Here is a 144,179-nt window from a genome sequence, read left to right as displayed (position 1 = left end):
ATATTCTATATTTTCATTTAGAAAAGAAGTCGCGAGTAATATTTGTAGATCAGTGATGCTTACATTCAGTTGTTGGATTTTAGAAAAGAACAGCTAGTCCTCAGAAATCTCATCCTCAGCATTGGGGAACTTTAACCAATTCTTAGCAAAGGGAACTCTGAACGCTGTGAAGAGAAATTTTTTTGGAATGCATTGTTTTCCATTGTAATGAAAGAAAGAAAGATGTGACATTCATAAACAGCTGCCAATCAATGGTTGGTTCAACTTGGTGGAGTACATAGTGCTCCTTTGCCTGGCAAACTTGATTAATAGTCACCCCTTCTTTCTTTTTTGCTGATATTTTTCTCTTTGTTTTTTTTTTCTTGTCTTTTTTTCTTCCTGGAATAGTTGCTGACAAAATATTTGAGGGTAAATCCTCGTAAAAAGGGAGGTTGGTGCCTTGCATCATGACCTTGCACAGAAATGGTGATTTCTTGGATCAAATTTGTTAGTGAAGTCACAGAAAGCCGAGGAGTAGGAGTGGATTTTAGCACTAGTGCATCTTCATCTCTATCCTACGTCACAGACCGCCTGTTGAACGAATGAATCCTAAGAATCCCGGTGAAGATGCTTTCCTGCACGTTTTTCATCGAGGGCAGCTGTTTTTCTAATTCCCGCGCCACAAGACACTCAATGCGGCGCCGCATTGAAGAGCAAACTTCCCGCTATTATTTACTCTTTCTTTCGGATTCTATGAGATAAAAGTACTTCAAATGTCGGACAGCTTCATCTATAAGAGTACAACAATATAAGCTTTTTTTTGTGTATTTGCTCGAATAAACCCTGAAGATATCTCTAGAAATAAGGACTTCACCATATTTAAAAGCTGCATATTAGGAACAAGCACTACATAGGGCGGGTTCGAACCATCGGTCGTGCAATCACATCCGGAACTCGACCGACTGCGCCAAATCCACATCTTTCCGTTTTTATCTCTCAAAATTATACTTATTCGGTTTATGATCTCCATCTTCAAGTATGGAGTTTTCCACATATGTCCTGTCCGTTAGTTTAGAAATTATGAATTTATAAAATCTATACAGGACTTTGTAGAGTATTTTATAGGAAACTATGAACTAGGAAATATATGACCGCAAAAAGAGATGAGCTTAAGCCCTACGAATTGCTAAGCAACAAAATACGTAGTGTTCGTTACCTGAATTCTTTGTTTTACTGCAATTTGATCAAATTTTGACCCGTAGCACTTTTTTCCCCACACTTTTCTTCACGCTATTTTCAGCAAACTTTATTAAAGGAAGTAGTTGAATGAATTGAAGTAAAAAAGAGACTAACGGAAAATTTGAAGTGCTCTTCGCAACTTTTTGCTAGAATCCATTCTTTTATACGCTGAGTAACGTCGATGATTGTGGTATGGAGATTCTTCACGAGAACGTATGAAATTGCGCTATTAATACGCATTTTTCAACTTTAAACTAATCATAACAGCGAATTCGAGGAGTTGAAGTGTTCTAATTCCAACTGAAATGATTCATTTATGGAATAACTTGGTCATTATTGGTTGGAGTTGGAGGAGTTGTACGCACTTGATTTTGGTTGGAGGAATAGTGGTCCTCGAGTTACTATCCGAAATTTTTATCACCCTAAGGTAAGAAAAATGGTCGCTATCGTGCACAACACCCTTTAAAGAACCATTGATGTCTTTAATATATTCCTCAATACAACACACTACGAATTCTTATGGTTTTTCAAGCTGTGGGATGATATCGTCTGAACCACATGCATTGTTTTACGATTTTTCGTTCAGGACCACTATTTTAATTCCAGAATTTCTCTTCTTTGCAAAGCTGATTGCATTGCAATTGCAAAAAGGACATTTTTTAAATCTCTATTTCTATTTCCTCTATTCATTTTCTATTTCTTTCTTCATTTTTTTTCTTTTCAAGTGATCATAGAGAGCCGATGAAAATGACCAGTGTGTACATAGTCAGCTCCAGATGTGCCTGAATGGATGAGGCGTAAGATAGAGAGGTGTGAGCGTAAAAAAGAGGGATAGCTCTTTTTCGTTGTGGCAGACGCGTCGCGGCCACCTGGCTGAGAACAGTAGCCCTGGACAAATTTGAGGTATATATTGGATATCTTGCACGGTCTCAGGCTACATGACTTCTATTGTCATAAAAAAAATGTCCATAGCTGCAATCGCCTGGGGATTACTGGAACTTGAAGCAGACGTATGAGAAATAAATGAGAATAAAAAAAAAGAATAAAAATAAAAAAGAACAAAATTAACGCTCTTTCCAAGTTATCGTTTAGAAATAAAATTATGAAGTGAAGTTTTATTTTTACATGAAAAAAGATAAAAACATTTTGCACCGTGCTGTGTAAAGGAGCTGAAAGAGCGAGAAGAGTGGGTGGATATACTATAAAGAATAACTATATGATAATATATAGAGAAAAAGGAAATAAAAAAAAATTGATATGAGTTGATAGGAAAAAAACGAAAGCTTGTGGGATTGTGAGCGTAGTAGCTACCGTTCAGTATTTCAAAGAAGAAATCACAAACAGAGAATGGTGGTCAACTTGGATTTTGAATTTCGTTGTGGCTTCCCCTAATCTTTTGCTGAAATGGAAATTGTGCTAAATCCAAAATTTAGGGAGTGGAAATGGGGGAAGAATTCAACAGACAGTCAGAGGTGAGATGGTACCGTTTAGCCGACAAAGTTACAGGAGCTCAGTGAAATTTTCCCAGTTGGATAAAAGCAATCCAGTGGGAAAAAACATGCCTTGGTTGGACGGATTATTATCCAACAGGAATTTGTTCACGCACCCGAAATACGTTTCCACACGTTTTAGCACTGGGAGTGTTTCTGCAACAGACGGCTAGGTCCCGCAGCGAAGTGCCGTTTTCAAGTTTTTCCGTCAGCAAAATAATCAAACAGTACTGGATAGCAGGATTGGGAGAAAAAGTGGTGGATGGTTTCATTTTCATCGTATTTATCCTACCAAAGACAAATGTATCGGATACAGTTCTGGATGTTGTTTTGGAAAAAGACAACGGAATCCAGGCCTGGAAATTTTGAAGTGGGAGCTCTCAAAAACAGTAGAGGCATCAGCTTCATTAGTGACATAATTCCCCATTCTTTTATCGGTAGGAATGGCTTCATATGATCAGAAAACCGGACAAACGATGAGAAAGAAGAATCCAGAAAAAGCGTGTGAAACGGCCTCGGTTTCACCCATGTTCCCAACGATGCAACTTATTGCAGGTAATAGATGGACACCAATTCACAGTGCATCCCCGATTGCAGAGGTAGAGGAGCTACTCCGACTAATTTGAGTATATATTAATTTTATTGAGACCATCGGAAGACGACAAAAAATAATGCGAAATGTTGCTTATCTGCTTCCCCACACTGTTTGCATATGTTTTTTTTAAAGAATTGCCTGCGTTCTATCGCGTAACAAGTTGCATCGTAGAGAGCGTTGCTGCAACCATGGTTGTTTCTCACGCCTTTTCTGAATTGCTAGCTGAAATTGGGTGTGATCACGCTAATAGTATTAAACAGTACTCCTACTCCCATCTATTCATGGATTGGTCTCAAGAACAGTTAATTTCGGGATGGACGGTCCTTAAAGGCATTACCCTACGAATCTGGGGTGGTATGGATTTCCGTTAGCTAAGGGCTATGCAGGCTCTAAGATTGCAGAAACGGGAGGGAGAACGCTTATTTCTTCCTAATCGCCGTGAACAAACGGCTCGGAAGATGAGGCGCGTGCACAAGGCTGGTGTGCTCCAATACGAGTTCTATTGGAGCGCGCCAGCTTTGTGCACCTATTGCGCCGTTTTTTTTTACGGCGATTAAGGAGAAATGAGCGGGATCCCATCCGTTTCTGCAATCTACGACCCCGTATAGTCCTTCGCCATCGGAAATCCATATCACCACAGATTCGTCGAGTGCATTCTTTTCTCAACGCACGGATTGGATGCATTGACCTCCTCTGTTCGTGTCCGTGTCACCTGTCCTCACGTCAATCATCGACTCAACGATATGGCTATTCGCCCTGCTGCAAACTCTGTTGGCTTTTTTTTCTCATTCCAGAAGTTCTTTTTCTGCAGCGAAACGGAGTGAGATATCTTTTACGAGGAGCCTTCTTCCAAAAAAAAAGAAGATATTTAGAATTTCTACAAAGAGACGAGCTATGAAGAAGTAGGTGCTAAGAAACCTCCAGAATTTCTGCTCCAGAAAAGAATCCCTCAACGAATTGTAGGTGAAACACCATTTGTTGTCGAATTACTTTACAGCACATTTACATTTACTTTACAGGAAGTCAGTAGCATATTTTGAACATTTGAAAAAAAAGCAAGTATGTACATATGTGAAGGAACCATCCATCATTGAATGCACACTTTATCTGTTTACTAAAGAAAAAACCTTTTGCAAAAGTTGTAGTATTACTCTATCCTTTTTAAAGATCCATTGAGTCTGTTTTTCCGTCAAATCCACTAGTGATGGTAGTGGGAAATTGTGTAGACAGTAAGCCGGTCATTTTACGACGAAGGATCTGTACTCTGTGAGTTTGCAGAAAGTCTTCACCACGGAGACGGTGTACGTCATCACATTTAAGTGTGAAGTCATCATACAAGCGCAGCATCACGAGCACATGTGCTGTCGACAAATGTTGTTGGGTAAGTACATTCATATTTTGACGAGGCAAACAAGAATGCTCGTTAGTTTTTGAAAAAAGACACCGTTGAGTGCTCTTTGTACATAAAAAAGAACCCAATAATAATGTTTATGCACACAAAGTAGAAATAAAAATGAAGTATATAGTGGCAAGGATTTTGCAAAGAGGAGAGAGAGATAAAGCGAAAGAGTCGCGTGACATACGTTTGCCTGGAACCCACAATCTTTGCAAAAAACATTTTTATCTCTCTCGAATCTCCGGGATATTGGTTCACTTTGCGTTCTAGGATAAGAACTCATGAATTGGACTCCTTGGAAAGTACATAAATCTCAGTGTTTCTAGCTGAGCACTCCTCATGTCATAAATTTCATCAAGTGATATAAGAAAAAAAAACAAATGAGGAGGAAAAAACCGAAAAGAAAGCTTGGATATCGAGATTTTCTATTGTTTTTTCTCTTAGATGGACTAAGCAGTAGTCGTTGAGCAGAAGAACTTCGTGCTTCAGCTTTCGCCATCTTTTTTGTCTTTTTTTTTGAGAGCCTTTTTTTTGAATAATCGTTTTTCTCTAATATGTCAACAAATCGAAGTATTTTCTCAAAAATGAAATGCAAATTCTCGGGAGCAAAATCCCTGCCCTTCCGCATCGTAATTGTACTAAATGTCCTTGTCTCTCGTAAGTGTTCTAAATGTCTTCAGTTTCTTCAACACCAAAAAAAAAATCCAGAAAAAAATCTTCCCGACGTTCTCGGGGAAACGTGTTGTAAAAAGTGCACTTGAGAGAGCTCTTCAATGATTTAATACGAAAATTAACATAATATAATAGGAATATTCGAGTATAGTTATTATAATAATGATATTTAATATTAATAAGTACATAGTTGGTGAAATCACATTGATTGATGGGAAAGTGTTGCTCCCGACCTTTTTCTTCCGAAAGCAAAGATTCGAACCACTACCCACCACATTCTTTTACGGTGGTACGGTAAGAAAAGAGCTGACGAACTTTTCTGGATTGATGTGCACAGATCCTGAGACATTGGTTTTTTTTTCAGATTTTCATGTTGTTTAAGTCGCCATAAATTAGTTACAATAATAGATAAGTTATAAACCGTTATTGCCTGCTCTTAAACAAAACATTAAGCATTTAAGGGACTTAATTCTATTTATTTATGTCGTCACTACTTAGCGTTAAGTTACAGTTATTTATGCCATCAGACTATCTTCAAAATAGTTTTTTTCTTTTTTTACTATTTACTATTTCTCTACTATTATATTTTTTTACAGCGCTAAAAGCGTAATTTTATCTTTGAATTCTATCATAGTAATTACTGAATGACATGGTTTTTTCATTTTTTTTTGTTACTTCTTGACAACTTATACAACTATTTATACCATCAAAATATTTTCAAAATGGTCCTTGTGATGAATCATATCGTTCAATAATTATTGGCGGTACTGTGATGGAATTCTAAGATAAAATTATGCTGTTAACGCTGTAAAGAAATGAACAAAATTTCTATTTGTTGTTTATGTGTGTGTGTGCCCTGCTTTTTATTGTCACATAACAACAACCGATATGCGTGAACGCCGAGCCGAGGAGTTCGGTGTTTACCAGACAGAACACAAAGCAATAAGAAGCTACACTTCCTTCAAGCATCTCCCAAATGATTTATCCAGCGTCAGGTGCCCACATGCGCGCCACAAAACATGCACGCTTGTTCGCGAATGCTTATCGATCGGCTCATTAGGCGATCAGATCTTCAGCTTTAAGTTGAGGCTAATCCCGAAAATTCCCAAATGTATCCCAAGAGTCAATTTCTTATTCAATACCTGTTTTCTTCGACAACACTTAGAAATTTCTCTAATCTATTTATAATTATTCTCGAACTTCCCAGACGAAACATACCTAATAGTTTAGTGTTCGTCTTTTGCTCCTGCTGCCATTGCAGAAGTGGCGACCATATACAGTAATCCCATAAGTACAGTAAGAATCATCAGGTTTACTATGAGAATAATAGTATTCTTGTCGAAATGTTGTTCAGCAACTTCAACGATCGACTGCTTACGGGAGCTTACCATCTCTTCTGCAAAAAAAAAGAGATGAGACACATATGTTGATTGATTCCGAGCTAATCAAACAATTATTTTTCTTTTTCTCGTTTTCGAGGCGAATCCATCTTTGTTTCAGATGTTTATGAACACCTGAACGATAAATCAACGGGAAGAAATCTGGACATATAGTTATAAAACGCATGGAAAAATCATGGAAATCGCATGAGGATGGATGAAATATGTTGCAAAACGCAAAATGCGAAGTGGCTGCTGTCTCAAAGAGTTCCCTCTTGGTGCAAAGCTACATTCTGTAAACATTCAAATACTTCTTTGTCGGTACGGATAAAACAAGTGTACATATCTGCTACAGTGCTATTGTTGCTTAGAAAACGAAAAAAAAAGAGAATAAAAGAATAGAGGAAGCTGTTCCTTTAGAAATTTGAACGCGCAGCGAAAAGATCAACTGAATATTCAACTTTCTGGATAACTTGAAAATTTACATTTTTCTAGATTCATCCTTGAAAAAAAAATGAAAGAATTACAATATACGATATCGTTATCTTGTTACAATAATTGTGCATATTGTGTGCTTGAGGACAGGCGCCAGATGAAGAAATTCGAGCCGATGCAAGCATATGTCACAACATCGTGTAAAAACGGAATAATTCTAAGTAAGAGGTGTTGAAGAAAGGAACAGAAAGTAGAAATGAAAAGAGAATGATTGAATATTTCTAAGAAGTAGGAAGCTTAGGCTTGTGGTTCGTTTTTTCACATTTAGGAAAAAAAATCCCAAAAGTTCTTCAAAAGTTAGGCATTTTATCGCTTCCCGGAGAACAGTTCAGAGCAAGAGTGTGACCGACAATTGCTTCCTCTACTACCCGTCATCGTCACGTTCCCCAGCAAAAAAACCCCGGGCCAGATGTTCTGGAGAATAATACCACGTGCATTGAAAGCTTATCCAGACCTATGACGAATAGCAGAAGTAGCGTGACCGTTATTTCAGATTAAAAGTGACAGTTAGAGTGAAGCAAAAAGGGGAGTCTGGATCAGCTGAACGAAAACTCAGTTAATGAGAAGGAAAAAAACTTCCTCAACACAAGAAGTGAACGAAGTTCCTCCTCCATCGAAACACCTCAAACATCGGTGAACGGCAGTGATCCTGATGAATTGATGATTTGATTTATGGTATTTTGGATTCTGTTGTTTGTTGCTCATCAACTGTTTGATCCGTGAAGAAAACATGCGTAGAATAATATTGCAGTTAAGTTCCGAATAGTTCCGACGCTCGGACGCAACGGGATCGTTCGATCTTCGTAGTCAGCGCTTTCAAGAGGCTCGCAACGGTTGACGAGTGCTCCTTGTTATCGGATTTCAGTTTTGATAAGAAATCTTTCTGTACACACATTTCTGCGCGAAATTCAAGAGCAACCACTTAGAAGCAGAGTTCGGGGCCAGTCTTTTCTCACTAGGTTATAGACCGATGAACGACGAATAGTTAAGATGTGCTCAAGTGTTTGGTTACATTGATGAATCGTTTAGGGATGCACCAGATCCATGGATTCACCCCAGAGGACTTCCCCTAAAAACCGAGCTACTGAATAGTATAGTTGCAAGAACGGGGTATTTCCCTTTTCAAAATACAAAACTGCATAAACAAGATGTAAGAGTAACATATATTCTATTTATATTTATTATTTACTTTGTTGTGGTAACACACAAGAATTGAAATATGTAAAAATCACTTTCACTTGAATTATTTTCGATTTTAAAATTCTAAAGTGCACAGCAGGTATCCGCTCCGGCAGTAGTACTTGTGTGCGTGGGTGGATTACCCCTTCGTGGCCAACTACTAAATTTAGTGCTGTTCTTCGAAAAATTGAAAATGATGTGTGTTTCCAAGTTTTTCTTTGATCCACCAAATTATTATCTGCTTGCGGACACACAGTTCTGCCTAGAGCTCCGAAATTCTTTTATTATCTGCGAAAACTGCGAAAACCACACAAGCACATGCCCAGCGGGGTTTTTTTTTTAACATGGAATGAATTGCAACGAATAACAATCCCCAGTTTCCATATTATTTACTTTATAATTTTTCGACAACAATAACTAATTCAGCAGCGAACGCCTTTTCACGTTACGATTGAAGATGTTAGCAGAGAGAAAACTGACGTAGAGGAGGAGAAGGAGGAGTGGATACGTACGAATGAAAAAAAAGGAGACGAGTTCACTAAACAGAGAATCGGTGTTAGTGTAATGGAATCAGTGAGAGCAGGGCGCGAAAGTATCATCTGCAGAACTGTTCGTTCGTTTTTTGTACTTCGGTAGAACCGCAGAACACCACTGGTGTATAATTGTAGTAATATCGAGAACTATACAAAGGTAAGAGGTGCTTGATTTTATTGGCAGCAATCTCTACCGGTAACACCTAAAAATCCGACAGCTTGCATAAGAAAGGATGCGGACGAACATCTACGAGAACAAGCACGAGCTAAGTCGCTCCGCGCGTAGCTCGTTAGCGAGAGATTGTGCCGGAAGATTCGCCGGAGTCAGCTGCCATTCGCCAGCTCGAGACATGAAACACGCAGGCGCGAGAGCACGGCGAGGAAAACGAGAAAAAGTGTTCCACTCAGCCACCTGAGGCATCTGGAACAATGTACTGATGGATAGCGAACGCCTTTATGTGGATTTTTTTCTCAACAGCCAACTGCTGCACAACTTTTCAACTGCAAACTCGGATACGATAAGCACGGTGTCATGTCTGTACATGCGTTGAATGTCTGTGTAAAATGATAGAGTGCTTGCTTGCTTGGCGTTGATCAATCTCTTCGTGATGCAACTTTGATTTCAAATTGTAAAGGTTTACGGAGTCATGCACTGTTTATGCAATGATTTGCAAGGGCTTTCCAATGTAGCAAGTCAGTGTTTTTATTTTCTGGTTACTGTTCTTATTTTCTAAGACAAATCTTCCAGCATTTTCTTGACCATGGAACAGATAAAACGCTAGCTTAGCCTTTTCCAATTCGCTTTCGAACAATCGACTATATCGCTGGACGAACCTCCTTTGACTTCGCCTGCCCGCCTCTGTGATGTATACCCGCAAAAATATAGTGAAAATTATTAGAAGCAGATTGCACGCGAAGTATATATCGCCGAACGTTTTATGTTTATGTCACAGGTGGAATTTTATGCGAATCCTTCGGACAATCCGGCAATTTCCCGGCAGATTGTGCAATGGGTATAGTACGCTACACATAGGTATTACGAATAAACTTCGAGCAACATTTCCATTGATGGGTTACAGCGGTCGTATACCTATAAAATACGGTAAGGTAGTAAAATACAGTAATGTGATGCGGAATGAGCAGGTATTTACAAAGTTAGACGGTTTTTTTTGTCGTATTTCTTCGTGACAAGAATTCTCCCAATTTTTTCTTTTCGAATTTGTTTTGATTCCACAAACAAAAAGTTGTTTCTGTCGTTGCATATAATTAGCCGACGAATTAGAAGAATGTTCGAAAGCGTGTCCCACACAGAATTCTCTCCTTACTGTATCTCTTTGGTACGTAATTGTTTCAAGGAGAAAGAGGTGAGGAGTTGCACATGCACTCATATGGGAACAGTCGCCGATGACAGAGGTAGTGACCGAGCTTTCAACATTGCAGGCTCGTTTCGTCTCTTGCGGGGCAAAAAGGAGATGCTCGGGATCGCCCCAAAAGTGCTGTAATCCAACTTAACCAGGTTTCTTGAGGTTTGAGCCACTAAACTGAGTTGATTGACCTAGAAATTAAATTATTTACCAAAATTACCCTAATTCTCCAATTCTTGTTTTTGCCAAAATTTGTATTAGCTTCCTAAGCTTCTGTCTGGAAGCCTAAAAGCCAGGATCAAGCGTGTGTTGGGATTTTTCCATCGAGAGTCGTAAGGGAGTGTGTGGTGGGCAGTAGTGAATGGAGAGTAGCATGATAACCACGACAAAATACTGCGTAGTGTTAAATAATTACATAGATCAGAGAACATTACATATTGCTGCAAAATTTTATATTAAGTTTCAGGCGTAAGACAGTAACATGGAAGGATTAATATTTTGTTTTGAAGAGGTACAACGTGCTGACAATGAGACAGCGCAAGTTTGTCACCCCACTGAGGCGAACTTTTGCAAAAGAGATAGAAACATGAAACTTCTCCCAAAATATGAATAATTCAATTAAAAGTAGCTCTCCTCATTAAAAATTAAAAGTGGATTTATTCAAAAGTGGTGAGGGGACGAAAGAAAGAGAGAAGGAGAAATTCTTCGGGTGGCTTTTTATGGAGGAAGGTAACGCCTGAAAAATAATCATTCAGCTATCTCTTGCGACCTCCTAGTCCTAGTTTTTTTGGAATTCAGATGGAAAAAATTTGGATTTTTCGAGTTTTTTCTGCATTCTTTCAATCCAAAGTTTGACCAAAGTTTAAGAGAACCGCTCGGCCCAGAAAGGAGAAACTTCGGGTGTGAACCCTCAGTCCCTCTATCCGAATATATGAGTGATTTTTCGAATTCTTTTTCCCCGTTTTTTTTTCTGGAATGAGAAGACTTGCAAAAATCCCAATTTTTGCTCGCGCCCCGAAAAGTGCCTGATCTTGAACAAAGCCTAATGGATCGGAGTAACCTAGAGCGAGACGAATCAACTTCCATTATGTTGTAGCCGAAAATTATCTTCATCAGATGCCACCTAAGAGATTTCTATGGCTTCGCCGTTCTTCCCATTTAAATTCAAAAAAGGAGTGGGAAAAAGCAACGGTGTGATTGTTTTGTAGGGCAAACCCTCGTCTCTGTAAAATTACCTAAATTTTTTCTTTTGGTCCTCTCATCACGAAGTTATTTGCGATCCCCCAGACATAACGATGTACACAGAATCTGAGCTTTTTTCGCCATAATCAGAATTCTATTTGATCCACTTTCAAACAGGTGAACACTACGAATAATTGAATTCTTCATCTATTAGAAGTGTTTTGAAATATCTAACACTTGCAAAAACATTGACTCAGTGAGGTGTCGAACCTGCATCGTCCCATTTTCAAACTGTCCTAAAAAAAACGTTGATTTTTTTAGTTTTTGTTTTTTTCGCCGTCCTTCTGCAGTTTTACCTATACACTTCCCTCCTCTTTTTTTGTTGTATTACGTGTTTCAATCCGTATTTAAAGATATTTTATAGGCTGTAGAATAAAGATAGAAAAGAATAAAAGTGAAAGTATCTCAACAATATTCCAGCAAATTTGCTTCTTCTATTACTAAGAGTAGGAATTTCTTAGCTTCTATCATGGCAAATTTCACATTCGTCGTTTATTCCTTGGCCAATTTTCGACTCTGCTTTTTCAGAACACACAAGACGATTAGAAAGAGATGAACGAAATCACCCTCTTCCCCACAATCTACGATCCCATATAGGCATAACCCACCTGAAATCCGTATCACCCCAGATTCGTGGGTGATGCTTTTAAAGGCAGCATACCACGAATCTGAGGTGGTGCGGATTTCAGATGGAGTATCCGAATACTCCATCCGTACGGGGCCGTAGATTATGAAGACGGGGGTAGTTCCGCTCACCTCTCCCTGCATCACTGCAAACAGCCGCCTCCAGAATGCTGTTTTTAGAACGCCATGTATTGCGACGCTCCACCTCTTGCGCCGCCTCCGCCCTGCGATTCGTCGAAAATCAATTCGGACTGCTCCGATAGACAGTAAAGAACGCGACGCGTGCAAGAGTGGCGCGCTGCAATAGAAGGCATCGTACAAAGCAGCATTCGGGGGTTAGCTGCTTGCAGTGATTCAGGGAGAGATGAGCGGAACGACCTCCTCTCCATAATCTATGACCCCCTATACGGATACTCCACCTGAAATCCGTACCACCCTCGATTCGTGGTATGCTGTTTTAAGTTGAATCGTCAGAAACACACACACTACCGAAATAAAGGCTGCTTTACACGTCTTTTTCTGGACTGCGAGAGGTAATTGAGTGTGATGAACGCTTATATTAGTGAAACAAACCTCTATCGCAGACTTTATCCTTAGTCCTTTATTCGTCAAAGAAGATGTCAAAAAATGACAGGGTCGATGGGGTTTTCGAAATACAACGCGCAGAAAAGAGGGATCTCATGATTGAGTAAAAAGAGCCCCGAGAAACGAGAATTCGACGAGGAGAGCATCAGTCTTCTTCTGCAATATCAGTTTTTTAGAGTTTTTTCGCTGTACCCTTCCTATTTGTTCCTCTCCTCTTCGCCTTTTACTATGCTGTTACATGATAATAAAAACCCAGTGGATCTCTCTGCCTGTTCTCCGGTCCACATTTACAGTACATACTTTGTTTGTTGCCTTTCCATTCTTACGGCATCGTCGGATTAAAGCAAATATTAGTGAACAAGTTTGGATTGCAATAGAATGTTGGATTAACGCGACTGGCGACCTATTGGTGAGGGGTTGCCTAAATGGTCAAACCAGTAAGGGCCTGACCACGGTTTTGACTCTGTCAGTCCCATGCGAGCGTAGCGGAGAAACTCACCTGCAAAGGACTCGCTGTTCGAACCGAGGAAATCGAGATTCAGAGAGTGGATAACTCACCAGAAACCTTACAGAACTTACGTTTTTGCCAGATGCGTCGATGATGTGGTATTTCCAAGTAATTTTAGCCATCTAATCCTTGGATGGTTGTCCAGGTGTTACATGAGGGTGACTATGCAAGACATTCATTAACTGACTATGCAAGATTTCAAGTATGTTGAATTCCCAGATTCTCATACCCGTGCACAGAGGCTCGAGTGGCTTTCCTCTGCCCCAAAAAATCTGCGTAGAAGTTTTAGTTTTGATGACTGTAACTACTATGAACACGTCACTCGTGATGTTTCTGGCTATAAACAACAGCAATGCCAGATAAAAACCGTCACGTTCGGAATGAGCTAAACCAGACTGGGTTCATTCTTCTCCCATTATTCGGTCTTATAAGAAGGAAATCTATGGTCTTACAGTGTAACGGCGAATTATCGAAAGAAGAACAACGCAGTTCTCGTAACATCCTGCCATCCTAAATGACAAAGTGCAAAGCAAAGAGTATTTGCAGTTAAGTTAACAGAAGCGAACAGTTGCTATGCTTTTTCACCGTCTCGAACACCTCGATTGTTATTTTTTGAAGGCAGAAACGCCGATTTGTTCTTGTCGATTGCCGAGGAGATTTCTCAAGATATTGATTTGTGAGGCACAATGGAAACTACATTTGATTGACATTTATATCAAACGAGAAAATTGAGGTTCCGTGTGTTCGTTGGTCTGATGAACGGGAATGGTTCTGATCCATTTGTTCAGAAAAAATTGTTCGCAGAAGTTCCACTTATTTATGTGAGATGGCTCAAGATTCACGTGGACAGGACTTCTTTCCAAAGAATTTGAGGTGCGGAGGGAGCAGTGGAGTTCACAAATGTGATCTCATATATGCACATCTCTCCAAATACTTTCAACCAGCGGTGAGGTGAAGCCGGTGCGAAATCGACTAGTATGGACAGAGGGAAGAGGGCGTATGTGAAAGAGAAATTACGTGCGTTGCGGCCGACACACTGCACTCATCCGGTTGAACTTAGAGTCGAATCAAAACGACGTGAATCACGAGTGTAGTTGCGGTGCATTTGCGTACACGCTCGTAACGGCGCGGTGGAGGCAGCAGTTGGGACCGTGGTGGGACCGTCACAAACTGCAGCGATGGATGGTGCCAGCAAGGGTTCCACTACGCTCCTAGCCGCTACGCTACACCGCATCGCCTCGAGAGAAGCCGCGTACGCAATTGCGTACGTGTTCCATGTCGTTTTGACTCCACTATATTTATTACCGACTAATGGGCTCATCATTACGGTGTTAATGATATAGCACTGGCAGTAGATTTATTTTAGAGTATATAGACGATTGAAGGTTGTTGAAAAAGGCATTAACTCATAGCAGATGTGAGGTGTGAAGGTTGATACACCTCGTAGTGAAGTGAAAGGCGACTATTCTTGAATATTCGCTGGACTATGGAAAAACGAAGTAGTGCACTTACAACAATAAGCATGCGAATAGAAATTAATTCTGGAAAGTGAACTAGTCTAGCAATCAATAAATAACGTAGGAGTTATCGATGAAAGAGTGAAGAAGCGCAAAGGTTTGGCCTGTATTATAAATCGCCAATGTCATTTATCATGACATTGGATGTTCGTACGTAATGTCCTATGTAATATATTCAATGAGAACCAAACTTTTGAAAAAAAAATGAAACGTGACGGGACAAACAGTTGGGAGTGATGCGGTGTGAGGCTTTTACCTGTTTCGGAAGGCAGAGGCCGAGTTTGTGAAATTTTTGATCATTCAATAAATCATAATTCAATAGTTTCTCCATTTTTTATAGTTGAGAAAAGCAGAACTCTTTTAATTCTGAGTTACACTCCCTTTATTTTCATCAATTCTCTTCGAGCCTGGGAAATCAAAGTCATGAGTGACCCAATCTTTTAATCGTTTCATAAAGTTGTAGAAGTTAGAGTCTGGTCAAAATCAGCTGATCTCCGTACCGCATTGCGTTAACGAGCACTTGCGTTGTCACCGAATTTCGCGCTGCAGGATCAAATGCAAAGGATTAATGTAGCTCCGGCTAGACCACAGTCGAAAACATCAAATAAACGGTGCACTTACACAAGGATAATTGCATATGTTAGAATCTTGGTTTCTCATCGATTGCAAATTGGTATGTCAGACCAAAGATGTTACACAATCAACAGTCCCTCCATCCCTCAGGCATTAAAATTTGAATCGCTCTAAGTAGTGCCGCTTGAACTTCCACCAAATCGCGCGGCTCTGAACTCTGCGGACAGCCTATAGAATTCGGTTTTGCTTAAAACAAAGTTCACATCACACAGAAACAATTTATCTCTGAGTGTTTAACAAAATCTCCAAATATTAGCCTCAAACAGAACGTCATAGTGCTAAATTGAGCAATATAATATGAACTTTTTAAGTGTACAAAATAACGACGGATACATTAGAGGCGTAAATCATGAGAAATGAAAGCGCTCTCACTGTTAGCAATAAAAACCTGAACAAAAAAGAGCAAATACACAATGATGGATGTAAAACAAAAAAAAAACACTGAAACAAATGTTCAAACGCCAAATAGAAATGAAAAAAGAAAACAGTTTTTACAGGCAACGTCTGGAGAAATTTCCGATGTTGGGATCCTTCTACTGGCAGAAGGGGTTCAGGCAGTAGCAGATCCGTAAGTGCAACAATGAAAATGTGAAGCACCTCCCACGCATGGGGGAATAATGGATCAAGAACACACAACTGATCGGTTTATCCGAAAAAACAACTCTCCAAACTGCATGACTCCTATTGAGCGCTGTTTTCAATGCCATAATTGTAAAGTTACTCCCTCGGATAAGCTGATCAGTCTGATGTTTCTCAACCATACTATTTCTAGATTTGTGAGATTCTTTCGAGTTTCCGTTTCGATAAATTACGCTCCGAACCTAATTATCGATCGAATAATCCAACATCTGTATCCGACCTCCAATATCGAAATTATCCTGACACTACTTTCAAGATTAAACTGAACAACACGTTCTCTAGCACTTCAATCGCTCATGTAGAAATATCTTCTCACAATGATTTTCCCGTCATAATGTTCCTGGTTATCGTTACATAGATGAAGCACAAACTCTCATAAAGTGTCATTTTTGTTGTCTTGAAGGATCCGTAAGGCAGTTCCATGAGGTAAGTTGCCTACTTCTTCACCCAATTCATACAACTCCGTCTGTATAGCGTCTGTGATGAACTTTCTTCTCTTTAGTTCGCTCCAATTCTTTTTCGATGACAACTCATCCACGAAAGGTCGTGTGTCCAACAGCTTGCCAAAGTGGATGTCGACATTCTACAAAGAATACGCTTTAGATAAAAGATGTTTTGTCCTCAACACTTTCATAAAACGCACATGACCAAAACGCGGATAGTACGGTGGGTGAGCAGGCCAAACGCTAGACATGTTGGTGCACCAAACGGGAAGAATCAGCGGCGGGTTAATCGAATCCATGACAAGTCGCCCAACACCCCATTTGAATCTGAAAGAAAGCATTCGTCGAAGTGATATTCGGATCAGGAGATCATTTACCGAAGAGGTTCTTCTGTTACACGGCCTTCTGGGAACATGTGGACCCAACCATTTTCATTCAGTTTCTCCACGCAAAAATCCATTCCTTTCTGGTAAACTCCGCAGCCTCGAACACATGGAACACAGCGACCTAGTGCAAAAAACCTGAATACAAATACTTTTGCTACCAAAAGGAAAAATCAATCTATGCCTATCTTTTTGGGGTGAAGCGCACCCATTTTAAGAAAAGTATCAAATGCGTTGGCGATTCCTAACTGCGCAGACAATTACGCGAAGTTCTGACATTAAGAGTACTTGTAGTTAACTCTTTAGTCCTTGCAATTGTAAATGGTAATTCAGAATCATAGCTGGTGCATTATCACGTAAGCAGATGCATTGCTTCAGAATCAGAATATACGTATATTTTATGGATTATCTAGACTGCGACAACACCACTCAACCAATCACATTAAATTAAGTTTGCATTAAGCAGGAAGAAAACTCACGTTGTGTGCCATTTCTTCGAGAAGCAAATATTGTGAGCAGCCAGGGTGTAGCGATGCCGATCAATGTTTTTGCACATCTCTCGAGCCGTAATAAAGGCTTAAGATAAACAAAATTGTATTTTCTGAACACATTTTTGTTTATCTTAAGCCGAATACGAACGTAAGAAATCGGAAAGAAACAATAGCATAACAAGCGAGCTAAGAGGTTCCTTCATTGAAAAGTATTAAAAACTGATATAAAAACTGAATGATATAAAATGGTTGTTATAGGTTATGATCACACTCACCCCACATCAGTGGATCGTCAATATTGCATCTATGATTCGATACAGTTATTAGTGGTCGAGACCTATCACGCCAGGCATTCAAAAATCTTTCCCTATTGTGGATACGCAGCTTATTCGCACCTAAATATGGGAATCAAGTAAAGATGAGAAAAGAAATGTAGAAATGGTGGAACAACCCCCTCACCTCCAAGAAAAAGCAGCTTTGATAGCGATGAAACGAATCCAATAGTGAGGTACGACCTTATTTTGTAGAGTAGAGATGGATTTGCAGGAAAAGGCCACGGGAACCGAAAGTCCTCAATTGGTGCATACTTATCTCTTAGAGAACCTGTCGTCCTTACTTGACCGCATGGTGGTGTTTTCACTGCCAAAAAATACCAACTGAGTTCGGGATAATTTAAAGTGTATGAAATCCTGCATATATTCAAAGAAAAGACACTTCTCCTTACAGGCTTTTAGCAGAACGACTAAGGCTGCCCGCAGAGTTCAGCGTAGCGCGGTTCTGCGGTTTTGGTGGTTATTGAGCGCTGTGAATAGTGTTGTGAATAGTCAAATCGCTCGGGCGACTCTAAACTCTGCGGGCAGCCCAAGATATAAGCTTTGAGCAACATCTCTTTGAGCAAGCAAAAATACAATATATATATACACGTATGCAGATGTGAAAAAAGAAGGAAAATATGACAGAAAAAAACCAACTATCGGAGATGTCCAAAGCTTGCGTGAAGTCGGCAAAGGTCCATTTGGGGATACGAATGTTGATAAGAACCTGAAGCAATGGTCATGAAGACAAAAAAGTGATTTTGTTACACATCTAAACTCAGTCGACTTCAATAAAAATGGGAAGTGGAAACAAGAATCCTCTCCTCTGAAGGAGAAATAGCAAGAGTAAACAAAAGCAAAATGATCCACTGATTGCTTGTTCATAAAACGTCCAAGCAACGAAGCAGGAACCATGCACGAAGCAAAGGAACATTTGAAATACTTACCTTGAGTACATGGCTACGACGGAGGCACTGTTTACATTAGGACTTCATCTAGAAGGTTTTCTTGACTGTCACTCCGTAAACAATCTTAACGTTCCAAAGAGAGAGGAAGCCACCACTAGTCACCATGGAATCGGCTGCACTTCGGTGCCGTGTCGTTGGTTTTGTCTAAAAATGTCGTGGTTGCGTACACCGCGCATATAATCCGTGTTTGTTTTCGGAGCAGCAGTTCCTCCGTTCCTTGCCTATCCGTGAAATTCTTGCTTTTGATCTTATTGCGAGGTTTCTTGTGCAAAATAACACTTGTATATATCTTCTCTAACAGTCAGTGTTAAAAATTACACGTTTCTCTTCTTCAGTTCGAACCAACGCAGGTAGTAAGAAGTCCTACAGCAGTTCAACGATGCCTTACCACTCGTCCCTATTTTGTTGGAGTTCCGAGTTCCAACCGTCGAATTCCTAGGCCATTTCTGTTGTTCGGTTTTCGAGTTCTGTTGGACTTTTCAAGTCTTGAATTTCTGAGATCGGAACTCCATAAATCGCTTAACTTATTCCTTATTTTTTGTTTGAACTCATACTTCTGGGCTCTAAACTGCTTAGTGTAAGCTACGTGAGTGCGTCAGACTACATTTAGGCTAACTAGTGTTTGAAAAAAAGGCTTCGCTTCTTGGACCATTAATATAGTCTGGTCAAAACAACGTTACTTCTGATGCAGCTGCGTAAGCGACTGCACTAGAAGTGGCATGGTGCGGCTGTGGGTGCGACCGAGATGGGACCCTCATCTTTGTATTCCTATTGCAGCAGGGAAGGGTCCCTCTCGGATTGTAATCGTTAGCTTCACCGAATTATTTCGAATTATAAAAATCGAGGCGAAACACAAAGCAAAAGATAATGGATAAAATGCACGGCGTTGATGAATCCCCAGGCTGATGCTGGAAAGAGACTAGATTAGCAGTCAGGTCATGTGTCATTGTCATTCCATTTTCGTATTCTTTTGATGTGAGGATTCCGATTTCCGAAGTTCTGGGCGCCTTACATCCTCAACACCTGGCATCCCTACTAAACTGGAATCGTTTTTAACTGTTTCTCCTGCTGCGCTTTCCTTCCTCCGCTTGCGCAGGTGCAGGGAGCTACATGTCGTTTTGACCAGATTACATACCTGGCTCTTGAATACTACATTGGTTATATATATATATATATATATATATATATATATATATATATATATATAAATATATATATATATATATATATATATATATATATATATATATATATATATATATAAAAAAAAAAAAGTACACTGGTATATCTATTTTCTTCTTTCAACTCTTATTACTTCCTTCTTATTTTCTGATTGGAATTTTTAGTACATTTTAGTACAATCACAGGTCTTTTTCTTTGTGCAAACTTACCAACGCAATTTGTTTTGATATCCATGTTGTATTCGCTTGAATTCGTACTGGAATCATCCTAGGAATTTGATTTTGTTAGAAGATCTTTGATTTGTATGGAAGGTACTTGTCTTTCCTAATGATGATGCGCGATCTTCCATTCGCCTTTCTATACTTAAATACTTTGATGGGTCGTCTTCATTGGACGTGCCGGTCACATCGTCTTTTCCATTCGTTCCGTTTCCTCGTCATTGTCATCCATGATGTCCTCAAGTTTCGTGAGCGGCATTGGCGAGGTCCTTCGGCCGTATCCAGCTGACCCCTCTGCTGATCCATCGGTGCAGCGAACACATCACCCTGTCTCGTCGTCGGCCTCCCTCGAGGACATGTAGCCTCTCTTGTGATCCAATCTAGCGTTCTTTTAGTCCATATATCGTCGATTCTTCTCATAATGTGACCGGCCCATCTATGCTTTGCTTTCGATATATATTCCGCTGGGTTGAAGAAGGGACATTCCTCTTAACTCGGAGCTACGAAAACCGGCTGGGTGTTGTGTGCGCCGGATAAACTTCAGAAGACATCTCTCAAGGGTTTCTGCGGGTAGTGAGTAGTATCCTAGACGTGGCAGTGGTGTCTCCCAACATCTCTGCTGCGTAATAGAGCGCTCGAAGAACTGTTGAGTCGAACAGATAGGCACGGAGATCTTGGTCCATCAGTTGGTCCTTAGCTTCACTGACGGGTACAAATATCGGAACGTCCGAGGTATACGTATGTCGAACACGATTTGGGAGTCTTGAAGTTCTTCTCCTACCTCGGCGTAGACGTTCTTCATGGACAATGTCTTCTTTCGGTTTATTTGCAATCGTATTCTCTTCCATGCTTCGTTCCTTCCTCATTCCTTGAGCATTGCCTCTGCTGTACTTGTACTTCTCAACAAGAGAACGATGTTGTCCGCAAAACGAAGGTTTGAGAGGAATCTTCCGTCAACAAGTGTCCCCCTTTCTTCCCAAGCAAGTGAGTTCATTATCTATTGTAATGCAGCCGTGAACAGCCTCGACGGTATAGTATCGTCTTGTCGTACCAACCTTTCGAATGGGTGTGGTGAAGGAGTTGTGGAAAAGCTGTATCTTCGTGGTGCATCGATCGTAGCAATTGGCTAATGTCCTCACATACGAAGCGTCCACACCTTGATCGACCAGTATAGGCTGACAATATAGCATTCGTTCCTACGCTGTCGAAGGCTTTCTCATAGTAGACGAAGGTTAGAACTAGAGGCGGACGGTATTTCCAGCAAACCCCTATGACCCTCGACACGGTCTGGATGTGATCCAAACAGTTGAACCCCTCCAGCTTGTTCTTGAGGCTGGGCTTCATCCAAACGCTATTCGACAGATGTGATAATCAGAGCCGGTGTTCCGACCCCCTTCACTTTTTGACGGCCGGTGGAGGAAATTCCTTCACTTTGGTACATAGATGCGATAGTCGGAGCCGGTGTTCCGACCTCCTTCACTTTTGGACAGCTGCTTCTTACCAACATCAGCAGCTGATGATGACGAACGTTTTCGGGGCACAGGGCGGAGGCGAAGAATGGCCAGACGAGGTGACAGGATTTAGTGAGAATCAATAAGATGGATGTCATATGGGTGCACAAGAAAACCAACACCGCCTACATTTTGCGACGGAACCTTCACCCCGTGAACCGTCATTCATCTGTCGTACGTCGCTCTTCCTGCTCTTGGTCTCTTGCAGAGCAATCACGTAAAATTTGATACGCTCTGCTGCTCCGAGTAGGTCAGCGTCTGTAGATACTGTTCTCGCGTTGTAAGTATAAAGTCTGAGACAGTATCCATGACGAGTCATGCGTATGTCGCGTAGTGTATTTACTGGAGTACCAGGTGGATCTCTCTTATCCCCATACTCAGCAACCCTGCCGTTGCGAACTTAGCGTTCACCACAGGTCGCCGCGTCGCCTGAGCTATGCGGATCAGCGAGCCACATGCCAGAGGACGTACCTTTGCTGCGGATCGCAGTTTGACACTCAGAGTCACCTTCACGCCACTATGAGGCGGTAAACAGTTGTGGAGGCGCCTTTCCATGATTGGCGTAAAAAGGATTCATAATGTATCAAAAGTTTAGAGTCCCTAAACAAATTAGCATGGAACATTGCAGCTAATTCTAAAATGTATGTTTGGATGTGGAATCCAAATTCTTTTTAATTTTTATCTCTCCTCGCGTACTGTTTGTAACAACTTCGGAAACAATTCCATTCAAGATATTTTCTGTAGCGATCCGTATTAGTATTAAGGATGCGTAAAATATTTGTGTTCACATTTCTTGGTATATGTACATATATTTATTTATTTATTTATTAGTCATTTGTCTACTATACATTATTATGATATTATTGTTATTATTTACTATTGTATTATTTATATATTACCACATATGTGACCCATCGTTTAATTCTTAGAAAAAACCTCTTCTGGTAAATAAATAAATAAATAAAAGAAACATCTGCATCTGTTTTAACAACCTGTCTGCTCGATTTTAAAAGTTTATGTTCTTAATTTAATGGAATAGGTTTGTTGTTTGCAGAACATGCCGAAAAAGAAAACAGGGCAGAGGAAAAAGGCCGAGAAGCAAAGGGAACTTCAAAAGAAGATTAGAAGTGGTGAACGCAGCCTTGCTGATCACCCGTGCAATGGTCAAATGGTTTGTATTGATCTTTAAAAAATGGAAAACGAGAGAAGTGAAGCTAGCAACACGAAATTGATGAAAAAATTCTACAGCAAAGGCAGGGATGCTGCTGCAAGCAGGCTACTAGTACAACAAAATGACGCCGTTGATCGGGGTTGTGCTAAAGAGGCAGGGAGCAGGTGCCCGTCTTTCCCGCGGTCGTCTCGCTGCAGTTTGGTTGGACGCATCCGGCTGCGACAATAATTTCCCTTCGTTTTTAGCACTGAAAAATTTTCGTGACTGAAAAATACAATAAATTTTGTGATTTAATTCCAGCAATGCGATCAATGTTTACGAGACCAAAGATCGCGGGCGTTTTGCTACTTCTGTTCGTCTATAAGTAAACTGCCTATTTGTGCGCAGTGCGGGAAACAAAAATGCATGGCAAAGACTGGAGACTGCGTCGTGAAGCACGCGGGCAAATTCACTACAGATAAGTTGTTATTGTACTTGTTATTTGGGAGTCCTTGCGAAAGATTTGTCATGAAGAGAATCGGATTTGAAATATGTTTTCCACTATTTTAGGACTAGGGATGGTAGGCGCTATTTGCGATTTCTGTGAAGCTTTCGTATGTCATGGCAGAAAGTGCCTTACCACACACGCATGCACATGCCCACTAAGAGATGCCGAGTGTGTCGAGTGCAAACGTGGCGTTTGGGATCATGGTGAGATTTTTGTAAAATTGGAGGTTAAATCAGCTAAGAGTCATAAGCCGTTTTTTTTTTAAAGGAGGTCGTATATTCAACTGCAGCTATTGTATGAATTTCTTATGTGAGGACGACCAATTTGAACACCAAGCCAGCTGCCAACAAGTGTATAGCGAAAATTACAAATGTGAGTTCACCTGTTAATAATTACTTCAGTTTGACTATGTCCTAAAAAATAAATTTAGAAAATAAAACAAAGAACTATAAAATGAGTCTTTCTACATGCCTCGGGGAAGATGTTGTTGCTAGGGACGGGGTTCACTCAACTCTTACTTACGAAAGCTCGGTCTCCCTTTTTCTCTTAATATAACATACATGTCGTAGATCCTCTAGGACTCATGCTTAGCTTTTAGGGGCTCGACTAATTTAGTTATGTACTTCCAGAAATAAGACCACGCTTGAGTGTCTCACTACACAACTACCCTTTACCCCATCCCTCAAGAGTTTTCAGTGGGATGAGAACGATGTGTCCATCGTGGCACATGCTTTTTTGCTTGACATACTCTCTCTTCCCTCTGCAGTGTTACCCTGCCACAAGAAGCATCGGATGGAGTAATTTGGCGCTGACTTCACTTTGAAATTAAGGATGTTGCTATGGGCTCAAGCGTTTACTGATGGGATATCCTTCTTAATCACGGTATCACTCAAATCAGACAGACAAAAAAATACCTGCGTACATACAGATGCATTATTTTGTGGCCCAAAATTCTTCAAAAATCTTGTAGAAATTTTAAGAAGAGGAGAGAGGGAGCTGTTGGTTGGGAAGTGAGGGTTCAGTAAATGCATGTAAAATGTTGCTACCTACAATAATTTGCATATTCAGTTCTTTATTATTTTCCTCTGTAAGACCAACATTAGTAATACTTCAGGTATGTCTTGCAATCGACTTGGCACCTACACTTGTATGCGATGTAAAATCTGCTTCTGTGAGGAGCACGTTCGACGTAAAGGAGTGGTCGCCACGAAGGCGAAGGAAATACCATGTCCGAAGTGCAACTGCCCGACCAAAGAAACCAAGGATTACAGCGTATCAGGTCCGTATTTTGCGTAGTGATTGTGGAAGTATGGCTAATTTGCATAATTATCCTCATTTGTGTGCTACAGTTCGGCGACATGAATATGGAAGACAACATCGTCCAGATTATGAGGAGGATGAAGATAACTATGAAGGCGGACAAGTTTGGAGGTATGGTTGTTTACTTGGCAGTCATACCTAGAAAATTCGGAAATTCCGCAAGTTACGTTGAGTTTGAGACGGTCCAGATCCTAGAGCCGAGCTGGGGACTTAATTGTTCTGTTCCTTCTGCCAAACATCAACTCTGACGATCTGTTTTCCCGGAACCGTTTTGAACCTCTTGGGATTCAATTATATTCTCTTAGTGTACCAACCTCGTAACTGTTCCATTCCCAGTATAACCGGCCTACCTGTGTCGATCCACGTCTCCGCTGCGTAATTTAGCGCTGAAAAAACCATCGAGTTCAACAGATGGCGGCGAAACTTTAGGTCCGCCATTTCCTTTCCTAATTGGTGCAAAGAGAACCAACCCACAATGTTCACATCTACTCAATTCTTTGTTCAACTTTTTCTCTACGTTTAAAGAACAACGACGATGAAGTCTTCATTACCACGTTTTTTTTTCAATTTATATTCCTATTTCCTTGTACTAGACGTTCCTTTCGCTATTCTTCATTCTTGAACTGTGTCTTCATTTTGTTTATTCACAGTTCTACGTACTTCCTTGGCATAGGAACATGAAATTCGAAATTTAGAAACTCTGTATCTTTTGAATGGCCAGGTGTAGCGCAGTCGGTAAGAGGTTCGGTGGGGTTGTACGATCGATAGTTCGAAACCGCCCTAGTGCAAAGCAATCCAATCCTTTATTCCCTCCGGGGTCGTTAAATTGGTGCCAGACTTGTTTGAGAGGATAAAAACACTAAGTTGATCATCAGCTGGCTCCAACAAGTCATTATAGGGGCGAACACGGGTTCCAAAACTCCAACGATTGCGAGTTACGGTAGAACGCGTTGACGCATCCCAATAATTGAAAAATAAGTTGAATCACACATAAATGCGATGTTTGTACCTGAAAATTGAATTGATAATACGCCACCTCTCCAGATTTAGTTCAGATTTGTTCTTTGAACCAATTTCATCGCGAAACTGTTGACCTTCTACCTTTTTTTACGTTTTGGTCCGAATCTTGGAAATTTTGGCAAACGTCCCCTTTAACCAAATAAAGCGTTGACGATTTTCTTAACGATTGGTCAAGTTGCAAGTTTTTAGTAGTTAATCCGGAGATTTCAGCGGCCACTATGGCGGAGGAGAGGTTGATGATGAGGACAGTGAGGAAAGCGAGTGTTCTGATGATTCTGAAGTTCAGTCAGAGGACGAATCAGACCACGCTGGCGAAGGAGCTGACAAAGGGAAGTGATCATCCGTCCAAGCCACAATTATAGAATACTGCTGTTTAAGAGTGCTGTGATGCTTCAGTGCGGGGTTTTAGATGTACTTTTGTTAATGGATTCATCATTGGTTGTTTGATATAACAGGGTACAGGTATAGATATTTATTAAACGTCGTTGTTCAACGAGGTACACGTTTTCAAGTGGAATCGATAAGATCTGTTTGAATCGTTGCTAAGTATGAATTCCCTAACAGGCGACGAATTATGAATCACAGACAGTTCTACACATTGTTAGGTCTCTTATAAAGCTTTGTAAATGAGCATCTATTAGATGTTGTATTGCAGTAGTATTAATAAAGTTAGTAAATTTCAAACAATTCGAGTATGAACTAGTCAGCAAAGCTTCAGCTACACTTTAAAAAAGTAAAGGTAAGGTATCCAAAATGTAATACTGAGATATAACATACGGAAATGTATTATACATGCGCAACGCATGTCCATGCATCCAGAAAAAATGCTTTGGTATGTAAGAGTGATAAGGAGATCAATGAGGAACAGATAGCAATGATAAGTTTGGTAATGCTGATGGGGAGGGCAGCGTCAGCATTTACCGTACAAAGGAAGAAAACCCGTTCACAGTGGTAAGAGAGGTAAACTGATGCGTGAACCACAACAAGAATGATAATTGCTCCTGAAGTAGCTTAACACTATATAGTAGCGTGGTTGGAGAAGAACTCCTTGAGGGACGTTCGGGAGACGTGCATTTTCCATCGTAGATGTCGTTCGATATACTCCAAATGTTTGGACATTTTAGGTCCCCAATCGGTTACAAGTGAACGGACCTAAAGGAAAATTTAAAAAAAAAATTCAACAACATGCTCTTTCTGGTTCATGAGATTGTGGACAAATCGGTGGATATCACATACCTGGTTGAGCTCATCAAGCGATCTAATGGAATGAAGAATGATTCTCGATGCAGGTTGCGGTTTGATCTCATCCACAGAGAATAATAAGCGTCTCTCCGCTGTTGTCATTTTTCCGATTTGATTCCACAGTGCTTTACGGAATTTCGCATTATAGTGCAAGGAGAAATCGGACTAAAATTTCCGAAGTGACGTTTGGCTTTTTCACTTTTAACATGGATGCTTTATAGAACACCGCAGAACAGAAAAATGACTGTTCCAAATGGTCTCAAAACAGGCTTTGAATAAACAGACTAGACCTGCGGTAAACTTGAGGCAGGTTTGAGGGAAGCACAAATTGGATTAAAAATCTCTCTTAAATCTTAGTCTTAAAATTAAACTTTTGAAGGGGAATAGTCCACAATGAATCCGTTCAAGGAGATGAGTGCAGACTTCACTCGTTTCCTTCTTGACGTAAACTCTTTTCTTCCCACTCTCTTTCTACCTTGTCCCGATGGTAGACGCAACAGTTGAAAGCAGCATACCACGAAAATGACGACGGTTTTGGGGTCTCTGCACAAAAAGATAATGTTAGAGTTATAGATTACGAGTATATGGGTTGGGTATGCTCAATTTCCCCTAATCGTCCCAAAAAACGTCGTGGGAAATGGCTTTTCTGTACGGAGTTTCCTACGAGACACCTTGTTACGGCAGCTCTGTATACGCGTCGTTTCTTTGAGTAGCCTATTCATTAATTTTACTTGGACAAAGCGCTGGGGAATCTCACTGGTTATAGTGTCCGCTCACAGACGTTGCGCGTGTGCAGGAATGGCACGTTATAAGGTGCATCGTAGGAAAATTCGTACAGAAACGCCCTTTCCCACGTCACGTTTTTCAGGACGATCAGGACAAATTGAGCGTGGCCACGTTCATACTCAAAATCTACATCCCAATTTCGTGGTATGTAGCCTTCAAACGCATTAATCATCGAATCAAGCTTAATTTTAATTTTTATTAAATTCAATTTCAAAATTTTCTAATAAGGTTGTGAACGTTATTTCAAATAATTGACGACTGCTTTGCTGAACTGCTATGGCTGACCTGTAGGGTGGAAGCAAAGATGGCCGCGTTTTTAGTGGCAACAATTTGTTTGGCCGCTAGGCGTATGACGCGATCAGCATGTGAACATGCGGCCAGTTGCACTGCAGTCGACCAGTAAGTCCCACGGCTCTTCAACTGCGCTTCAAGTAACGACTCCTGAAAACAAGAAAATAAGAATAAAAGAATAAGAAGGAAGAATAATAATTATCCTCTGGTTACCTCTCGTGTGACGTTATGCGTGAAGAAGTAGTGACATACAGCTGTAACTTGTTTGTGAACGTCATCGTGCAAAGAGTTTGGGAACAACATCCAACGCTGCGCCTTAAATGCGACCAGATGAAAAGTGCTAGCAGTGAACTGAATAGGGACTAACTAGTGAAATCCGAGGTCTCGTGGATTAAGAATGTGACCAATACAACAACGTCTATGGAATACTCATTATGTTTCCTTTGATTACTGTTGATTTTACATATATTAGGGCGTACGCGTTCGACTCCGTCTCCAATTCAGGATCGTTTGTGGTTTTTGCGACGGATTAATCAGTCGGAGACGGATTTTGGGACAATAGTCACTACCGCTGTTGTATTCGTGTACTTTTGTGCTTTTTTTTTAAACTGAAAAATGGTTGTACGTAGCTATCAGCCGTGAACGTTTAAATCATTCAACTAGTTAATGAGGGATACATGCTTGACATCTCACTCATAGTCTTCTATTACAAAGTCAACACATTTCTCAAAGCGGAAATATCTGCTGTTGAGGCTGTTGAGATCAAATTCAGAGTCTGAGAGAAGAAAAACATTGCCGATTTACTGACAATAAATAAAATTTCATGTTTTCTGGTTATCTTTTCTCATCTAAAAAAATCATGTGAACTCTAGCTGTGTTTCCGCATTTGAGCTGCCGCAGTTTTGGTGCGCGAACGGACAGGTGACCGTACCTGAGCCTGATGATCACAAGTAGGAAGATTCGTCATACATCGGAGATGGTAGAGCTTTGATAACCTGAAACGTGAAGAGTACAGAAGGTGTTCCTATTTCTGGTACTATAACTTAAAGACAGCATACCACGAATCTGAGGTGGTGCGGATTTCAGATGGAGTATCCGTATACGGGCTCGTAGATCACGGAGACGGGGGTGGTTCCGTTGATTTCACCCTGCATCACTGCAAACAGCCGCCTCCAGAATGCTGTTTTGTACGACGCCATCTATTGCAACGTTCCACCCCTTGCGCCGCCTCCGTCCTGCGATTCGTCGAAAATCAATGCGGACTGCCCCGATAGGCAGTAAGGGACGCTACGCATGCAAGGGTGGCGCGCTGCAATAGAAGGCATCGTACAAAACAGTATTCAGGGGCCGGCTGTTTGCAGTGATCCAGGGAGAGATGAGCGGAACCACACCTCTTCTCCATAATCTACGACCCCGTATACGGATACTCCACCTGAAATCCGTACCACCCCAGATCTGTGGTATGCTGCCTTTAATTTGACTCCTGGAGTTCTTACCGAGTGGGATCGATGAGCCAAAGTGCGGCTAGCTCTGAATCTGATTGACTATCGTCTAGAAGCCGATCAAGCTGTGCTATTGCAGGTGCGAGGTATAGTTGTAGCTCTGGTAGGTTTATACCTCGGAATGAATCAAAAAGTCTATGGATTGCGTTCATGCCTATGAGCGATACTCCCAAATCCGTCTCATCCGCTAGGTACCTGGAACAAGAGGAAAATTCAGAGAAAGTGATGTAGTAAATATAAATAGGAAAGAAAAATGAAACAGAAATAGAATATAAAAGGAAATAGAAAATGATGGAATAAATTAGTTTTTCTAATCAATACTGATTTGGAGACAAAACACATGAGATTATTTCAATCTTTAAATTTCCCCCTGGGGCTCTTCACTCGGTGGAGAAACATGTGTATTGATCGAACACGGCTAAATTCCCATCGGGTGTCATCTACATCGGCTATGTGGCGGAATTTGGAAGAAATAAGGCAAATAAAATATCATGAGGAGAGAATATAGTCTTTAAAGTTAAAATCTAAAAAAAGGCAACATTGTATTACGGTACGCGGTAAACTTACCCTAAGATGTATATAAATAACTCGGGGAGATCCGAATGTGCTAGGAAGGTCTCAGCGTCAACCAAAATTTGTATACGGGATCTGGCAGGGAATTCGAGGTAGTTTTGATGTAACTGAAGAAGGAATCGTAAGAGAGGCAAGGAAGAGGAAAAAAAATGAATATTAACGGTGAATAGCTGAAAAAAAATGCCAGATTTTTCTCAAAGCTTAAGTCATTGGATGGAAAAGATCTTTTTGAACATTTTTTTTCAAAACCGATTTAAGAGGAAGACATAGAGACGTAACGAAAACGTGGCGGAATTTCTGCGCTACAGCATCGAGACTCCTTTCCGGGTTCAAAATAACTGTAGACACATTATGAAAACGATTGTTCCTAGGGATTTCCACATAATTCGAAATAGAATGGATTGTAAACAAAAGAATAAAAATGGAAGCTTACCAATCTTGCAATCATTTTCCAATTTGTGATATCATAATTAACCCTATAAGGATAAATCCAATTCGGATTTGCAAGCACAGCTTGGCTGGGTGAGAGCTCGACGTCCACAAAAGAAACACTTCGATTCTTCACCCAAAATTGTCGCACAACCTAAGATCGTGGATTAATTGCTGGGAAATACAGTGACTGACCGAAATATTCACCTGCCCTTCGGTGCTTTTCACAGATCCAAAAGTGTAGCTGAAAGGGATGCTCCATAGATCACTTGGCCTGGGGGTGTGACGTGGTTTTCGTAGCTCGTCCCTGCGAGAATCTATGGATATGCTCGACGAAGGAGGAGTGACTGTTGGTTTGTGCTGAAACTAGTTAACCTCTGTACATGGTTGTAGGTTTAAGATCATTGCGAGTTTTGATCTACGGGGGTATATAATCTGGCTGGAAGAACAATTATATTGCACGGTATCGCGGTAGCATCAAGGGATATAAGTCTGCTAAACTACAGTACTTCAAAATTTAATTTATTTTGTGTATTTTTTTACCATTTATTTTATTTTTATTTTTTCGGCTAAGATATCTGTACAAGGTCGCGTATTTTGCAACCGCTTACGGCAGTCGAAATAGGGTCCCACAGCTTAGTGTAACGTGATCGTCGGAAGTGAACAAATGATCACTGGAACGGTGATCATGACTTCTATTACTATAGACGACAAAGCTCAGTTTATTCATCATTCATTCATAGTATTTTAGGATATCTTATTATCAATTTATTTCTAGCTTAATCCACGTCTTTCACAAACCTTTTTTGCTTTCCTCCGCCCGTGTTTCCGTTTTTTCTTCACTGGTTCAACGTTATCTGTAGGCAAATAATCGAAAAAAGAGTCGTTAAACGGTGTGGTCCCTTCGTCGTCGTTGCGTCGAGTGCGAGTTTTTATTCGCTCACCTTGTTTCCCTTCCGATTTTCTACAGAGGAAGAAGAATTAGATTCTCATGGTAGAAATAAATCGAGCTGAATATATTTGAACTTACTCCTTGTCATCCTTGAGGAATGCTTTGTGGTAATGATCATCACAGCGTCTTTGTGTTATTGTAATCATATCATTTAGGTAATTGCGGCTGAAAATAAATGAGTATCAGAAGAAAAATCGATTTCGGTTCAGAAAAACCACGTACGTGAAAGTCAGTTCAGGTATCCCTTCGTTCACCAGCCATCCTTCCATCACATCGCTGAGTCGTTGCTGTTCTGCTCCATGATCAGCATAAGCAGGCATACTCTCCCATAATTCTTGCCTGGACACTGATCGATAGGCGTTTTTGCGGAGATACCTGAAAAAAAACTAGGAATGATCCTTGTCTTGTTCAGATGAACCTAAAACGTTTCGTCTTTCCGCCAAAAACCTTTAAGCAGTACCTTCGAACACCGGCGCGAAATTCGAATTCGGACACTAAATCACGGATCATGTTGACCATAACGCATCCTTTTGTGTAGAGATGAGTTCCATGAAAAGATTGCTCGACTTCAAGTTCAGTGGTAAGCGGTCGAACAAGCGCCGGACGATCCAGTGTTGACTGAAATACACTTCAGGATGGGAGTTTAACTGAGGACATTTATATGACCATGCATTAAACCACACCGTATTTTCTTCTTATTGACTTTTTATAAAGTTCTTTAGCTAAGAAAATTTTCATTTTTTAAAGCAGACAACATCGAATGTGTTCAGCTGGGCTGCCGCGCTGCATCCGCCGCAACAAACGCCCCTTCCCTGCTTGGCACACATTTCCCCACTCTTTCGGCTTTACCCTACAACACCGCTACGAATTCCTGTCCCAAAATAATTCAATCACATTTGTCAGAACCAAATTCTTTAAACAATTCCAAAGCAAACTAGTTGCATATTTCTATTGAAATCTGCAACTAGTTTGCTTTCGAATGTTATTTCCAAAGCTTAGTTTTGCCCACTCTCAAGGATTTCGACGATTTGGGACGGATTTTGAGACAGAAGTTTGTAGCGGTGCTGCATTCGAAGGTGTGTTGTTCTCACTCGCCTCCCTTCCATCACTCGATCTCTTGACATGTTGGAAAAATGAGAAATGAAACAAGCTATGATTAGGTGGTAAGGAATCAGGAAAAATCGATATGGTTCGGCAAAAATACCTGTTTTCTAACCAGTTGGCACAGCCGAGTTAGATACTCGTTCTCTGTTAGTTTCGGATGCTCCTGTTTAAGGAGTTCATAGACCATGTATGTGGCAAATCCTTCATTCAACCACAAATCCGACCAATCACGCATGGTGACCAGGTTGCCGAACCTGAATTAGAAATTCAGGTCGATAAAGTAACAGTATTTCCACTGGTGTGCAACACTTAAGGACGAAAGTAACTTTCACGTGTCATTGCCAAGTTATATAGCTCGATGAAATAGAATGAATAGAAAGAACTTCCACAGTATAATGCAGAAGGTAACTGAAAGAAATACGCAATAAGGCGAACAGAAATGGCACTTTTATTTTTGCACGACAATAGTTACACGAACGGATTAGGTACCGTGGAAGAAATACGCAATAAGGCGGAAAATGGTTTAAAGGATCATCCCACGCATTTGGGGGTTTAAATTTTAGGTGGAGTTTTTGTATACGGGAGGGGAGACTACGAAGAGGAAGGTTATTCAACGTCAATAGTTTTTTGTTAACTGCCTAAAAAACGCCCGGAAGATGGCGCCCACAAACTGGCGCGCTCCAATCGAACCTTATGTACAAAATGGTGCGCCAAACAATCTTCCGGCTTTTTACGGCAATTAAAATGGACGGAATCACCCCCCCTCCCTTTTTTCCATCCTCTATACATATACTCCACCTAAAACGGCGGGAAATGGTTCTTAAAGTCAGCATACCACGATTCTGAAGTGGTATGGATTTCCCATGGAAAGCTTCTATGCCTGGTCGTAGATTGCGGAAAACCAGATGGTTCCGTTCATCTCTGCGTAGCCACTGTAAAAAATGCCCCGGATGCCAACGTTTCTTACGACGACTTGCATTGCAACGCGTTACCCTTGCGCACGCGCCGCATCAACGAGCGAGCCTCCGAGGATTAATAAGATCTGCTGAGCAGCCTATTAAAGTCAACCCTATGAATAGACTGCTGAGGGGAACGGAATGTGTATATAGAGGCGCGTTCTAACGCACCTTGTAGGAAATAAAGCGATTCCCATGCCGTTTCTTACGATGATCACGGAGAGGTGAGCGGAACCATGTGGTTTTCCGCAATCTACGACCCCGTATGGAAGCTTTCCATGAGAAATCCATAGCACATCAGATTCATGATAAGCTGCCATTAATAGAAAGTGTGACCTCGCTGATGGCAGAGCATGTTCTGTGTGCTCCCCTGCTCTCCACAGGGTTGGTAAGCAGTTCTCGTGGTAGGGCCTGTAGCCTGTAGTTGCGCTATAATCACGGTGACCCCATGGGATGTGACGTCCAGCTTTGTGGAAGACTTCTAGCGGCATACTCGGGCACTTTCATTCATTTCCACGGAGTTATTAATACATATGTTATGTTACCGTAACTATTTCATCCTTAAGTTTTGCACACCTCTTTATGTTGATCCGTAACTGGAGGGTTGTTCGACAACTCACCATTGATGAGCAACTTCATGAGTGATAATCTTTTCGATACGATATTCGTGGTAGAGACGATCCACGGTCATGTTGAGACTATCTAAATGAATTGATTGGAGATTTTAATCTAATGGGGAGATTTGTGACTCTCTCTATATGAGAAACCTTCGAGTGAACTATCCAGAAGCAATGATTGCTTGTCAAAAACGATAAGACCCCAATTTTCCATGCCACCAACAGGAAAACTGCGTGCTGCGACGAAGTCCATTTTAGGTAATGGATAGGGAACCTAGAAAAGTTATCGAAATTCAAGCAAGGACAATAAAGGAAGAGCACATTGGAATGTATTTGTCATCTGGAAAGTAGCAAGATATTTGGGAATTGCTTCTTGTCCTTATTTTCTTTTTTCTATTTATTATGGCGATGCCTAACACATACCAAGACGGAGCAGTCCTTTTTTCGCCAAAATACATTACTCCACTTGGATCAGGATTTGTAAAATTTAAAATGAATGCTAGCAAAATATTGATCTGCAGGAAATTTACTTCTTCATTTACTGTTTTTTTGGAGAGAAATTTTGGGAAAAAAAAGAAAGAAGTAAATAATTGAAACAGCCTTGTTCTGCGATTTCCACTGTCTTGGAAGTACATATATCTTAGCCAAAACATTTTGATCTGCGGAGCAAACACCTTAAAGGCATTACTCCACGAATCTGGGATGGTGCAGGATTCCGGTGGGTTATGCCTATACGGAGTCGTAGATTATGGAGAGAAGGGTGGTTCCGTCTATTTCTTCCTAATTGCCGTAAAAAAGAGTCCGGAAGATCAGGGTTCAGGCGTTCTGGCGCACTATTTTCTACAATGAGTTCGATTGGAGCGCGCCAGCCTTGTGCACGCGCCGCATCTTCCGGGCCGTTTTTTACGGCAATTAGGAAGAAATGGACGGAATCGCACCCTTTCCATAATCTACGATCCAGTGTACAAATACGTCACCTGAACTCCTGTACCACCTCAGATTTGTGGGGAGATGCCTTTAGACCAGCGCAGTTTCCTACCGTTATTCACGATCCTGCCATCATACCAACGCAGCTAGTAGTTAGTTTCAGCCCAAAGGCAAAATTAGCAGAAGGTCTCACTGCGTACACGCCTGCTGTACATTCGTCAGTAGGTATAGTGGAACGCATAAAGATCACCTTTTTTCACTGGACCGTACTTTCTTAGAAACAATTGGTCTTTGATTTATCAGTTGCGTTAATTGTTCTACAAAACATGTATAAACGTTGGATTATTGGCCCGTCCGAGAAAATACCAAGAAGCTTGATAAGGCACATTCGAGTTTCGTTCCCTAGAAGAAATGACCAAAATGTTAACGCCTCTCGATATAGGTAGGGGTCCACTTCATAAGAGCACCGCAAACGTGAAATGTTAGGAATTTCAAGCATTTTCAGGTCCGCAATCCAAGATTTTTAAATTTATAACGAAAAAAATAGAGCTATTATTGTGGAATTCAATCGTTCTCTTTTTATTTTTGTTGTCGTCATTTTTGCGTTGTATTTCCTATTCACAATTTTTATTTCCCTTTGTTACCTCTAGTTCATCTTCCACTCGATCGAACATTACCGGAGAGAAATTGGCGGCGAAACGAGCGGATAGAAAATCCTCCGGATGTGTCCATACAGCAAGCGGTAGATTCCGCTCTGTGCGCATTTCTAATGGCACAAGTTCTCCTGAAAGGATACATGACGTATTACTCCCGGCTAACTCCTGAATAATGCATGTCTCCTTTTATTACCAATTGCGAACGCAAGCAAATAGGTGGACATTGGAGGACTTTCATGAAATGTTGTAGTGATCAGATCATCACTTTTTTGTTTCTGCCCACTCCTTGGCATATTTGACAACACAACATACTTGGGATGATGAAGAACAGAAATGTTGAAGGTAGCCTGAAAAAAAAGTGAATTCCAAAGAAACCCTATGACATTGACAGTGAACATGCATGTAGTTTTCTTCGCGTAAATCATACCTTAATTCCTGGATCATCCCAACATGGAAGAAATGACCTCGCAAGAGCCGGTTCAAATTTTGTCGTAAATGAGCTCACCACTGATTTGTTGGCCTTAAAACGGAAGCGATAGATCAAACTTAAATCAAAATCTTTAACTGACCCGAGAAAGGACTCAAAAATATAGCTGTACCTAAAAGCTACTAAAGAGAATATTATCTGAAATATAAGTAAGAAGTTCTGCAGCGCTGCAGAGAAATGCTCCGAACAAACTGCCTTTTTATTTATTTCATTTGAAATTAGCTACACTTCAGCTAACTTTAATTTTACTTTTTTTTTACTTTTTTTGACTAACTAACTAACGCTAACTTTTAACTCGTCCAGGTCTTTTAACATCGCACGACTATGCGAAGTGTAGCAGTTCGAATCGAGGTGGCTCCGTCGCTATGCTCGCTCGAACTGCAGCGATGATGGTGCTAGCGCGGGTCCCATCTCGACATTAACCGCGTTATACCGTTTTGTTGGTTTGTGCACGGTTGTCAGTTACGATTCATTTGCCGCCCAGCAAATCAAACAAAATGTTCCGTTGTGTGTAACTTCTCGCATCGCGCTGCGCCGCGTTCGAGTGCAGCTAAGTAGATCATTTTGCACAAAAAACGATCGTGTACAGTCGGATCAAAACGACATGAAGCTCGGTGCGGTACAGCACAGCGATTAGGATCGAGGTGGGACCATCGCGAACTGCAGTGTGGTGTGGGATCGTTGCGGTTCGGAATGGTCCCACCTCCGTCCCAAGCTCTACCCCACTGCTTCGAGCGAGCTTACGTAACTGCACCAAACTTCATGTCGTTTTGACTCAACTACGCAATTTTTTTTCCTGCGGATCGCTACTGGATGTCGAAAAGTAGGCAAAATCCATTTTTTCATTGACGTTGGTGGCTATCCCTATTTAAACAGGCATAATGTTGTTGTGGATGCAAATGGAGTGAAGGCGGTACGAAAATGCTGTGAGCGGAGATGAACGCTTCCAGGTCATTTTTGCCGCTGACTTCATCCTTCAAGTAGCCACAAACTTAGAAAATGTCTTAAGTCAACCCTATCGTAATACAGTGACGATTTACAATCAAGCTCAAACACAACAACACAACAATAACAATATTAGACTCGTCTGCTGCGCATTTTTGTCGAGTTTTACGGTATCAGACCGCTTATCCCAAATGGGAGGTGTAGTTGAATAATTCATTAATTTTCCGATTGCTTAACATCAACCAAAAGACCACCGAAAAGCTAAGGACCATCGATGAAAGGCAGTGGTGATTAAAAATTGAAGCTGCAGCTCAACGAAGAGCTCTACTCTTTTCTTCTCTGTGAGCTACTTATAGATTTGTACCTGACAAATTTTTTATTCTTATTCACCAACCTTTTAGGGAGAAAAATTTTGTTTTTACATTTCTTTCCTGGTTTTTCACTGACAAATCCCATTTTTGCGATATGGCCGTCCATTTTTGCCCTCTACGGGCGCTTGGCAACACAATTCAGCTCCCACTAATTCTCACTGGAACTCAATTAACGACCTTCTAACAAAAACCAACCGAATCGATCTCATAATAACAATGAAGTCCACCATCTTCATCGCAAATCGTGCTATTGTACTCCATTTCGAGTAAATATCTGAAAATTTCAAGGATACAATGAGGAAGTGATGAGGAAAAATCCGTTCGTTTACAGCTTACCGTCCTCGTTTCAATCGCTCTTTCAGCACTAAACGAGCCAACTTCTTCTGATCTTCCCTCTTCAAGGTTTTCGGATACACTCTTCTTCCTGCATTACTTTTTTCAATTGAGAATTTTTTTTTTATCTCAGCTCTAGCCCCAGCTTACCTTCTCTTCTCAATCGTATCCTCTCAATGTTCACTCGTGTGCCAACATGAAAAAGGATTTCATCGTCTGTGGAATTTCCAAATGATTCCAGATGTACCGTTAAGCTACCACGAATCACTCTTTGTCCAAACTGAGTCAAATCTAACTGGAAATTTATGGACATCACTTGAAAATTCTCGAAAATTTCCAAATTTAATTACGTTACATTGAGATCGTAATGAAGAGGAAGAGTATGAGTGGGAACAGGAACGAGGAGGACGTCCTGTTTCCGTTTCTCGTGCGTAGCATGCAGCTCCTCCATAAATTCGTAGGATTCGTAGGCTGGCGGTGAAACATCCATAAGAGTAAAGTTTCGTTGTGGTTCGAGCTAAATTCGTATACAGATGAAATCAGAGAGTGGAAGAAATGGGACATCTTTGGGACCTCATAGAGCTGGGAAAAATTTGAGAAACATGTCGAGTTCTGAAACTACCGTATTAAGACGCACCGGAATAAGACGATCACGAGGAGTTAACGAGGTTAGTTGTAAGCGAGTAGTTAGCTCAGGTTTTTTCATGGTTGTCAGTAGAGTGACTTCATCAGTCGGTAGGTTAGTAGTGGTAGGTGAAGAGGACGGAGCAGATGTTATGAAGTAGACTAACTTAAAGAAGAAAGCAACTATAGTAGTAAGTGAACCGAGACTCCCGGAGGCGACTCTTTTTTACCTCATCCGCTGCCGTGTTGTTATTCTCATTCTGTTCCGATAACCAATGTCCAATGAGAAATGCCAAAAATACAGCCAGAATGAAGACAGCATGGATGAGCAGAACGATGATGCATCGTCGTGCATAGTCGGGTTTTCGATGTGAAATCGACGATAAACCAGAGATAAGCGAATCTGAAAGATTCCAGGAATAAAACCAATATCCCAAGGATGTTAAGGATACCTCTTAAGTAAAAAAAAAATTACGAAAATATTCATTTCTGGGAGTTCCCTCATAATTAATTTCGCTGACATCATATAGGTGAGGTCAATTTCAAGTGATCACAACGGTGGTAAATCCGTAGGAGTAAAAGATTTACTTTCCTACGCGCAAAAAACGAATCAATTGAACACGTTTATTTAGTTGGTTAAGTAATACTGGATAAATGACATTGGATCCTTCTCAAGATCGCTTATTAGCGTTTTTTTTTGTAAATCTGTTCGAACAGCATAAAGTGCCGTTGAATGATAGAATGTTCAACACAGCCACCAAGAAATTCGTACTCACCTGGTGGTTTGCCCGTTTCCGTCCTCAAACATGGCTCAATTTCCTCAACCAGCCCCGTTTCGGCCATTTTAGTTGATCTGCGATGAGTCTCTGATGTTTCTTAAGCCCAATATGGGACACATCTGAAAGTGACAAGGGGCTTGGAATAAAGGACTCGTGTGTAGTTTGAAGGAAGAAATGAGCATCGAGTGAACGAAAAAAGAGAAGAGGAAAAGAAAACACTACTTTTCAATTTTTTTTCAACGGTTTTAATGTGCTTTAAAATCAGTTACTCTCAATTTTGATATGTAGTTTCGAGTTTTTTTTTAAGTAATTCAGTTTTTTTCTTGACAAGTTTCCCCTTAAGGAGCTGGCCCTTAGCTTATAAGTATCTTGCTACATCCTATCTCTGGGGCATGCATGTTTATTTATTTGTTTATATACATAGTAATGGTAATCACGGATGATCTAGGAAAGTTACTGGTTGGCAGAGAAATAAGAGTAATTAAGTAGAAGAAAAAATATTTGCAGATGGCTGTTGTATGGAATGTTGGAAAAGAAAGGGAATAAAAAATTAAAGGACACATGTAGTTTCTATCTAAAGTGGCTAATGAGGAATTTTTTGAAATAAAAACTAGTGGATAACTCAACTAGTATATAATTATTTTCATATCCTGCAAGTATATATACCGGTGGAATAGAGAGTTAGTAGAATTTTAATTTTTTTTTAAAAATCTTCTAAGAAAGTCCGTTCTTTTCTTTTTCCTTTTCTTTCTCATTCTAACTTTTACAATTACAACGTCAACTCAAACTCTCTCAGATTTCTATCGTCGTCAGCGTCTCTCGCCAACATGCACTCTTACCGCCTAGGTGCTCCTGAATAGAAAAATTCTCGAATTTACACCTATGTAGATATGCATTTGTTCCGCAAACACAAAAAATTTCTTCTGCTCTGCTTCATAAACGATGACGATTTGGCGAGAAGTGTTTTTTCTGATCCCTCTTTTCTTGTTACTACATTTCCTGCACTAGGTTGTTCTCGTTCGAGCCGAGCTTGAGTTCGATTACCTCATTTTACTCATGCAGAACACATTAGCTTTGAATGTTAGTCTTTGCCTCCTGCGTCTGCAGTTTTCAAGAAATTTCCCCAAAAATTTCTCAATTTACATTTTTCCATTTATTTTCATTTATTCCTTATTTGCTAATAGATGTAAACAACATGTGATAGATATTATTTATTTTTTCCTTTTTTTTCAAACATAATTCCCATTCTACAAGGTAGTACAGTAGGTAGCGTACTTCCGAGGTAGTTACGGTAGGTCAATAATATTTCTTAGAGTATTTTTTGAGCCCAATGTCCACATCCTCTGACAATGTTTTAAAGCAAAAATGAAGCCACTTGGGGAAAAGTGAAGAAGTTGCAGAAACTGCAGAAACTAGTGCATTCTGCACTTTTACTAATATTACGAATTTAATTTTTGTGATTGAAAATTCAATTATTTGCACAAGAACGTAATGCAGGTAGTGGAAAAAATTGAGGACCATGTTATTTTATGTTTTTCTTGTTTAAAGAAACACATTGTCTTAGGTTTTTCCCGTTTAGCTGAGTTTCTTCGTAAAATCGTAAGGATAAAACGACATCCAAAAATATTAATAACCAAAATATTATTTCGTAAATGCTGCAGATATCCTTGCATGACTGGGATTTAGCGCACGGATATATAATCAGTGCTAACATTTACAGTCAAAGAAAAGGAGGAAAAAGTGAATGTGATGATTTTTGTGGCTATACTTGTTTACTAAAAATATTCACATAGTTTGGCTGGGTGCGTTGTGAATTTTATCGGTTTTTATGGATCGTCCCTGTATACAGAAAATAATAGGATTGAAATGACAAGAAAAAAAATTCAGGATCGACTATAGTCGGCGCGCCTACGTGTTCAACCCGGCGAGAGGAACGCGACGCGATGCGACTGTGAAAGCATGCTCTCTTTTTTTGCCACACACCATACCTCACCATTCCATACCATACCACACCACACCGCACAGACACACAGACACACAGACACACACACACACACACACAGACAGACACACAGACACACACACACACACACACACACAATTCCTCTTACATCTGTCCTGCTCCAATCAAACGCTGATGACACTCAGTTGGCTGAACATAGTCGGCGCCGACTATGTTCGCCTCATGAAAAAACCGCATTCTAGCAGAACATCACTTCAAAGATGTTGTTGATGGATTTGTATGACTGCGAAACAGTACACAAATGTAAAATTAATAAGATCAAAATAAAATTAATAAGGATTAATAAGATAAGAGTGGGGCGGGTGTAGTGTAGCGGTTAGAGGTTCCGCTTACTGCACAATCGATCGGAGGTTCGAATCCGCCCTAGTGCTCACCAAGCCTTTCATCCCTCCGGGGTCGATAAATTGGTACCAGACTTGTCTGGGAGGATAAAAACACAGACCTGACACATCGGCTAGCCACCGCAAGTCATTGTATAGGCCAGATACACGTTCGTAAACCTCAAACGATTCTGAATTGAAGTGAACGTGGGGGCGCATCCCAAGCGGATTGATTAACGCCAGAAACTTTATCCTTTATCCTTTAATAAGATAAGAGTAAGAAAATTAATAAGGTGAGAATGAGATTTAAGATCTAGAAAAAGAAATACATATGTATATGCTGTGATCCAGGAAAGCGGGTGGAATTCACAAATAATTAAGGCAAGCATATGAATGTTATCAGTGAACAACTATAGATAGAGAAATAACCAGATTCACTTTCATTTTTTTCCTATTTCCTCTACATTTTCCCCTTTTTCCTGCTTTCCTTTATCCGTTTTTCAGTCCCGATTTCAGACAGTGAATGGCATGAAATGGTAGGTTACGAGGCGGAAAGAAGCATGCAAAAAGCTTCTTTATAAAAAAAGGAAGTGCAAATATCATGCAAAGCGGAAGAGCTTTTTTTAAAAAAAAACGATATAAAGCGATCTTGTGCTTCATTTTCTCAGATGAGGACTCACTACGGGATTCTTCAAGACTTGAGATCATAAGACAAGAAAGATGAAGATGATTCGTCGCTACATTAGTACATTCATTGTTTTCTGTATATTTCATGCATGGGAACGTGAGAGAAGAACAACCTAAAGAATGAAGTGAATGAAAATAAAGAAAGTGACGCTCTCTGTTAAGAATAATTGTAAATAAGAAAAAAAACGAAAAAGGAAGCAGAAAATGATGAAAAAAATTCCCAATCAGTTTCTACTATTCCTATCCTCTTCTTCCTGTCTGGAAAACATTGAATCTCGTAGTTATAATAGTAGTTTTTACAATGTCTTTAGAGGAGGAACGTAATAACGAAACCTAATTTTTGAGAGCGAACCTCATTTTTGAGAAAATATCTATTGGGACCAAATTATAAGGGAGAAGAAAACTAAAAATGCTAAGCAAGGCTGGAAAAGAAGAAAGGAAAAAATTAAAAGAGAAAAGTTCGAAGAGTTACGATTCTTTATTTTATTTGCTGTATTGTTTATTGTTATTGTTTATTTTAGATCCATAACATGTTGTTAATGAATGTCTCTGCGACTTCCTGAAAACTGCAGCATTCACTGTGATTTTTTCAGGCTACCGTATGCAAATTTTCATTTTTCAAACAATCTTTTTTCTTCGCAAAAATTTATTAACAACATTTTTAGCCAAAGAGTAAACAATAATGAAAATCGGTAACACAATAGTCGAATCCATAATTTTAATTTATGTGAATTTCTAGCGACGTCAGCGAAACAGAGAAAAAAAAGAAGTAAACAAATGTCGAGTTTAAATGTTTTAGGGGAGGTTTTTTTTACGCATGCTTTGCCTATCTGTTTGATGGAACTAATTGAGGAAATTTGAGAGGAATTTTCTGCTGCGGACGAGCACTGCGAAACAGAGAAAAAAACCAGCGACTAGGAGACTAAAGTGTAGCGAAATTTTAGCAGAATTATGTGGAAATTTCTCGGCAGGATCAACATGTTGCCGAGATAGAGGGGAATCGGCGTCGAATGTGTCGTTGCCGAAAAACTAACGAGTATGTCTGGTCAAATTGCGCGTGCCGGCTCATTAGAGAGTTCTCTCATATTAGCACCTAGTTTTGCTAGCGGTGATACAGACGGCAGCCACACACACATACACATACACATACACACATAAATAAATAAATAAATAAATATATATCCAGACGAGATCACCACCGTTATCGTCGTGACAGTCGTGCGTGCTCGGCGCGGCACGGTTACGGTACGCGGCGTCTTTTAATTATAGGTGGCGGAATTGGGATAATTGTGGACTTGTCAAAGGACAGGCGAGGACGGGGCAACAATACCATACGGCGACGACTTGGGGTCGTAATGACGTTTTTCCCAGCACACGGTATTGGTGTGGGTTCTGGATAAATAACCGGAAAGAGTAGTTAGGAAAATCCACTATCTACCCCAACAAAAACTACTACACCGAAGCGCAGCCTCCGCTAGAGGGAAGGAGGTGATTTTGAAGTTGGAGTTGAGGTATGCTATAGACACAAGCACTCGACCACTTATTAGAAGTGATTTGGCACTGGAAATTGCTGTTGTTCAAAGCCTTCACTGCTTCCCTACAACAATAGAGGCTACGCTGGTTGACTACGTCCGTCCTAGAATTGAAAGTCGCTACATAGGTCGCTCCCACTCGTATATCGGATAATGAGGAACTCATGGGAGCAAGTTTTTCGCTACAGGACCTAATGTTAACAACAGCAAAAAGATTGATGATGTCAAAAGGGCGCCACGAATCCATAAAAATGCTGAACCACCACTAATACATGGATTCAGAAATGTGCAGAAAGAACGGACGGGGAATTATGAATCGGTAATACGTGGGACAGAGAACCGTGGAGGCACCGTTACGAAAAACTCATACGAACTCATGCGGTCGAAGGTAATAAAAATATTCGCTCTGTTATGTCCTATTGACTTTAGTTAACTTCATCCTGAGCGTTTAATTTTGGAAATATATGATTTTTCAAGTTTTTCAGATCGAAACAGCAATTCATTGCTTGCAAAGAAACGAATCTGATCAGGATTCATTCCAAAGCCGCTCGTTTTTTGTTGTGTTTAAGAAGAATACATTTAAATAATGAATATTTATTGAATGTTGAGGAGTTTCAACGTTGACGTGGAATCCAACTTACAGTTGAAAAGAATAGAATTAAGGACGTGTGTGAATTCCCAAGCGGGAAATGTATATTTCTCTTTTTTTACTTCTTTCTCTGCATTTTATGCCCAATTAGCATTTTTGCCACCAAATCATGAACTATAGGGATTTTAAAACATTTTTTCTGAATGATAGAAATCTGTTCTAAGCTTGCGTTTTCTGAAATCATTCAGAAATCTGCTTTATATTTTGGAATTTTCTTAAATATTTGATTCACAGTTAAAAATAAAACGTTAGAAAAAATCAGTTGGTAAGAAGTTCTTTTGCGAACGTAAACCCGACAATTCGAAACCTCCCTACGCCAACCAAGCGTTTCATCTTTCTGAGATAGGTAGACTGGTACCAAATAATATAAGAGGATAAAGATATTAAGGTAGCCCACCGGATGGTTCCATAAGCTTCTATAAAGGCAAAGATACACGTTCGTAAACCCCATACGATTTTGAATGAAAGTCCAACGCGTGAGCGCATCCGAAGCGGACTGATTACTGGTAGAGAATTTTCATCTGTTTTTAGCTCATTTGAAAAAAATATCTGTTGAAAATTAGTTTTGAGACAGACACCTTTATGTTAATGTTGAGGATACCATCGTTCTACATTTTTCAATACTATTTAATTTTTCAATAGTAGTTTCGTCACTTCTGATGAAAATTATTTCTATGAGTTCCAAAAGTCCGAGTTCAAGAAGGGCACATATACTCAAGGAATCGTAAAAATTTCGTAAAATGCCGTGAAAATATCGGGAGCGTAGGAAAGAAACAAAAACATTGCCTCAGACTAGCGTGTTTTTTTTGGCACCTAAAGATTTTTATCTTGCCATTACCTATTATAAACGAGAAACAAAGTGGAAAAATGTGTGAAAGAGTGCAGTTGGAATGGAAGAGAAAAAGTGGAAAGAACATGTCGAATTTCCGACAACAAAAAAAAAATGATAGGAAAATTCATTCACCCTACAGAAGAAGTTGGTTCTAATTTAAGAAAAGCGAAAAATCCATTATTTGTACGAGACTGGAATCTAACAGAAAAAGATGATTTTTGTAGAAACTGAGAACGCTCTTTTCGGCACAAATGAAGGTAAATAATGCTCTATTAAGGCTCGTATAACTTCAAGGAGTTTTCAAGTGGACAATACATACGATTTTCGGTAGAGGAAAACATGTTAGAAATAAAGAATAGAGAAATTTGTAGAGAAACGGAAGGATTTTCTCTTTATCCATTTCTTCTTTTTTTTAAGGATTCAGTATAGAAACGAACAAATGCCGATGCATATGACGAATTGTTAGGCCAAATTGAATAGAAACGAAGCCGAACTGCTCTAATCAGGGGAGGAGGGGGAGGAGTAGGAAGAGGAGTAGGAGAAGAAGAAAAAGAAGAAGAAGAAAAAAGAAGAAGAAGAAGAAGAAGAAGAAGAAGAAGAAGAAGGGGAGCGAAGGCGGCGGCAGCAGCGGCTCCAGTCCCCATCATCCTCTCATGTCGTCGCCGACGCCGACAGATCCCCGGGCAAGATAGGCGCGCTCGAATTTCTCCTTCGCTTCTCAAAATTTGCCCTTGTTTTGCGGTAATTCGAGATCCTATCTGCACAAACGCGAACCACCATGGCATGTTCGACGGGCGGCGCATTGTTGAAATACTAAAAAGGTAATTACGTTTAACGTACATACGTTCACAGGGCACAATAACCTTATAAATGGCCCTACATTCGCTCGGACAAATAATATGTGATAGGGTAATTTATGATTCGCTGAGCGAGTGCACGTAAAATAACTATTATGGAGGCAAACTATTATTCTATTATATTATAATATTGTATTATATATACATATTATATGACTATTGTATTGTATTATTTATTATTGGGTTCTGTTTCTAATAATTTAATATTACTATTATTAATAGCAAATTTTGAGAAGCGAGGAAAAATTCGAGCGCGCATATCTTGCCCGGGGATCTGATCTATTATCATTATTATTATCATTATTATTATTATTACTAGTATTACCATTATTATTATTATTATTATTATTATTATTATTATTATTTAATAACAATTTTCCATTTCGTTTATTGAGACACATCTTCAGTAACTTGTAGTTTTTTTTGTGTTTTTTCCCCACCTGACATTTTTCTCTTTTTTTCCAAGTAAAGTTTTCAGGATAGAATGTTTATCCACAATTTACAACATTTCTTGAATCATCGAGAAGAAAGCATCGAACACATGAACACTTCAATTACAAATAAAATATAAACATAAAAATTTTACAAAGAATAAAAACAATATAATTCTCAAAAAAAATGAAAATAAAAATATAATTATGAAAATTTTACATTCTAAGATAAATCTCCGACTATAAACGGAACGAAAGAATTTGCTGACAACAAAAGAATGTCAAAACAATTAACCGGGGCTATGTCAACTTCTTGTTTGGTTAACTTATCGATACGATTCTTCCGCTTAAGAAAGCCTTCACTCTTTAAATTCTTAAAAATCTGTTGTTGATTTGGAAATTTCAATTCATTCGTTCTACGAATTCATAGAATTTTATTTTACATAGAACTTAGAATTTTCGAGTGATTTTTTCTCCTTTTCTATGAGAAACGACTTGGAACATTGATAAGATTTATTTCATACCTACTTTCTGTTTCGAAAAAATGTTTTTTTTAAAGAAATTAAAACATCTGCACATCAGGTGGAAAAAAAACTACCCTGTTACATTTTGATTTACAAAATATGCTTATGTGAAAAAAGTAGCGATGAGAAAAATCAGACAAAAAAGAATTTGGTTCTTTTTACACCGCAGTATACTTTATTTCTTATTGTGCATGCTTTACGAACATAATATTTTTTTCTAAAGTGAATTTATGATGGATAGGGTATACTACTTAGGAAATGACTTTTTCGAAGGTCTATGTATAAAACAAATAAATAATAAATAAATAAGAAAATAAATAAAGGAGAAATAATATGAGATGATAAAGAAATAATGAAGAAACAATAGGTAAACAATAGATAATCGATAAATAATAAATAATAGATGCATAATTTCTGCTATACAGAAGTTCAGAAACATTGAAATTATCCTCTCTAGAACGATGCAAAACAAGATACATTAATTCATTCGTCATTGGTGATTTGCATAAATGCACTTTCCGGAAATTGAAACAATTTATGGATAATCCATGTGAACATCACTTCGAGCGAATATCCGAAACGTCGACGTTGAACGGCGCTGGCGTTCAGCGCAAAACCATTGCAAAGCCTACACGGAGACACAATGGTGCTTTATCGCATCGCTACGCGACATACGTTACGTTACTACGTGACATTTATCATCCCGTAAGGATACTGGCACTAAACATCGAAGCATTGAGAGATCGAGTACGATCGAAGGAGTTCTACCTTAATTCCAGAAATTTCCGATATTTTTTTCACATGTAATTTTATCTCAGAGTTGTAGACAGAGGAGAAAATGGAGAAAAAACGATAATAATTATTTTTTTTACCATATTTTTATTATTTTATTATTTCATTCATTTCCTTTAAAATATCCATTTGTTTTTGAATTGTTTTTATATTACACAATATAAACGAATCTGAAAACCAGTCGGGAAAACCAAGAGGGGAAATTGCTAACTTTATTTATTATGGATAACGTTTAGAGTCTAGGAACTAGTCTACAAAAATCTGCAAATACTGAAAGCTACACATTTTAGCATTTAATGATTGTTTTTAATTGTCCTTCATTTGAGCGCTGATAAAGAATTATTTTTAATTGCTCTTTGATTAGTTTAATTGTAATTTGTATGTTATATTGTGCGATTGTTAGTGTTACTTTATTTATTATTGTGCATGCTCTACGAACATAATATTTTTTTTCTAAACTGAAATTGTAATGAATAGGGTATAGGTTACGTAGGTAGGTGCAACAACAACTGTTACAACCTAATAAAGCAATTTTTCGAACTTTTTCAAGAAAAAAGTTCTTCGAGTGATTCTTTAAGACTTTTTATCCGCAATAAAAGGTGTACAACTGACTGTTTTTACGGCCATCTGGTTTTTTTTTCAAACCGAAGTTGGAAACACTTCATTGCCTTTGCAAGACTAGTTGGCCTGGAATTGTTCGCTTCACTATCGTCACCGCTGCACTCCTTTCCCTCCATAAAGACATCTAGCACTGTCTCAAGTCTACAGCGATCACTCAGCGCGTAATTGAGGGAAGTACTGCCTTATTTGGTAGTGCCACAATTTTCAGAAAATGTTCACTGAGAACGCAGTGATGCCTAGGTTGGTCGTAAACAAACGAGGAGCTCTTATTTTATGGAGGATTTTGTTTTCTCCATCAGTGTAGATTATTTTTGTTATTATTTATTGCTGTTATTATTTTATTATTAATTTTTTGCTTGAATTTAGCACTAGCCGACAAAGAGAGACCAGTTCTGTCCATCTTTGAGCAACCACCATTTTTGCTCTATCTTTCTTCGATGAGGACATCAATCATCGATCAATCAATAATCACTAATCACTAATCAGCACTAAGAGTTTTCTGAGCGTTCGAATACTTTCCGTAATCACTTGATAGAATGAAGCGCTGATTACCTTGATTTTCCTGGCTCTGACGAAGTCTTTGATGTTAAAATTTGAGCTGCTAGTATAAAAAATCAATACCGATCAGGAATACAGCTCAAGCAAATCAATCAAAAGCACTGTTAGTATTCAGCAGTCCTTTGAATATATTTTAGTGGATTTCACGGAACATTTCCATTCATCAAACGATGAAGTGATCGTTCCCTTTGGAATTCGCCGTTCAGAGAAGGATAGTAGAGGTTTATGGACACGCTGTATACAGCGCTGGCGGCACTGTAACCAGCGAGGCCCATCTGTGTCAATGCCCTCATCCTCTCAAACAAGTCTTCTATCAATTTATTGACTCCGAAATGATGAATAGGTTCGATGGTTGGTTAGTTTTGTGTCGTTCCGAGTCATAACCGTGCACGGACGTTTATGGTACCTCTTAGGATTACACTATGTACATCTATCCCAGAATCATCACAAAAAAAAAGAAAATCAATCAATGGGAGCATATAAATCGTTGGAATTCTGCTAAGAACTAATCAGAAACACGTTGAAAAAAAAAACTAGAAACACTCGTTTAACTGTGATTTCTTATCTTAATAACGAGGCAAAAGGCCTAAGCTATGTGAGGGAAGTTTCTGAATCTTCTTCCCAATTACAAAATTGATGTTCTCATTTGAATTTCTACTATAATATCTGACTACAGTAATCCACGCCCAATACCTGTTGGGGTTGTTAATCACTTCTATAAGGATTGAGGAGAATAGGATAATTTAGGAGTAGAGATCTAGGAATAGAGATTCAAGAGATCTTTTAAAGACTATTTTTAATTTTTTTCTTATTTTTGTTCCTTTAAAGACTATTTTTAAAGACTGTTTTTAGTTTTTTTTTATTTTTACTCATATTCCTTTTATTTTATTTATTTTTATTTTTTATAAAAGTTGATTTAAGAGCCATCGTTACTATTTCAAGATTATATTGAAATGAATTGAATATTTTTAATTTTTTTTCGTTCCTCTAAAGGTTGATTCGAGAGCCATCCTTAGTATTTCAAGATTATGAGTAACGATTCTTTAGGTTTCCTACTATTTCTTAGGTTTTCCTATAGGAGCCCGAAAAGTCCGAAGTAAGATGTCTTTTAGATGTATATATCAAAATATAGTAGAAGTAAATCTCATTTCGCTGTACAGTTATTGATTTAATTATTTTACTATTATTATTATCATTATTAGTATTATTACTTTATTGAATCATGCACTATAATTGCTGGTTTTTGCTAAAAACTAACACTATCGAAGTGCATAGTTGCATTGTTCATATGCACTTCATTTCCTTCCATAAATTACAGACTACGACGTTTCTGATAACGATATCTCGATAAAATGTGAGGGTTTTCTTCTGGAAAGTACTCTTCTCTGCTCTAATTATGAACCTCGCGTGCATTTTAGAACTTAAAAAAGTAAATAAATTCGTTCGAAGCTTCACACGTCTTTCAAAGATTCAAAACGTAACCTTATCTTATATAACTGGGATAAAAACAATTTGAAATTTCTAAATAAATTGAAATGTCTACCAGAATTAAATTGAAATCTCTACCAGAATTACTAGTGAATATTCAATATTCCATGTACTAAATAAGTACAAATACAGTATTATCTAGTTTTTGACGAAAATTCCCAAACAACGGTAAAATATTGTCTCATGCTTCAGTGCACTTGCGCTTTATCCCAGAGCTGGGGGGATAGGATTTGCGGCCTCGTTATTGCCGGCGTCGTTGGAAAGTTTAATAGAGGCATTAGTAAAGGGAGCGATGAACGATAACATAATGAGTTTTCTTATGAGTGAAGTGTTTTTTTTTCTAAATGTTTGTCCACAGAGTTAAGAGATTATCGTTTTTTATTTTGTGCTTTCTTTCTTCTTTTTTCTTGCGCTTTCTTTCTTTCTCTTTCTTTTTTTCTCTTTTTTTTCTGTGTTGTGTTTCAAAAAACTCAAAGTTTTAAAATAAAAATGGAATTAGATTTGCTGCAAAAAAAAAAAAGAAAACTGCTCTAATTCTTTCAGTATCGAATCGCATTGCAAAATTTATAAAATTTATTGTTAGGAAAGTGGAATGAGCCTAATGTACTTGATAATACTCTTAATTTATAATACCTAGAAGAGGTAAAACTTCGGAAAGAAAGGAGCTTACTGTACATTTCCATTGTCGTCGCAGGACCTAGCGAAACGCGTAGAATCAAATTTGAAGAGGAATTTTACAAAAATTACTAATATATCATTTATTTGTTTATTTATCTTTGCTCTTTTTTAAATTACTAAGTATCACTTATTTATTTATTTACTTATTTATTTGTTTTACAAGAAAAAAATTCATTATTTAATTTCACAAATTCGTTCTAGCGACCTATGTAAGTACGGCGTGTTCTTGCCGCCAGTGATGGGATTATCTCTGAAAATTCCTCAATTCACTGGCTCATCCGTTATTTCCACATGACAAGCTCGTAGACGAGCTGAGATTGCGGTGCCGTAGTAATTCCAACTTTTATGTTTTCGATACTCGAAAGAGCTGATGTTGTCGGTTTAATGTTGCGTTTTATAGTGATCGCTTTCATCTGGTGAAAAACAATGTGCTACCATCCAAAATCCTACTATTGTGCAAAGACATAAGAGTTATAGTGAAAATGCAACTTATTTGCATAATATTTGCATGATACAATACAATACAGTAATATGATACAATATAGTTATTATTGTAAAATCACACTGTATTGTGAAAATATTATTGTAAATTGTATTGTACTGTGCAATTGTATTTAGAATTGTAATTGCATTTTGTATTTTATTTAGAAGTTCCGGCAGTTAACTTTTATAGCAGTTAATCACAGCGTTTTCACGAAAAAAAAAACGCGGAAACTAAACAATCAGCAGTTTTTTGTTCTCCTGCAACATTTGTACCAACGATGCTTCAAAGCACCGAGTAATGAAAAAGGAACGATTGGAGATTGAAGATCAAAACAGTAGACAAAAAAAGTAGAAAAAGCATATATGAATAGTTGGCCAGAAAAGAAATGTGTGGAAGGAGAAGTAGGAGAAAATTTGTCAAAGTTAGCAACGAAAAATTTGTAGAGGAACTGCTGCAGATCGACCGAGCAAATTAAAACCATTTTTTTCAAAAATAATTGAAATATATAAGTTATTAAAATGTAGAGCATACGCTGAACATAATATAAAGCTGGGATTAAATTTTGCGTTAGGATATTTTCCTGATCGCGATCAGCACACGCTGAAACCCTAATTGGTATAACCCCGGATATATGTTATCTGGAATATCTGTCTATATATCTGGAACTGAAGTAGGTAAAAATTATAGGATCGTTACAAAAAATACAGATCGTGGGAAAATAATCCTAGAGGATGTGAAAATAAAAATAGAAAACTATGGAATTAATTGCATACTATGAATTAAGTTTGACGAAAGAACCACATGGACAAAATAATTTCGATCATCATTGGAACATACATATCGCAGCTCCTAGATATGTACCTCATTTAATTTTAATTTTCTTCTCAAGTTATGGTGAGTTTTAATAATATGTAAGTTACCTGCGCCGGATAGTAACGGGAGTGATTCTCGCTTATTCTTTTTTTTATTATGTTTATTATTATATTTCACTTATATTATATTTGTATATAATTTATTATTAAAATATTTAATTTTTATAATTTGCTTTATTCTTTTTTCACTCTTTCCCCCATATAATCACTGTATTTGTGCTTTATGTATGTGTTGCTACCGCATCCCTTTTCCACGCCACTAAACGTAGTAAATAAAAACAAATAAATGAAAAACAAATAAAAGATATAAATAATAATAATTGTAATAATAAATATATTCGAGAGAACGTTGAGGGAAGCACCAACAAATTGTTATATCATGCAACAAGAATTAACTTTGCAGAGCGAGATAGAGACTAAAAAAGTGCAAATGTTTTTGAAGAGGTACATGGTCGATATGCAGCCACAAAGTTTTACAATTCTAATGAAGTAACAAAAAGAAACTTAGAAATTAGAAAAACACAGCATTAGTTCGTCAGAATAACTTATTTAAGAGCTCTGGAAGTATTTCCTTTTTTTTTGGATAAAAGAGAATAATAATAAAGGGTTTGAATAATAATATAAAATGGCAAAAATAATAGAAATAATGCAATGCAAATAATAATACCATTAAAAAAATGTTGATCAACCGCTTTGAGATGACGGTGCGCATCCGATTCCAATGCAGAATAAGAGACATTGAATGCTCAATAGAGGATAGGAGGTATGAATGCGGGCTACACGAGGACTTGTGAAGTCGACAGCAGTATAAAGTTAGTTTTTTTTTATCTTCCAGAGCTAAGTACCAATTCTCTCTAGCACCAATTTATGGACGCTAGAGTGGTGAAAGAGTGCTTGGTTGGCAGCGGACGGTATTGAACCGTTGAGCGTGCAGACGTGGTGGTAACCGCTTTCCATTGCGCCATAATCGGCCTTGTAAACAAATAAATCAAAAGATCAAATGAGTTCGTTGTTCAAATTTCTCCAAATTTTCCCTGATTTTAAGTGTCAGAAGTTACGAGTTCGAGAAATATTCGATTAATTTCAGAGAGGTGGATTTGGTGACTGGAATTGAAGCGAGTTCAAAGATACGAGAAAAGAACCTGCTATTCCTGTAGTGATAGGCGATAAATTTCACAGATGTATTGTGTCTCCTTCTCAGGATGGGTTCGAATACAACTAGCGGTGTGGATGACGGGGCGGTTGGTTGAATTCTTGGACCAAATATCCAGAAGAAAAATCTAGACAAATCTCACAAATACATTGTGTCTGCTTCCAAGGATGAGCTCGAATACAACTAACGGTGTGGTTGATGGAGAAATCGGTTGAAATCGTGGACGAGAAATCCAGAAGAAAAGTCTAGGAGGAAAATTCGAGAGAGAAAAATCTAGGTTTGTACTACCAAGCGTAGCTCCACCTCCGACGAGTAGCAAAAAAAAATGAGGAAATTTTAGAAGTGAAACAGTTTAACGAGGAATAAATAAGCTAATGTCAATCACATGATGATGTACGTTTCTTATAACTAATGCCATTGGTTGCTCGTAGTTTAAATACAGTTCTTTTTACCAGTTGTTGTAATAACAACGTTTCTTCAAGCGCCTACATCTTAGGCGATTTTTTTTCGCCAGCCCGACGAGAACAAATGACGACAAAAGAAAAATGTTAGCGCAGAAAAGTAGTGAACGATTTGTCCCCGTCACTTCTTAATTTCCCCATTTAAAGGTTGCGAAACGATAATTTAAGGTAATTTTCGTTCAAGTGAAGTTATTTTTTCGGTTTTTTCCTTCGTTACCTCTTTTCATGTACAAATAGTAAGAAGTTAAAATGCAATTCACGAGAAATTCCACATAAAATCTATAAAAAGCCAGAGAACTGAAAATGTTAATGAGAGAAAATGAGTAGAGAAAAACAGAAACATGACGAGGACTGTCGTCACATATTTTTCATATTAAAATTTCAACAAATTACTGTTAATTCGGTTAAGTTCAGTTTCGATTATGCATTGGAATTTTTGCATATGGTTTGTTTTTCAGGAAAACACATGGAAAATAGAGTAATTCCCTCAGAAAATTCCAAATTTGTCCAAGAATCGTTGCAAAACAGAAGCGAAAAGGGAAAAGCTCTCGAAAAAGTGGAAGAAACATTTTCTGTTGCAGTCATGCGGTCCAAAAATACGAGAGTTGATGACATGAATTTGATATTTTAACGAATTTTCCTAGTTTGAATGAGCTGAGCTTAACTGATAGGTTATCTGGCGGCATATGTATCTAATTATTTACGCAGAAGGTGCACGCACGGATATCAAGCAGGGCAGATAAGAACGACCGCGTCGTTGTCGTCGTCGTCGTTGTCGGTTACGGCGAGTTGTAATGCCAGAGACCCATACACTTCATTCATCACTGCATGACGCCCTCCTGTCACACCTCCGACCGCGAAATAAGACCCCGCATTTCTTCGATGTGCCAAACCATTGAGAAAACTTTAATATTCTAAGAATTTCACATATTTCCAGAAGGTAAATAGGAGTTTTTTTTCCAAAATTTTGAGCGAGAAACACAGCTGCTGCAACTATTAGTGTGATGCTTGAGTAATGACGTTTTTTCTTAAATTTAAAATCTTGCCCAGAAAAAAGGAGTTCACTGTTATGTAACATGCTATTTTTAGCTTTATGTATCGTGTAATTTGAAAAAATATTTTCTTTTGAAAAAAATACTTAAAAAATATTTTTTTCCTTTACAAACTATTTTTTTTAAATTTTCCATGCTAAGTTATTTTTTAAAAACAATTTCGGATCGACAAATACATCCTTTCTGAAGCTTTTTAAAACATTATTTATACGCTTACTTGAGAAAAAAAAAACAATTTCTTCCTCTACAAAATATTTTCTTTAGCGTTCTATGCTGTTTTAATTTTTTGAAATAATCATCAAATAAATAAATACATTCTTTTTGAAGAACAAATTCGAATTCAAGATAAATTCGAGAATTAGAAAAAAAAATCCGGGTCTTGTTAAAAATGAAGCTACATTTTCGCAGTGCATGAAGATTTGAACTGAATTCATAAATAAGAATTAATAAAAATAGAGGAAGTTTATGAAATTCCTTTGAAAAAATCTATCTTTTCTAGGATTTTAAGTAAGGAGCGTAGATAAATTAGGCTTTTCTTACCTCAGCGCGTTTTTCACTATTTCCTATGAAGAGACAATAATAACGTAAGTAAAATAAAATAAAATAAAATAAAATAAAATAAAATAAAATAAAATAAAATAAAATAAAATAAAATAAAATAAAATAAAATAAAATAAAATAAAATAAAATAAAATAAAATAAAATAAAATAAAATAAAATAAAAAAAATAAAATAAAATAAAATAAAATACAATAAATTAAAAATAAAATAAAATAAAATAAAATAAAATAAAATAAAATAAAATAAAATAAAATAAAATAAAATAAAATAAAATAAAATAAAATAAAATAAAATAACACAAATATGTATAAACAACATAAAATCGTTGTGCAAACGCAACTTATTTGGGGAAAAAAATTTCTGAAAAATTTCCATAGAACCAGCTCCTCCAGGGATTCCCTCAAATGGGAGCATTTAAGAGAACGGGAGCCAGCTACGATAAATTACTTATTGATATTAACTGTAGATAAATTAAATATTTACATATGTAATATAAATGTACAAATACAACACAAATATAACACAAAATGATAGTGAAATAAAATATAAATTAAGTTTGAATGTAGCTACTGGAGGAGGGCGGGTACGTGAAGATTTTGAATTTTCGAACGTTCCCGAACGTTGTGAACCAAAAAGGGCACAAAGCATTTCATGTGCGCCGGAGTTGAATATGGCAATCCTGCGACGCTAAGGCCGTCGTGAAAACATACTGACTGGTTCGCCGCATAATAAATACTGACGACGGTTTCGCTGCGAAAGTGCACAGTTTTCTGGAGAATTCCACGTTCAACGATGACTTCGTTCGATGTTACTTCGACGGTTTTTGAGCCTCGGGAATTGCCTTCAACGACGAAGCAGAGGCGCTCGCTTTTCTTCCTTGCCTTACGTGCAGTATTTGGTGGATTTCCCATGAACATTAAAGGATTTTATAATCCTGGCCGCTGACTGGTCTAAACTACGGGATTATTGGAGATTTCTTTTATCAGATTTTAACTTTTATATACTTTTTTCTTTTCTAAGCATTTCTAACAAATCATTTTTAATGATCGTCGTTAGGTCTTTTTTTTCTAAAAAAGTAAATCTCTGTGGATTCTGTTTGTTTTTTGTTTTGACTTGGATATAACATAGTTTCTTTTTTTGCAGTGTATCACTGGAGAATAAATAAATAGAATAAATAAATATGAATAAATAGACAAATAAATGAGTGAATAAATAAACAAATAAATGATTGAGTAAATAAACAAGTATCATTGCACGTTCCAGAGGCGAACAGGTTATTGAATTATAGGTTTCAGCACATGAAATTTGTAATAAACGACTTTTTAGCACATTTTAAGCAAACCTTAACCCAAACTATTTAGATTAGTGAAAGATTTTGTACGTTCAATATATATTCAAAAGAATGACTTACTTATTTGCCACCAGACGCACAGCGCCAGCTTTTGTTGCCAAAAAAAATGAAGGGGAATTTTTTTTTTCACTGACTCGAACAAAATATGATCTCCTTTCTTCGGTGCACCGCTGATATCTGATGGTATCGAATCCTGTGTGGAGGAAGATCTCGGTACCATCGGCGAGGAAATAAATAATTCTTGAATAAGTAATTAATTAAAGTAATTAGTAACTAAGTAAATAAATAAGTGGATAAATAAATAAAAATCATTGTAATATGATTGTCGAACGTTGGCGACATAGGCGATCAAAACGCATCAACAGCTGTTCGCCTTAGTGGTCCTGGGAGCTGTGATGTTTAAATTAAAATCACACATCTCCTCGACTCGGATTACCATCTCAATTAGGATTTTTTCTTGTGTGAGTTAAAGCATCGTCAGAATTCACGGCTTCAGTTTACGCTGTTTTTTCCCCCGCGAAAAATGCAGAGGTAAAGAATAAGATGAATATAATAAATTAAAGTAAAATAAATAAAGTAGAAAAAACAAAAAGCAAATAATAATAAAAGATGAATAAATGAATCGAAAATAAAAAACTAAAAACTAAGAAAAGAAAACAAAAAAAAATAAAAACTAAAGTGCTAAGACTTTTCTTGTTTTCAGAGAAAAAAAAACTTCCAACAGGCGAATAATCATCCGCAATTCGCGGAATGTGCCGTTAACATAACAACTCATCATAAAATGTTTAATCGTTCCAGGATATGTGAAATTTTTTGGGCTGAACGTGTAATGTTTTGTTTTGACGCATATTGTAGTAAGTCATTAGGGGAAATGGCTGTTGTTAAGTGCATACTTTCTAACAAGGAAAAAAAAAAGAAGAGAGAATGAATATGAAAATTATCGTAAGAGAGTTATGGGGGCAGAAAGGGGAAAAGTTGGACGGAACTACAAATAAATGGATGTATTGTGACGGTTATCCCAACCGCAAATAACAGGGAAAGAGGGAAATATGAGCGAAAAAAAAACACGCACATACCTACAAGAGCGCCGCAACCGTCCGAGAGCAATCAGATGTAAATTTAAGGATAACTCTATTCTGCTTAATAGGAGAGGGAGGGAAATTTTCGTGAAGAAATAATTCATCATTTTTTTTTAGTTGTAAGCAAACAGCTGAGATCGAAATGCTCTAGTTTTATTGAACATACATATACGCACGTAAATGAATGTTTGCTCCGTGGGACCCGATCAGGTTACTTATGCTCTCGTACATGTCTTATTATCGCTGAAGTACGGTAGAACAACGATGACAATGAATTTCGGAAAAGTTTTCTATAATTATCCAAGATTTTTTCCACCTAAAATTTTCCATAAATGGATACACCACGATGAAATCCTTAGTTTCTTTCTATACACGATTTTTCGGTAAACCTATGTTTTCTTGTTATGCCTACGAGGCCTTGGTGAGACTTTATTAATAAAGAAATAAGTTATGATTAAAAATTTTATTAACAAAAGTAAGAACAGTTCCCAATCCCGAGGTTTCAAGAAGAGAGGATTTGGAGATTTTTCAATGACTATTCAAAGACCTCAACGATTACGAATTCCTGTAAAACGCGTTGGTGCATCGCAAGGGGATTGAAACGCCAGCGATTTTATCCTTTTTTTGTTCAAAGAGAGTGAAAATGCGTTCCCTAGGATTTTTTTTTCTTTTTGCATTGATAATTTCTAAGATTTTTTTGTATTACAGTAATTTTTAGTGATCGTACTATATTCATTAGTCGAGTCACTACCGAATGGAAGTTGCTGGTGCTGACTGCTGACATATGTAGCTAATAAGCCCTCATTTTAACTTATGCACCTCTTAACGTATTGTAGAAGTTTTTCTCCCGGCAAACGGTTATCAACTCGAAAAGTTACAACTCTGCGAAACTCGGCAGCCAATTAAATTTATTTCGGAGGACTGTAGCTAGTTTTCTTTTTGAAAACTCATTTATTACTCGTTCTACCGTACTTTGACACGATCTTACAGTACATATGTACCTAGCGTCTCTCACTTCATTGTCAATCATTCTCAATTTGAAACCTAGTTCCGATACTAAGCCGATTTTAAGACAAAAAAGGTTTTTAGGATTCTAGGAGGTGAAAGACTCCATGGGTCATCGACAAGGAGACACTTTCCTTTTATCCTAGAAAAGTGGAGCAGATTTGACCTTTCATTTCATTTCATTCAATCGCAAGCACTTTTCTTCTGAAAACCACAATCAACAGGAAATTAATGGCCACCCACTGATATGTGTACATACACTTCTTTGAGCAGTACAAGTGCAGTTGGAGTGAAAGGGAATGAGGTTAGACCTCCGGTGAAAAGCTCTGGATACCTCCTATGCTAGAGCGGGACAAGCAAAATATTAAAATGAAAAGAAAAACACCATTAAAATGACAGGAATAAAAATAGCAGAGAAGGTTGTGTGTAAAATGCAGTTGTAAAGGTAAACCAGCGGTTTTTTCTTCTGTTTGTGAAAGCATCGCTTGTCAAGTGATCCGATCCGATGTCGCTTTCTTTCAAATCACAAGAGGTCTGGGAGGAAAAAATAAGGAGCTTTGTGGTGTAATTCGATGTGGTGATGTTTAACAAGCTTGAACAACATCAGAAAAAGGCACACAAACCCCCCACTGACGCCTGTCAGCTGAGGAGGTCACGCCGACATCAGTCGACCTCACCTCACCGTTCGCACGCCACTGTGTTGATGATTTAATGACGAGAATTGTGTTGGTCGTGGTAGTGGGCCACAAATTCCCGTCGGATGACCGCGAATCGCAGCTAATCCAAAACGTAACCGGATTACTGTACACGGAGGTAACTGCAGCAATTACTTAGACACAAATGTAAATATGTACGCAACGGGGCGCTACCATGTCCACGGCCATCTGCGTATCGTTCGTGGCTACGAACTCTCTGGGTTTTGCTGGGAGCATTGCGCGAGAACGTGTTTTGATGATGAAAGGGGAAAGAGTAGACACGGACGCTCTTGGCCGGTGGCGTCTACTAAGCTCTCGACGTCCATAACTCCCCGTTCCCATACTGAGCTTAGTCGATTTCACGGATGGCTTGAGTAAGAATGATCGAATGGAGTAGAGAGAAGATGGAAATGGACAAAGGGCAACGGCGGAGGTGGGGGGATGCGAACGGGTGCGAGCAGTACGAGGTTTTCGGCAAAATGTTCTTCTGATTTAGCTTATTACGCTTTATTTGCGCAATTTTTCAAACATACAATCGATAAGGGCGGGTGTAGTGCAGCGGTTAGAGGTTCTGCTTCCTGCACGATCGATCGGAGGTTCGAATCTGCCCTAATGCTCACCAAGCCTTTCATCCCTTCGGAGGTCGATATATTGGTATCACACTTGTCTGGGAGGATCAAAACACCGATTTGACCCATCGGCTAGCCACCGCAAGTCATTGTATAGGCCAGTTACACGTTCGTAAACCTCAAAGGATTCTGAATTGAAGTGAACGTGGAGGCGCATCCCAAGCGGATTGATTAACGCCAGAAACTTTATCCTTTATTTTATTATCGATAAATTCTCATATTTAAGTAGTATTTATTATTTATGATTACTTTTTGATTTTATTTAGTTTTATTTATTATTTATGATTATTTTTTGATTTTATTTAGTTTTATTTATTAGGTGTTGGAAAGCATCTATGAAATAGGTATGAAGTTCTACTACTGCAATTGTTCAACTAAAGTTTGTTGCTAGCACTCCCATTATTTTTTCACCTCAAAAAAAAAACAGAAGAGAAAAACTAGGATGATTTATAGGACGAAAAGCAAAAGTTGTTAGAAGACAAAGAAAGAGGATAATTTTAGAATAGTGTCAGGAATTTTAATGAAAATATTCGGAAAATGAGTAAGCAAATGATAACAGCTGCTCTTTGATTGCTGATTCATTCGAGAAAGAAAATTGATGAGTTTAAGAGAGGATCATTATTGAGCTTTTGCGATCATCCTTATTGTAAAACACTATAATTTTTCATAGATAATTTTCGCAAAGTGTAAAGAACTAAGAAGTAAGAGAAGTCTAAAGATAAAACCCTATGGTTTTCCTCTGATTATTTCGGTTCAAGTCCGATGAGTCCAGAGAAAACGATGCCGAATTCATCTTCAAGGACTATCCAGACCGATAATTCAAAGACATATTGTTTAAAAAATACATAAATGTGCAAAAATGTATAAAGTTTCTTTCGAATTTCTGATAGCTATGTGAGGAAAATAGGATGAGGAAACGACAAATTCCGCTAGAAAAACTTCATTCAGAATCAGAAACTTCATTTTCAAGGGAACCTAGTCGCAGTGGAGCTGACGTGGGAAGACGTGTGGTCGCATCGTCGTCGTCGATGTTGCACTGCTGCGATATTATTGTAAAGCGAAGAGACTAATTGAGGTAATTAGTAACATTTTCCCTGACAAGCAGCTAGGAGTGCAATAAACGACGGGAAATCCTCTACTCGCACGTCCTCACAGTGAGTTGAAAAGGAACGGATAAGGTCATTGGCGTTTTCGGATCAATCCTTCCCCAGGAAATCCAACGCGTTCGACTTCAGATCCAATAGAGAGATTGGTAAAGACGCATGTCGCCTATACGATGACTTACTGAGGTCAGTTGGTACTTCAAGTCAGTCTACTTATTCGTAGAAACAGATCTAGTAGCAATTTTTATCGTCTACGGTCGGAAGAAGAGCGGTTGTAGCGCAGTCGGTACGAGGTTCCGCTGTGACAAAATGTTTAACTCCCTCCAAATTCCTTGATACTTAAAGTATAACATCTTTTTCAACGTATCATCAAAGGCAGCGAACGTAAGCGACTAAATTAAAAATAGCCGTTCAGCCGACTACTGGTCCCAGTAAATATAACGAGAGCACCTTAATAAGGTTAAAAAAGGTTATGGTAGATTTATCTGGACGTTTAGTTCTTGTCTGTTTCTGTTTTTTAGTTCTGTTCGCGTTGTGTTTGACGTGAAATCGTAAGGACGTTGTTTTCAGTTTCTTCCCTTTTTCCTGGCAAAACCGAATGAAACTCTAAGTTTTAAATATGCAAAGAAATTCGCGTGTACTTGCTGAATGCAGCTCTCGACGAGTCTTGAACCGTTGGCTTCCAGAAACAGGATCTCTAATTGTGATCATTATAGGTCCTAACGACGACATGTTTGTGGAGAGTATGGAGGGATGGTGGAGAGACTCATAAACATTTACCTGAGAAAACCTATCAAATGTGAATCTCGCTTCAGTTACAGAAAACTGGAAGTGATGAATAGAGTTATCTCAATTATTGGAATAGAAAAAACGCGAAGAAATGTAGTTAGAAGATAAAAATTATAAGATAGACACTTTCAATGGATTGGGACAGCAGTAACAACTAATATTTATTAATAAAGCCTTTTTCTCTCCTCAAAAATGTATCGGCAAAAATATTCTCTTGTTAGACGTCAGCTCATTTCGATTTGTTTCAAACAGCACAAAATAACAAAACAATTTATTTATTTATTTATCTATTTATTAATTCACATACACCAATGGTGCACCAAAAGAAAAAAGCACATTTGTCTGAGTCAGAACAAAAAAAAAATGGCAACGTTATTGTCAGACATTGTCAATTCTCAAATTTTTAAGCTTACTTCAGAACCCTTTATTGAAAAAGATTTTTTCAATTGAATAAACGTCGCCCAACGGGAAACGTTACTCGGTTCAGATACATTATGAGCCAATAAAAATTCATAAGCGGAAAGTCGTTTCTGAACTGGAAACGCTTCTTCCACAAATGGAGTAGGTCCCGCAGCGAACTGCCTGTGCACGAGAGTTTGCTAAAGCAAAATAGCTGAATAATATTGAATAGCAGAGTTGAAAAAAAACGGTCACCGATGGTTCCGCTTACATCGTATTTGTCCTCTCAAGGACATATATACTGGATCCGGGGTTAGAACCACTTCCTTAAAAAAGTGGATCGAACTGAGACAGTCCAAAGAGCATTTCTGCATGTGTACTCTTTGCCTTCGGCTGAAGGGGTTTGCTGTTCTTGAAATTCTTGAGATTCAGTTTTACAAATGTGCGGCTTCGTTTTTTTTATTTCGAATTTTTGAATTATTTAATTTTTCTTCACATATAGATATTCGCATCAACCAGCCAGCCATTCAGCAGCAACTTCCCAGGGAGTGGAAGAGCCTCGAGACCAGAAATATGTGGTTTTCTTGTAATCGTGTGCAGACGATACGCTTGCGCAAGGAAAGAAAGCGAAAAAGAATGCGTTAGTGTTGGATGTAATTGTATTTTGAAGAATTTTTGTAGAATTAAAGATGTAGCACTCGAATTTCAAAAATTCCTGATCCGGGTAAAGAATCACTCACTATAGTATTATCCTTTGAACGGAAAAATATCAGTGCAGAACAAAATTCCCCAAGATTTGTGCTTGATTTCGGCTACATGTTTAGAACAAAATTTTTTTTGACTTTTTATTTTAATTTTTTGAGGCAATTCCATCTTAAAAAAAGATAAGACGATAAAATGTTTAGCGTGAATCAATCCGCTTGGGATGCGCCCCACGTTCACTTCAATTCAGAATTGTTTGAGGTTTACATACGAATAAGTAACTAGCCCACACAATGAGCTAGCCGATATGTTGTGATCAGTGTTTCTATCCTCCTAAACAAGCCTGACACCAATTTATCAACCCCGAAAAGATGAAGGGCTCGGTGAGCACTAGGGTGGAATCGAACCTGCAGTGCAGATCGATCGATCGTGCAGTCTCAGCCTAATCTTTTGCCGACTTCGCTATATTCACCAGGGAAAAGAAAAAAAGGAGCGAAGAATCACTTGTTCCAGACAAAGAATCACTTCCAACAACATGTTCCAATCGTACAGAAAGCATGAATGTAGAACAAAACTTCCCAAGGTTTTCTTCATGTTTGGCTGGATATGGAGAATAAAAATTTATTTTTTGAGGCAAGCCATTTTATGATGGACCTGCTTGGTCGGATAAAGGCTGTTGTCCGGTGCCATATGGTCGGTTGGCTCCTATGCTCCAAGCCGGATAAGCTTCATAAAAATAATTTTAATTAAAACTACCCAAACAAAAAATACTTACGGGACTGCACCGCGGTGTGTGGATTTTATTCGCCTTGGATGACGTTCTGTACGAACGTGTGTGCGGTGGTTCACCAGCCATTCTAGTTAGTGAGGCGGCTCGGTTTCTTTTTCTTTTAGGTGTTTTGTATCTTAGGACGATATCAGTAAGAAGAAAAGGAGGATGGAATATGCATGGGATCGAAAAAAAAATCATCGAACCATTTTCGGCCCTCTGATAAAGACGAAGCTGTCAAAACGTCAAATCATTAAGTTTCACCAAAACCTTGTTGTCACAACAAAAAAAAAACATTAAATGCAGAAGGCTGAGACCGAATTTCTAGTAGAGAAGACTTTTAAATTATCAACTTTATAATTTTAATGTGAAAGAGCGCAGGCGCAGCGCACATTGGATTGGTCAACGTCCGCCTTCGTTTATCCTTCTTTTTCCGAAATCTCCCATAGTTGCAGGGAATTCCAACAGAAATCGGTAATTGACAAAAATTAACAGTTCAGCGCTAAAACACCTCATTCTTCCAATAAACTCTGAGTGCAGTTTTTTAGGAATTTATTGGAAACGTCTGTTTCTGAGACAACTTTTTGGGAAAAGAAATCCTTCCGAAGAAAAAGAAGTCCTCTCCCTGCATGTTCCCTGAATAGCTTGTAGGATCTGCGTGTTTGGATGAATTTTTTATTTCAATTATATGTTTTATATTTCTATCTATGTATGCCCATATTTTTATGTCTGTAATAAATTTTATACAAGAGCAATTTTTAGGAATGAAAAAATCTCCAACATACTGTACATCACATAATATTCATGTAAAATTTTTCAAAGTGCGAATAAAGAAGATTTTATTGAATCATCCAGAAAATTCCTCTTAACACACGGGTATCCGAACTTTTCATTTGATTCATTCCGTAAATCTGTCTTTATTTCGGCGGAACCTCCCTTTTGGTCCCGTTGTTCACATCATTCATGCTATGTGCGGTTGTGTTTTCCGAAAAACAACGTGGTCGGCCATGGTCGTTCCACGCTCCCAAGAGGATCCATAGAGTCAGAGCATTTTCCACCTGCCTATCATGACTGATGAGCGTTATCTGTTTTCGGGCGAGGAGAGACACGAACACATGTTTTCCCAGGATGTTGATTTCAACTGGAGAAGGCTGGAATATCTTCCAGAAGTGCGAAAGTTCGACCTTGAGTCCTTGAATTCCTTGAATCTTGGCATAGAGATGGAATATCTGATCTACATCATATTTATTTTATTTGATAAAATATATTTTACTTTAATTACTAATTAATTATTTTAATTTTATTTTATAAAAATACTAACGTGATCATCAGCTGGCCCCCGCAAATCATTGTAAAGGCCAACACGCGTTCCAAAACCTCAACGACTACGAATTCTAGTAAGACGCGTTGGCGCATCCTAAGTGGATTCATACGCCAGTAACTTTATCTTTTTATCCTTTGTCATATTTATTTGTGGGTTCGAAACGAGAACAAGGGTAAGATTGGCAGGTGGACTAAATTTTTTTTAAATCAGATAACCAGAAGATGTTGACTTCATTTTTCTGATCGATTTCATTCTCATTGCGATACTGGTGATAGTACCTCTCAGACTAAATACATGAAGTGTAAGATGTACCTTATCTACAGTATACGGTCTATGAATGGTTTACGTAAAAAGACGTACAGTACAGTCTGGTGAGAACAACATGAAGCTCAGCACAATTGCGTAGGCGGCTACACTCAGAGCGGCGCGGTGAAGCTAGCGGTCGAGATCGAGATTGGGATCATTGCGAACTTCAGCGATGAGGGAGTAGTGACAAGAAGGGACCTCATCCTAACCGCTACGCTCCACCGCACAGCTTCGAGCGCAGCCGCTTACGCAACTCCACTGAGTTTCATGTCACTTTGACTCCACTCGACTGTCTGGGTGGTCCCAGGTTCGACACTCCTAACCCCCCATCTTCCCAGAGTGAACCCATTTCTCTTACTCCTTCAGGATTGACAAATCGATGCTATGGATTTGAGGAGGAGGACGATAAGGACATCGACTTGAGGTTACATACACCTGTATGTACCCCTATAACTCAGAAGCGAAAACGAACGAGTTGGCCCATTCCCCAGGGATTGATCAACACCGGGCGCTTTAAAGCACTTTAGTACATTTTGTGGAAACTGGGACTTCTTACATGAGAGTAACATGACGTTTGCTAAGTAATAATGTAGTAATAGTATTAAAACTACAACTGTCTGCTTTTTATTTCTGCAAAAAAAAACTATGAACTGGTACTATTGGAGGAAAACCGGGTAACGATGTGATACTAGGTAGATTTCATATTCGAAAAAATAGTCTCATAAATAAAGACCAAGCAGAAAAATGTTTTATAAAAAAATGATAAAGTGTCCGGTGTATAATTACGCTTAGAAATACTCCTATGTATCCATCCGACACCAACTTGGTGTCGTTTAAAGTTTTATGAACGCAACCGTTGGCCCTTACTTAAAGATATCACCCCACGAATCTGCGTGGGGTGATATCGGGGTCGTGCGGGTTTCAAGGTGGGTTATGCCTATACGGGATCGTAGATTATGGGGAAGAGAGTGATTCCGTCCATTTCCTAATCGCCGTAAAAAACGACCCGGAAGATGCGGCTTCGAGCGTTCCGGGGCGCTATTTTCTGCAACGAATTCGATTGAAGCGCGCCAACCTCCTGCACGTGCCGCATCTTCCGGGCCATTTTTTTTTACAGAAATTAGGAAGAAATGGACAGATTCACCCCCCTCCCCATAATCAACGACCTCGTATAGGCATAACCCACCTGAAACCCGTACCACCCCAGATTCGTGGGGTGATGCCTTTAAGACTTGCGTAGGCCAGTCGATATTTCAAGACAGTGCTTAATCCTTCTCAGACTTGTCTGGCACCAATTATCTATCAAACCCTAGGGATGAAGGTCTCGGATCGCCTGGAGCGGTTCCGAGCCATCAACTGTGCAGTCGCGGTGAAATCGCACAGTGACTGCACTCACCTCATACTACAGAACCGGAAGATGTGGTCAATTTGAGCCGCTTCGAGACCGCTTCTACGCCGTTCCAAAGTGATTTCTAGGACAAGAACACTGGTATGGTTTGGTGAAAGTATAGGAGACTCAGCTGTCACATGTCGGGTAAGTTCAACTATAGTACGGTAAAAACGACATGAGGCACGCTGCAATTGCGTACACTGCTTCTCTCGAGGCGCAACGGTGGAGCGTAGCGGCCAGGAGCGTACTGGGACCCTTGCTGGCCCCATCCATTGCTGCAGTTTGCGATGGTCCCACCACGGTTCCAACTGCTGGCTGCACCGCGCCGATTCGGGCGCGTACGCAAATGCACCATGCTTCACGTGGTTTTGACCTGAGTATACGGTAGGCCCTCCACAACCTGCTACTAACATTTTACAACCGTGGGAAAGTTGATAATTCAGATTCTATTACGGAATAAACACAAAAACTTAAAGATAAACATTTATCAAGTAAATACCAGAGAAACCACATGGTGGATTTTGAAGTATATAGAAAAAATGAGCAATTTCGAACATTGTTGAATCCATAAAATAAGTACACATTTGCGGAAATAATGCGGTCCATGTCTTCGTATCAGTATCACTTAAAGGAAAAAAAGAACGGCAGGCACATCGTTGATGGGACCGCCGTCGTATGACAGTTGAATACAATCGAGAAGGCAAGCATGTCGTAATTTTTCTCCGCAGTTTCTTTTTTCCTCCTTCACGAAAAAAAAATGTGCAGGCGAAGGTGGATTTCGGTTCGATTTCTTCTATTTCCATTTCATTTTCATATCACTGTCGTTTGTCGAATGATCAGAGGTCTTGTTTGTTCGGTAAACCGTGTACCGGCAGGAATGCCACCATATTCACGAGCTGTACAGCGCGGGCTCTAAAAAATACATACGTTATATACGGTAATTTCTGGAAGCGGATATTCTGCAATTTCGTGCAAGTGATGCTTGAACTTAGATGAAGCGATTTTGATAAACTAGGTGGTGAGTGGCAGGCTCGTGCTATTTCTAACCTTTTACAAAGTCAGAAAATTAAAATTTCTTTGAAATAAATGAGATTTAATTTGTATTTTGAGTTTTTAATGTCGGAGAAGCGTACGGTAGATGCTTCGTGACCCGAGCAATTAGAAGAATTCACACTATTCACGATGAACGCAGCCTCGCGACATCTTTCTCGTTTTTTTTAGACGTTTTTTTTTTCCTAGACAGGAATGATTTTCTCTTCCGTATTTTCACAGTGTTCTAACTTTGCTCCCCATCTTTAGTCCACCTTAAAATCCGACTATTCCGGCACAATCTGCTATCCACAGAATATGTGGATACGCAAAACTCCAAAGCTACAAATTCAGCAGTCAGATGGATCAATAACCCAAGACTGATCGATTCACCCGACCATGCAGCAATTTACACAATGAAATGAAACAATAAATCGCATTTCATTTCTTTTATCTGTTATTTTTTTATTTCTTTTATTTTTGTTTCATCTCATCATCTGTTTAATGAGGAAAATTACTTCATCGGCGACTTTCTTCATAACTTTACTCTAACTGCTTTCATATCCTCATATCTACGGACGTAAAGAGTTCGGTCGTCGAGAAAAATGGATGCTTGTGATCAGCTTCATATTTCTGTTTGCATTGGATGTATCAAGGTTTCTTTTCGACACACGCAAAATATATTTCGATATTTACTTGCTAGTGAAGAGAAATTAACAAGAAATGAGAATGAGAATGAGGATTAATAAGAAACTTTTTAAAAAAGCGAAAAAAACCTATTTGTGAAAGATAGGAAAGTGCTTATCTACCCCACATAATTCGAGCCTTGCCAAGAATTTTGAAGCGAACGTTATCAGTTAAATCACTCAATTTTCACTTGAGTAACATACTATTTCAGTTAAATACAACTTCAATTATCAATTAATAATATATTTGAAATATAAAACATATGTACATAATATAATTATAATAACGATTATAATTACTATATAATTTCAAACATATGGCGACTCAGTAAAGTGGTATTTATTTCGATAGGTATTATTCTTCATAAAAATAAAAAGTAAAATAAATATAAAATATGAAATAAGAAATATATGAAACTCTCTATTTGCAAAATTATAATATCCAACCAAATTGCATCCTTTGGCTAATTGTACCTGCATGAAGTGTATGTATGGATGATGGATAGTGTGAGCTTAGTATTTACAAACAATGTGGTTGCATATCTTTTTTCCCCACATTTTATGTTTTCTTGTCCGAAATTTGCAAGGTATTCTGTTCTGAGAACGGTTGAAGGACAATCAGACAATCAACGCCAAACTTTACGTGAAACAACTCTAGAAGTTGCTCGATGCAATGCATGAAGGACGTCCAAAACTCCTCACAGTCGCAGTGGGACAACGCGGGACCTCTTACGTACAGCAAAGTTGACTCAGAAAAAGTCTGGCCTGCACGTTTGTGTGCTCCAACCTCACTATAGCCCTAGTTCTTTCCCAACCGACTTTCACCTGTTCTGGGACCTGAAGAAGAATTTGCACGGAAAAAATTCGAAAACCATGATGACTTCAGAAACGTACTTAAATACTTTTTGTCGCCTTAGCTTAAGCTTCTGGAGGAAGGGCATTGATACCTTGCAAAATAAGAGCAGACTAGATAAGTATAAAAGGATAAAGCGTCAATTTCCGTCCATTTCTTTCTAATTGCCGTAAAAAGCGGTGCAGAAGATGCGGCTTCGAGCGTTGCGGGTCGCTATTTTTCTACGAGAAGTTCGATTGGAGCGCGCCAGCTTTGTGCACGAGTAGCATCTTCCGGGCTGTTTTTTTTACGGCAATTAGGAAGAAATAGACGAAATCACCCTCCTCCCCATAATCTACAATCCCGTATCCTGAAACCCGCACCACTCCAGATTCGTGGGATGATGCGATTAAAGACAAAAAACAATAAATAAAGTGCCTGGGGTTAATCCGTTTAGGATGCGCCCCACGTTCAGAATCGTTTGATGGCTACGATCGTGTAACAGCCTGTGGAATTACTTGCGGGTGCTGATCGGTGTGTGAAGTCAGTGTTTTTATCCTCCCAGACATGTCTGGTGCCAATTTATCGACCGCGGAGGAATGAGAGGCTTGATTTGCACTATGGAAGATTTGAACCTCCGATCGATCGTGTAGGCAGCGGGACCTCTAACCGACTGCGCTACACCCGCAGACTACATATTGCCGTGCCGTACATTGTTAATCCATGATTTGTACTAATAATTTTTTCAAAGTGGGTAAAGATATGCAGAACGAACAGTTTTCTGTTACTGTTTCGAATTTTGCGAATGAGCTACTCAAAGTGAATCAAAGGTTTGAAGACAATTACGTTACTATCTGTTTTATATTTTTATTCTGTGCACCATCGAATCAGAAAAGAAATGCCAAAGGTGATGTTGGAAGAGGCCTCTTCAAAAAAAATTTGAAACCTTTGGTAGATAAGAAAATAAATGAAAATATAAAATAGTTTAAACAATATTTTATAATATTAATTAATTTATTTAATAGTATAATAAAAATAAAAACTCAATAGATAATAAAAATATTTGTGTCATAAAAATATAAAATATTCGTAAAACGTAGAATATAGAACCTATATTTACTGCATTCTATTCTAAAGTATTTCTTCTGCTAATATATTTAAAAATCTAAAAGAACTTGGCAGACAGTTGTAAAGTATAAGTAATGAGTTCAAATTAGTTGATTAAAAACGATATGACATGTTCTAAAAACAATCGGCGTAAAATATGTTGTATCGGCACCATGCGACGCGTCCACAATAAAAGCGTGCACTGAGCGCTCTCTAAAGTATACAGACCACTCTTGTTTTCGCTTTATGCAGTTTTTTTAGAAAATTATTTTAAAAAAAAACTTCGTTTTGCCTATTAGTTTTGCAATTACTTCATAAAGGTTTAGTAGTAAAGTTGTAGTATTTATTGCATACCGTTATGCTTTTTCTGATACAAAACCCTCTTAAATTATAAAATTACTATATTATAAAGCTTGAATAAGACTATGTAATCTATGCAAAGCTCTTTCCATCAATTTGATTGTTTACTCTGTTTTTAGGATGCCTCCAAGGTTTTAGTGCGTAACAATTTGATTTTTGCCGCATTTTTTTCCAATCTTTTATGGTGTTGTATACGATTAGCCCTCTCCATAGTGGTGATACTAGGAAAATACTTTTTCGCTAGTCGCCATAATTTCTTCTGATGCTGTGGCATCTCTTCGAAGAGTTTGTTCTATAGGAATTGGATTCTCGCCTCATTTTTTGTATGGATGTGTATAGTTGGTACTTTTCTAAGACTTAGCAAGCGCTTTTAATGCGCTTTCAGCGCTTTAGTTCAGGCTAATTACGCTCTTATTATGCAAAATCCAAGCAAAATTGGTCAGAAATCAAATTCCTATGCACTGAAGTCTTCGAAGAAATGTTTTGCGATCAAAAAGATTTAATTAACTTATAAAGAGAACAAATGAAAGAGAAAAAAATGTTAGAAAAAAACTTTTTTAGTATTACGAACATGAACGATGCTGGTCGAACACGGTTCAAAATGAGAATGTGACAGAAATTAAACTCCTACGCATTAAGCTCCTGGAGACGCTCAAGTAGCAAAAGAAACTAAACTAAAGCAGAAAAGAAGACAAACTGAGAACTGTAAGAGGACTTTGCTCGACTACATAGTTTTATTCATGCATTATTACACAGTGGAAAGAAAAACATCATGGAAGAGTGCATATGTAGCTGTGACGAACGAGCTGACTTTGTGTCAAGACCTTTGGCGGTTATAACTTTGTTACTATTAATACACAGTACGTCCGGAAGATATTACAATAGTTTTTTTAGATTATTTATACCAATAGTGGCTCTTATATTGATATCGTTCCACTCGAAGCAAAGGTAAGGTATAAATCCAGGAAGAAATCGGTCAGGGTTTCATTGCTACAGAGCTTCAAGACCTTATAGCCTCATTGCATGGTCGCTATCGTCAGGAACGCCTTCAATACCAATGTCCTCCGTCCAAGCCAAAAGGCAGTATCTTCTCCCTCAATCGTTCCTCATGCCGATCTTTACTCAATATCTGCTCTTCAATAGCCGAAGGGCAGGAACAGTCGACGTTAGTAATTTTGCCTATTGATTATCATAATAATAAAAGACAAAGTCAATGGCGTATCAATCCACTTGGGATGCGCCAACGCGTTTTACTGCTGTTTTAATTCGTAATCGTTGAGGTTTTGGAACGGATGTTGGCCTTTACAAAGAATTGCGGGGGCCAGCCGATGATCAAGTCAGTGTTTTTTTCCTCCCAAACAGGTCCGCTACCAATTTGTTGACCCTAAAGGGATGAAAGGCTTGGTTTGCACTTGGGCGGTTTCGAACCATCGAACTTGTGGCTACAACGGACCTCTAACCGACTGATCCACACCCGCCTTATCGTAGTAATATCGTCAATAAATCTATTCAAGAGTAATTAAGCACAATCCTGTATACTGCGTGGCAGTTCCTAGGGAACTTGGGCGAGTAAACTTAACTACTTAACTACTACAACTACATAACTTAACTACATCTTCGCAGTCGTATGCAGATCAGATGCTGATTAGTATTAGCGGAGCGATTCTATCAGTGCAGAGGTCAGCTAATATCACGGAGGTAAGCACAGCACGAGGTTTCGAGTTGTACTGGTTTTTGGTTTCGGTTGTAGCATCTTACGGAATGATGGCTTGTACTGGATGAGAGATCCGAGAGAATACGTTACAAACTACAGGTTCTCGACTTCCCAGGTTAGCCGTAATGAAGAGTGTTAACAGTTTTGCTGCTCATGCTTCATATTGATTGATAATCAACAAAAAAAGCTTCGACGGGAAAAGGGAAAAGAAATCCTGGAAGCTTTCAGCATATTATCGTTTACCACGAACGCGTCGCGTCACCCCGATACAACACGTTTTACGCCGACTGCACCATAGTCAGGTCAAAGCGACATGAAGCACAGTGCAATTGCGTAAGCAGCTGCGCTGGAAGCGGTGCGGTGGGGCGCAGCGGTTAGGATCGATTGAGGACCACTGCTAGTACCGTTCATTGCTGCAGTTCGCGATGGTCCCACTTACGCAACTTCACCGTGCTTCATGTCGTTTTAACTCTACTGTATTCTTTCGTCATTTTTTCCGCGTAGACATTGATTAACCTCACGTGCTTACTGTACGAAGATTTTTTTGTGTTAGTGCAATAACAGAAGTAGTGCATTCTCAGTGCAGTGAAGACAAGTACTATAACCAAGGAGTTATGAGAAACTGAATGTTCATAACTTAAAGGCATCACCCCACGAATCTGAGGTGGTGCAGATTTCAGGTGGAGTATTCTTATAAGAGATAGTAGATTATAGAGAGGAGAGTGATTCCGTCCATTTCTTCCTAATTGCCGTAAAAAACGGCCCGGAAGATATGGCGCCGCACAAGGCTGGCGCGCTCCAGTCAAACTTCTTGTAGAAAAAAGTGCGCCAGAATGCCCGAAGCCGTATCTTCCGGGCTATTTGTTACGGCAATTAGGTAGAAATGGACGGAATCACTCTCGTCCCCATAATCTACTATACGAATACTACATATACAACAGTGCTTGATATTTATTTTGACGTAGGTCCACGAAAGAATTTTTATGAGTCCCCTCTAAAAAAATTTGAGCGCTGGAACATTTTTCCCCGTTTTTATTATTTTTCTTCGCCGTGCTATTATCCCCAGCCTACAGGTTGCTGAGGATTTGACACTTAGCCAAGTTAAGCAGCAAAACATGTGGATGGAGGCGGCCACGTAAGCTCCAGACACTCAGAAAAAATCGATAGTAATAACATCGTAATCTTCCATTTAGCTTTATCCTTCTTTATTTTGGCGGTGTGATTAACATCTACGGTAAATACAGTAGTGGGCGAGTCTACGCAAGATAATTTTCACCTCCAGAAAAATATATACAAGCATTAGATGTTTTTGTGGGGGAAAAATGCAGCGTCTTCGAGACAGAATTGCTTTTTTTCCATACATTCGATCATTTCCAACAGTTGTTATCTGAGAAATCCTCGGAATCAAAGGGATTTCAAAGATGCAGCTACAATATCCAGCTTTTACGAGAATCCTCTGTAAGACGAAACGTCATTCCCTTGCGTTTTCCCAACATTCATCAAGAATATTACTTCCTTCTAGATCCAGGGATCCTTCCTGGGCTTAAGGGGCTTTAATATCTACAACGCAGGAAGCATGAATTGGGTTTTGACGTGGGGAAATAATCCATGACTAGTTTCCGAATTTTTTTTAGACCCAGTAGCTTTATGTTGAGACTATGGCTTAATATATACATGTACTATAGCTGGGCAGAAAAAAGTTGAATAGGAAGATTTTTATTTTTATGCTATTTTCGGTTTGCATTGCTCCCTATATGATTTTTTAGTTGCTTAAATCAATTCGATTTTCCCTTGCGCTTAACTGTGATGGCGACGTTCACCTTGAGGTTCAACGAGATGGGACCCGATTCTCAAATCTTAAGAGCACTACCTTCTTATTTAGCGAATATTTTTAGAACTATTAATGTATAGTGTGCAAAATGCAAAAGGAATTAGATTTTTGACCTTCAACAAACGATTGTTAGATAGTAAGCGATGTAAGATCGCAGCTTCCTCCTGCCGCTTAACTGCTATTGCTTGCGACATGTTTGGCAGCGGTTGTAGTGAGTTAGAGGCTGGAGGGTTATATGAGTTGATTAACTGCTAAAATGTGTTTGTGGCGAGTGACTGGGGCTGCTGGAGGCATCCAGCTAGGTGTGAGAGTTCGCCGCCATCTAGCCATCGCTACCGCAGCCATAAAGCTATAAAATCTAAAGCTAAACAAATAAAATAAATAAAAGTTCCACGCTGTCGGATTAGTGCGCTGGCACCAGATAGCTATAAAGTGGTTTGCGAAGGGTGTAATAACTAATTCTAAACCTTCTACAAATTAATTGTTACTGCGCTTACGCAACGCTTACGCGGCCGAGGGTAGCGGTTAGGATCGCGCGGAGACCCCTGTTATTACCAATCATCGCTGCAGTTCAATGATGGTCCCAGTTCGCCTCTCTTGTTTGCTTCGTTAGCCCGAAGAAAAATGACCGCTAATCGGGGATTATGGCCAACGGCTCCCTTGGATTGTGCTACAGCGGCAGCTGGTAAAGACTGTAAAAACATCTTAGAACGAACTTTAAATGGGTGTTTCTTCTAAAACCCTCTAGAGAAAATGTAATGGGATGAATGTAGCAGCGCGATGTAATTAGTATTTTCAGCAGCAATTATCCTCAGATCCTGAACAGAATTCGAAATTTGAATACACCAACAGCGAAAAAAAAATGATGTGGAAGTGCTTTTCTCTTTCGAATAAATCGAATGCTTATACTTAAATGTACGTTTTTGGATGCGAATAAAACCAGGATATTTAGCATATGTGAGGATCTAGTTGCTCGTTCCTACGCCTAACTTTATTTTCTAATAATGGACCATAAAGGAGACGAATGGAAGAGGAAATTCCGGTACCATACAAGTTAGGATACCAATCCCAATTTTTCTCCGATGAAGATGAATGAGGGTTTCCGCTGATCACGAATAAGGGATTCACCGCTCTAGGTACTGGTAATCAAGTCACGCCAGTTGCGGTTAACGCGTCCCACTGATGCGCCGCGTACACGTGCGGTTCTTGTGGTTTTTTTCTTCGCGTGTGGTTTTTGGGAAACGTAGAGTCTAAACCTAGTGCGGATGTTGGCGTGAACGAATGTTCTATTGGTTATCAGCGGGGTCATAAAATCCTTAGAAATCCTATAAGGAAAAATTTGCGGTAGGATACCACAAGTAGAATAGTACCGAGAATCCTCACTGACTTCCACCACACATCACAAATTATAGTTTTAAGAGGTTTTGGAAATGATGTGCTCTTATTCTAGTGCATAGCTCAGTCTCAAAAGCAGCATACTCTGAATCTGACGGGTTTCTGTATAGAAGCTTTCCACGAGAAATCCATACAACGTTAAATTTGTGGTGTGCTGGCTTTAGGCACGGCTCTATCTTAAACCCCAAAGCACTCAAAAGTTTGAGGCAACGCAGGATATTCTTTCCAGAACCTTTGCAACTAATGCCTATTGACGTATGTTACCTTGGAGGTTTTCTTTCTTTTTGCTCTAAATACTTGACATTTCTCGTCAAGGTTTCGTGCGCAAAAGTGAGGACAGCTAAATGACGAAGAACCAAGCAAAAAACCACTCAACTTAACAGAACCAAGGAGGCAGAAAAACTGAATTAACGCAATAAAAGCGATATAAAACAGGTATTTGAATCATCACCTAAAATCATACCATCGAGCCGGGGATGACGGTTCCAGATCGTGAACGCGCGCTAAACTCAATTTTTATTTTGTGACTCCGTTTATCACCATTCTTACTGGAAATGTTTTCAAATTTTCGTTCGAAGAAGAGGGAAGAAAATAGATGAGTTCGAATTGTTTTCACCATACCTTCGTGCATGCTCGCTGAGCAGTTTGAATTCTTGGAAGTGTACGCACGGAAGAAACCGTGAAAAGTAACAGAAACCCTCTCGGAAACGAGCATTTCGTAGGAAGTACACGATTGGATTAACCATGGAATGCATCATAGCTAATCCATGAGAGAACCACCTGGAAAAAAAAACATAATAATATTTATACCCATACATGTAGTTGCCGAATGTGTTCAACTGGTTTCGATTGGGACCGACTGGAACAGAAAGAGGCTGCATACGAAGCAGACGAGGAAGGCGCATTGCGGCTGACGCGTTGCGGCCGCTCAGTTGAACACATTTGACGTCGACTATGTACAGCAGGGAGGCAACTAGCGGAATTTGAGGACAATTTTTACCAACTAACCATATGTAAAGGATAAACTTCCAACTAGCAACGCTAGGCCATAAATCAACTATAACATTAATGAGAAGTAGAAGAGGTAGCCAACAAAAGGCAAACATAGCAGAGATCAGAATCACCATCGGGATCAACTGAAATGAAGTGAGCAATTAGAGGAGGTGGAACTATTAATGAACTGCGGAAGTTCAACCACTTGCCTTTTTGACACTCTCGTGCCTCTCCATCACAACTTTTTTCGTTGAACTAGTGGGTCCGGGGATTCGACTGTTCCACATTTTCATTCCAATAAATGTGTACGTAATGATGAGCACAGTGAGAGGGACGACGTACTGTAGAATTAGTACAAGATACGAGTAAAGGCGTCTCGACTGGAATAATTGTTGTCAATTACAGGCTGTGGACAATTTCACCAGCGGTATAGTCGGATCATGACGATATGAAGCACGGCGCAGTTGCGTAAAGGGTTGCGCTCAAAGCGGTGCGGTGGAGCGTAGCGGTTAGGATCGAGTGAGGACCATCGCGAATCGCAACAAGGAACGGTTGCCTCGCAACTCCACCTTGTGTTTCATGTCGTTTTGACCCGACTATACGGTAACTCATTGATGATAATTGGTAGAATATGTTCTCATTGTATTATCCTTTGTATCCTTTGCTTTCATGCTGTTTATGTTTACACTTTATTATAAGCTTGATCCAGGCATGTATAAATAAGTCTGTGAAATATGAAAAAAGTAAGCGGTTCCGAGGCAGGGAAAAAGGGAAGGGAGGGAAGATGAGAGAAGCTCAGAGCGACTCAAGTTAGATATCCAGCAGGGTGCACCAGTTGGAACTGTTCAATTATAAAACTATAATAGGAAGGAACTGGTGTCCTGAAAAGTAAAGAAAATCCCGCTTGGGAACTTAACTACGGGTCCGCTGCCGCACAGGCCCTAGGCTCACCAATGTAGTCATTAATTCTCATTCAATCTCTGTCTTCTAATTTGCTTTTTCTTCCGCTTTAATTCCCATTTCTCATTTTATCTTCATTCATTCACCATTTGTTTTTCCATTTCTCCTTTCATTTTTATTCCCATTTTATCTTCATTCATTTACCATTTATTCTTTCATTTTCCATTTATTTTTGCCTTCTTAATTTTCAGTCTGTAATTCTTTCCGTTGCCGAGTAGTGGTGTAGCTTCCAAGAATGACGGCAAAAAATGCGGAACTCTGATTATAAATCCAGGAATTACGAATAAGTTTCTGTTTATTCGGCAAAGTTACTCTTTATCACCTTCGCATGGTTGTGATGTATGTGCTCGTCGGGAAATTCCATACTAATCTACTTAACACTTCCCACTACCTCTAAGAATATATTCCTACCTTCCCTCTCAGTTCTTCCCTATTTTTCAGGGTTGCAATTCTACGTTGGTGGAAGTTACGACTACTAGTCGTCATAGATTATCCATCCTCACACGAGCTTATCACAAGCTCAGACGGCGGCATCGGCTCGGCTTCTGTTATATCCGATAAGCTCCGTCTTGAGAACTCTTCCAGAATGGGTGTGAAACTAAAGAAAACAGGAAAAACGCGTGTGACTGCTGAAGACTCCATTGCCAGTGCAGTTGACGTGCTCAGTGAACCGAATATTTCTTCTGGAGCACAATCGCGTCACAATGTCCATGAATAGTAAATAAAGAGAGAGAGAGAGAGAGAGAGAGATGAATTTTTGGTCGTTGTCCACTACTGCTATAACTTACAATCCATTCATTCACTCATCCCATTCGTTTTCATTCACTCATCATTAGGAGATGATACCGTAGGAAGTAGCTTCGATAGTAGCTTACGTTTGAAGAGTAACAAAGTCCGGTCAAAAAGATCTGAAGAACGGTGCAAAACAGTAAGCTGCTGCGCTCGAAGCGGTGCGGTGGAGGTGCTGACTGGAATGGACGTGGGACCATCGCGAACAGCAGCGATGGATTGTGCCAGCAAAAGCCCTTCCCCGATCCTAACCGTTACGCTCTACCGCTTCGATCCGGGTCCAACCTCTTACGCAACTGCACTGTGCCTAATGTCTACAGTACAGTTTCGACTCTACAGTAATTTATACTGTAACACAGTGAAGATCCTCTACAAAAACGTGTGCTGTAGGTTCGTCAGAACCACAATGAAACGAAACGCCTGGTTTTAATGGATTTCATAACAGACCGCGCTACACAGAATGCAGTCGAGTCAAAACGGCTTAAAATGTCGTACGACTGCGTAGACGGTCGCAGGCGGCGTGATGGGACCCTCGCTTGTCCTTCCACAGTCTGATTGAACCCAAAGTCAGATCAAAACGACATGAATCATGAGTGTAGTTGCAGTGTATTTGCGTACGCGTTCGAAACGGCGTGATGGAAGCAGCAGTTGGGACCGTGGTGGGACCGCCGCAAACTGCAACGATGGATGCTGCCAGTAAGGGTTTCGCTAAGCTTATAGCTGCTACGCTCCACCGACGCGAATCCAGAGAAGCCGCGTACGCAATTGCGTACGTGCTTCATGTCAATTTGGCCCTATTATAATACATATGATACCATTTCTCACGTTTCTAGTCGCTTTGCTTTTTATTTTTATGCTACTTTATGCTTTATTTTATGCTACTGTACTTCTGTGTATCCTCCCTCCCCAAATTTTAAAGGAAATCATATTAGCGGTGGTTGCATAAATCTCTAAGAGAGTCTCCAAGAAGAAAAGTGAGTAGACCTCATTAAGCAGACTAAAGATAGTAGAATAATAAAAATATATAAATTGGGAAGAAAAATAGTCAGCGAAACTCAAAAGTAAGTTGAACGCAAACTTTCGACTACATCCGGACAATTTCCGCAGGAAATTCCCATGGTTTTGAGGAAAATGGGTGTTCGTGCTCTGACCGCCATCCTTTCGTCCCCTAAGACAACCACCTTTTGGACATGCAAGGCACGGTCTTTAAGAATCGGAATCCTTCCAGGATCTACCAAGGTTACATTTAAACAATCATTTTTTTGGTGCTGCGGTGAAAGCTAAAAAGTACGGTATACATTACAGTACGGTACAATGTTATCGTCATTATTATTTTTATTATTTTTTTATTGCTATTGAACTACAGCATTAGAGCATTTTGAGTCATCTTAAACCAAAAAACAATTCTGAAGCTATTTTTCATCACTTATCACCATGAGATCCGATTAGAGGCGTAAATTAGCTCAACGACAACAAAATCGAGGAACTCACTCCCGGTATGATTGCTTCGACACCAGTCCAATCCTCATCGCATCGTTTGATCCCCTCGGTGGTTTTTATTTGAGCGACAAGAAACAACGGTAACGCCATGGTTATGCTAGAAAAAAGACTCATGATAGAAATGTACAGCAATCCATAAAATCCATAAAATCCACTAGCTGTCTTTACCTGAATGCCCATGTGCCGAGTACTAAATAGATTGCTCGTCTCCTCGTCAGGCGCATACTCGGCGACATCACAAACATGATCGCCATCCAACGGTCAAAACTGCAAATCGATTCTATGGTCGTTGCCAAATTTGTTCAACCGCAAGAGCGTGACGCGTTTGCTGCGACGCAGTTTAATTCCTCTCAGCTCTGCCTAACTCTCCTTCCACCCGGTTGAACGAATATGAGTGCGACTCTAACTCTTATCCGAATTTTTTACTTTTATACATCTCAAGTAAACTGAGCTAAGAACCAAACCTGATCACGACGAGAGTCCATGAACTGAGAAACACGGCAATTCCTTGCAGGAAACACAGAAGGCTGCACATCGCCGAGCCGAAAACCCAGCGTTGATCATCAAAAATGAGCACTTGCCAGTAAGAAAACGGTATACAGAACACAGCAATGAGCAGATCAGCTGCAAAAAATCTATTACTTACTAATTTACTTGCAAAAAACTTATTACTCACTACTTACTACTACTTATTACCTACTTATTATTATTCACTAATTCTACACATATTTCCACTTATTACTTACCTCACTTATTTTATTATTTCTTTGCAACAGTTTTTGCCTCGACACAGTATTGCCTGAGGAGTTTGGGTGACAAAAAGAATTTCTTAACGAAAATGACCATGTCTTATTATCTCTATCCCTTCGTTCCACATAGAAACCGTGGTTACAGTCGATCCGAACCTCTGATAAAGGGATCTTGACGAGATGTAGTCGGATCAGGCGGAGGATCAACAGCTATGCTTTAGCGCGCGCTGCACCCGATGCAGCCGCCCACGCAGATTCACTCAGCTTCAGGTCGTTTTGATCCGACTGTTTTGACCCCACCTGATGTGTAGTACATACTTTTCAATCGATAGCAACGCATATCAACACTAGCAATTGTCACGTTAGCCCGATTGTGCAATTGCACCATAAGTCATAAATTTTCGGCTCAACAGTACTTTCATTAGTTTACGTACTTTAAACGTAGACTTTTTAAAAGAAAAGTTTGTTTGAGATTTATCCTAAATATGAACTTATAGAAGAATTATTCCTTATTTGTTGTACATGAATGCGTTCAAAACGTATCGAACTCAGAAACAAATTAAAATTTAATTGACGGTAATTTATTGATGATCACTCTCTGCAAGTTTTTCAAAAACCACAAGTGCGAAATTCTTCCTGACTAACTCGGAAATTCCAGCTACAAATGGAAATCTTTTGCCAAATTTCAGGTCTCCTCATATCCCCTTTTTTTAAATAGTGTGGCAATTAAGTACTCAATAATTTCTTGCTTCTGGCACATTTTTTCTACCGTTTCCAACTTTAATTTTTTTTAATTTCCAAAATTTTGAGATAACCCTTTTGAATGGCTCATTCTGTCAGCGGTTGCGGTGGTAATTCATCCAAAAATAGCCAAATTTTTGTACAAAAAAACCGTCATCGAGAAATTCTAGTCAAGATCCCAAGATGTGTGGTGCATTTGCACAACTTCAGTAGTATATGTATGTGGTTACTGACGTTAAAACGCGTCGGTATCGATTGAAAACGATCCGAGCTCAGACCTCACCACTCAATCAATAATCCAGATATCATTGTTTATCATTGTCAGATATCATTGTTCTATCCCTCTACAATGCGAAGGTCTCTTTCTTCTATTTTTTTTCTTAATTTCCTCTTTTCTCTTTTTTAGAAGCTTTTTTTTCAAGAAAAGATTTTTCGCCACCGCCATTGATGCGTAAGAATTGCATGGGAATAAAAGTAGTGTGGTTTATGGTAGAGTCCAATAAGTTTTCGCCGTTTCCCGTTCGTTAAATTTTCGAGAATTTCCGGATATCTAGGAAATTTGGATTTTGTGGTTTTTGGGGGTAAATGGACATGTAGGTGAATGTTTGCTCGTCCAGCCGAATGAGTGCTTGTTGCGCTTGGATTGCTGGAAATGGAATGTTTTTCTCGTCATTGTTAGGAAGTAAAAAGCCGGCAATCCGTGCTCATTACGAACAGGAAAGGTCATGAAGCCGAAGCTGTTGTTAGCTTATGAAGCTATGAAGAAATAACACAAAGGACAAGCAGCCGGCGCGAAGATGGAGAGATCCGGGAGGAGAATGGGATTTTCATGTGAGATCCCTTCCAAGATACGTAGAGAGCAGAGGCTGGGAAAGAATAATGAATGCGCATGAGGTGGTGCAATCCTAAAGAATCAGCCACTCTCATTAGAGTGAATATTTCTTGGATGTGAACATTTTCAAATGGAAATTTGACTGCTTTTCCATATTTCCGTATTATTTGATTCTGCTATACACGCTCATTTTTTAAATCCTGACAAATATTACGTGATAAGTTACTTAAATATAATGAATCTGATGAGTATTTTTTTGGAAAGTTCCGCACTTTTCGTCCAGTTTCAATAGATTTTCAAGTTTTGCTCTTGAGTTCTTTTCTTCAGTTGTGGAGTTGGAAATTTTTGAGCACGGGAAACCACTCGGACCCCAGCACGACACGTTTTATTTCCACTTTTGATTATAACACTACTTTTTCGACAAAAAAAAGAAATTAGCTAAAATTAGTAAGAAGACGGATAACTTTGTCCAGAAACGTCATTTTTAGCGGGAAAAACAAGACGGATTGATTTACGAGGATGGGCATATGAAAGTCTGGATTGCACGAAGCGAAATTTGAGACATATTTCACGAAAAAAAATCCCCTTTCGGCAATAATTTGACGAAAATCTAACGTCACTTTCAATGATGGATGTAATTTTTCGACGTTCAGCATGTCAAATAACCGTTTCATGCAAAGTTTTGGCGAATGAAAAGCGCTCAAAATGTAATTTTTCTAAAACCCCTTAAATCCTCTATGCACTCTAATTATTGATTCAAAAGTGAACAAGAATTAAATTAACATAGAAAAAACGAACAAAAAAAATCCCGGCTAGTATAGAAAAAAAGCTCTTTCAAATTTGTGTTAGATAATGCTAAAGTCTTTTTTTCTCGGTGCGCGAGTCAGAATTTAGAAGAAAAAATCCATATTAAAAGCGCATTTAGCAGAATAAAATAATATGAACAAAAATCCCAAAATTTTAATGCAAATATGAAAGCAGTGAGAAAATGAAATTTCTCTTTCGTTCATCTATTCTATTAATTCTACTGATCTTTTCTGGATTATAAAAAAATTAACGAAGTCAGGAACATTGATATTCAGGAAAAAAACGAATAAACAGGAACATTATTTGTACTCATTCCTTGTCTCCTACTCTGAGCACGCCTTTGAGCGTAATAAATAAATTTAAAAAAATAAATAAAGTCACTGTGATTTCAGAAATTAAGAAAAATAGACAATAAAAAATCTCACCAATAGCCAAATTAAGGATAAGTATATTTGTGGCGGTTCGAAGCCTTCGAAAATACAGAATAACCATAATTACCAACGAATTCCCGTATACCGAACAAACGCATAACACGTTGTAGAAACAGATGCAGAGGACCTTTAAAAAAATAGTTGAAATAAAAAATTAAAGTTTACAAAGAATGAAAAATAAAAAAAAATGATTTGACGAAAAAGAAAAACGATGGTGAAGATCGAATGCACATGCATAACGTACCTTAACAATTGGTGTAAGTTGATAAACCTCGGGCAATCCCATATCGGCTTTAAATTGTTCCGAGGTATTCATTCTAAAAAAAGAAAAGAAATGAGAGAAAATAAAAGAATGAGGGATGAAAAATTGTATGCGTTGAGCAACGGCGTTAAGAGGGAAAAAACTACGAATGTGATGGTTCATTGCAGATGTGCGCGGCTGAGTTAACATAAAGCTACGTAAAAGAAACGCTGATGAGATGGTTACGCATCATTTATGTAGGAGCAGACGCATGTGAAGCGGATGAGGAGAAGACGATGAGAAGCGATGAACGGAAGAGGAATAGAAGGAGGAGGAAACGATAGAAGTCAAGAAAAGTGTGGAAAATCGATGAAGGAACAATAATTTTACGAGTATGTTCGGATTTTTTTCCAGAAATTTCTCAAATAACAACCACATGTTCAGTCTAGCGAATTGGTCACAGACCCCCTCCTCATTTCCATCACTTCACTTTCATAGGCTCTTTCATTTCGATGACACCGGAGGAAAAAAAACCGCCTTGATAGGTTGCAATATGAATTTGAAAGAGGCGATGTCGCACTTTATGACTCTTTTTTTCGATTTTAGCATTCTGTAGCATTTTTTTAAAAAAATGTTATGCCGCCTTCTTAACGTTTCAGTTTTAAACCTCCGTTTTGTTCTTTTGAAGGCGATACTTCAATTGTAGCCAAAGAATGGGTTTGTAAAACTTATACTATTAGATTGAAGGAAGGAATCCGCATCATGAAAAATCTGTTTCTTTGTCTTGAATGTGTAGCGCAGCCGGTAAGAGGTCCGATTGTGATTGCACGATCGATTGATGGTTCGAAACCGCCCTGGTGCCAAATAACTAATTTACTTTGATATTACATATTATTACATAGTACTTACTTATAATACCTATATTTAATATTTAATATTATGCTTTACTTATTAAAGATGAGGATTAGTAAGTGCGGATATAGCGCATTTCAATCCTGAGAGTTCCATGTATTGGTCGAATACTTAACTAAAAGGAGAAATAGACTGATTTTATACAACGGTAGGAAAATGAGGAGAATCATCGGAGGCATTACGGACTCATTTGTTGCTTTTTTTTAAAATCTGCTTCCCCTAGTCATTGTATAGGTGACAGGGCTCGTAGATTCCTGAAATTCCTACACATAAGGTTATAACTCATGCACTCGGAACTTTATTTGACTTTAAGGAATGAACAGCTTAGTTGGCGTTGGGTGGCGTCGAACTACCGATTGCGCAAACGTAGTGGCAACCACTTGCCGTTGCGCCACACCTATTACCTGGCTATTATCGTTTCGAATATGATGCATTTTAATGAGGAAAAAAAATAGAAAAGAATTAAAAAAATCAAAACAGAAATCGTACGCATAGCTATCTTCTTCAAACATTCTCTTAAAACAATACTAAAAGTGCGTAGCATCGTTCATCACCCAGCTTTAGCTGCTGCCAATATTTACCGCAGACCCAGGATTTAAAGTTCATTCATAAATTCCATCAAATTCATCTAAAGTGTGACATTTTAAATCTCTCAGCAGAAGTGAAATCCGGTAAGAAAGTTTCGAAAAAAAAATTCAAGTAAATCTTTTTCCACGATTCAAGGTGTCGTACACCATCCGGAATATTTTCTAACGAGAGCAATCCATTAACGAAAGAAACAAAAGATATAGGAATGTAACAGTATCTCTGACTCTCGGTTAATCACCATAGTTTATTCATTTATTTTCATTTACATACTCCAATGGTGCAGTAAAGAAAAAACAAATTTTGAAGAAAAAACAACAAGAACAAGAAACACAATAAGTCAGAACATCCTTTAAAAAAATTGGGACCCAAATTATTGTCATTGAGACTTTGAGGCAGTCCTTTTCGTAGTGGATTGAAGGCATCACCCCACGAATCTGAAGTGGTGCAGATTTTAGGTGGAGTATTCGTATACGGGATGGAAGACTATGGAGAGGGGAGTGATTCCGTCCTTTTCTTCCTAATTGCCGAAAAAAAACGTCCCGGAAGATGCGGCGCCGCACAAGGCTGGCGCGCTCCAATCGAACCTCTTGTACAAAATGGTGCGCCAAAACGAATGAAGCCGTATCTTCCGGGCCGTTTTTTGCGGCAATTAGGAAGAAATGGGCGAAATCACCCCCCTCTCCATAGTCTTCCATCCCGTATACGAATGCTCCACTTGAAATCCGTACCACCTCAGATTCGTAGGAGTGATGCCTTTAATTGCTTTTATTGATTTCAAATTGATTGAAATTTTCTTTTAGAAAAGGATAGAACGGATAGGCGCGTGTCAAGACAAAGAAGAAAGTTGCACTTGTCCCGGTGGCACTTTTATGTAGAATTATAAAAAAAAGGAAGAAGAGATGTGAAGCACTTTTCAGCAATTCTCTAATAGAATCTTAGCAATTATTGTGGAATCTCAGTAATTATTGTTGACAAGTCCTCGCATCTTATTCGAAGATTCTCCCATTCTGGTCCACATTGAAGCTATTTCTCCCCGAGAACACAACAACAACAACAGCAAATGTGAACAAAATCTTCCAGAAATCTTCTTCAGTGCTTTCCGGAAGGCATTGGAACAAAGAAAGCGAAATTCACATGTTCCTCGTTTAATATAAATCTCTTTCAAATTTCTGGTCAATTTAAAATTGGAGCGAGGAGAACATCACTGGGTGAGAGAGACAGAAAATTGTTATGGAAGGAAATGTAAGAAACCAAATAGAGAAGTAGAAAAATAAAATAGAAAAAAAATAGAAAAGAGTAAAGTTGAGGAATCAAAAATACGGTAAGAAGGGGAATTTGAGGAATAAAATTGTTGTAAAATAAGGAATTACCTATTCAATAACAAGCTTAGCTTCTACCTCACCGCTTCTCAAAGCTTCAGAATTGTGAATGTACCCGTCTCTGAAATGTTTCCAGTCAATTTATCCGAGGTCAGCATCATCACCAAACGATACGTAGAGCATCGCCGTGAAGGTATGCTGTCCAACAATCTCCAAACCTTCCCTCTCCTCTTCTTTCTTCCTCCTCCCTCTTCTTTCTTCTTTCCATTTTCTTCTTTTGATAAAGAAGAAGTTATCGGAAAGACAGGCAACAAATGAAGTTTCATCAAAACCTCGTCGGCACCGACAAGAGAACATAGGTCCAGTTTATTTACCTTCCCCTCTTTTTTTTCTTTTTTCATTTCATGGATGTTTTTAATCCGTTGCATGATCTCAACACGCGCATCAAGCCCATATTCCCGAACCGCACCACACGAATCGACGTGAGTCAGGTGGTTTAGCTTCTGCTCATTGCTTACTGAGCTTACTTAAAGACATCACAAGGCTGGCGCGCTCAAATCGAACTCGTTGTAGAAAATTGAGTACCGGAACGCTTGAAGCCGTATCTTCCGGGCCATTTTTTACGGGAATTAGGAAGAAATGGACGGAACCACCCCCTCTCCATAATCTACTATGCCGTATACGAATACTCCATCTGAAATCCGTACCACCTCAGATTCGTGGGGTGATGCCTTTAATCCTTTATTTCCACACTTTAAGCATGACACACGAATCTGGACAATCAGAAAAAAAGGTGAGGAAGTGATGAAGGGAGCGGCAAGGAGGGAGTGGAGGTGGGAGAGGGTTTGGCTCATTCACGCATGTGAACATACTGAACCCTTCATTATTAGGTATCATTATGATTTCAAAAATGTTTAGAAAAGTCACCGTATGGTTCAGTCCATTTTTTTAAAAGCTTGTCCGGAAATTTTTCGGAGCAAAAACCTTTTTTTTTCTTTTCCTCCTTTATTTACGCAAGTTCTAGCGGAAGAAAGACCGTGCATGTAGGGATGGCGCAGACGACGACAGAAAAGCGATAAAGTGTGCGTTTAGGTGAAAGTACTGGCCTCATCAGTGAAAACGTTACTGTAAAATAAAAAAAAAGATAGGAAAATAAATGAAAGGATAAATAGAGAACAAATAACAAAATTTTGAAATGGGAGCTCTGAAACAACTTTGTGAGTTTTTATACAAAGAGAATGAGAATTATGTTTCTTTTGGAATTATGATGACGCTCCTTCAATGGAAAATATACAAAGAAAAAAATAAGTAAGAATTTTACTGGAGTATTTGGGTTAATATTTATTATTTGGGTCGGAAATAAAAAAAAACAATAATATTATAGAAATAAATGTATAAGTGACGGTGGCAAAGATTTGCTTACGGAACGGTTGCGAACCAAAGAACCGAGGAAGACCAAAGTCAGGAATGTTCAAAAGAGTCGTAGTTTCGAGCGGAAAAAAGTTGGAAACAATAGTGAATCAATAAGAAAATTTGAAAAATTCAATAAATTTGAAGAAAAGAAAGAAAGAAAGTGCACACGTCATTGATTGGTCTTTTTGGGACGCGCTCATTTCTTTGGCTTCAATTCAGAATTCAATCAGAGGTTTATGAAATTGTTTGCAGCCTTGAAATGTTTTATGGTTACGAACAAATGCGTTAAGTCAGCGGTTTTATCCGATCCGATTTTGTTTTATCGAAAAAACGAAAAGTTTGGTTGGCACCGGGCGGGTTTCGATCCGTGCAGTCACAACATCGAAATTCTTATCGATTGTGCTACAGCCCAGTTTTAGGCATATAGGACACATTAAATTCCTAGTTAACGCACGTTAATATCTTTTTAAAAGGTTGTCTGCAAATTTTTCGGAGAAAAAACCTTTCTGTTTCGTCTTATCATTTCCTGTGGCATTTAGATGATTTGTTTTCTCAGCATATCTGCGGAAACAAACAAAATTTCAATAATTTTCTACTTTTTACTCATGCATATATAATTTTTACATAAAATTTAACATTTTTTATTCAACTCTTTTCTTACTCATAGATTTTATCAGTAATATTTAGAGAAAATTCTCCTCGAAAAGACTCAAAATTTCTTAACTCTCCTTAAAAAAACATGTGAAAAAGTTTCGCGCCTTGGATGGTTTCCTCACTTATTTAGACACAAAAAATGGATAGGATCGGACGGGACCTTAGAGCATTCTATTTTGTATTCCATCCCTTTCTATTGAATCAAAAGCTATGGTAAGAGAGAAGGCGAAAGTGTAGCAAATGTAGGAAAGACGATACTCCCTAAGTTCTCTCCAGGAAAAGCGAGGAAAAAAACGGAAGGATCCGTAGAAAGAACACATTTTGTCGAACAAACATGCAACTAAAGATCCACTTCAATGTGCGATGAAAGCTTCAGACTTGAAGAAAAAAAAAACGGAACTATTGGAATTCTCATCGAATATGGGAACCATAGATAATTTAATAGAAGATATTTCATTTTAGAAAAGCTCGAGTCAGCCAGAAACCTGGAAAAAATCGTGAATTACCTCAGAGGCAAATGTCATAAAAGATTTTCCCTAACTGCACGTACAGTTAAAAAAATGGAAGAGTAACGGAGAAATTTGAGATTTCCCGTGAGCAGTCGGTTGTGAGCAGGGTGGACACATGAGTCCACGTGAACACGCAGCACTAATGCGCTGAGCCCCCCGCCGATGCTCTGTGTACTAGTAATGTCAGAAAGTCATTAGGGAGTAACTGAGGGAATTCCTCAATCTCTGCCAGCATTTAGCAATCCGTAGGCTCCCATAAGGATTTTTCCTTAGTGGTTTACCTTAGAAAAAATTTATTATTTTTGACCCTGAGGCTAGGTGAGGTTTCAAAGCACATCGACCGAAGAATCGAAATTACGTTACCCATGTTCCCCCGCCCAATCAAATTAGGCACAGAGGCCATTGTTATCTTTATTTTATTATGGTCGTTTTAAAACAAATATTCGAATATTCGAAATTCTAGCTTCATCTTGGGTTCTCGATACAACAGTAAATATTTGCTTTAAGCACAACACTTGTGAGAGGATCCATTCATTATCCAGAAATGAAGAATATTTAAGCTTTACGAGTTATCTACTAATGTTTTTTTGGTAAGTCCTTTAGATTTTTTTGGAAAGCCTAAGATGAGCTGAAAATCTAGGAATTTTTATGGCGAAGAATATTGGAAATTTCATGATTTTTTCGAAGAGAAAACCACTTTCTTCGCTTCTAAACAATTACTTGACTGCTAATACTTGAGTAGGGACCGGAAGTAAACAACAACAGAGGAGATAAACAACAACAGTATGGGAATTATCGTCAGAGCAACACTTATTGAAGTGCAGACTAAGTAAGGGCGAGTCAATGTGAGTCAATTTAAATTTCAAATGATGATTAATTAAATTTTATTCAACTGTTCTAATTAAAAGAAATAAATTATTTTATTTTTGCCTTTTTAAAAGTCCTATCTACCGTTTTTCCGCGGAAAAACTTCACATAGGTTTAAAAGGGATTAGCTGAATATTCAGAGCTGAGGTAGTCATTAGAAATCCATAATGGTACCCGAAAATGATCAAATGTACACGAAATAGCTCGTAAACCTCGTTTCCCTCCATCGTTTTCACAGAAGATATTGCGGAGGATATTCTTCTTCTTCTCAAAAATCGAAAGAATCATTACGTGAAGCGTGTGCACCACATCTCTATTAGCGAAGCCTCATAAAACACTCTCACTCTACTGGAAGAATAGAACTAAGCCAACGGAATAGGTCTATTTGTACTCAATAAAATCCTAGAAATTGACCGGCGAGGAAAGGAAGTTGTCGGCTTTTGAAGACACGTAAAGTAGCCATGGACGGAAACAAGGACGACGAGGAGGTGTACCTGGACGAGGGTGTTCGAGGAGGTGTTAATCCGCGACCGCTACTGCTATGAACATATGCGGATATCAAGCGTCGAAGCGTGAAAATAAGCCGTAGCAGAGAGAATCAGCTTGAGGAGGAGGTGTTTATCCTCATTCGACGACGGCGACGGCGGCGGAGGCTGGTATGGCTACGTCGTCGTAAGTCGCAAAACCACATATACGCACATCATCGCTTTGTGCAACGTAGGACAGACGTAGGACGGACGAGATGCCTCCCACCTTCAGCACTGAACGGATGTGCTCGGAGGTTGCGAGAAAAGCCGTTGGGAAGAAAAACAACGAAGAAAAATTACCGGCGGGGAAAAACGAGAAATAATGATATTGAATCCTTACTACCTTGAGGATATTGAAAGCATATGTCCAGCATCACATCGGAAAACATTGCACCAGCTCTCGATCACATCAACACATTAATTTTCTCACCTTCATAGCAGATTTTCTACACCAATCCGATCCAACTTTTTCTCAATTTTTTCATTTTTATCTTATTTTCTACTTTCTACACTTTATTTATTTTTTTCTATTTTTCAAAATAAACTGCACAGACCGTTATTTACGGTACTTCGGTATATTTATTTTTGTCATCATTATTTCTGCTTCAGTAGAATTTTTTAACATTTATTTTTCTTATATCGTATATGATAGCATACTGTTACGTTTTTTTTTTCAAATTAAAAGTAATAATTCCATTTTTTTAATACTGTTTATTGTTGTTTACTGTTAAGTCCTTGTTAAGGATGTAAATAGTTATAACTCTCTAAATACAGAAAAAAAGAAGAAAATAAGTAGAGGGTGGATAAAATCAGTAAAACTAAGTGTGTAATGGTGGATGATTAATGAGGAAATGCATTCTCCAAGATATTTTCCAGAGACCAATGCGTTCGCCACGACATAGAGATGCATTCATTCATAAAATGCATCAAATTCCCCCAAAATAGCTCAATTTGTTGAATTTGTACTTGAATTACATGGAAATCAATGAAAAATGATGCGAAAATAGCAAGTTCTCCTCATTATTTCCGCTTCAGTAGAATTTTTACTAATTCCACATATTAAGAAAATTTCCCCCTTTCTGTGCTCGTGTGCATGCAATAAATTGAAGAAATTTCAGCGAATTACAGACTATTATTTTGAGCGTTAAATACCGTGTATTCTATAATATTATGTTTTGATAAATTACCACTTCAAGGAAACTAATTATCTCAGTATACCAAGGAAAAGAAACGCTCAAAGAAGAACGGTGAAAGGAGTAATTTGAAACGAGGATTAGGTAGAAATCTCGAGTATGAATCGTTAAGACCTTATTCAAATCGCACGCTCTTTGTGTAGACCTAAAAAATTGACTTAAATTCGATTAAATGTGCAAAAGGAAGCTTCATATGGATTCGGATTAGAGTGCTGAGAATTTTGATGCACTAGAGGTGGTAACCAGTACAAAAATAATGTCCTATAAACTTTTTTTTTTTGCGATTTTAACTCAATTAACAGTGATTTTAACTCAGTCAGCGTGATATGTACTTTTCTATAAACAGGAAAGGGAGAAATATGCAAGTAAACACAGATTTTATCACCAAAAATTACAAAATACTCAAAATAGCTCCAGAACAGGTCATATACTGTACTCTAATTCAATCTAATTTTCATTCATTTTTTTTATAACTCGAACTTTTAGAACTTTTAGAAAAAAAAGTGTTACAATACACATTCTCTCTTCTAGCCCCTAAGAACGTTTCAACTTTTACGTACACAGATATGTTTGCATTTACAGTCGGCATCAGATGCGTTCGTCCGCACCGCCGCGACGCACCAGCCGTGACGCGTGTGCCGCAACTCAGGCTCATCAGACACTCTCACCCCTGTTTCCACATGTTCCAATCGAAGGCGCATCGCGTTTAATTGTTTGAACCCATCCGGGACTATTTATGGTGCTCTTTAATATATATTTACTCTTACCAATATTTTTTTCTTGATTTCTACATTAGAGAGTTAATTTGATCAATTAATTCTTAGCCCGAGCCCGAGTGCTATGAAGTTTCTTTTGAAAAAATGAAACGAGTACAGATTACAGGAATTTTTTCCAGAAATTTCCGAGAAGGAAATAGAAGTCGTTAGCTGAGTGCACTGTGCACATATTTTGTTCTGCAATCAACGAGATGTTTCACGTATCTGTCTGGGCATAGCCTCGAATCCATAAATCATGCATAGTTAAGTATGTTTGTAGGGGACGTGATTGAAAAATTAGAGGTTTTTCTTTCTTTAACATGTATGAGCATAAAAGAACAGTGAACAAAACACGAAACATCGAATACGGATGGCGGATAGGATTCAGAGCTCACCACAGGCGAACACATCCCAGAAAAACAAAACACATGCACACGGATGTGGCTTAATTTTCTGCTCTTTCAATATTCGACATCTTTTTAATTGATTTTTCTTGGCAGCGCAAATTAGTGGCATAATTTTGCACTGCCGAGAAAATGAAGCATGTTATATGGAAGCCGAGAAAAAAATTTCTGGATATAATTATTTTCAACAGCTGCAAATCAATTAATTGTGGTCATACTGTTAATTAGTAATTGTTATTCAGAAAAAAATATGCTAAAACAAAATATAAACGCATTATTTATAATGAAAAAATAAATTTATAGTGAGTTACATATTTATGGTTGTTTATTATTTATATTCATTATTTATAGTTAGTTACGCTGAATATTAGTTCAAATTAATAAAAACAATGAACTAACTTTAGCTAATTAGCTCAAAAATTAGGGCATAATAAATCGTGAGACAGGAGTGTTCCGGATGGAAAATCCACCTAAAATTCTCCTGCAGTACCTCTGAAAAGCTCATTAGTGCTTCTAAGGAAAGAATGTGCTTTCCTTAACATTATTCGTAAGAGGAAATCTAGGGCTGAAGATTCCAGAATGAATCGTTGAAAGCCCTGCAAAAAAACGCTAATGAGATCGCTAAGGATCCGCGGTTGTGCTGGTTCCGAATGTGACAATGGTGTTGTACTCAACGATTATTTTACAAACTTATTTTTATTTCAGTAAATTTTTTTTCTAGAATTTTACTGAGTATGTAGCTCTCAAGGGCGGGTGTAGTGTAGCGGTTAGAGGTTTCACTGTGACTGCGCGATCGATTGGTGGTTCGAATCCGCCCTAGTGCTCACCAAGCCTTTCATCCCTCCGGGGTCCATAAATTGGTACCAGACTTGTCCGGGATTATAAAAACACTGACTTTTTACATCGGCTCGCCCCCGCAAGTCATTGTAAAGGCAAGTCACACGTTCGTAAACCTCAAACGATTCTGAATTGAAGTGAACGTGGGGGCGCATCCCAAGCGGATTGATTTACGCCGGAAACTTTAAACTTTAACTTTATGTAGCTCTCAGGACATCCACAATATCCAAATCTCTAAGCACAATTGCAGGATCAAGGATGTAATTTTTAATAATTTTCTACAATATTTATTTTCATATAATTGATTAGTTAATTATTAAATTAATTAATCAACTATAGAAAGTTAATTTTGATAAATAATTAAAATATGAAAATTTAAATTATTTTTATGATAATAGAATATTTTAATAAATAATTAAAAAATTCTGCGCGAATAAAATAAAAAGAAATTAGACATTTTCGTGTTCTACTTCATTATTCGTTATTTTATTCGAATACAAATTCAACAAATTGAGCTACTCTTAGGTAATTTTGTGAATTTTATGGATGTGAATGCGTGCCAATGTCGAAGCGAATGCGATTATTGAGTTTTTCAATTGTTTTGTTGAGTTTTCGATGAAAACCAACTCTACAGTATTCGTAGAGGATGAATGACATCATTATTTCGTTTAGAAATGCATATTTACTGCATAAATAAAAACAAATAAAATATTTACGGGATTTACGGGGTAACAGTGCACTAAAAGTAGTCTAGAGCTGGCGAAGGCGTTGGACTTTTAGTTCTACACACTTCTGGGATATTTTTATTTGCAAAATATTATGGAAAATAAAATAAAATAGAATAAAACAGAAATTAAATGGAAGATAGAAAAAATAAAATAAATGAAATAAAAATATAGAATAATGTGCATATTTTTTCAAACAGAACGCCCTGTTCAATAATACAGTTTATTCTTGAAATTTTGACTCTGAATTTTGTTTTTCTGAGAAAAAAACGGTACAGGAGACTTTTTTTCTTGATATTACAGTATCCTAAGCTTCAGAAATCTTCTTATTCTGCATGCAATGCTTAGTTTAATGCAAGTACAAATACATATTCCCTTATTCTTTCTGGAATCAACGATTTATACTAAAAAAAGAAGTTAAAACCCATAAAGCATACTTGTAAGTCAAAGGGGAGTTGCAGTTATGTTGCTCCTAGTTGAATAGACTTCACTTCTTTTTTGTAATTTGCAGAACAGATGAGTTCTAGGAATTTCCGGCCAATTACATAGCTTTTACTTGTATTCAAACGAAAAAAAAAACATCCATGTCAGAAGAGAAGGCGCCTTTTTGTCCGTTTATCGATGAACCGATGGATTTTTCTGAATGGAAATCAATAATCGGGAATCGTTGGTTTGAAAATATGGAGATTTTCCAAAGGATTTTTGAATCAAGAATTTACTAATACCACAAATATAGCATCCGAGCAACAAGGAGTTAAAGTTCTTAGCTCATTCTTAATTGCTTGGATTTTGTTTTGAACGGGTTTCTTTTTTAATTTTTTTTTCTAAAAAGATGAATGAAAAAAATGAAATTTTCAAAAATATTAGGTAAAGTTCCCCAATGTCACATTAAAATTTGTCATTAAGTTTAGTTAAATTTTTCTTTGAAATTTTCAAATTGTTGAAACACAGCGCCAACAACCCGTGCTTTTATTTTTGGATATTTTTTAGGAGTTAAAGCTGCACGTCATTCTTAATTCCGTGGATTTTAGCATTTACATTTTCATTTAAGATATTCGATAATAATATGATTATTATTGTTATAAGATAAGATATTTTAAGATTTCGGGTATTTAAAAAAATATAACCGCTAAAAGAAAATAGTGCTCGTTGACCATCCAACAAATGCTCGCTGATCCTTCTTTGAATGGTGAACGACGAATTGAGCTGGAATTGCAGCTCTAGAGATTTGCACTTAGAACAGCAACATGGGGAAATGAGAAAAATCTGCAGTTGGTTGTTCAAAATGACATTTAATTGGAACAGTCGGTTTCCCATTGAATGACAAAAATGACGTTTATATGAAGTGTGACACGTTTTCAACAGAGCAATAAAGTCACTTTTTGAGATCAAGGTTTTTATTTTTGTGATTTCCCAAATGGATAATGCACTTTCTCAAGCAGAAACAATTTTTTTCGATGTAGTAATAATAGTCGGGAGTTGTAGTAATAATAGTAATGAAATGTCACAATTTCATACATCAGTTAGTAGTTCAGTTGAGTTTCAGAGGGAAAAAAATCGAAAAAGTTGGATTAAAAAAAACGAGAGTAAGAGAAAAAGGATAGAAAATAGCAGAGGCTTCCAAGAATGAATTAGGATGACCACAGAGACGATGTGAAAAAGTAACAGAACGGTGTAGGCATTAGGTTTTTATGTACTTAATATTTACTCATTTTTATTTCATTAATAATTAACTGATATTTAATACTTACTAGTATATTTATTATATTTAATATATTTCTAATCTAAATTATTTTATTATTTATTTATTTTTGTTATTTACTATTTATTATTATTATTTTATTTATTATTATCATTATATTATTTATTATTATTTATTTTTGTCATTTAATTATTTTCTAATCTATTTATATAAATATTATATTTACTAATCCTTACCAATACTTCATGCATTTGCATATATTTTCCGGCTGAGAAAAAAGATAAGCCATGCAAAAAAGGAAGCAAATATAGGACCAACAGCTATTCCGCTAATAATTCTAGGAAGGAAAGATTACGTTTTTTCACCCACATATTTCTTCTGTTTCTAGGTTGTTTGAGCAGTTTCCAGCTGAGAGAAATGAGAAAATCTCTCAGCGTATCCTTTTGAATAATTTTCCGTACCCGTATCCATCGTGTGAACTCAGACGTAAACTTCGACTTTTTTGACCATAAACAAGGAGTGATCAGAAATTTCGCGAACCTTTCCTTGTAAGTCTTTTTTCATCGTCTTTTTCAAGGTAGATTCTTCTGGATTTGCGAGAGCTATTCGCTATACAATCTAATTTCAAATGGAAAGTATATGGTGTTAAGGGCATCACCCCACAAATCTGAGGTGGTACGGATTTCAAGTGGAGTATTCGTATACGGGATCGTAGATTATGGAGAGGGGTGTGATTCCGTCCAATCCTTGCTAATTTCCATAAAAAACGAACGACCCCGAAGATGCGGCGCGTGCACAAGGCTGCTCCAATCGAACTCGTTGTAGAAAATAGCGCGCCGGAACGCTCGAAGCAGTAACTTCCGGGCCGTTTTTTACGGCACTTCGGGAGAATTAAACGGAATCGCCCTCTCCATAATCTAAGACCCAGTATACGAATACTCCACCGGAAATCCGTACCACTCCAGATTCGTGAGGTGATGCCTTTAAACGAATCGATATGAATTGATTAATGGATTGATATGACGGAAGGATGAGGAACAAACAAGAAAAGGACGTTCCACATCTAAAAATTCCAATTTTTTACGGAACGATCTCAAAAACAACACCAGATGATTTTTCGTATCGTTGATTGTTTACGGGTCATGTTTTGTCAAATATCGTTCCTCTTAAAAAAAAGATTATGGTAATATTCGAGTGTGGTAGGAGGAGGGAAAAACACGACACGGAGGGCATCGTAGAAAACAGAAATACGAGTGTATACATATTTGAGAGCATCTTTGAATCCGATCCGATTACGGAAACACTAAATTTATCCCAAAAAATGCACTTGCTCAAATATCATACAAATAAAAATTTTTGGTCGTATAAGAAATGCTTTCTTCGGATTTAAACTTAATTTAATTTAATTTTACCTAAGTTAAACTTTATCTCTGAACGCACACAGAAAAAAACCTTGCTTTATGTACATATTACCCCAAAGAGCATTTCTTCCTTTACAAAACAACGTTTTTAATTTTCATGCTGATTTAATTTTTGCTAATTTCTAGACCAAAATCTATTATTACAGCGAAAGTATATTGAAATTATTTTGTTATTGTTTTGAAATTTGACACATTTTGACATTATTTTGACATTTTTGTTATTATTTTAAATTATTTTGACAAATCCCGACAGTTTAACGTATCCTTGGAACCGAATAAAATACAAGCAAAAAAAAAAACCAAGTAAGATGCACCAGTTACACAGTGAGAAGAGCCGACGATAAATGATCGAGAAAAATATTGGGATTTGTCCCAAGAGGTTCAAAATCCCCTCGAGGGAGACTGGAAGCGTGATAGGCTGATGTACTTGAAACACGGATGAATGAGCTGAGAGGTGGGATGGAAACGCTTCGAGAATCTGAACTTCATCGACGTGGTTTTTGAGAAACTTGCTTGGAACGAGGAACGAGCAAGAGGAGCGATTTTGTGGTAATAAAGGCGGAATATGTAGATTTAAAAATGATATATGTAAGTATTTGATATAATAATAAATATAAAAATAAAGAAAAGATATTTTCGAAAGAATGAAGAAGGAACGATTGTAAATGAGTATCCACATGGTATAGACTTGCGCCTACGCGTACCAACCAAATCCAGAACTTTCGTATCGGATTGCAGGGACAAAAATTTTCGCCATGGAGTGAAGAAGAGGGATTTTCCGGAAATTGAAGAAGAACAGCGTAGGTGGCACCATTATCCTTGAAATTCCGCGTAGAAACAATAGTATAGAGTGGTCAGAATCAAAAATAAACAAAGTAAGAACAACTTCCAAGATGTGTGGAAGCGAACATGAAAATCTCTAAAGAAAGATTCTCTCCGGGTCCATCACAGAGACGATGTTTGCGAAAAGAAATGAACAACCTTTAAGAAAGCTCGTCTTCAATTTATCTCAATGCCCAAAGGAGAATGAACGATGTGTTGTTGTGGACGAATTTAGTCGGCCGGCGAACCGCCCACTCTTCTGTTCTGGATAATGTTCCACTGCTCAAACATGCATCTATCTGGCCGATGTGTTTTCATGGTGTCAGCCCCGATAAATCTTGGACGAAGGAAAATCACATGCTTAGGCAAAGCAACGTTATCAGGAAATCATCCAGGATGCATCGCTTTTTGCAGGGGATCGGGAGCAGTTACCAGTAGTAGGGTCAAAAAGAGATGAAGCACGGTGCAGTTGCGTAAGCAGTTGCGCTCGATGCGGTGCGATGGACCGTAGCGGCTAGGATCGAATGAGGACTCCGTTTACCACAGTTCATTGCTGCAGTTCGCGATGGCGATGCTTCCACCTCGACTCCAACCGCCATCTCAACCGCGCCGCTTCGAGCGCAACCGCTTACGCAACTGCACCGTGCATCATGTCGTTCTGACCCGAACATAGTTCAGCTAATCAATAGCTACGTGAAGTTCACAGGAGTTTTGGGACTTACTCATTTCCCCACACTAGTTTTCTCGATTTTTTTAATCTTAAATGGCTAGAGGATGATACGGCCTAACGCTGCTACACACGCCTTTGCCCTGCGTTTGTCCTCATTATAGGAATCAGAGCCTTTCCTGTTCGATCTTCAACTAGAGCTCGCACAGAAATCCATTCATCCGTCGCCATTCCATAATCCGCAAGAAGATACGTCTCGAGTAAACCGTCTGCAGCACCACGTGTTCTCAGATCTTCCTTCAACACCTCCGTCAAGAGCCTTCTTTTACGACCAGCGAGCATCTTCAGTTTGAGTCTGGGAGCATCCTCAGAACAACTTGAACAAGACGATCAGACGATCACTCTGATGGCGTGACCACAGAGGCGAAGATGGCTTAGGTAAAATGGTAAAATGTAGGGGTGGAGGGGAATGCGGGGGGCAGTCGAGGCCCTAAGACCTAAGCACAAGTCTCAGAGGATCTATGACATGCAAGCTAAAGTTACAAAGCGACAAAAGTAAGGTAGAACGTCCAGAAAAAAGAACGCCACGGAGACTGAGTGTTGATGTTTTCCACTGGTACACCATCCGCTGGTCACCACCATATCCACTTCCGAGTAGAGTTCTTCGTTATCGCTTACCATCGGCCAGGAGTAGCCTAACAGTCGTCCAAGCAGCTTTCACCCCGTGAAATCAAGTTTCTCCATCTCTATACCGTTCAGTATGCCATTAGCCTGAACGCTTTGTGCATGACATGAGAAATGTTCAAGGTTTGCGCCATTTCGATCTTTTCAACGTTTAAATGTCCTGAGCCTGTATCCGATAAAATTCTTTCACTTCGATAAGCCCCCTCCCCGTACAGGAAAAATGCGCCTCGGTTGGATACATTGCTACCCAATAGAAATTAGTCCGTGGAGAAACACATAATAATGCGGCAAAAATATGTTTCCATTCGTTTTAGCATCGGAAATCTTTCAGCAACAAATTCTTTGATCCTGCAGAGAAGAACTTTTGCATCGTGTTTGTGTCCGTGCATTAATCAAATAATATTTGATAGTACCAGTGGAAAAGGAGGTCGCCGATGATTTCCTTTCCATAGTATTTTTCCATGCGAGAACAAATATAATGGACACGAACTCTAGTCCACGGTTTCACCTAGGAATGAAAAGCTTCTTCGAAGTAATTTTAATGATTTTTTGGTGAAGGTTTTTCTTTTTTAAGTTTTTTTTTGAAGTAGTAAGCTGAAGACCACTGTAGACCCTCTACACAGTATTTGTGAAGTTCCATAGCCTTAGCCAGATTCTTGGCTATTTCTAGCGGATTTCTGCAAAATTTCAAGAGTTCCTATGTCTTCAGGAACAAATTTAATTTCCTGCTGTATCGATTTCGAACAAGAGCTTGTAGGAAATCCGGCAGTTCAGGAGAAAAAATCCCTTTACAATGAAATTTACTCGTTCTCCTCGTTTACATCTTTCTCTATCAAGAAAAAGAAACCCGTGACTTCATTCATTTCTGAAGCAGAAATAGAAAATCATTCCTGACATCAGACGAAGAAGAATTACAAGCAGTAAGGATTTGTAAGGAGCACTAAGGATGTGAGGATTGGAGGACATTAAGGGGTGATTATATTGACAAACTTTTGTTATAATACAGCAACGAGAACAGCTTACTTCTGCATGTACGTATGTATGCGTAAACAGGAATGTACATACGTACATATACGTGTTATGTACATAGCTGCAGTCTGCGACACACCAGCTACGAATATGAGAATTTTTCGAGGATCCAGGATCCTTAGGAACTCGTCCTTTTCTCGTATACGAAGTGTTAAATAGTCCCAAAATAGTATATAGTAAATAAAATAAAATAAAATTGTACGTAGTTTATTCAATATTCGTTTAGAATGAGTCACAATAGCGTCATAAAACTCTAATATACTTTTTCTGGATGATTAGATGAACGGAAGTGGATACAAGTTTCTAGTGGTTTTCAAATCAGAACTCTGGTTAGGAACAAAAAAAAATCCTGAAGGGGTAGATAGCGAAAGAGTGTGGGATTAAGAAAAATCTAAGAGAAATTATGGATCAGTTATAAAACCTTCAAACATTCGAAATTATTAGAAGTCACAGAGACTTTTCTTCTTTTGTTTTTTTTTTCAGAAGTACTTTTCTAAGCTGAATAATGAGAAAAAAGTGATCTGTCGTAACAAAATGGATTTTTTTCCTCTATTTGTGTTACAGGTAGGTATCGCATTTAAGCAGTTAGCGTTACTCCAGAATTTTGGGAAGGTTAATGCCCTGAGGATCTACTCATGAGTGATCTACAATTAATGTGCTTGCGATAATAAATTAGCAGCATCGATCGATGATCGATAACTTGTTATCGATCCCTGCAAATGATATCATGATGGTGAGCTTTCATACATGGAATCAACGTATTATTCGGGTTTCAAGCCCATCATTATTCTAAAACGAATTATTCGAAGCAATTCAATTTCTGGATGCCTATTTCCAAGACGTTCACCATATCGCATTCCTTGATTTTCTACTCAAAACTGCAAAAGATTCTCTTTTTTCTGAGAAGATGTGAAAATAATGGTACCATCAATGTGATAGGTCCCGTGCAGAAAAAAAGACTTCAATGAGAACGAGAACACAGAATACTGGCCCTCCGCCCACTATGTACAACCTAAGCACCTTTTTCCTAACAATCCTGATGGTTTGACTTTCATGATTTAAGTAGGATCCTAAAAATATCAATTTAAATGTGAGTTCGAAGAAAACTTGGAACTTCCGGATTTTTCATCGTCTGTTTTCTCATATAGTTTCTCATTTATTGGTTTTTCACCTCAATCACTAGTGATATTCTTTTTTTTTCGTGGAACGTTCACAACAATACCGTACACATTTCCGCAGCGAGATTTTGAACAGCTTCTGGAAAAATGGTTATTCTTCAAGGCATATAAACGAATCTCTTCTAACATGAGGGCGCTTTTCCTTCGGATAATGAATCCACTCCGTTTTTGTATGAACACAAAAATTGTTGAAATATATAACAAAATAATATTAATAATAATAATAATAATAATAAGTAAATAAATAAAGCCTAGAGAAGAATTCGGGCGAATTTTACTATTTTTACACCTGCATTTTACATACATTTTTATTTTTACAATTTTTATTTTTTTTTACTAAAGAAATGAAAAATCCTGGTTTATCGATTTCCAGTGTTCTTGCCTTGAGGCATTATTAGACTACGCATGACGCGCCTATTTGTTTTAGCAGGTAGTTGATTTTTGGTTATGGCGAAAATTTATGAACATCGTGTATTTGGAGCTGGGAATCGTTGAGAAATGATCGCTTTCTCCAAGCCCGACCATTGAGAAAAAACAATCCGCATCTGCGGTGAATTACGGTAATAGCTGTGCATTAATTTGCTACGATTCTACAGATTCTACAGATGACTGGCTCATCTGGATAGAGCGTCTACGCGAATAGTCCAAGCTAGGTGAAGAGCAGCAAAAAGATCGAGATAAGCTGAATTAAAGGCATCACTCCACGAATCTGAGGTGGTAGGGATTTCAGGTGGAGTATCCGTATACGGGATCGTAGATTATGGAGAGGTGGGTGATTCCGTCCATTTTTTCCTAATTGCTGTAAAAAAAACGGCACGGAAGATGCGGGTTCGAGCGTTCCGGCGCGCTACTTTCTGCAAGGAGGTACCAGAATCTTCTAGACCGTGTTTTACGGCCATTAGGAAGAAATGGAGGGAATCACCCTCCTCGCCATAATCTACGATCCCGTATATGAATACTCCACCTGAAATCCGTACCACCCCAGATTCGTGGGGTGATGCCTTTAAGGTAAATTCGTCGATGAACTGATGGGAACTGTAGACGGAATCCGGTACGGAATCAAAGAGGTGGGAAGGAATTAAAATCAATCGATTAGGTGAGCAGATCCTGTTTATGATGAGAATCAAAGAATGTTGACATATTGACTTGCGTGACTTAATCGATCAGTTGATATTATCGGCTGAGTTACGTAATCGAGTCGACAAATATGAAAAATAGTCGAAAATAATCGAAACTCACTACATTTTACACCGTTATTTCCCAAGATTTCCCATTTTACTGTACAATTTTTTAACGAGGTAATGAAAGAGCAAAACTTTCAGTTGTGTTTAGTTTGGAAAATTCCCTAAAGTCCTAGTTTTTCTCTCTCTTTTCTTGGTTAGCGATATTCAAAAAAGAGAATACTGATGCTGGATAACACAGAGAAACAACCATGACTGGATTGCATCCGAGAAAAGCAGTAACGAGAAAGATTGAGTGCTTTTCAACATTTGAGTTCGAGTTCACGTCATTTCTGACATCAAATTTTCGGAAAACATATGAAGTATCGGATAGGGCATTATTTATTAAAAATCTTTTAAAAAAATTGCATCTGGTCGCTCTAATCTCTGGAAGTATACAATTGGGCCTGAGAAGGGATTTTATTTATTTTTCTACTTATTTATCTATCTACTCAAATACACGAACGGTGCAGCAAAAAGAAAATAAGAAAACGACAAAAAATTAGTCTAAGTCAGAATATTTAGGAAAAAAAACGTCAGTTTTTTTTGTCAATATTTGGGAAAAAATCGCCAAATTTTTTGTTAACTTTTTGTCAAATCTTTGAAAAATTACACCTGGTCGCTCTTATCTCTGAAAGTATACAACTGGGCCTAAGAACGAATTTTATTTTTTTTTTACTTATTTATCTATCTACTCAAATACATGAATGGTGCAGCAAAAAGAAAAACCAAGAGGACAAAAAAGTTGTCTAAGTTAGAATATTAAGGGAAAAATTGCTAAATTTTTGTCAATGGAGTCTGGCGTAGTCCTTTTCGGATGGCGGATAACACACAAATTATTTTTCTCACGATCACAAACATCTCATTTTCCCGTTGTGTAAGATCGTATCGTGTGTGTGTTTGTGTGCGAGAGGTGCGTAGAGGTGTAGAGCGACGGAGGTTCGGCCCAGCATACACATATCATTAATAAATGCAGGTAAACACTTCAGAAATTAGACTCTCACGGATATCTAACACGACTATAAGGAAAAATATCCGTGTAAGAATCGAAGAAGATGATCATCAGAAAAAAAAGAATTTTAAGAAGAAAGAAGAGAGCACAGAATCGGTGTTCTATCGTTGTTGGGATGTGGTCGGTGGGAAATCATGCAGTGCGAGGATACGAGAGAAAACAGCAATTTAGTGGAGAGTTCCTAGAATAATTACACACACCCGCTGTAGGGGAACTTCTTACGCAAGCGGCATCGAGCAGCAACACATTAACTCTTGCTGCTCACACACGCACGCACCCATCAACCACATCCTTAATCACAGCGCCTGTGCAGAAGAGCAAAGAGTTAGCGAGGAGGCGCGGATTAGAAATGAAGCAACTACGGACAGAGTTCCCCGGCCTTGTACAAAGCTGGACAGAAAGTCTTGTCATCATTTGCCATTTTTTACGCTTTATTTTCCTTTACTCAGCTTACAGTCGAAACTAATCAATAATATAATCGCCATTATTAATTACAACAGTGTCCCGCCTAAGAGACTACCACTTATTCCGGCCCTTTTTCCTTTCCTAGGTCAGCGATCCCTTTCTCCCAGAAATGGGGAAACTGGGAGTCGAAGAAGTAGCCGACCATCCGTTCGACTTCTTCAAACTTGGTGAAGATTCTCCTAGCTAGGAAAGCCCTGAGGGGCCGGAATAAGTGGTAGTCTCAGGGGGCGAGGTCGGAAGAATGGGTGGGATGGGCCACCGTGTCCCAGCCTAACCCCTACAGTTTTTCATGGGCCTACTTAGCTACATTGGGCCTAGCGTTATCGTGGAGGAGGTGCACTGAAACTCGTCTCAGCCGTTTTTCTCCTCGAACGGTCGATGCGAGCTCCTGGAGCTGACTAGCGTGTGTGGTGGATATGGTTCACGGTGGACCGGGAAAAGAGGAAATCTCGAATGTGGGCACACAGGAGTTGGTAGACAGGTGGGAATTGCTACGTTCAGTACACAACCTTTTACTTCCCATTTAGTAATCATCAATTAGTGGATCAAAACGACCATTTGCTGTGAAATCGTTTTACAAAAATGGTTTAAACGTACATTCGCGTTGAAAACGTCGGAAAAATCTGTGAAAAACGTACATTCGCTTCGAAGTCATTTTACAAAATTCCAGATAGTACGAGTGCTACTCAGTGGGAATTCCGACGACATTACAATTTAGGAGTCATACCTCAGTGCACTCCAAGTTAGCGAACCATCAACATACAGCATAGGTGCTAGATGGTTGGTATAGAGGATAGAGGGTTAAGAATTCCGCGTAGACGGGTTGAGTTCTCAGAAAGAAACCATCGGGTTACCAAACGTACCCGAAAGTTGGGGTTCGTTGACCATTAACTTGCTGACTTACCCCCAAAATCACCAAATTTGTCCGTGTGCAATTTTTTCGTATGTGGCCCGCCTCAAAAGCAAAGTATTCTACACACGCCCGACGATAATCCTAGAATTGAAAACGAGGATTCGAGAAGAAATCGCCACAATTCCCAGGGAACTGCTTCTACGTGTCAAGAAAAATCCTAGTTTTCGCTTCCAGGAACGCATACGTTCAAATTATTATCATCTTACATGAATTTTTTTAAAAGAAATTTCTAGGAAGAAATGTTCTAGGATTTTCTTCCTAGAACATTTAATGTCGTGTATTTTTCACCCTTTGTTTTCAGCAATAAAGCTTGTAAATTTATTTTTCTTATTTCTGTGAGCGTGAAGTCAAAGTTTCCGTGTTCCTCTCCCACGTTGTACGTCACGTCGGAAAAAACGTGAGGACGAAAAAAAAAGTGAGAATGTTAAGCTGACGTCGCTTGAACAAACTGATGTAATAATAATTGTCATAGTCAATTTATTGAATTAGATTGTAGGCATAAGCAAAATTTATTTTTTTTTAAATTTAAACTCTCTCTACCGAACAACCATTACTAGTTCATCTTCAGCAGGAGAATAGTGTTCCTAGCTGTTGTTGAGCATATTTTTCGGGTCCAGAGGGAATCTCGTGATGTAAAAAGTAATAGAAGTAGTTAAACAGAAACAAAGTAAAAATCAGAGTCCTTAGTCATAGATTCAATAGTCCTTAGGATTAGGATTAAGTAGATATGGTGGGATTTTTCCCAAATTTGAAACAGCGCCTGGGAAAAAAATCCTTGACGAAGGTGGAAATGTACGTGTCCAGGAACCCAACGATGACTTACTAGCAGAATCGGTAGATCGTTCGGGCAGCTATCGGATTAGAACGCGATTTTGAAAAAAAAGAAGGAAAAAACAGTTCAGCGTTGTGTAACGCGTTACTTGAAAAAGTTGTTTCTTCCTCTACAAGGAAGTGTTTTGATTTTCTATGCTGATTCAATTTTTATTAATTTTTGGATCAATATTATAAAATATTATAAAATATTACAGATATTATAAAAAGAAATCGCCACGAACCAATCACACACATCATCTTGGTGCATCACGCATCATCTAAACAGCTGAGCGATGAGCGGAAAGCAAAAAAAAAATTTCTTCTCACTTCCCCGGAACCAAAAAATGGACAAATGAGGAGAAGGAGGCAGAGCGAATGACTCCGAGTTGATAAGAAGTTCGACGAGACAAATATTGCCGAGCCAAATCCATTGCAATTTATCCACCAATGGAGATAAGCGATGTCTGACAGGCATTTGGACTTAGATATATAGCCGATCCGGGGTGGAGATTTATTTTTGGATAAAGGCGCCACAGTGCACTGAATGGATAAGCTGTTCCGTCTTCCAGTGGACTCACCATACAAACAAATTCTAGATAACTCTGCAGTTCAGATAAGCGTTCCGTCGTGCTCGGAAATTACTATTTGGAAGTTTTTCTAGGAATAAGGCTTACCGAGCAAAATCGGCCACCGTTTGATGAATTAAAAGAAGCCATTGTACAAGAATATATACCTTTAAAGGCATCACCCCACGAATCTGGCGTGGTATGAGTTTTTGTTGGAGTATACGTATATCGCATCGTCGATTGTGAATACAGTCCCTGCATCGCTGTAAACAGATGGCTTCAGAATGCGATTCCATACGACGTCCTCTATTGCAATGAGCCACTCTTGCGTTCCGCCCCCGCCTGCGATTCGTCGAAAATCTATTCGGACGCCCTGATAGGCAACTCATTTCATTCAACGAATCCCAGGTGAGAGATGAGCAGAACCATCCCTGTAATTATAATCTACGACCCGATATAGGTAATCTCCAACGAAAATCCATGCCGCACAGGATTTGTGAGGCAATTCTTCTAAATGTTTACAAATCCACAGCTACAAGATGTCGACGCTGTATATTAGATCCTTGCATATCCCCAATTTCTCCAATTTCGATTTTTTTCTGCATTCTAGGATTCGCAAGGTGAGATTCTGCTCTTTGAGCTGCTAGAGGGTATACAAACATTCTGACATCAATATCCACATGAAGAAAATCCAGAATCCGATGCGAATCGCAAGAAAAATCCGAAAAAAAAACACCTCAAAGTCGCACTGCTTCATGACGACGCGAGTCCGCACACGACATAGGTGGTGCAGCAATTTCTGGAGAGCCTGGGCTGGACGACGATGCTCCAGCTAGCAAGAGATATTCAATATATAGTATTGAAAGTAGCCATTGGATAGTAATATGCTCGAATTCATAATTGTAGGTTCGACCTCGCCAACTGTTCCGAGCGTTGAAGCAGGATCTGCGCAGAAAAAAAACCTCCAAAGAGGAGTGGCCTCAAAAACGTGCTCGACGACTTTCTATTGTGGCAGAATCTCTCCCTCTGGAAGAGGGACGTCGAAAATTTCCCCAACGAATGGCTGGATGTTGGTGATGATGATGGTAATTGCAATGCTAATCCTTAATTTGCACTGATAAAGTTTAAAAAAAAATTTGATTTTCTTTTCTAATCCGGGAAAAAAGATGTGCGAGGACCGAACAGATTGGAAAACTCATTAATTCAAAAACATCAAATAAATCCAGAAAAAATAAGAAATCAAAATGCAGTAGAATTTTCTGCGACAGTTCCTGTATTTAAGACAGGAACCACCAGTACTTGCAGCGAAGAAGCACTGCAAATGAATTAAGGCCAGGAAAACAGCCACAAATCATACAGAACGGCACATTCAGGAAAATTAGGTTCTACTTTTAGCTTCTTCTTCTTCCTGAGCAAATATTCTCGCAAAGATGCAAAATATATTAAATTCCGATGCTGATCGAAATGAAAGAAGCACGGATGTTTGCAAAAGGGTCCTTTCTGGAAGTGTGCGAAACGCTTCTCGAGATTTTCCAAAAATCCGACAAAGACGTTCTCGTCTATGTCTTTTGCATGTTCTTCAACAAGCTCATAAGAGGTCCTTGTCTCCGAGTACTTGCACCACTTTTTTTTTCCTTACCATCTCATATCACGCAAGTACATAGAAATGCACACCGCAATTACTCTTCAGGGAAATTTTTCAGCCATATTTTAATCTCAAGCCGTTGCTCCAAATTTCGTGCACAAAAAATTTCCCCATTACTCCAAAAGTAAGGTAATCGACAGTTCCTGAACCTATTCAATACGGATGATGTTATGCCGATTCTTTTAAAACTTTTCAGACTCAGACAAAGTGTGTTTTCTTTTCCCAATCTTTTTTGGTCTACCAATGGTGTCTGAAAAATAAATAAATAAAGTAAATAAAAATAAATAAAGTGTCTGGCATTAATCAATCCGCTCGGAATGCGCTCCCACGTTCACTTCAATTCAGAATCGCTTGAGGTTTTGGAGCGGGTGTTTAGCCCACAGAATGACTTGTGGGGCTAGTCGATGTATCGAGTCAGTGTTTTTTTGCTCCCAGACAAGTCTGGCACCAATTTATCGACGCCGGAGGGAAGAAAGGCTTGGTGAGCACTCGAGCGGATTCAAACCTCCGATCGATTGTGCAGGCAGCTAACCCTCTAACCGACTGCGTTACAACCGTCCTTAAATAAAATTTAAAAAAAAATAAAAACCTTACGACGGTTTCTATAAAAAATACTTCTTCTTCTTTCACGTTTTGAAGTGATTCATTAAGGTCTGCTCCGAAAAAATGTGAGTGAATCCTAAACCGAGTGAACACGACAACTTTTTGATCTACAGCACTGTCCTTGATCTGCAGTAGCCTGGATAAATACAGTGTACAATACATTGTTGAAACTCTGGGGATCCATTGTTTTTTTTTGTGTTCGACAGGCAGAGACCAGGGCTAGAGAAACATAATTTTCATTTGGAGCAGCTACTATCGGGTCATTATTTATTTGTTTATTTATTCATTAATTTATGTATTTATTTATTAACTCTTTACAATTTTGTCTAATTTGGGACATAGGACAGCAACAACCACAGGGACAAAAAACTTTTTTTTTTTCAAATCCAGAAATGCTGAAATAAGGTAAACAAGCGTGTAGCTGATATGGCGACAGTGGATTTACAGGACAAGTCTTCCATTGCCGTACCTGCGAAGTTCAGAAAGTACCAACGGAGTCCAGAAAGTTAACATACAACAATGGAGGGCCAAAAAAAAGCACAATTGTCTGAGTCAGAACATTTTGAAAAGTAATCGGGAACCTTATCGTCAGTGGAACCGTTCTGGAAATCTTGAAAATTTCTCGAACATTATGAGTTGAATGTTTGCAGAATAATATGATATAATGAATAAACAAACAAGAATACAAATAACATGAAAAATTAACGAATGACTTGGTCCAGCACAAACCTAAGTATAAATATGCTGATTCCCACTAATCGTTCCCACTGAAAGATAAGCGTACCCCATTTTTGCTTGCATTTTCTTTCGTTGTTTAAGAGCTCAACGTCTAAGAAGTTAGGGATCATACTCAAATAAATAACGATAGACTAAATCACTAAATGACCATAATAAATATTGATGAAATATGTCTCCTATTCGACAAAATAATCTTTTTAAAAAAAGAGTTCTGCTAGAAAAGATTTCCTGAAATTGAGCCGGAAAGGATGTTGAGAGAGCCGGTGCTGAATTTCAATATTTCAGTTCTCCATGCTGTTCGATCCACATAGAAAACCGAGATAGTTTATTAAAAAGCAAAATTTGATATAAATAAAAAAGGAGAGCAAGGCAAAAAGCAGGAGAATAAAAAGCGAGCATTTCATGTAATTTTAAGGATTTTTCTGATTGAAGTACTGTTGGCGGACGAGAAAAAGAGAAGCAGCCGACTATGGAAAGCAACAGCGTTGCCTGGTTCACTTTCTAGAAGTTTTGGAACTTTTCAGAGTGATAGAAAATTAAGTTTTTAAGGTTTGCGCTGTTCTCATACATAAAAAATTTCACTTTTCTAAAAAATAAAATAAAACGCTCTTAAAATGCAATTTTAATGGCTTTGCCACAGATTTCTTTTCTTCAAAGTTTCACTGTGAAGAAGTACCTCGGATCTACGGAGAGAAAAAAAACAAAATTACAAATACAAATACAAATAATAGACAGAAATTTGCTTTTAATAATTAATTCTTTGACATATTTGATGAAAAGTAAAAGTTTCAGTACCTACACACTCCGCGTCAACCATGAGCTCAGGCTATGTTAGGTTGCCATTGCCTTTTGGCAAATATTTAGTGACATTTTGTTCATTTCCGGATGGGTTTTTGGGCATATCCGAAAGATGGAAAACCGATGATGTGGGAAATATTCTCCTGATTTCCATTTTAAGGAAAATTACGAGCTGGCGAGGTAGGTGTAGTGCCGTCATTGACCGTCGCTTTTCCCATGTTCATGCATAGCACTGAAGTTCTGCCTTGAAGGGAAGAGAAATTTTGTCAAAAACAAACAATTGCAATATTTAATTCAATTAACTTTTTAAATTTTAAATTTTCTTTTTAAATTTGTTTAAGTTCGTGATTTTTAATTTTTCAAAAGTTTTTTCTCATGAAGTCATGTCGATGCGGGTGTGGATCTCATTCTTGGATATAAATCTTCGAATTGTTTAAATTACTGAGGAAATTTTATCAAAAACAAGCAATTGCAATAATTTTAATTTAATCAACTTTTTAAATTTGTCTAATTTAGTAGTTTTTAATTAGTAATTAAATTAAGTAATTAATTAGTAATTTAATTCTTGTTTAAACACGTACTTAAATAGTTTCTATATTCAATACTATTACAATTCTAATACTACTTATTTAAGCACTACTATTACTAAATACTACTACTATCATACTATGCGTCGGAACAACATTTCCTTGGAAAAAAAAGAGTAGAAGAAATTAGCAGATCTTTGATGATCATTACTTTGATTACTTTGATGATTATTTGATTTTTTAAAATCTTATCATTCTATTATTCCATTTTATTGTCTTTTTTGCTATTTTATCTTATTCTTATTATCCTTCTTAATTATCATGAACATCAATGCTCATCTCAACCATACTTTTTCTTTTCTTTTCACATAAGATTAGCCCCGGTTGCTTCATCGAATAGCAAGCAAGCATCCGACGAAAGTCTCTTTGTGTCGCTGGGGGGATGAGGGATTGTTTCGGATTCGGATGGTATTTTTGCTTCCAGGCGAAGTGCAACCGCTCAGAAACGCTCAGAATGGGGAAACAATCAAGCTGGCTTTGAGAGTGCAACGTTGAAACGTGAAGCAAAACGTTGTGTTCTGGATATGTTGTTTGACAATGAGTGTTGGAGTTATTCAACCACGTTTCCTTTGGATTTTTACCTTCGTGGCTTTGGATTTTTACTTTGGTGGCTGGGAACACGTCGAAGGAACGGAAAAACTTCCCAGCCTTGCTCCGACTGCAATAATCAGAGTGGAAATCATGGATATCTCCTATCGAAAAAGATTCATAAGTATCATTTCCAGTTATACGGCAGTTAATATAGTTCAATATTAATTTTTTTTGAAATCTTAATCTCTTTGATTTTAATCTATTCTTTTATTGGCATTTACATAGTTTTCGTTTTTCTTATATTTCACATAGTTTTTGTGGTTTATGTAGTTTCTTTTGATTTACATAGCCCATAAAAAAACCATTTAAAAAAGAAGTGAAATTAAAAATAAAATAACAAAAAATAAAATAATAGAATTTTTACGTAGTTTTTGTTTTTCATATACTTTATATAGTTTTTATGGTTTATATAGTTCATTTCGGTTTATATAGTTCACCAAAAAACAACTTAAAAAATGTTGAGCTGAAATAAACAGAACAACAACAACAAAAAAGTGCAAAACAAAAAAGGAAGGTGCATGAAATTTCCACAGGATTAAATCCTGTACACTGGAATCCGAGAAAAAATTCAAAATGGAATTATCAAAAGGAGTGAGATGATGTGAACCGGGAAGATCTCCCCCGGCTCCGAACAGTCCACGAATCCCCCTGGATCCTGGTCCTGTTTTCGTGCGGCCGGCGCTACACCTATGAATATGTAAAGCGTTCGCGATACTGATGGATGAGATTACATAGCATAGGATATACGAAATAATTACGTCTTTTTTTTCGCCTCGGGGCCCCTCAATTCCAGGGGAAGAAAGAAAAACTACGAGCAATTTTGTAACTGGTGGCGGCGCTGATCGTGGAGCAGCAACCGAAACGTTGGAAATGAGCCGTGATGAAGCGGTGACGAGAAGTTCAGCGTGGTGAGGTACATAATTACATAGAGACACGAGGAGTAACGTACTCTTCGAGCATCAAGCGACCGCCTCGTTACATGATTTATTTAAAGGATCTTCGCCTTCTTCACTACGCGCATCCTTCTGCTATTGTCCGCCGTGCTCTTTTCAGGAATCAGTTGATTTTATTTCCCCGAGAATTGGTACGATCCGTTGGGGGAAAAACTATCCAATAGCGATTAAAAAATTAAGTGAATCATCATATTTAATAAAAATTTAATCGAATATTGATTGAGAATTAACTATACGATTTAATAACGTTTAATTTAATTTTTTTAAACATATTTTTTTATTGTGCACTACTTTTTAAGCAGAACCAAGATTATTATTGATTTTTATAATTTTTTAATTTAATAACGTTGTATTTTCAGTGAAAGAAAAAGCGTTGAAAGCTGAAAGAAGGAGAAACTCGAGAAAACGCTCACTCGAAAAAATCTGTAATAAGTAATAAATAGGAGAAAAATCTTCGATCCTGTCTTCCTGGAATCCTGTGTAAAAATCCACGTGATCCTGGGTTTTAGTAAAACAGGTTCTAGGACGCAGTTTACAACTGTTACACCGAAAACTCCCAAGCATTTTCTATAAATCCGAAGGTTAAAAGCTTTTAAACTCTTCCGACGAGGTAACCAACTAAAACCACATGCATTCTTTGATTTCCTGCGTCGCACAGGTGTTTACAGCTCCTGAAACCTTAGATAATCATGGATTTGTAGGAGATGTTTTGTATCCTAGCTCTCAAATCCTTGAAAACATTACACGAATTTTGCCAACTACATGCATATTACAAAGAACCCAACATCAAAAAAAAAATGCTCACTGAACAATCGGTTTAAATTTGGTCGAGGATTGTGAACCCCCATAGACCCTGAATCCTCAATATCCATGCTAGGATGATGAATGTTCATAGAAGATTTAGGGATTTTTCTCATATATTTCACTCATTTGATGATTTTCTTTATTCCTAAATAAATTTTCCAGTGATATTTACAAAAAAATCTACATTAATCATACTTGCCTAGAGCAAATATCATCACGGGGGAATTTTTCAGCGTCTTTCGATCCTGAGGCTCTGAAATGAAAGGTCGAACTCGTTGAAACGTTAGACAAGGATAAAGGATTCAAGCAAACTCGTGTCCATCGATCAACTTAAAATGACAAGTACTGGATCATCATTGTGGAGAGATTTATTGAAAGTCGTACGGAGAGAGCAAATATCGTTCTTTTTTTCCGATAGCGAAGAGCATCAATAAGAAACAAATGACAACATTTATATTGGATTTGAAAAACAGACACTAATTTCTGAAGGATTTCCGGTAACTAGGGAAACGAGATAGACTTAGGGAGTTCAGAGGCTACAACCACGTAAAAAATGAAAATAGACAACTATCCGCTACTTCTTGAGCGATACGCGATGAAGGAATTAATAGAATCAAAAACAATGATGATAAAATGATAAAAATAAATAAAATGAAGAATTATGAAAGTAGTAACAAAATGGTTTTATGTTTTCTTGTTGCCTTGTTTACGTTTCGTCAACTTCGCCGTTATCAAAGACCAATTCCACCAAACTTCGGGGACTGATGAATCACCGTATTTTTACAGATTGTCACCCCAAGCGAAATAATAAATTATTAATAAAGAAATAGTTATTTTCTTGGATAAACCGGGAATAAAACTCAATATAGTTTGTCACCTTAGACGAAATGATAAATTATTAATAACGAAATGGTTATTTTTCTGAATAAACCAAAAACAAAGCGCAATCTCTCATCAATAAGGAGTTGGCTTCCCTCCACCTTCCTCCACATCCACTAAACGTCTCCAGCACCACGAACCCTTCCTTCAATGCCCATTAGATAGAAAAATAAAACACCATTCAGTTGTGGAAAAGGAGAAACAAATTACCATCGTTAGGATCGTTTCACGTAAAGAGTCTAATAAATCTTTGAAAAGTACATCCTCAAAGCCTCTTCGGAAAAAACATGGAAAAGTTTAAGTCGATGGACTTACAAATAGCAGACAGAAGAAGCAGGCAATTAATGCTGTTTCTATAACTTACTGATCAGTGATGTGAAAAAATAAGAAAAAAAATAAAAAAAAAAGAAGCTAAATCTAATCGTAAAAAGGACAAGGATAAAATTCTTATTCGAACGAGGGTTCAGCAGCAATATCGAGGCGAATTCCAGAAAATCTTCGGATAAATATCGGGCAGGAATTGTGCGAGCTGATGGAGCGGAAAAAAAAATTGGCATCTCACCATGCCATAACGTCACGGAAATAGAATGGGATTACAGTAATACAAAATAACGAAAAACATGCATGGATATACGCGTACTCTCACATTTAATCAGTCAGGGATTTCTCTGCCCTATCTATATTTAAAACTATCAATCCTATGGATTTTACGGAGCATGTTTGCTTCTCTACAGTCTTCCCATAAATCACATCATATACCGTATCCTTTCCTATAGTTAACATGAATACATTGTTAGGTACGGGAAAATAAAACTGTAAGTAAGTATGTTTATAGTAACAATAAAATAAATATTCATATCGCTAAATGTTTGAAATATCTCTAATTTTCCTTTAGTGGAGGATTGTGAACCCTTGTAGACTCTGAGTCCTCAGTATCCATGCTAGGATGATGAATGTTCGTAGAAGATTGTGTACTACTTTGTTAAGCTGAACCAAGATTGTTATTGATCTTTATTCTGGCTAAGGTTTCGGCGTCGTCGCCTTCAGACCTGTGGAGAAATCGTGATTTACGGACCACCAGTTGAAGTTGCGCCGCAGTTACTAGGTCGCTAACATCACGATTTCGTGGTAAGCTAAGAGGCACGACAAACCAGAATAAAACAATAACAATCTGGTTCAGCTTAGAAACTCAAACCTACGATGCCAAGATTAAAAGGCAACTGAACTTGTTCATAGAAGATTCAGGGATTTTTCTCATATATACTGTAATGAACTATTCATGATTGCAATAATAGTGCAACTAAATGGAATAGAGACATTTAAGCAAAGAAAAAAGAAATCCTTAAAGAATTCTCCTGAAACAGTTCATTATATCATTCAGTAATGATGTATATGATGTTTAATGTTGTCGGAAAAAAATAAAAATGAACAAAAATAACCATCATTGAATATGGTTTGGTGCATAATTTAATGAATAGAGATGTAATTTGCAATCAACCACGAGATTTCAGGGAGTAATTTTTAAGCGCTCCACACACACACGTTTGAAAACACACGGATTCATCTAAAGCGGTGCAGGAGGACGAAAATTTCTCGTGAATTTCACACAAAATCCAGCTATACGTTTAGAAAAACAATCCAAATCCATGATGTATGGTCATTTTTATGGGTTTCACTGGATTAGTTGCATTGGAATCTTCGCACGAATGGAACTTGTTCAGCTACTGGTGAAATTTAAATTATAAACAATTTACATATTATTATATTTATTTTTATTTATATTATAAGCTGCTGCGGCTACTGATATGATAAAATTTAAATTATTAATATGTGATCTTCTTTGAAATTTACTATTTGTTCATTAAATTAGTTAAATATTTAAATTAACAATGTAAAATTTGGTTTAATGGAAAGTAGTTATCTAGGATAAGTAGCTCGAGTTCTCTCGGAGCTCAGCTGACTGAAATGATCAGATTTTACTGGAATCTTCTAACGAATGGAACTTGTTCGGCTACTGAAGTGAAATTTGACCTTTAAATAAACTATGTACTATATTTATTATTATTTATATTATTATTCGTCATTATTTATATTATGCTGTATTTTACTGCGAAATACTCTAAATAAGAGAGTAATGTGGTGTTCCACGAAATTTTCTGGAAAAACAGTGACAGGGAACAGCTAGAATTCCTCGATGCGTACAGAAATTGAGTGAAAATGAAGAGAAAGCATGGGAGAGCTGAACTGAACACGCACGAACAGCTCGTCAACTATTCGTCAACCCCTGACTGACTTTGCTGACTTTTCTCGTGAACTCCCGCAAATCTAATTCATTTTTAGTGTTGAGGTCCTTTTGAATACATACGTCCTGTGTTCGCATCGAAATTTTTCGCTTTGCTCGCAAACGTGATGCTTAACAACAAGATGGATAAACGATGGTTATGCGTTTAATTCTAGGTTACCGTATCGACACACACACGCGGTCACACCACGAAATCATAGCACGAAATTTTCTGCGAAACACATCTCGAAGGCATTGATTCTTGTTCGAAGAAAAAAAAAAGATGTTCTAGAAATTTAGGATGGTCTGAAAGATCTTTACACATGATGTTTTCTGGAGCAAAAAGAACACCGTATGATAACCCATTTCTCTTCCACTGACTCTCCTCCTTCTCTTCTTTCTCTTTCTGTTCTTCTTTTTCTCTTTCCCCTCTTTCACTCTCTCTCTCTCTCTCTCTCTCTGAAAAAGAAAAATGATCATTGCTATTTTGTGAGGGACTGAGAAATTACTGTATTTCTTACCAAGATCGGGAAACAGCACTCGCCATTAAAGCGAGAAAAACCTCCCAACATAATTTTCCTAAGGGAACTGAGCCGAAATTTTCGTCGCAAAACCATTATTGATAGAAACAAGCAAAAATAGGAGTAACTGTCTGGAAGAGCATGAAATTATCGGGCAGAAAACTGGGAAATCTTCACGGAATCCACAGAATTTTATAAGAAAATATTCTCACGATATGACGATGACTTTCGGGAAAAACGTATAGGAAGTGGTCGCTTGTTTCTCCTCGTTGTGTGCCATGAGAAAGGAGAGGGAGGCGGTGCCGAGGTGTCGGTTTCCGTCGTTTCCACTGCCGACGGTGTTGAGGTGTTGTTGGTACTATGATGTACTCGATGAGGTTCAAAGGAGTACGATCACTGAGGAGATTGAAAGCGCGGGAAATTTCTGTACCGGAAATTAATGTCGAAGAACACCGAATTGTTCACTCTAACGGGATTTTTCAATGATAAAAATATATGGAAAATTGTTGTGGAATAAGCAAATAGGTGGTTGGTGATCGGGTTTCCTTTCACGGCCGCCACGAATCCTTATTCTAACTATATCTAGTTGACGATGATGACAATATTTTTCTAACACACAGCACCTGGTGTGACGGGCGCCACACCAGAGACACGCGCGTGCTGGCAAAGAAGTTTCTCGATGTGAAGCCGACAACGACGACAAAAAAAAACCACGGAAACACGATTCCTTCGCGGTTCGCGATTCGCGACCGAACAGAGAGAAGAAAAATTTCGAAACGAATAATACATACGTTCTATCTCTTGCAAATAATCCTGTAACATAATGCTCCTGAAACAATTGTACTTGAGTCAAGTGAACAACAGGCCACTTTCGAAAAGAAAACGTAAAAAAGGGGAAAATTTTAAAGCGGCGATGCTCTGCTTCCCTACCTACACAATATTCAGATTAACTCGAACTTCGTATGATCGTACCATCATCTATTATTATTATTATTAAATTTAGAATTTTAAAATTTGTGAAAGTGGGAACAACTTTTTTCTAAAGTGAAGGTAAGGACTGAAGTGCTGAGAGAAGTGAAGGAAATTTACATACGACAGGAATGGCACCTGCGCATCCACAGCGAATAAATTTCTTAGAAAACAATAAATAATCCTTTGTGTGGTTCGTTACTTCACGGACCGGATCAACGGATCGGAGTTCAATAACAGCTGAATAGAAAGAAACAGAAATGTGATCCCTTCGAGACTAACCAAGGAAAAACTTCGAAACGACAATGGTCAAGTTCGTTTCAACCTTAAATCCAACCTTAAAACAATCGTGTGTTTGTTAAATTTATTCAAATAATTTGATGCAATGTCAACTAAATCATTTTTCTGTTCTCACTGTTATTTTTATGGATTTACCACAAAAAATATGCAATGGTCTAATTTTAATTTTAATTTTTTACTTATATTCAACCAAATAATCAATAAATCAGAAAGCCCTTTAACGTAATGATCACGAAACAAATGTTTAACTTAATTTAATTTAATTAATGTTAATGTTAACTAAATTTAATTAATGTATAATTTAATTTAACAATAAAGATGTGGTCAATTTTTTTAAATTTATTCAAATAATTTGATGCAATGTCAACTAAATCAACTAAATTTTCTGTTCTCCCTGGACTGCCATTTACGATTGAGGGGAAATGATTAAGTCAGTGAATCTCGACACAATGAGATATTGTATTTTTAGTATTTTCTATCGTAATAATAATAATAATTTTGTAATATTTCATAAAATGGGCGTTTTTATAGTGGCCTCTAAAATGCGAGTGACGAGGGAGAAGTCACCGCATCTATGCAAATACATAGATCCATCCAGCTTCACGTTTTATTTCGACGCGCGTGACTGCGAATGGTGTGTGAACGCGCGGTATTCAGTGTCGCATAAGCTTGAAAATGACTTGAGGAGCTCTGAGCACTCGAAAAAAACTCCGGATGCTTCCCTCCCTTTGCGACGACTTTGGCCACGAAGTGCTTGCACTTGCTCTGAGGGATTCATTTCAGAAAGAAAAAGAAAAACAGCAGGAACATACATTTTCTTTACATAAAGAACGATTCAGACGATTTATCGCGTAGATAAAATCGTAAATAATCGGTATGTTTGACTTTCAGTGAACCTAGTCATAGTGAAATGTTGTATTTATAGTGTTTTTATGATAATAATCCTCAATATCTTGTAATAATTCTAAAATTTCTTATTTAATAATTGATTTTTGATAAGCTGTGTGATTTGGACCAGACATTCAACTTATTCGCTCTCTGGATCGATCAGTCAACAATCCTTGCTAGGCTTCACCAATCCAAGGTAAGGATTTAGTGTAGTCGCTACGTTATTGATTGAAAAGTAGGCTTAGAGTTTCCTGTATAGTTCTCAAGTGATTTGATCGCTTAGACTGTGGATCAAATCGCTCACGTAAAACTCTGATGAAAGCTCCGATTCGCCGAAGTGTCAGTGAATAAAATCAATCAATAATCTCCTGTACAGACCATCAAAAATCGATAAAACATCTCGTAACGTAAGCAAGCTTTTTTCTATACACTTTGTACATCTGTCGAAAAAAAAAACGATTAACACAAACGACATCATAACAATTATAACAAGTAACAAATATAGTAATTTAATAAATAATCTCACAGGGTGTAAAGAAATTTTTGATTGTAGAAAATAGAAACCACCTCGATCCTTTACCTCAAGCACTGCCGTAAGAAAACTTCAGTTTTGTCTTTAGTTTATCCAAAAATGCTTATTGTTGACTCAAATCCTCTCCCTTTTAACGAAAAAAAAAGTCGAGTACTAATTCTGCGATGTCCTAATATTTTATTTATATGCTGAGGTATTTTTTCTTTAGATCGACGAAGCAGGATCTTCATTAATATTTAATAAATGTGCTATACCAGTAGCGCTGGATAAAAAAAGGAGAATAAAAACTGATCCTTCAAAGCGAGAGTACGATCTCCCGGTAAGTGAATGAGAAAAAGTAACGTTGCTATATAAACTTTGAGCGATAAGTCCGCATGAAATAAGTGAATGCTTTCCTTGGATTCATAAATATTGTAGAGTAAAAAAACTTTGAAAGTACATTAAACGTGCTAGTTGCTCGGACTTTTTATATTCCCGTCTGAACAATTTTCACAATTTAATTTCTCAAAAATTACAGGAACAAAAAAAAGACAATAGAAGTTAGAAAAAAATAGAGTTACTATGCCCTTTTCGCGCATTGCATTCTCAAGACGATGCTCTACCACCTCTCAAATTTTCGAGCTATAGGGTGCGCTGTCAGAGTCCAGACAAAAAATATTTTGTCTAAAAAAGTAGTTGCGTGCCACCCTTCGATTCGTCGAAAAACCTTTTGGGAAAATCGCGGAATGGAGAGGTGGTGGGGGGGCAAAGGTTGCACATTACAACAGAAGCCGTCGTAAGAAACAATTCTGGGGTCGTCCGTTTACACTGATCCAAGGAGAGATGGACGGAATCACCCTTTTCCCCACAATCTAGGATCCCGTATAGGCACTACCCTCCTGAAACCCGTACCACCCAAGATTCACGGAGTGATGCCTTTAACGCAGTATAAAAAAGATTGTTACACCTGATCCTTGTTAAAAACTTTACATCCACGTGATAGAGATACAAAAACCGTGGGCACATTGCTCGCAGTTTTTGTATCTCTAACTCGATAACACCTCGTAGGGGATTGACGTTACACCGCTTGGACTTATGCTCGGACCACGACGACGTTAAAGTATACTTGAAATTCTTTTAAGCAACCCGACGGACCACCCTTAGGTCCAATTCCAAAGACGGAGGCCGACTTCCGGAGCCTTCGTCAGAGTTCTCTTAGGTTGTGTACCTCTTCGCATGGCGGCTTGCAATGGTTTCAGAGGATGTTCTCGTTGTACAAGGCTTTCAATAATTGCTCTGGTTCCGTTCTATCGCCCTTCATGCTCAGTTTCACAAGCACGCCAATTCTGAAGTTATGAAATTCTTACTGATATATCCTAATCACTTTAGCTCCAGTTAACCCCTACTTCTAATTTTAACATAGCTGAAACTTCAATTACCATTTTATCCGGAATTTGACCGCGTACCACATATAAGACAGTTGATACCGAGCACAAAATTGGTTTTCTCACGCATTTCATCGTTGCCTTAATTGATGCCTTTCTCTCAAGATGTTCATACCTTCACGTTTTTTTGAAGGCAGGTTCATACCTTCACGTTTTTTTGAAGGCAGCGTATCACGAAATTGACGTAGTACGGAAAAATCCTTGGAAATCGGGTTGCAGATTACGGAACCCTTCATGGCTCCGCTCAACTTCCCCTAATTGTCGTAACAAACGTGGGAACGGCATTCTTCTTCCTTTCTTTTCGTTTTTATTGGTTTTACTTGAATATCCTGGTGAGGAGGCATCATTGATGTCCGATTCGTCGCTCGTAGACGCGGCACGTGAACACGTTCTGTTGGTGGTGTTGCGTTCCAACTTACATTGTAGGGAAAAAACGCTCTCTTCCACGCCATCTTCGCCATTAGACGGTTGAAAAAAGTTCAGTGTAGCTATGCTAGATTCCGGAATATACAATCCTAACTCTATGACTTCCCAAAGATTTTTGTGCTGCGTCAATTTTGTCGTATGCTGTTGTTAAACTCTATCTTACCCACATTATATTACTTATATTACATTATAATTAGTACATTATAATTATTTCAATATTTTGGCGTCCCCGCCTTCTTCAGAGTTTGGAAGACCAGAAACACGTGTAACCTACTCCCTCAAACGCCTTGTATTCCCACAAGATATGATTTAGCAAACAGACTCCTCAAAGAGAACGTCAGAGTAACAGCACAATAGCATCCATCATGATAATGATAGAACCGTAATATTAACTGAGCACTGGTTGCAAAAGTTGCGAAGGTAATAGTAACTAGTAAAGATGTCCCTTGGACCCTACCATATAGGTCAAAACCCGCAAAGGTTTTGATATTGCGCTAGCTCATTGTTCACAACGATACATCGAACAGGTGGTCGGCTTGCCAAGATGGTGACTACTATCTTAAATCCTTCTGTTTCTCCAACGTACTCACCCCACACAGGTGACATTTGATCAGATATATAACACCTGATACCACGCAATCCCCTTCCGTTCCATTCCGAAGTTAGGTGTGTCACAAAGCCTGTCATAAACACAGTTGCACTAGCTGCTATAGTAAGGTCAAAACGACATGAAACACGTACGCAATTGCGTACGCGGCTTCTTTCGAGGCGCTTCAGTGGAGCGTAGTGGCTAGGAGAGTGGTGAAATTCTTGCTGGCACCACCCATCGCTGCAGTTTCCGACGGCCCCAACTTAGTTCCAGCTGCTGCCTTCACCGCGCCATTTCGAGCGCGTACGCAAATGCACCGCAACTACACTCGTGTTTCATGTCGTATTGAACCGACTATACTTCAGCAGGTGATGTGTCCACTACTCTGACTCAGTCTTGCAGACCCGCCTATCGTAGGCTTGCCTGCTCATTCCATCCGAATCCAGAAACGGATCTTTGTCATCTGTTCTATAATATGGCACCGGCACTCTGTCATATGGCCTCGTTTTGAACGAGAAACCTCTGCTGGGCAACCAATGAACTGAGCAATGTGGTTAGTCATGTTTACGGAGGTAATGCGATCGTGAACCTCGGATGTCTTACACCTGTCTTAGACATATTTTCGATAGCGAGCTTTTTGGTTTTCAAGAGGTGCGCCGAAGTGCATTGGAATCTTCTCACAACTTATTCATCGTTACGTTTACCATAGCATGCGGGAACCAAACTCGCTAGATGTGAATCACAGTACCAAGTAAAACATGAAGGTCTGGGATAACCTTTGGGATATATCAATACGCTCGAATTTAATCCAGAAACCCAGAGTTTTGTAGACGGTTAGGCCACTTAACCAGTTGCTGGACCACCCCATTGAATCATATAAATACCCTCATACTCTCACCTAGAACCTAGGCTCTCTTAATAATTCCTTGCGTACGGTTGGCTGCGCCATACCCTCAATCAATCCAGACATTTGCATCCTTTCGGCAGAAGAATGTGTGATACGAGAGAGACAAAATAAGATAATGGTGAGAAATTTCACAGTATTTCAATGAAAATTTAGCCAAATTCTCGTAATTTGCGCTGAATGAACTGATTCATTCTACTGATTTGAGCGAAACTTCTTGCTCCACGCTCGACCAGAAGAAGCACTTCACATTCTTAGCTGTGCTGTCTGACTTCAACTTAAAGACATCACCCCACGAATCTGAGGTGGTACAGATTTCAGGTGGAGTATTCGTATACGAGATAGTGGATTATGGAGAGCGGTGTGATTCCGTCCATTTCTTCTTAATTGCCAAAAAAAACGGCCCGGAAGATGCGGTGCGTGCAGACGGCTGGTGCGCTCCAATCAAACTCCTTGTAGAAAGTGGCGCGCCGGAACGCCCGAAGCTATATCTCCCGGGCCGTTTTTTTACGGCAATTAGGAAAAAATGGACGGAATCACCCTTTTCTCAATAATCTACGATCCCGTATACGAATACTCCACCTGAAATCCGCACCACCCACCAGATTCGTGGGGTGATGATTTTAATTCAGAGTGAAACTTGGGCAATGATGGAACATTCTGTCAGGCGAGTTGCACAGGTACGTGACAGTTTATAGCATTCTCATATATCAATTTACTGGCTCCGAAGGGATGAAAGAGTTGGTTGGTTAAGGACAGTTTCCAAATATGGATAACAGTTGCCACTGCGTTATACCTGCCCAACCCAGCATAAATATGTGGACAGCTTAAATTCAAAAATCATTTTGGTTTGAAAGATGCAGTACTTCAAAAAGTAGAAACAGGAGTTTTAGTTGTAATAAATGCATGCGCTAAAGCCATCGTTGTAAGAGTGATGTAGTGCTCTGATTTGAGAGAATTTACATGACAGGGAGGTGGAACAACGTAAATGCCGAAGAACGAGTCCAGTGTCATGCCATAAGAGTCATGCAATAGCTTCCAGGGAACTAGAGAAAAATCGAATAACTAATTTCGTGGATGCGATTGTACCGGGAAAACGTTTTATTTGAGTGAACTCTTGTTCTAGTCCCTAATCAGTTAGTTTTTCGATCGGAAGTCTGCACTAGTCTTTGCTATTTAAAGGATAAAAAGGATACAATATGCATATTTGTGGAGGAAATCAAAAAAAAAGAAGAGAAGGGTAAAGTGTCGTAGGGAGGTAGGAGGGGGCACCCAGTGGCGCCCTTATTTCTCGGAGTAAATAATCAGATCCATGGGGGCCCTAAGGCCTAAGTATTAGTGCGTTAGTCTTAGAGGATCTACGACATTTAAACTTAAGTTACTAAGAGACTTACTTACTAAGAGAAAAAGTAAGTTAGAGCTCCGAGAAATAATGGCGCCACCCCGCCAACGACATTTTCCCCGAAGAGAAGCAGAGCGAGGAAAGTGCCAATCTCCAGGACTGTTAAAAAGAGGGATACTATAATTACACTTGATAAAGCCAATCAACCGTGAGTAAAAAAGCAGAGGCGGTGGAAAGTAAGGAAGAGAAGAGAAGTTCGCGACCAACATCATGACTTGCTCTACGCTTCATAAAAAAAAGGACTGTGACGGTATCCCGTCCATGAGCCGTGTTTATCTGACTACAACCGCTGTTTGAGAGGAGAGAAGGTCAGCATTGATTTACCTGCAAACAGCTGGGATAATATCGCTTCTTTGGTTAGTATTTGTTCGTTGTTGAACACCTACAATCATGTTATTCTATTGGAATAAGAGTAATAAACGATAAAATAATAGAAATAAGCTACTCCTATATGTTGCATTGTTGTTCATAGGTAATAAATAATAAATCATAACTAGAGGTAGAGAACTTGTTAGATATTCCAATAAGCTTTCAATAGGCTTAATTCTCCTTACGTTTCCTTAATAAAACTTTTTATATAAAACCATAGAGTCAAAACGACCTGAATCTCTGCGCAGTTGCCCGGATCTCTGTCGACCCTGATAACGGCTTCGTTTAACCTTCTTGATCTACAGCAAGAACTGGCCAAGAATCCACCCTTTTACCACTATTCCATAAAAGGATAAAGAATAAAGTTTCTGGCGTAAATCAATCCGCTTGGGATGCGGCCCCACGTTTACTTCAATTCAGAATCGTTTGAGGTTAACGAGCGTGTAACTGGCCTATACACTGACTTACGGGGCTAGCCTATGTGTCAGGACAGTGCTTTTACCCCATACAAGTCTGACACCAATTTATCGACCCCGGAGGGATAAAAGGCTTGGTGAGGACTAGGGTGGATTCGAACCTCGGATCGATCATGCAGGAAGCGGAACCTCTAACTGCTACACTACACCCGCCCCTACACTGTTCCATATCCTCCAAGAATAGGGGTCTCACTTAAAGACATCACCCCATGAATCTGGGTGGTGCGGATTTCCGATGGAGTATTCATATACGGGAGAGTAGATTATGGAGAGGGGGTGATTGTCCATTTCTGCCTGATTGCCTTTAAAAACGGGCCGGAAGATACGGCTTCAGGCGTTCTGGCGCACTATTTCCCACAGGGAGCAGAAATGGACAATCACCCCCTCTCCATAATTAACTATCCCGTATACGAATACTCCACCTGAAATCCGTACCACCCCAGATTCGTGAGGTGATGCCTTTAAAGCTGTCTACCGACACCGAGTGACCCGAGCACCCCAGGTCGGCAGAGTCCTTAAGCCCAGCATGAGTTGTTACCGAAGGTTCCACGTTCCCTCTAGGTACTTGACCCGTTTAGGTTGGGCTTTGACAGTGTGTTGGACAACAGGACCCTTTCACAATATCTGGGTAGCTTCGTCATATAACTACCCAAATTATATAGCTCGTACGTGCCCACAGAGTATACTCAGATCATTATCATCACTGATTGCATTATGTGTTAGCAGGTCCATCACGAGCAGATAAAGATCAAACTGGTGTACGCGACCCAAAAAGTAGATTAAACCGCATGAATTCCATTTGGGCATATAATGTTAATGGCATAATGTTGATCTTTCAGTTTTTTTTCGCATCTCACCATATTTTGTAGACCTTAAATTTCAATTAGCGATGGCAGGTCTAAGACAGCAAAAGACTTACTCCTTCATCTAAGCAGCGTCTTTCATGTCTAGCTGATAAACAACTGATTTCCTTTTGGCCTCTTCCTGACTACTGTAGTGCTCCAGATTCATGGAAATTTATTTGGATTGTGTTCTTTGATCTCTTCAAATAGTGTAATATGCACTGAATTGCTTCAAAAACTTAAGAAGCATGAAATTTGAGACCAGTTGTTGTTCGATAGCTCTATTGTCTTTATAGCCGAAGGACGGCTGTTCATTTGAGTGATAATTTTTTTAAAGAAGATATTATTCTACTATTAGAAATATGCACCTCTACCTCTCTACCTTTGTATATTCAAATCCATAGGATCCTCCTACAAAAAATGCGGTTGTTTCTACTCTGGTTAGTCCTGACAGAGTGAGAAAAGAAGTGAGGGACGGGGGAAAGAAAAATGTCTACATCAAGTTGCTTCGATGGCAGCCATCAGATTTTCTTTGCTCTTACACTCATTAGAAGTTCTGAAGAATTCAGATCTACTTTAGGAGTTATTTCTTCACAGTTATGATGGGAATACAAAAGAGTCTATTCGGCATATTTTGCTTCATTGAGTTTGGTGGAAGCAGCACTGCAACAGAGAGTATTGGAATATTAATGATATTGTGGAACGAAAACAAAAAAAAAAACAATAAATTATGCGGAACAAAATTCCGTGATCCATCATCAAAGTCATCAAAGTCAAACGAAACGAAACTGTTCATAAAATAGGCTAGAAAATCGGATTTGGTCGTTCAAGTATCTATTTGCACCTTTATGCCTATGGAAAAAAATGTCACTAATCTCCAGCAATTTCCAAGTCGTCTCTTCTTGAAACCTCGGCATTTGAGAGAAATTGGAGAAACTGGAAGGATGCTCAACGTGCGTATCAAGGAACATTTGGCTGGTAAAAGGCGAGGGAGTTCAATGACACCGTTAGGGCGCCACAAAAATGATAAGCATGATGGAAATGAGTTTGAAGTAAAATGTACCATATTAACGCACGAGAAAGAAATATCTGCTAGGAAGGCATTGGAAGGATTCGGGATTTCCATCAGGAATCCGTCCATGAATAAAAAAAATGAGTGCTTATCAAATACCAATGAATTCTTGCCGTTCGTAACACTCTGTGAGCTATAAAATTGCTCCACATGTTGTTCCTAACGTTATCCAGACACCAGTACGTAAGGATACTGCACAGTGCGTAGATCTCATTCGCCTTGGTGACAATCTTCAAGAACGCGTTGGTTTACCAACCCCGCTAGTTGGTGAAACTGGCCAGTTGTTTTCCTTTTGAAGGTCTTGCGTGGTGTTCTTGGAACAATATCGAGGATTGGCGAAGAGAGAGGAGGAGTTTGATGGGATATGCGTGGCATCAAAAACCTCGAACAATTTTCAGGCCTTTGATGAAAATGATGTAGTCGAAACGTGAAACTAACAATAACGTCTCACCGAATCTCTTTGGCATAACAAGAAAACATAAATTGTCACCAAATACCAATGGTTTTCTCACCACCTTTCTGAGCCTGATCCCCTACAATGACAGATTGTAGGGATGTCAAAGGTTCAGTTAACCCTAAGCTTCTAAACTCGAACCAGTTGATAGCAGAAGAGGGTCTGCAGCATGGAACAAGAGCGTGAGCGTCTCTATGCAGGAAAACACTACCCTTACGACGAAAAATGCTCTGGATTTAGGAGAATGCTCCCTCCACATACCGCAATGGTGGCGTTACAAATACAGTGACACCTAAAATATGTAGGCTTCTTCTGGAGCTTCTCTTTTAGAAGAAAACTGGAGACGCAGATGCAAACGATTTTTCCCAACAAGCGTTGCTAGAAATTCTAAAAACTTGATGTGAACAGGGCAATGGAGCAATACGGCACTGAAGGGCACTGAAGTGAGCAGTTATCAGGTACAAGCAAAACTAGAAGAACGTCAAACGTTGCCGGATGCGATGCAGATGATCGAGCCCTCTTGTGACTCCTTTTTACCTAGTGCGCCGAATTCATCTGCACATGACCCACCGCGAGAATCGTAAATAGTAACTATGGGTATTGACAACTTGTAAAAAAGCCCCTTCGTTAGCGATCGATTTTACAGCTTCTGCGTTTCTGCCCCAGATTTACCACTTACTTGTTAAAGTTTATGGAGCGTGACAAAGACCTGCTTGCAGGATTAATTGAGGGTGCTTGTTATGGATATCTGTGTGTAGAGGACAACGCTTTCGATGAATTGCAGGTATTTCTTTACCTACTCATTCACATAGCCAAAACAAATATTTTTGAGTAATCAAGAAGAATAGGGCGGGTGTAGTGTAGCGGTTAGAGGTCCCGCTTTCCGCACGATCGATCGGAAGTTCGAATCCGCCTTAGTGCTCGCCAAGCCCTTGATCCCTCCGGGGTCGATAAATTGGTACCAGACTTGTCTGGGAGGATAAAAACACTGACTTGACCCATTGGCTGGCCACCGCAAGTCATTGTATGGGCCAGTTACACTTTCGTGAACCTCAAAGGATTCTAATGAAGTGAACTTGGGGCGCATTCCAAGCGGATTGATTGTCAGAAAGTTTACCTAGCTTTAATCAAGTTGAAGTTTAGAAAGAGTGCTATAACCACAAATATATTTCCAAGTCTCTTCAACAAAGCCATAGACATTGAGTTTTCTTTCAATTTCTAATAGGTAGCGAAGGAAATTTGGGTTGCAATCTGCATTTGTAAGATGTGCATGTTCATGTAGTAGGTTGACTACTTATCTTTTCTACGCTGTGGAAAGAATTCGCCTTTAATGCTTTTCCTCCAGAAGGCACAGATAAAGACTGGGTAGTTCTAGAAACTTCGAAATCAAAGAAATATAAAAGCCCCGCGTCTCTGTTTTGCCATCGTCGTGACTCACATGGTTCTAGGATACCTTTGATTGGTTTTTTTTTCTTTCAGTGGCTGCAACCCCATGCGGCTTGTCAGGCACCCGCCAGTATGAAAGAGGCGTTGGAGAGCAGACCACTACTCATGCTACTGTCAGGAACTGGTTCCACCGTTTCGACGAGGAAAACTTCTATTTTGACGATTTACCATACACGGAACATCCGTCCGTCGGACTCGCGGAGGATGTTTTGGTGGGAGCTCGACAAGCAGACAGCCGACTCAAAAGTACACTACAGGCGGCAGTTTTGCGAGCTGGCCGCCGCAATTCGAGAAAGGTGACCGAGATCTGTAGCCATTCACCTCTCCACGACATCGCGCCAAATATAAGCCTTGGGTTGGGAAGTGATCCCTCATCCAATATTTTCCCCGCGAACCACGTTCCATAGAACTACGACTTATTCCAGGCGCTTAACTACTCCCTGAAGCAAAAACTGTTGAATTCTCTCACTGACCTCAAATCCGCTTGAGTTGTTCTTTGAGCCACAGCTTCTGATCTCAGAGAATTGAATCCCTTTCAGAAACATGGAACACTGTGATAGACACTCATGGTGAATACATCGACGGATGGTCATCAATGTTTGATTAAGAAACTGTGAAATTTGAAGGGCATGTGTGTGTAAAAAATAACTAGCCAACCACCTACTTCGAAATAGAAAGAAAAAAAGCAAAGAAGAAAATATGCCTTTTCGCATGCCTACTTTGAACCAAAACAGCAGAAATACACGACATGTGGATCTAGTTACTCTATTCCAGCGCTATGTTATGGGAGAGAACTTTCGCGCCGAATAGAGTGTAAAAAGGACCATATTTTAGCTGTTTGGTGGGATCAGCAAAAATCATCGTCCTTTCAGGGAATAAATGTGTAATACAAGAAAATCGTAACGTGTCTTGTTAATTAATGTAATAATTGGTAATTACAAAAACACGCTGAGCACGAATAATTCTCATAGTTAGTTTCCGAGGGCCCGCGTATACGAGTCTGATTGCTACCTGCACGTGGTGGCCCCGCTTTAACTAAACGCAATCACGCGTTCGAGTGTACGCATTGGGAACGTACGAGCTATATAGCCTGCACTGTTATATGGTGAGAGATTCCCATACATTGCAAAAAGGTGATCTTGTCCACCACATCGCCAAAGCCCATAACCTGAAAGGTCAACTGCCTAAAGGGAACATGGAATCCTTGGAAACAACCATTCGTTTCGTCACGCTGAACTGCCGAACACTATCGAGTGAACTCCAACAAGCCGCTCTATCCAGACTTCTGCGATATCTCTGTGTGCCTTTTGCTGCACTGCAGGAAACACGCATGAGGAATCGGCCCGTCGTCAGCTTCGAAAATTACACCATATAGTGCGGCGATGCTGATGAGGACAAAGTAGGTGGCTGCACGATAGCTGTGAGGAACGATTACAAGAACCTGGTGGGAGAATTTGGCTCAGCGTCGTCTAGATGCACCTTTCTACGACTGCGGGATCGCAGAGGACGTAAAATCTGGATCGTAGGTGCTCGTGCACCTACGGAAACCGCTGAGGACAACAGTAAAGACGCCTTCTATGATGAACTCAATGCGTTGATGTCTAAAATACCAAGCCAGCAGGTGATCATTGTCAGAATCAACGCAAATGCGAAGATGGGACTCGAACAGCAATCCGATGTGCTAGGAAAATGGTATTATCCAGCGCAGCGCATGTCGGACAATGGTAACCGTCTGGACGACCTGTGTGAACAGACGGGCCTCATCTTCGCTTCCACGTTTAAGAGGAATCATCGACGCCATCAGCTCAGGTGGCAGGGTCTTTTAACGCCTGAAGGGCAGCGCAAGTGGCAGCGGCAAAACCCTCCCTGTTCAATTTCGCCATCGACGTCATTATGCGAAGAACAGTCGACCAGTGTCCTGCCGACATTGTCTTAGCACCATCAGGGTGCCCCTTGATTGATCTCGAGTACGCCGACGATGTTGCTATATTCGCGGAAAACAGTACGAAACTTCAACATGTTGTCAACCTTGTATCAAAGCTGGCTGCAGCCTATGGACTACGTCTACGCCCTGATAAATGTAAGCAGATGTGGATCTATTCGGAAATCAGGGTGGACGGACAATCAGTAGAACTCGTCGATGATTTCTGTTACCTGGGCTGTACGCTGAAGAACAACGGCAGCTACGAGAGAGATGTTCAGCAAAGATGTGCTAAGGTCACTTCTGCATTTGACTGCTTAACGAAATGCCTGTGGTCGACCCCCATCACCAACGAAGTCAAGCGGCGAGTCTACCTATCCGCAATTCGCCCCATCATGATTTAACGATCGGAGACTTAGTTGAGGCAGCACCATCAACGGTTATGGAGAGGCTTAATTGCGCGGAACGAATGCTGCTTAGATGGCTACTTGGCTACTTTTGGCCTTGGGTATGCCACAATGAAGACCTTTATGTAGAAATTGATGTGGTATACCGGCGGATGACACGTGGATGATACCAACATCTTGCACCGCCATCGAAAGTGACTAAAGTAAGTCGTCTTCGCTTTTTTGGTCATATTTTAAGGAGAACGGGAGATCGCCCTGTTCAACGAGTTCTGAGGAATTTGCCGGCTTCGAGCTGGAAGAAGCCACCTGGCCGAAAACAGAAGTTCTGGAGTGACGTGGTGAAAGAGGACCTGAGGACACTCGACGTGGATAGGCACTTCAGGCGAGACGTAAAGTTTCGCAGAATGTGGAATAGCGACGAATGGATTGATTCTGTGCAAGCTCTCGCAGAAGATCGAGAAGGTTGGGCAGAGCTGTGTTCATACCCGGCATACCTTGGCGAAAATGCGGATAATCGCGTCAGGCGATGACATCGGCCCGCCGATTAAGTCACTTAAGTCAAGTAAGTCAAGTTAGTTTCCGAGTGTGGAGCAAAAGTTCTGCGTTTGAGGAAAGTTTTGAAAAAAATTATGTCTGCCCATAGTCGCATAGTCGCTTAGCCGTATGTGGCGAATATAAGAATTTGCGTTAGGATTAAATTACAGCTGAGAAAAACTGAGAAAAAGTGTACCATTCTTTTCGTTTTTTTTCATTCATGAATCACTAAAGAAATTGAGACAGCATACCCTTGGCAACGATCTTTGTTTTTAGGAACTTATTCGCTTATGCTGTGGTAACGTAGTGGTTAGAGGTTCCTCTTCCTGAACGATCGATAGGAGGTCCGAATCCGCCCCGGTGCCCTTCAAGCCCTTCATCCCTCCGGGGTCGATAAATTGCCATCAGACTTGTCTGAGAGGATAAAAACACTGACTTGACGCATTGACCAGCCCCGCAAGTCATTGTATAGGCCAGTTCCACGTTCGTTAACCTCAAACGATTCTGAGTTGAAGTGAACGGTGAGGCGCATCCCAAGTGGATTGATTAACGCCAGGAACTTTATCATTTATCCTTTTATTGGCTTTTATTTGAACGCTACCTACCACGTTAAACACTTACCCATTGAAGACATTAGTGACAATATCGACGTTCAAGCAAAACATTTCTGTTTGTTATGTTCGAAGATGCACATCAAAGAGGGCACAGCGTAAAAGAACCGACGTTGAGCGCTGGTCAATCTCACTGAGACACGTTCTGGAATCTTTCAGTTCAAAACAGTAAAGGCAACAATGACGAGGACTAACCAGAACAAAGTCTTTATCCTGCACGACGAGTGTGACCAATTTATAGACGCCGGAGGGATGAAGAGCTTGGTTGGCACTGGAAAGGAGAGAGGGAGAGGTGTTTGCGAAATGTAAATGAATAAGTTGTAAATGATACTCAGTAACCAGGGTAAGCAGGGAGAGTTGGTAATAGTTAGTGAAGTCATACAGCTAGCAGCTCGTGCAGGAATACTGTCTTGGAATAGGAGAAGTTCAGGGATCAGAGTTCATTGTTACTCATTTCTTGAGGAGATAGAGGGAGGTGTCGAAAAAAGTTGAAACAACTGTCACTTAGCCAATAGTCCTACTTAACGTATCACTTTTTCCATATCTGTCATTTTGAGGATCAAGTTCGTCTTGTAATCCTCAAAGTTTGTGTATATAGAGGACGATCTTTTTCGCTTCACATCTTCCACCCTTACTGTCCCTCTCCTCCTCTTGAAGTATTTTTCTCCCACCCCTGCTTTCCAGCATAATGGCAAATCTGAGTTCATAGTTGTCTGTGGCTCGCATAGCTTCGGTTCAGGTTCTGAGTATTAAGACACCTCCAAGCAGCTCGTTACCCTTCACAGTTCTGAAGATGATCGAGCATCAATTGTATACGACCTTAATGATAGCCATTTCTGTTTTCTAGAAAGTCAGATAACGAGAATGAAAGGTCATAACTGATTATGATCTGAGGGTTAAGGCTTTGAATTCTTTACGCGAAAGTTTGTCCAGCAACAAGACGATGTTCCGATCCCGCTTTAAAGGCATCGCCCTACGAATCTGAGGTGGTACGGATTTCAGGTGGAGTATTCTTATACGGGATAGTTGATTATGGAGAGGAGGTGATTCGGTCCATTTCTTCCTAATTGGCGTAAAAAACCGTAGCTGAGGTCCTGGGGATGGGGAACTTGAGGGCAGTTGGTTGGCCGAAACAGACTCTCATCGCAAGACTACGAATGCCAACCTTCGGATCTCCTCTGAAAATGTCGTGAACGACGAAGTCTTCCGCAGTGTCGGGGGAGGAGCGTTCCGATCGGAACTGGTTTTCGAAGAGTGTGTCGCCTCTTGCAAATAGCGATATAAAATAGGACAGTCCTAATGGTAATGGTCCCCTCCCCAAGTGCATTGCTGATTTTGCGGACTGTTATCGTTGCTCCATTGTCGGAGCGCCATTAAAAGAAGATGATTGCTGAAAGTTGCTCTTGTGAAATTGACATCGTCGTTAAAGTTGACGAAGGATACCCGGCTACAAGTATATACCTCTTGCAATTTCAATTTCATCAATTTAATATGAGGAATGAATCATGATGAGAAGAAGATCATATTGAGAATTAATATCCTCTTCTGACTTGATGCAGGACTAGCATCCATGACTGCATCGTATCGTATCGTGTTCATCTAAGAGAGCAGCACTCTTTCAATCTAAGTGTGGTTTTTTAAACAAAAGATGACCTCCAAAAAAAGAAATTACAGGTAGAAAAATGATTTTTTGGCCAGGATTCATAACAGATTTGTCTTGGGATACGATTTAAGAGGGAAAAATGTATTAGCAGTCTGAAACTCTCGTGCTGTTCTCATATTAGCTGATAAGTGAAAATTCGATGAAGTATGGAGTACTATTATTATCAACACCGTTTCTTCCTTCCCACTGACGCTGATTTTTGGGATCTTCTCACTAATAATCTTGGAAGCTTTTGAGGGTGTATTAATCCATCGAAACAGTTGGTTTTTTTTTGAGATCCAGGAGATGTTTCAACAAAGAGGAGGTGGGGGAAGCCAGAGAATATGTTGTAGCCCCAAACTTGTCCATGTTTATACGATCGATAGTTTGAAAATGCCCGAGGGCCAACCAAGTTTTCCATCCTTCAGGATCAGCAAGTAGGTAGACAGACTTGTCTGGGAAGGACAAAAACGCTTGATGATATCCGCTAACCCCCACAAGTCATTTTGTAGGACAACACGCGCTCATACACCTCAATTATTCCGAATGGCAGTCGAACGTTGGCGTTGGCGTATCCCAAACGGAATGATACGTCAGAAACTTTTTATATACGGTAGCGCTTTATAATCGGCAATAATATATGGGTGAGTTTAATACGTAACAGAAATAAAACAAGGATGTATAAAGAATGGAAATAACTGGCTGAGAGTGTATTTATGCATCAAAATAGTTAGTTTTTTTTTCCTGAGATCCAGAAGATGTTGCAACGAAGAGGAGATGAGGGAAGGCGTTTTGTGTGTTTTAAGAAGAAGTGAAAAAAGAGTTCAATCAAGATTTTAACGACTATAAATCCTATTAACACGAACACGTAAATTTAGTTACGTGCTGTTTTTGCAGCAGAGAGACTGAACTGATGCTTTCCTAGGAATGGACAGTTCTTTTTTTTCTGAAAGTTGGGAGACGATTCACAACGAATCAGGACGCAACAATAAACGAAAAAAATAAGTAAAAAGACAAAAACTGAGATAAAAATTGAGGTAAAAATGACTGAAGAAGGTACAAGACAAACTTCACACATCTTTACATAGGTTTCTCAGAATTTCCGATGGAGTGAGTTTCGATCAAGTAGATCGAAGATCAGGGAACCAACATTCATTATTTCTTTGTGTTTTTTACAAGAACTGAAAACTTTAAATCGATTTCAAGATAGATCAGCATATAATATAAAATATATTATATGTATATGACTTAAACGAATTACCAATTAAAATTAAATAAAATAGCGCAAAAAAGATCCCAGAACCGGCCTTGCAATGTGAGGAATGCTTTTCAGAATAAGATTAGAGATTTCTTCAACTCTTTGAAGGTTCAGGAAAAAACTAATAAATAATAATAAGAAGAAGAAATCTTTCCTTCAAAAAATAAAAAAAAACTCCATTTACTGAGAAACTAGCCTGTTCCTCCTTCGAGAAATTCCAGAAAAAAGTTAACGACTTGAAGAAAAGTGGGGGAGATCACAACAATGCGAAAGTCAATTTTAGAAGAATTATTTATTATTATTTTATTTTAGAAGTTTTTCAGTACTTCTTCTGTTCGTTTTAATGCTGTCGATGGAAACAATTCGAGGCATTATTAAAGGCATCACCCCACGAGTTTGGAGTGGTACGGATTTCCGGTGGAGTATTCGTGTACGGGATCGCAGATTACTGAGAGAAGGGTGATTTCGTTCATTTCTTCGTAATTGCCGTAGAAAACGGCCCGGACGATACGGCATCGAGCGTTCCGGCGCGCTATTTTCCACAAGGAGTTCGATTGGAGCGCGCCAGCCCTGTGCACGCCCGCATCTTCTGGGTCGTTTTTTGCGGCAGTTAGGAAGAAACGGATGGAATCACTCCCCTCCCCTTCATAATCTACCTATCCCGTGTTCAAATACTTCACCTGAAATCCACACCACCTCAGATTCGTGGTGTGCTGCCTTTAAAGTTAATCAGTGTTGAGGATTTGGCCCACTCTGGGACTGTTATGTGCTGTACACCATGCAAAATCTCTGAACAAGACAATAAGTGGTTCTTGAAACCGCTTATGCTAACAGTTATGCTTTTAAAATTACAGTAGAAACATGAAAAATGTATGGAAATTGAACCGCAGTTGAAGCTAAAGAAATACTCTGATATAATTTTACAACAAGAACAGGAAGCTTTGCCAAATTCTCCGAAAAAAAAACAGCAGCAATGACGATTCTGTGAATGACGCTTCGCTAACCTTCGTTAATCCTTGCGCTAGTAAGTACAGGCTATCTTTTTTTCCTCTTTTTTGTTTTTTTCTTGTTCGAAAAAACATTAGATCCTAAAACTAGTCGTATTATTGTGATATTATCCCTTACGTTTCCAAAAAAAGGAACGAATCATGAAGAAAAGTTGTAAAGTAGGAAAACCTACAAAAGCTCAATATCCCCTCTTTCAGAATTGTAAATGAGGTCGTTGTGCAATCGAGAATCTTGCAAAAAAAGGGAGCACTAATTATATTTATAACTCGGAGCAAGGAAGCAGATCATTTTTTCAACCCTTTGACGATAGCCGCTGAAATGCGATATCGTCAAAGGGTTGAAGAAATGAAGAAATCCAGTGTTCGGTAAGTGGTTTTACTGTTTTGTTTTTCATTTTTGGTGAAATCCAATCGTTTGCAGTTCTTCTCCAATAATTCCTATCAAAAGGAATTAAGTATCCAGAAAATTTAATTGTACTTTTCGACAAAGTTATCTTCCACTTTGTCTTGTCGTTAGTATAGGATAAAACTTCTTATTCTATATTTCATTGTGTGTAGGGTAGTTTCAAACTTTATATTTACTATTAGTTTTAAACTTTATATTCACTATTAGTTTTAAACTTTATATTCACGTTAAAGAGTGGATATTGAGGACGATAACTGTCAACGCTCCTAGTAAACTAAGAGTGTTCTTGAAGTGTGGATCAAAACAGGAGAAGCGCCACTGCTGGACGGTTCATCCTAGAAGAAGGGGGCTTGTGACGTTTATGGTTACAACGTCGTCGCTCTTGTTCACTCCCTAGCCATTCCCTTTATCCCGTCCACCTTCCAAGTCAGGTTGTTCCTATTTGTATATTTGTTTGTATTTATTTGTATTTATTTGTTTGTTGTATCGTTTCCAAATCTAAATACGTATAACTGAAAAATTCGGATAACACTTGTTCAAAAAAATCTTTCGAACAATTCTCAATGAGATGTGTTTTATTATTTTTAACAACAAAAAGGCAAATATAATGAATAAAGTGCTGAGAATCTGGAAGATATGATAGTGTACTCAGTTATTTATGACATTTCACCGGATTTTATTGAGCTTTTTCCCGGTCGATTCGCTGAGACAATGGACAAGGCTTGTGCCGAGGTTTTATTCTAAAGAAGTACTCGATCCTGTCGATCAGGTGCTGGGATGTATGGGCACGCTGGCCCTTCGCGTACACCATAACCCTCAAGTTTTTCTCCAAGATCCAGTCGTGGCCACGGAAGATCCTAACGAAACACCTACGTTTGGTATTGGTGGTGGCTTTCTGTACCTCCGTTCGGGCTGGGATTCTTCTTTTTCCCGTAGCTGATTCCGCAGTTCGTCTGTAACGTCCAGTTGGTTGCAAACATGGTGGTTCCATACTTCTTGGCTGTTTGGCGCTGACCGCTTGTTGAAGTCCTTGTTCAGGAGGGCTATCATTTGCTTGATAGTAATTTTTCCAATTCTACCTCATTTGGGCTGCCTAGTTAGTGGTTTTCCATTCTCAGCGTCCTTGTGGTATGTATGTAGTTCGCCGCGCCACTCTCTCGGACATAAAGTGCTTCACGGTGAAGGATTTCCCAGGATGCGGATGTTTCTCATAGGACTTATCCACGGGAATTTTACTGTTGTCACTTTTAGGGACCACACGCCAGAAATCCAGGTGTCACGGAAGCAAATTCGAAGATACAGAGCGAATCAGCAAAACCAGATCAGAAGATCAAAGGAGAATTTCCCAAATGCTAAGCATTTTGCCCTAAGGGGCCATTTCAGCGCTCTTTTGAACGCTTAAAAATTGTGCAAAAAATTTTTCCAAACAGGTGTAACATTCGAGCATTGAGCATGAATCAGAAACATAAGGAACCCATCTGTTTCTCATGAACATTGTTTCCTCCTCAGGCACAGCTGTAGAATAATTCTTCACATTTTTCGGTATCCACACTAACATTCACTACATCTGATTCAAGTCTGACGTGAGAAGAATGGCGTCGTTAACATAAGGTGAATAGTGTTACTGTAGGGTACAGACTTTTCACTCCAATTTTTGTTTTCGTATTATATTCCGGAAAGTGCAGCTGAATATTTTACTTGAGATTGTTTACCTTGTCAAATTTCTCTCTTAATGCTGATTGTAGTGTCATCGAGTATGACAAAATTTTCTCTTATGAAGTTCTTATTTTCAAAAGTTTTGAAACAGGCTGCAATTTGAGATTGAGATAAACTTCTGTTAATTTTTTAAAAGATTTTAAAAGTTTTTCTTTCAGTCCGTTAGGCTTCCGTTCTGAAAGCGGAAGCAGCAAAAGATAGATTGGTCAGTAAACACGTTGTTCAGCTCAACCCTTGGTAGAACACCGTTTTTTCGCTCCTTTCTTTCCCGATATCTTGTCTTTTGCCAGAAAAAACGTGAATGGGAAAAACGGAAAAGTGTCGTTGTTGTAAGATACTTCACCGGAATGATGGCATGTCAGAGTTCCGCCGCAACAACATGTGGACAGACATGATCTTTTCCTCGCAAACTTTGTGAACGTGGCCGTCAACGAAATCAGGGTGGATGCCATGGATAAGTTCGTAGATCCTCTTTCTTGATGCATCCATAGTTATTTGAGCCTCGAGCTAAGTTATTTTACTCTTTTAGCGATAACGATAACGAAATGATAATGAATTTAATGCTAAAGTCACTGGCGTATAAATCCACTTAGGATTCTCCAACGCATTTTACTGCAATTCGTGATCGTTGAGGTTTTGGACAGCGTGTTGGCTTCTAACTTGCAGGACCAACCAATGTTCAACTCAGTGTTTTTATCCTCCCAGACAAGTCTGATACCAATTTGCCGACCTCGGATGGATTAAAGGCTTGGTTTGCACCGGGGCGGTTTCGATCCATCAACCGTGCGGCTTCTTCCTTTCTAACCGCCTGTAGCAAGCTCTTTTGGACAAATTTATATATATATATATATATATATATTCTACATTGCTGCTCTCTTCTTTTTGGGGATCTTCTTCTATTCTATCTCAGCAAAGCTTCATAATCTCGGATTAGGACTTCGCACATCCGCACTTCATCCTAATCCTCTACTTGAGAGATTTCGGAGACGGGATTTCAGAAGGACTTTTAAAATGTCGCCTAAACTCGTACATTCGTAAATACGTTTGGGACGAGACTATCTAATTTTTTACGAGATGATCTCATTTTTTGTCAGTACTGTGCAATTCAATGTCTTCCCAAAATCCAACTGGAGAATTTATTATTTTTTAGTTGATATTGGTCTCAGAATTTCAAAAACAAGGCAAAAACAAATTCGCATTTTTTTGCCAACAGAAGAAACAGTGAACTTCGAGAAAACAGCAGCGCAGATTCTAACCAACTGATTTCCTCCATCTGCTTCTTTTCAGTCACAGATCTTGTTCTCAGTTTAGTATTTTCCCTGTATTTTTTTAGAATTAGTACAATATTAGAATGGTGTTTCTGTTGATATTTCTCTGTCTAAAGTATTTTCGTAGACTAACGTTTCTACAAATATCGCTTTTATCCTACTTATTTAATTTTACTATTACTATTCTATTTTATTTTGTCTTGTTTTTTACTTTTTAAAATTTTATATTCACCTTTATTTTGTTTTAGTTATTTTATTTCGACCCCATTTTTATTTTATTCCATTGTGACTTTTATTTAATTGGATCTCACTTTCATATAATTTTTAATGTATCTCGTTCACTGTCGAAAAAAGAACTATCCACAAAATTGAAGCCTGCACATCAAATGAAGTTAACTGCCATTTGATGTATAAGGCTTAGTTTGCTCCACGTCTTTCATCTATGCATGAAACTCCAGAAATATTTTCTACAGCTTCGGAACATCTACCGAGATCGATCATGGTTCATGTCTTTAACAAACCATACCTTCTTTTACGCTCAAACGCTTCCGATCTCATGGAACTTCCGCCGACGGATTGCTTCTCTCAATTTACGGCAGCATACCACAAAATTGATAATGATGGAATCTCTCCAGGAGAACATAGGGCTAGATGAAGATAGTCAATGAGGTTTTCTTTACCGCATTTTCAAGTAAAACCTATGGATAGGGTGCTGAAGTAATCGGTGACCATGGAAAGGTGGCGTTACAAGGTGCCTCGTTGGAGGATTCGTTCAGCAGGGCCGTTTTCCACTTTCTTTTACAGGACAATTAACGGGGAATGAATGAGAGACGTCTATATACGAAAACTACACTCCTGAAGTCAATCTCGTAGTATGCTGCATTAAAGATTGCTTGTTGCGACATTGTGACGTACGGTAGCAAAAAGAAAAATGCACGACGCATCATAAAAAGCGTAGTTTCTTATTTTTTCCACTAAAATAGTAGGGTCGACGAGGTTCAGTTCGAACAGTCGGAAAGTTGAGAACCGTGGATTTGGTTATCACGGACGGACAGGACTGCGTAAAGAATCGCTCAGAACTTCTAACCAGGACATCTTCCGCAAATCGATATTTGCCAATATACGTCTCCACAATTGAAATATCAGATGATTGCATAAACAAGATAAACAACACGGCAAGATAAACTTTAAAAACAACAACAAAACAGGTAGAATTCTTTAAGAAATGGTCATCTTGAAGACATCACCCCACGAATCTGAGGTGGTACGGATTTCAGGTGGTGTATTCGTATACGGGATAGTAGATTATGGGTGATTCCGTCCATTTCTTCAAAACTGCCGTAAAAGCCGGCCCAGAAGATGCGGCCCGTGCACAAGGCCGGCGCGCTCCAATCGAACTCGTTGTAGAAAATAGCGCACCAGGACGCCCGAAGTCGAATCTTCCGGGCCATTTTTTACGGCGATTAGGAAGAAGTGGACGGGATCACCCTTCTCTTCATAATCTACGATCCCGTATACGAATATTCCACCTGAAATCTGTAGGGTGATGCCTTTAATCAAAGGTATGGTCTCCATTGCTCTTTACGTTTGTCAGCTTCTCAGCGATCTCCTCAGTTGGAAATCTATGGGATTTTCCCCACTAAAGAACTAGCAATATCGCCATCAATGCCAGAAAGCTGTCCATATCTTCCAAAGTGGAATATTCATTTCGACAAGTGCCAAACCACTTTTTAGTTGTCCGGAAAGCAGAAGCAGAACCCAATTAAACGCCCGAAATGTTTTTTTTGTGCAATCTCCAACTGTCACGACGTTTCGAAATCCATATAGCTTTACATTCCATAAATACGCTTCCGTACGTTATCCGTAGGGTGAAAAAATCCCTAGAACATAAGTCGACTTGTTTGAACGATACTTGACAATGAAATGATGCAAGACACTTTATCCTTTTCAGTGTTTGCAAAAAAAAAAGTGGACAAAATCACAAGGCAATACAATTTAGTTCCATCCGAAAAAAATTATGCGCAAACTTTTGCAATCACCAAATACTGTATTAGTTCCTACAACGAGAACACGCGTTTTTTTTTTGTACCCAAAAATTTAGGTAAGTGATGAAGCTCAGATTGTAGTACGAGAAAATCTCTATCATCGTATCAAAGACTCTGTAGAAAGATATTTATTTTATATTATTATATTTATATTTAGAACATTTTATATTTTGTAGAAAGATAGATAGATATCTAGATATCTCAATATATACCAATTTGCCTTCTGTTTATACGTTCTTTAACTGTTTTACGTGCACTGTTAAAGAATCTTCTCAAATGAACGTAAAACAGTTAAAACTATTAAAACAAATACCACAAGAAGAAAAAAAAAATGAGGAAAAGGAAGAAAAAAAAACTCAAAGAAAAACTGCAACCGCCGAAGTTATTTCCACTTTAGCACCTCTTCAATTTTCTCATTTCAGAGGTAGGAGCTAGAAGTAATTAAGCGAGACCGCTTTTCTTTCTCGAAAAATGTTCTTAGTGCTTAAGAATACAGTAAGTAATAATGCTATACATTACTGTATATTATATTATATATTATTGTCATATAACAATTATTAAGTGCCCTAAAACATATTGCGTCATGTGATATAATGATAATATTGTAGTAATAGATGTATAGAATATTGAGGAAGAACTATGTAATCCTTCCTGGAATTTCACACAAATGCATATTTCCAGAGTGATTAGTATTGTACATAGCTAAAATATGTAGATCAATAGTAATATAGCAAATAAATACGTAAAAATAAATAAATAAACAAATATAATAATAAATAAATACGCGAATAATATGATAAATAAAAATTACTCACTAAATAATCATGGTGTTTATTTTTTCCAACGCAGCGTTGTCAAAAAGTTACTTATTACTCGAATTATTAATAATAAATAGATTTAGTAGAAGATTTTCGAAAAATGTAACCTCTGTCAGCTATTTATTAAATGTAGAATTTTTTTCAAATCCTCAAATATCAAATGAAATCAAACGAATATAATCAATCAATCAATCAAGCAAATATAATCAAATAAATAATCGATTATCCTCGGTGCATCGGACGTCTTTTTTGTGGTGGATTTTCGCACGGTGGATAAGCAAAAATCGGGATAACGAGAAGCACATGTACTGTCCTTGAGGAGGAGAGAGGAGAGCCTGCATGGTTATTTTTCCCCATCCTGCAGTCCTGTAATCGAACAAGAATTGTCCTTCTCAAGGATACCAGCGTTTCTCGTTATTCCGGTTTTTTCTTATCCGCCGTGCGAAAATCTACCACAAAAAAAAGATGTACCATGTTTCGTGGATAATTGAAGTTCTCACACCAAGGCAAGAATCCAGTCCATGACTTCACTGCTCTCCACATAGTTCAGCTGAAATGCTCCTATGTTTCTTTGTGATCCCTTTCACTCTCGAA

The 144,179-nt window shown here is 38.7% G+C and overlaps 9 protein-coding genes across 15 annotated transcripts; 2 read left to right on the top strand and 7 right to left on the bottom strand.

The window, feature by feature from the left end:
• Positions 1-16,442: 16,442 nt before the first annotated feature.
• Positions 16,443-20,327, bottom strand: RB195_000662 (uncharacterized protein; the record flags this gene model as incomplete). Of its 3 annotated transcripts, XM_064197129.1 has the most annotated exons (10): positions 16,443-16,652; positions 16,713-16,839; positions 16,890-17,033; positions 17,375-17,471; positions 17,662-17,781; positions 17,846-18,025; positions 18,358-18,427; positions 18,648-18,674; positions 20,060-20,117; positions 20,257-20,327. In XM_064197129.1, 10 exons carry the CDS (start codon positions 20,325-20,327, stop codon positions 16,443-16,445), a joined length of 1,104 nt encoding a protein of 367 aa, XP_064053009.1. The 3 variants fall into 3 exon arrangements, with proteins under 3 accessions (XP_064053009.1, XP_064053010.1, XP_013305861.2); XM_064197128.1 differs by lacking the exon at positions 20,257-20,327 and having other exon boundaries at positions 20,060-20,116; XM_013450407.2 differs by lacking the exons at positions 20,060-20,117; positions 20,257-20,327 and having other exon boundaries at positions 18,354-18,427; positions 18,648-18,658.
• On the bottom strand, positions 20,237-20,488 carry RB195_000661 (uncharacterized protein; the record flags this gene model as incomplete). The annotated part of the gene is made up of 1 exon (XM_064197127.1): positions 20,237-20,488. One exon carries the CDS (start codon positions 20,486-20,488, stop codon positions 20,237-20,239), a length of 252 nt encoding a protein of 83 aa, XP_064053008.1.
• A 134-nt stretch (positions 20,489-20,622) lies between these two features.
• Positions 20,623-20,934, bottom strand: RB195_000660 (uncharacterized protein; the record flags this gene model as incomplete). The annotated part of the gene is made up of 1 exon (XM_064197126.1): positions 20,623-20,934. The coding sequence occupies one exon, from the start codon at positions 20,932-20,934 to the stop codon at positions 20,623-20,625; it is 312 nt and encodes a 103-aa protein (XP_064053007.1).
• Positions 20,935-21,584: 650 nt separating this feature from the next.
• Positions 21,585-25,914, top strand: RB195_000659 (uncharacterized protein; the record flags this gene model as incomplete). Of its 2 annotated transcripts, none has more annotated exons than XM_064197125.1 (8): positions 21,585-21,638; positions 22,634-22,750; positions 23,051-23,114; positions 23,300-23,440; positions 23,505-23,609; positions 24,352-24,516; positions 24,587-24,668; positions 25,788-25,914. In XM_064197125.1, the coding sequence occupies 8 exons, from the start codon at positions 21,585-21,587 to the stop codon at positions 25,912-25,914; spliced, it is 855 nt and encodes a 284-aa protein (XP_064053005.1). The 2 variants fall into 2 exon arrangements, with proteins under 2 accessions (XP_064053005.1, XP_064053006.1); XM_064197124.1 differs by having other exon boundaries at positions 23,051-23,237.
• Positions 25,915-26,594: 680 nt separating this feature from the next.
• On the bottom strand, positions 26,595-39,215 carry RB195_000658 (uncharacterized protein; the record flags this gene model as incomplete). 2 transcript variants are annotated; one of them, XM_064197123.1, is made up of 26 exons in its annotated part: positions 26,595-26,729; positions 26,814-26,984; positions 27,891-28,046; positions 28,110-28,211; positions 28,828-28,891; positions 29,393-29,593; positions 29,966-30,078; positions 30,405-30,554; positions 30,608-30,760; positions 31,202-31,364; positions 31,431-31,517; positions 31,575-31,727; positions 31,813-31,970; positions 32,557-32,710; positions 34,033-34,114; positions 34,180-34,303; positions 35,601-35,740; positions 35,806-35,959; positions 36,040-36,132; positions 37,611-37,689; positions 37,752-37,839; positions 37,899-38,043; positions 38,104-38,265; positions 38,371-38,538; positions 38,603-38,775; positions 39,149-39,215. In XM_064197123.1, 26 exons carry the CDS (start codon positions 39,213-39,215, stop codon positions 26,595-26,597), a joined length of 3,435 nt encoding a protein of 1,144 aa, XP_064053003.1. The 2 variants fall into 2 exon arrangements, with proteins under 2 accessions (XP_064053003.1, XP_064053004.1); XM_064197122.1 differs by having other exon boundaries at positions 38,386-38,538.
• Positions 39,216-68,103: 28,888 nt separating this feature from the next.
• On the bottom strand, positions 68,104-133,479 carry RB195_000655 (uncharacterized protein; the record flags this gene model as incomplete). Of its 3 annotated transcripts, none has more annotated exons than XM_064197117.1 (10): positions 68,104-68,179; positions 76,843-77,001; positions 77,230-77,357; positions 77,424-77,594; positions 80,455-80,560; positions 80,632-80,730; positions 80,928-81,087; positions 84,018-84,150; positions 84,268-84,340; positions 133,436-133,479. In XM_064197117.1, 10 exons carry the CDS (start codon positions 133,477-133,479, stop codon positions 68,104-68,106), a joined length of 1,149 nt encoding a protein of 382 aa, XP_064052998.1. The 3 variants fall into 3 exon arrangements, with proteins under 3 accessions (XP_064052998.1, XP_064053002.1, XP_064053001.1); XM_064197119.1 differs by lacking the exon at positions 133,436-133,479 and adding an exon at positions 76,673-76,724 and having other exon boundaries at positions 76,919-77,001; positions 84,268-84,339; XM_064197118.1 differs by lacking the exon at positions 133,436-133,479 and having other exon boundaries at positions 84,268-84,339.
• RB195_000657 (uncharacterized protein) lies at positions 99,706-99,921 on the bottom strand (the record flags this gene model as incomplete). The annotated part of the gene is made up of 1 exon (XM_064197121.1): positions 99,706-99,921. One exon carries the CDS (start codon positions 99,919-99,921, stop codon positions 99,706-99,708), a length of 216 nt encoding a protein of 71 aa, XP_064053000.1.
• On the top strand, positions 127,835-132,810 carry RB195_000656 (uncharacterized protein; the record flags this gene model as incomplete). Its single annotated transcript, XM_064197120.1, has 5 exons — positions 127,835-127,958; positions 129,986-130,248; positions 131,328-131,695; positions 131,788-132,207; positions 132,519-132,810. The coding sequence occupies 5 exons, from the start codon at positions 127,835-127,837 to the stop codon at positions 132,808-132,810; spliced, it is 1,467 nt and encodes a 488-aa protein (XP_064052999.1).
• Positions 133,480-133,555: 76 nt separating the features above from the next.
• Positions 133,556-138,788, bottom strand: RB195_000654 (uncharacterized protein; the record flags this gene model as incomplete). Its single annotated transcript, XM_064197116.1, has 3 exons — positions 133,556-133,570; positions 133,621-133,696; positions 138,640-138,788. 3 exons carry the CDS (start codon positions 138,786-138,788, stop codon positions 133,556-133,558), a joined length of 240 nt encoding a protein of 79 aa, XP_064052997.1.
• Positions 138,789-144,179: the final 5,391 nt, after the last annotated feature.

The sequence above is a fragment of the Necator americanus genome, chromosome IV (assembly GCF_031761385.1).
Source record: "Necator americanus strain Aroian chromosome IV, whole genome shotgun sequence".
NCBI classification, from domain to species: domain Eukaryota; kingdom Metazoa; phylum Nematoda; class Chromadorea; order Rhabditida; family Ancylostomatidae; genus Necator; species Necator americanus.
The sequence above is the reverse complement of the archived record's forward strand: the minus strand, read 5'-3'. Positions and strand labels throughout refer to the sequence as shown.